General features: G+C 35.1%; 1 protein-coding gene, 1 long non-coding RNA gene, 1 other non-coding gene and 1 pseudogene across 4 annotated transcripts; 3 read left to right on the forward strand and 1 right to left on the reverse strand.

Annotated features, from left to right (window-relative positions):
* Positions 1-1,940: 1,940 nt before the first annotated feature.
* Positions 1,941-2,047, forward strand: LOC128284980 (small nucleolar RNA R71). Its single transcript, XR_008275396.1, has one exon. It is a non-coding gene; the product is annotated as a small nucleolar RNA R71 (small nucleolar RNA).
* Positions 2,048-28,607: 26,560 nt separating this feature from the next.
* On the reverse strand, positions 28,608-33,810 carry LOC108470560 (glutathione synthetase, chloroplastic). The gene is made up of 12 exons (XM_053022203.1): positions 33,412-33,810; positions 32,704-32,873; positions 32,470-32,545; positions 31,868-31,998; positions 31,205-31,327; positions 31,024-31,108; positions 30,793-30,869; positions 30,619-30,688; positions 30,251-30,372; positions 29,740-29,879; positions 29,456-29,648; positions 28,608-29,043 (listed from the first exon to the last, which is right to left on the reverse strand). Exons 1-12 carry the CDS (start codon positions 33,748-33,750, stop codon positions 28,920-28,922), a joined length of 1,650 nt encoding a protein of 549 aa, XP_052878163.1. The 5' UTR covers positions 33,751-33,810; the 3' UTR covers positions 28,608-28,919.
* An 11,506-nt stretch (positions 33,811-45,316) lies between these two features.
* LOC108472131 (cysteine-rich receptor-like protein kinase 44) lies at positions 45,317-69,884 on the forward strand (annotated as a pseudogene).
* Positions 69,885-71,529: 1,645 nt separating this feature from the next.
* LOC128284158 (uncharacterized) lies at positions 71,530-112,264 on the forward strand. Of its 2 annotated transcripts, none has more exons than XR_008274496.1 (4): positions 71,530-72,656; positions 73,391-73,462; positions 73,779-74,169; positions 111,983-112,264. It is a non-coding gene; the product is annotated as an uncharacterized LOC128284158 (long non-coding RNA). The 2 variants fall into 2 exon arrangements; XR_008274495.1 differs by having other exon boundaries at positions 71,534-72,029.
* Positions 112,265-144,179: the final 31,915 nt, after the last annotated feature.

A 144,179-nucleotide genomic window follows, 5' to 3' on the forward strand; every position in this document is an offset into this window, starting at 1 on the left:
TCAAATGGGAAAGAAATACCTTTAGTTCAAGTGTAGCTGGTTATTGGATTGACAATTTAGTTGTACAAATTCTCTAAGTTCTAACTCCAACGGTTCAAACCATGTGGATTGAATAAAATTTCTCGGATTGGCTTCCACCAGAACAATGTTTTCTTCACTTTCTTCATCCTCTAAAGGGTCAAACCCTAAGGCTTTCTCCAATGGATCTTCTTCAAAATTGCTTTCCATAGAAATCAAGGTTTCCAGCTATTCCATAACTAAACACTCTTCTGTCGGATCGGGAAATTTCATTGCTTTAAGAATGTTAAAAGTTACCTGATCATCTTGAACTCGCATGGTGAGTTTTCCTTTCTACACATCAATTAATGTTCTTCTCGTGGTTAGGAAAGGTCTCCCACGGATGATCAGCACTTCCTTGTCTCCTTCAAAATCTAGAATAATGAAATCAACAGTAAAAATAAATTTATCGAATCTTCCCAAAACATCCTTGATCTTTCCTTCGGGGTATGCTAAATATCGATCCGCTAGCTGAAGCGTCACAATTGTAGGTCTTACTTCTCCTATCCCTAGTACCTTGAAAATAAACTTAGGCATCAAGTTGATCCTTGCTCCTAAGTCACACAAAGCTTTACCACAGTAAGATTCACCAATGTTACAGGGTATTGTAAAGCTTCATGGATCCTTCAATTTCGGTGGCAGCTTGTTCTGCAGGAACTCACTGCACTCCTTTGTCAATGTGACAGTCTTATACTCACTCAGTCGTTTCTTCTTGGATAGTACATCCTTCATAAACTTCATATAATTCAGCATTTGTTTAAAAGCCTCCACCAATGGAATATTGATGTGTAATTGCTTCAAAAAATCCAAAAACTTCTTGAATTGCACCTTCTAATTATGCTTGTGTTGCTACAATCTTTGTGGAATGGAGGTGATGGAACTTTCGGTTGAACTGGACAACTCTTCTGAGTAGGTAAATTTGCATCCAAAGAAGATGTTAAAGTATCTGAATTCACTAAGTTAGGATTTACCTTGTTAGTCTTTGCAATTTCTGATTATTTTGGTGTAGGAATTTCAACAGCTGGTTGACTATCCTCCTTTTCAACAAGCTCATCTTCGACCTCAATCAATCGGGGTTCTTTAATTTTACCACTTCGCAATGCCACTGCCTTGATATGTTCTTTACCCAAGTTTCTTAGATTCTCAGTATCACTCGGTAAGGTTCCTTGCGGTCTATTACAAAGCTTCGTAGCTAACTGACCCATTTGGTTTTCCAAATTTTTCAGTGTTGCTACTTGGCTCTGGATCAAAGCGTCATTCTTTGCCATGTACACTTTCAACAAGTTCTCCAAACTGTTTGATGCCTCAACTTAAGGTGGTTTTGGAGCTTGCTAATTAAACCCTTGAGATTGGTTGGGTCTATGCTGCATAAAGTTGTAGTTTGGTCCATTTTCTTAGTTTCTCCAAGAAAAGTTAGAATGATTAAGCCATGAAGGATTATAGTAGTTGGACTGGGGTTCTTGTCCACTCCTATTTTGATGTTGGTTCCCCATATAGTACACTGCTTGGGATTCAGTGGGTAATTCTCGAAAGAATGACCTTCCCCACAGTACACATAGGAAACTACTTCAAACGGACTTGGTGGCTGAGCTGTAAAATTAGTAGCACTATTAGTGGTAAATTGCTTTAACATAGAGGAAATAGGTGATACTTGAGCTGACAATGAAGTGAGAGCATCAACTTCATGAACTCCAGCTACACATCTTCTTGAAGCTGTTCGATTTGTTAGCCATTGATAGTTATTGCTTGCTATTCTCTCGATGATCTCATAAGCCTCATTATAAGACTTAGACAAAATTGCACCATTCACAGAAGCATATACCATCAATCTTGTTTGTGCATTGAGACCATTATAGAATGTCTCCAACTGGATACAATGAGGAATCCCATGATGAGGACACTTACAAAGTAACTCCTTGAATCCCTCCCAAGCCTCATACAAAGACTCGTCGTCCAATTGTTGGAAAGTCTTGATCTCGTTCCTCAACTTAGCTTTCTTACTAGGTGGGAAATACTTAACCAAAAATCTCTATAATAATTCTTGCCATGTAGATATGAAACTTGGTGGCAATCAATTGAGCGATGCTTGTGCTAGATCTCACAACGAGTACGGAAACAACTTCAACCTTAGTGCGTCTTCAGTCACACGGGCTATCTTCAATGAATCATTCACCTCCATAAACAATCGAAGATGGAGATATGGATCTTCCATGGACATAACACTAAATTGGCCCACCGTTTGTAGTATTTGAAACATCACTGGTTTCAATTCGAATTGGGTTGCCTCAATATCTGCCCTTCTAATTCCTGGATTTAACTCATTGAAAAGCAACACAGCATATTGTCTAATGCATCGATCCCTATCATCGGCAATAAGTATGGGATTTCGTACATGATCGGCTTCATTACCTTGGTCTTGATTCTGATTTCCAAAGCCCATCTCGACTTATCTTTGAGTTGTTCGTCCACATCTTCTTTGTCTAAAAGTTCGCTTAATTTCAGGGTCTACTCGGAGTAAATCAATAATCCAATCTATGCTCATAAACCCCTAAAAAAATCACAAAATTAAAAAGAACAAGTTAGTAATGTTAGAAGTAACCAAATTGAAAATAAATAATTTCACAAAAAATGACTATGGCAACAGTTGACAATCGCTGACAACGGCGCCAAAAACTTGTAACACTCGGGTTTGTGCAAGTGTACACAATCGTTATCAAGTAATAAGTAAGTATCAAGTTATCATCTCCACAGAGATTGTATTTGTGCTAATCCAATTAATTTGTAAAATTATATTAACAATTTGATAAATAAAAAGAATATAATTGAGACTTGATGAAAAATTAAGTATATGAAACTAAATGCAATGATCCCTAATGAAATTTATCCTAAGTAGGCAAACTATATGAATGAACAAGATTTTAGAAGAATTAACATAATAAGCAACAATTATAACATAAATAAGCTAGGACAATTACTTTAATTAAACTTAAATTATTATCAACATGCTTTTTAATATTCGGAAAAACATTTCATTGCAACTCGATCTTTCATGAGTTTGGAAACCACATTAGGTCCTTTCGGAATCCTTTACTTAGTAAATACGCATTTTATTGATCCTTATTTACTAAGGGTTTCTTAGTATTCGTGTGAGGTAATAGGGACGTGTTAGGTTTGAAACAGTTTAATCACACAAATCTAAAAACTATGCAGATAACATAGCCTGGTTAGGGTTGTTATGCAACTTGCAATTTAATCGGGTTAGCATCTAAATTGAGCATGCACATTTCAATTATGTGTCCATTAGCTGTCATCTGGTTAGGATCACTCAGCTAATTTAGGTGCATTTCAATCACGTACGAACGAAATACAGACTTGATTTTAATTGAAAACATGATCGACTAAGGCACAAATATTATAAGCATGAATCAAATAAATATTATTCAATCAAAATAATCATCCTAGACCTGCAATTTAATCGGGTTAAGATCTAAATTGAGCATGCACATTTCAATTATGTGTTCATTAGCCGTCGTTTGGTTAGGATCGCTCAGCTAATTCAGGTGCAATTCAATCACGTACGAACGAAATACAGACTTGATTTTAATTGAAAACATGATCGACTAAGGCACAAATATTATAAGCATGAATCGAATAAATATTATTCAATCAAAATAATCATCCTAGTTTAAATAAAACTAAGCTATCATTGTTGTAAACAAGAACAGTAAATACATAGCAAACATTCTTGAATTAAGTTAAAGAAAAGAAAGATTAAACCCAAATCAAAGTGGTTGTCACCCAAAACTCTGACTGACGAAGGCTTTGTGTAACGCCCCCACACCCGAGACCGTCGCCGGAGTCAAGTATGAGGTGTTACTAAGCTTAGTTTAACATTTTTAGAACTTTGGATTATTTGTTTCTACATTCACAGCTTTTAAGCTACTTGCGTCACAGTCACAAGAAAAATCATATCTCGAGTTACGAAACTAAAAATTAAGATCCGTAAATTTTCCCTGAATCTAGACTCATATACCTATCTACTAATTTTTTTCTAGAATTTTTGGTTGGGCCAATTAGTACAGTTTATTAGTTAAAGTTACCCCTGTTTCAGGACTCGACTGGTCTGACCTCTGTTTACTACGAACCACATTTCTCTCTGTAAAAAATTAATATGACTATAAGGTTTGTTTCTACTAAAACTAGACTAAATAAGGATTCTGAGGATATAAAATACACCACCTAATTATATCTTTACAATTTATGGTTAATTTCTAAAGTAGGAACAGGGGATTCAGAAACTGCTATGACTCTATTTCACTAAAATTCAAATATCTTCTAACATATACTTCCTTTACTTGTTTCATTTGTTTCATGTGAAACTAGACATAATAAGATTCAATTTGATATGTAGTTCACCACCAAATTCAATTTCTATGATTTTTAGTAAATTTTCAAACTCGCGTTAGTGTTGCTGCGGTATTCTGTTTATGGTAAATTTCATCCTTTTTATGAGTTTTTATGCACTAAGTATCTTAATAGTTTTCCTTAACATCAAACATAATCTAAACTAACCATTTTCATAATTTATCATTATCAAGCATTTCCTCAACCATTTCACAACCATACCATAAGATCATTTACACAAAATGGGTATATTGCTATACATGCCATACTTAAATTTACAAGCCATTTACCAAAAGTCTTACGGATAGTGTGGTGAGCCTTCGACCTATCCCGACTCTGAGCTGGCTTGTCCAAAACTACAATGAGTAAGAAGGAGGAGTAAGCATAAATGCTTAGTAAGTTCATATGCAAATAATAAGTAACATAACAAGCAGTCATACCAATCAACATTAGCATGTATCACTAAAACACATATCACATTTTAATCATTTTCATCATCTTATTACCTTATCGTGGTTGTATCAATACTAAACCCGAGGGTTAAATACATACCTGTCCAAAATATCCATTTCACATCACTTACCAATACATCTCTTTACATCTCGAATATTCCTCCATTTGAGTAGAACTTTACCCGTTGAACACATCGGAATATAATTCGGATACATGGATAACTTGCACATAAGTGCCATATATGCAATCAAGCAATCATGTAACCCGCCCATAAGCGAACTCGGACTCAACTCAACAAGCTCGGGCGTTCGCATCCATAAGTGAACTCGGACTCAACTCAACGAGTTCGGATGCCTAGTTGCATCTCACAATTCGGACTCAACTCAACGAGTTGGACATTCGCATCCATAAGTGAACTCGAGACTCAACTCAACGAGTTCGGATGCTCAACCATCCTAGTGACATGTCACTTGTATCCTAATCTATTCCTAAGGTTCAAGCGGGATTTTTCTCGAACACTTATCCTTGCCGTCTTAGTAGAATGCCAAATCAATACTCAGTAACAATTATATTTAACAAGTAGTTCACATAATTTACATATTATTTGAAATTAACCACAAAGCATACATTTCATAATGAAATTCAGCATAACACATAATTAATATCAATAACTTAAAAATAAAAATTATGCTACATTATTTACACATGAACTTACCTTGGTACCAAAATACAAAGATTTTGCAATTTAGTCCACAATCTTTTCTTTTCCTCGATTAAGGTCGATTCCACGTCTTTCTTGATCTAAAATAACACATTTAGCTTATTTAATACTCACATTATCAAATTAATCCTTAACTCAAATTTTGGCAAAATTACAATTTTACCCTAAACTTTTGCATATTTACATTTTTGCCCCTAGGCTCTGGATTAAACTTTATTCCTTATTCTTATGTTTTACAACATGCTGATCACTTTTCTCTTCTATGGCAACATCAAATTCTCACTCTAACATGTACTTGTGACTATTAGGTATTTTACCGATTAAGCCCTTTACTCGTTTTTGCTTAAAATCGAGTAGTACAAGTTGTCTAACATAATTTAAAACCTCATATTCTATCATAAAACATCAAAATACACAAATTTCACCTATGGGTATTTTTCCAAATATAAACCCTAGGTTAAATTATTGCTAACATAAGCTTTATCGAGTTCAGGGATCTCAAAACGTAAAGAACATTAAAAACGGGACTTGGAATCACTTACTATGGAGCTTGGAAGCTTGAAACAAACCCTAGCTATGGAGAACCCTTGAAATTTCGGCCTAATGAAGAAGATGGACAAAAATTGGCTTTTAATTTTGTTTTTAATTCATTTTAATAACTAAATGACCAAAATACCCTTACTACTAAACTTTCCAAAAATTCCTTCCATGTCCTAATTTTGTCCATGAACTTAAAATTGGTCAAATTGCTATTTAAGACCTCCTCATTAATATTCCAAAACAATTTCATACTAAAAACTTCTAGAATGCAAGTTTTACAACTTATTCGATTTAGTCCCTACTTTCAATTTAAGCACTTTAGGCATAGAATTTCATCATGAAATTTTCACACAATCATGAAATCATATCATAAACATCAAAATCATTGTAAAATAATTATTTCTATCTCAGATTTGTGGTCACGAAACCACTATTCCGATTAAGCCTTAATTCAGGATATTACACTTTGCTTCGCTCCTTTGCTGATGGCTCTCCAAGGTGGCCGACCAAGGGCTCTTTAAGAGGCTAACTTGCTAAAAATATTTATGCAAGGATGATGATAGGTGTGAGGGATAAGAGAGTTAAGCGATGAGAGAACGATGAATGAGTGAGGGATGATTAGAAAAATGAGAAATGGGGTCTTATTTATAGGTGAGGCAAGGGAGCTAGTTTGCTAAAAATAGAAGTGTCCATCTTTTGAGAATTCCTCCAAGGGTGGTCGGCCATGATTTGTGGAAATGTGGCTGATTTTTGCTTGATTTAAGTGCCACACATCATCAGGATCAGGACTCGGTCAATTGCAAATCTCCGGGTAAATCTCCAATTTTTTCAACTCTTCAAGGGCCTTGTGCAATTAACCAAAATTTGATTTATGAACATCCACATGCAGCCGAATTTTGGGTTGACTTGGTCCTCCATTTGGATGGTTTTGTAATCAAAATAAAGCTCTCAGACCTATCCAAAAATAATAGATAATTTAGAAGACTAAAGAAAATAATTTAACCACTTTAATTTAATTAATTAATTAAAACCCAATTTATTAATAAAATATATTAAAATAAATTATTAAATATAACTTTATATTTTATTATTTAATTTAATCATGCATAGCCCACTTTATAGCTTGAAAATCTAATATACTCAAATTAATGTAAAAGAAGCCATTTTCGCATGAAAACTATATAATAAAGCATAAAATCACATTTTAATAATTTCTTTGTCCTAATGTCCTAATTTCATATTTTCATATATTTCATTAATTTATTAAGAAATTACTTGGTTTTAACAACAAATTTAAGTAAAAGGTGATGAATTATATAGGAAAAATCCTATATATTTTTCTGTTTACAATTGGTTGATGACTTTTGGCTGCATATTTGTGTCTTAATATGGTACCAATTGATCTTGTATAGGTATGTGCAAAATGGGTGGAAAAATGGCTTGGTAAATGGCCTATTTTTGTCCACATGGGTAGAGACAAGGGCGTGTGTCTCAGCCGTGTGTGACACACAGTCATGTTGCACGGCCGTGTGTCCCCTGGTGTTGAAATTGAATTGAAATCAGTATGCTCCACACAGTCTCACACACGGGCGTGTGACTAGCCATGTGGTACAAGTCAGTATACCCCCCTTAATTGGCACACGTTCTAGCACACGAGCGTGTGACTTGGCTGTGTTTCATAAGTCTATATACCCTCCAGTTTTCTCACAGCCTAGCACACGGGCGTGTCCTCGGCTGTGTGATACAAGTCAGTATGTATGCCCTATTTCTATACGGACTGAGACACGGGCGTGTCTGGAGCCGTGTGAGACACATGACCTGTTCACAATGGCGTGTGACCCCTATATGACTGAAATTTTTCTAAGTTTCTAAAAATTTCGTATGTTACGGTTTAGTCCTGAACCACTTCTAAAGCATGTTTAAGGCCTTGTAGGCCCTTATAAGGGACAATGTGATTGTGTTGAATGATTTATAAGAATGAATGTTTTATGTTTGATGAATATATGCTATATGTTGTGAATTGATCGGTAATACCTCGTAACCCTTCTCCGGTGACGGATACAGGTTTGTGGTGTTACATTTCCATTGATTTCATGTGCAAACATTTAAGCAGAAATAAACATGAGATTCTTTGTTTTATATATACCCAACAATATCCAATCCTTACCTTATGTTGTGCCTTGTTCACATTGATCTCTTATGATCTCGTACATTATTACTAGGCTTGTAACACCCCCTTACCTGAGACCGTTGCCGGAGTCGAGCACGAGGCGTTAACAGACTTAAATTATCATTTAAATAATTTCAAACAATTTATTTCACCTTTCGTAATAAACTGCCCATCTACATCACAGTCGCTAAAAAAAATCATAACTCGAGTTACGAAACATAAAATTAAAATCCATAGATTTTCCATGAAACTAGACTCATATATATATTTACTAATTTTTTTCCAGATTTTTTTGTGACATCCCTAAATCGACCCTAGTCGGAAAGTGGTTTCGGGACCACCAAACCGAGTCATAATAATAATTAACCATCATAATTGATGCTCATTATATGTATATATGCATGTGTGAAAATTTCGTGTTTGGATTTTGTTAATAGTAAGTGAATTTTTATCAAATAGGACTTATGTGAGAAAATTTAGAAATGTGCTAGGCAATTGTAAGGTGGCCTATTAATACATGTGGGAAAATAGTTGTCCTTGCATGTCAAATAACCCACTTCCTAAGGTGAGTGGCCAGCCATGACAAGAATATGGGCAAGGGAACATGTTTCCAACATGTTTAGTTAGTGGATTATGTAGAAAAATAAAGAAATGAAAAAAAATGAGCATGGATGCCCCCCTTTGTTGCCGTGAGTAGAGGAAAAAGAAAGGAAAAAAATTGTTCATCCATTCTCAAAATCTTGGCTGAAAATACTAAGGGAAAAAGGAAGGATTTTTGCTTCATGCTTGGTTTAGAAGAGAACTAGAAGGAGATTTGGTCATACTTGTGTCAAGATTAAGGTATGTTTGAGGTTGTGTCATGAGATTCATGCATGTTTTAGTTGCTAACTTGATGTTCATGTTAGCCCATGGTTCAAATCCTTGTTATGCCATGGAAATGGTATTTGGCCAAGGTTGATATTGTGTTAAAGCCATTGCATGCTAAATGTGAAGCTTGTTGATGATACATGTAATGATGGATTGACTACTCTTGAAATTTCTTTTAGCATTCTTGAGTAAGACATGGAGTTTTCTTTGTTTAACCATGACCAAAAATTGAAAGGGGGATGGTGTGGGATGTATTCGGCCATGGCATGCTCATAAGTGCGATTTATGCTTGTTGCATGATAGGTAAAAATTTGTGTTTTGATATATGTGTATATGTGTTTGTACATGATGTTACAAATGGATGTGAAAATATGCTAGATTGGGAAAATTTGATTAAATGTTCATGAGATGAAATTAGGTGATTAAAAGATGTTAGTTGACATTGTACATATATATATATATTCGGCCATTAAAGTGAGTATGTAGGTAATGTTGAATCAAGTTTTGGTGCATATTCGGTTAGGTGTATAATCGACCAAATGGACGATTAGTAAGAATGGTTGCCGAATATACAAGCATACATATGCATGTGTAGTTGAATTATGAATGTTTAGCAAGATGGTTAAACTAGTGATTTATTGATTAAGCTCAAGGAGTTAAAGAAGGAGAATCAAGCAAGGGAAAGACGAAGGTCATCGAGTAGCCGACTTGGAACTATTTTACCCAACACGAGGTAAGTCATTAACACGTATTTGATATTGCTTAAATGATTGTAAAATTTATGCAATTGTGTTTAATGGGATGATATATATATATAAATGAAAATGTATGTGTATGGAGTGATGACAATTGTTGAATGTAAAAGAAATAGTGAAATGTGTAGAAAGTTTGCTTTCGGCACTAAGTGTCTTGGGCAATACGTGTGTATGGTGTGCGAGATTGGCACTAAGTGTGCGTGCTGGAAATATATGGCACTAAGTGTGCATGCTGGAAATATATGGCACTAAGTGTGCGAGCTCGAAGGGCATGGCACTTGTGTGTGCGGGCCTAAATCGCATGGCACTAAGTGTGCGAAATCGAGTATTAAGCACTTTGTGTGCGTACTCTATATATATAAATATCTCCAATCGAACAATTATATGGAGGTGTGTCTCCATCGAGTGAGTATGGACAGCGGATCGGGTAAGTACCTTGAGCTCATGACGAATAGGTAATACGTTCATGCTTGGGGTTGAATTTGGTAAGCCTTAAATCTATGTGATGATTGAAATTGTATGGTTGTGCTGGAAAATGAGTTAATGTGTAAAAATGCTTGATTATCTTGTTGTGTAGAATATGAAATGTGGATGTATGAATTAGTGCGAGATTGGACCAAAAGGTCCGAGGTATTATGGTATAGATTCGATATGGACGAGTACCTAGCCTCATTTGTTGTACATGTAGTAGTAACTTTATCGGTGGATTGACGAATGCTTATGACTTCTGAGTTGTAAACTCACTCGGTGTTTTCTTGTCACCCATTTTAGGTCTCTTGGACTCATATTGTTGCGTGCTCGGAACCGTCGTTGAAGTCATCACACCGGCTGAAATCTTGTGGTATTGTTTTTTGTTGTTGAAGAACATTTGGCATGTATAGGCTATTATATTTTGTCGAATTGTGGGTTGTAAACTTTAAGCCATGTGAAAATGGCCTATGTGGTCGTCGAGTGGGATGCTAGAACCTATAGCCACGAGTCTTAGAAACTCAAATTTTGTTAAGGTGGCCATAATTTGTGTCATGTATGATGGATGATTAAGGCCAAGGAAAAATTCATGAAATTGGCATAGTCTACTGCAGTAACTGTTGCGGACAGCAGCAGTGAGATGAGATTGAAAATCACTAAAAATAGTATAAGTAGAATTAAATAGTGAGTAAATTATGGAACTGATCCTTGATGAATCTATTTTTATATGGACGAAACGAAACGACCATATGAGCAGTATACTGGGAGATATTAAAGTTCTCGTGAGACAGGGCCAGAATGATTTCTGGGTCCCCTGTCGTGACTTTGAAAATTTACCATAAATTATCCAGAAAGAATTAGGAGTCATGCCTTATATGTACAGATTCCATTTCGAGTCTAGTTTCATTAGAAACAAACGGCACCAGTATTAAAGCCCTGTACAGAAAGATATTCAAGTTGTAACACGCGGAGGTCAGAGCAGTCGATCCCTGTAACATGGGTGACTTTAACTAATAAACTGTACCAATTGGCCCAACCAAAATTCTAAAATAAATCCATGGATGGATATATGAGTCTAAATTCAGGAAAATTTACGAAACCAGTTTCCGAGTTTTGGAACTCGAGATATGATTTTTAAGGCGACGGTGATGCAGTTTTCCAGCCTGTCCAGAAATGCCAAATTGGTCGGTACTTTAAGAGGATTTGTCTCGTTAACCCCTCGTGTCGAAACACGGCGTCGGTCACGAGTTAGGGTGTTACAATTTCATTGGTATCAGAGCTATGGTTTAGTCGGTTCTAGGACTACCATAGCGGCGTGTGAATCTAGCTATACATGCCAAATTGATAGTGCTTAATAATGTGATGACTTGACGGTTGAAATTTTTGTTTTGATTAGCGATGGAACCCGGGGTAGAGACCCTTGGCGGATGAGCGTTGAAAGTGTAGCGGCTGCTCTGCGCAAGGGACACCGCTGTTGAGCCTCGGTCATCGCGAATAATCAAAATGAAGGCGAAACATGCCTTCTTCACTATGATGAATGAGTGGGTCGCATAATATGCCCGAACCAACCCGGCTGTCCAACCATTCCGAATTTAAATACTCCACCCCAAGACTCGCAATGCCTCCGATTCTTGATCCTGTGAGGTTGAGTAAACCACTGTGGACTTGATTAGGAAGCGTGGGGCCGAGGAGTTCAAGGCCATAATTCTTGATGATGCGAAAAGGCCGAGTTACGCTCGATAACACCATTAGAGTGTTAGATGATCATCATGCACACCGACGAATGTCTTAAGTGTGCTATATCCTTGTTCGAGACTCGACTTACTATTGGTGGAGGACTTTAATTTCCATAGTCCCAAATGAGCGAGTTACTTGGGATTTCTTCCAATCCAATTTGAAAGAAATACATTAGTCAACGGTTCATCGATCGAAGCGTAAGGAATTCTTGGAACTCAAGCAAGGCGGATGGCCAGTATCGAATCTGAACATGAGTTCGTAAGACTTAGTCGGTATGCTCGGAGTGTGTGGCTGATGAGGTTGCGATGTGCAAAAGATTTGAAGAAGGATTGAATGAAGAGTTAAAGTTACTAGTGGGAATTTTGGAGATAAAGGAGTTCGTGACACTAGTCGAACGAGCACGCAAGGCGGAAGAACTTGGGAGGAGAAGAAGAAGGCTGAATTTGAAGCAAGAGATTACCGTAAAAGATCGACGAGTAAAGCTCGTTCTCGGCTGTAAAGAGGTTCGGGGAGGACACCATGAAGTCGAGGACGATGCGGGAATTTCCATTAGAGCAGACCATTGACGGACTCGAGCTACTTGAGTAGCTAGTGTGGGCAATAATCGTCAAGAGAGACTGAATGCCCCCAATGTGGAAGACGACACCTAGGTGAATGTTGGGGTAAGTCATTAATAGGGCTGTTATGGATGCGGTTCGAAGGACCACTTCATTAGAGATTGCACGAGCTAGATGAGAGGAATAAGGCGCAAGGTGCAAGACCTAGTGGAGCGAGCGGTGGAGGTAGGCCCCGAGAATCTCTGGAGGTAGGGGTGGTAATCGAGAGGAGCCTCTAATCTACCGTCCGATCCGAGACCCGTGCTCTGCTAGAGCATATGCCATCCCGCGCACGAGAGGAGGCATCCTCCCCGACGTTATCACTTGGTACTTTTACTCTCTTTGATACTATTGTGATTGCATTGATTGACCCGGCTCTACTCACTCATATGTATGTGAAACCTTAGCATCGATAAGACTCTACTGTTGAGTCTCTGAGTTCGTAATTCGAGTGTCAAACCCTTTGGGTCAATACGTGCTTGTTGATAAAGTGTGCAAGAGATGCCCCTAATAATTCGAGAATCTGTTTCCTACCGATCGATGCTTCTACCATTTCATGAATTGATGTTATTCTTGGTATGGATTGGTGACCGTACATGATGCGATGGTGGACTGCAAAAGGAAAACCATTAATTTGAGGAGTGCAAATAATGAGGTAGTCCGAGTCGAGTCTCTTGATTTAAAGGAGTGCGACAATAATATCTTCTATGACCGCTCGAAGATATGTGAAAAGGGTGTGAAACATACCTTGCGTATGTGTTTGGGAGTAAAGAGACGGAAAGGAAACTCGAATCGGTACATGGTTTGTGAGTATTGGATGTTTTTCCCGAGGAGTTACCGGATTGCCACGGTTCGAGAAGTGGAATTGACATCGAAGTTGTACGGGTACTACGCCGATTTCAATAGCCCGTATCGTATGGCATTAACGGAATTAAAGGAATTGAAGGTTCAATTGCAAGAATTGACGGATAGAGGTTTCGCTCGACCGAGTTTTTCTCCATGGGCGCTTTGTATTGTTTGTGAAGAAGAAGGACGGAACCATGAGGTTGTGCATCGACTATCGTCAACTCAATAAAGTGACGATAAAGAATAAATATCCATTGCCACGAATTGACGATTTGTTTGATCAATTAAAGGAGCCTCGGTGTTTTCAAAGATAGATTTGAGGTCGGGTACTATCGGTTGAGGGTCGAGAATCGGACATACCCAAAACCGCTTTTAGAGCGAGGTACGGTCACTACGAATTCTTGGTGATGCCGTTTGGGCTCACTAATGCCCTGCGGTGTTTATGGATTTAATGAATAGAATTTTCAGGCCATACTTGGATCGGTTCGTAGTTGTATTTATCGATGACATTTTGGTCTATTCGAGAGATGGCCGAACATCTTTGAACACACGAGGCTAGTGTTGCAAATCTTACGAGATAAGCGATTATCATAAAGTTGATAAATGTGAATTTTGGTTGAAAGAGGTTAGCTTTTTGGGGTGCGTGATGTCGCATCGGTGTCGAGGTGGACCGAACAAAATTTCGACCATAGTCGATTGGAAACCACCAAGGAATGTTACCGAAGTTAGGAGCTTTTTGGGGCTTGCGGTTATTACCGACGATTTGTAAAGGTTTCTCGACGATAGCCACGCCAATGACGGCTTACTCCAAAAGGATGTTAAGTTGAATGGACGGAGAAATGTCGAAAAGTTTCGATCAACTGAAAGCTTATTTGGTGAAGCCCCAATTCTAGTGCAACCGAATCGGGCAAAGAGTTTGTCATTTATAGTGGCGCATCCCTACTTGGGTTGGGTTGCGTATTGATGCAAGAAGGCGAGTTGTGGCCTGTCGTCGAGACAATTAAAGCCACATGAGAAAAATTATCCGACCCATGATCTCGAATTGGTCGCCATCGTATTCGCCTTAAAGATATGGCGACATTACTTATTTGGTGAGAAGTGCCATGTGTATTCGGATCACAAAAGTCTCAAATATTTGATGACTCAAAGAGACTTAAATCTGCGACAAAGACGATGGCTCGAGTTGTTAAAAGATTATGAACTCGTTATTGATTATCACGGGAAAGGCCAATGTGGTTGCGGATGCCTTAAGTCGAAATCCTTTGTTTGCTTCTGACGATGAATGTACACTTGTCTATTCTACCCGACAATGTGTTAGTAGCGAATTGAAGGCCAAACCATTGTTGGCTCATCAAATTCGGGAAGCTCGAAAGTTGATGAGGAGTTGCTTGCAAAACGAGTGAGTGTGTTACGAGCAAGGAATCGAGTTTCAAATTGATGATGACGATTGTTTAAGGTTTAGAAGTCGTGTGTGTTCCAAAGAATTGAACTTATTTCGATAATTCTAAATGAAGCCCATTGTAGTCGAATGTCAATCCACGGGTAGTACTAAAATGTACAATGACCAAACGCCAATTTTGGTGGCCGGTATGAAACGAGACATTTCGAATTTGTTTCAAGGTGTCGATATGTCAACAAGTGAAAGCGGAACATCAAGTGCCATCGGGATTACTTGACCGATCATGATACCCGAATGGAAATGGGATCGAGTCACAATGGACTTTGTATCCGGACCGCCATTGTCGATGAGTAAGAAGGATGCGATTTGGGTCGTTGTCGATAGACTAACTAAGTCGGCTCACTTTATCCCGTCGCACGGATTTTTCAATGGACAAATTAAGCGGAATTGTCGTTTCTCAGTTGTGAGATTACACGGGTGCCTATTTCTATCGTGTCGGATAGAGACCCAAGATTTACGTCGCGATTTTGGAAGAAATTGCAAGATGCTTTGGGTACCAAGCTGCATTTTAGCACCGCTTTTCATCCCCAAACCGATGGTCAATCCGAACGGATAATTCAAATACTCGAGGATATGTTGAGATGTTGCATCCTTGAGTTTAGTGGTTCATGGGAGCGGTATTTACCTTTGATTGAATTCGCCTACAACAATAGCTTTCAATCAAGTATTAAGATGGCGCCTTACGAGGCTTTATACGGTCGTAAATGCCGTACCCATTATTCGGGTGAACTTAGTGAAGGTAAATTCTTGAGGTTGATTTGGTTAAGGATGCCGAGCAAAAGTTCGAGTAATTCGTGAAAGTTTGAAAGTCGCCGGATCGCCAAAAGTCGTATGCGGATTTGAAAAGAAAAGATATTGAATATCGGGTTGGAGACAAGGTCTTTCTCAAAGTTTCACCTTGGAAGAAGGTGCTTAGATTTGGTCGTAAGGGCAAATTGAGTCCGAGGTTTATCGGGCCATATGAAGTATCCGAACGAGTTGGGCGATCGCATATCGATTAATTTTGCCCTTGAGCTCGAAAGGATTCTAGCGTTTTCATGTCTCGATGCTTGACGATATAGGTCGATCCATCGCACGTAATTGCTCCATCGAGATTGAGATTCACCTAATTTGAGCTATGAAGAGGAACAGGTTCGCATTATGAGGCGTGAAGTAAAAGAGTTGCGCAATAGGAAAATCCGTTAGTGAAGGTGTTGTGGCATAAACACGGAATGGAAGAAGCCACTTGGGAACTTGAGGACTCTATGAAAGAGCGATACAGAGCCTATTTACAGTAAGATTTTCTGGGACGAAAATTTCTAAGTGGGGAGAGTTGTGACATCCCTAAATCGACCCTAGTCGGAAAGTGGTTTCGGACCACCAAACCGAGTCATAATAATAATTAACCATCATAATTGATGCTCATTATATGTATATATGCATGTGTGAAAATTTCGTGTTTGGATTTTGTTAATAGTAAGTGAATTTTTATCAAATAGGACTTATGTGAGAAAATTTAGAAATGTGCTAGGCAATTGTAAGGTGGCCTATTAATACATGTGGGAAAATAGTTGTCCTTGCATGTCAAATAACCCACTTCCTAAGGTGAGTGGCCAGCCATGACAAGAATGTGGGCAAGGGAACATGTTTCCAACATGTTTAGTTAGTGGATTATGTAGAAAAATAAAGAAATGAAAAAAAATGAGCATGGATGCCCCCCTTTGTTGCCGTGAGTAGAGGAAAAGAAAGGAAAAAAATTGTTCATCCATTCTCAAAATCTTGGCTGAAAATACTAAGGGAAAAGGAAGGATTTTGCTTCATGCTTGGTTTAGAAGAGAACTAGAAGGAGATTTGGTCATACTTGTGTCAAGATTAAGGTATGTTTGAGGTTGTGTCATGAGATTCATGCATGTTTTAGTTGCTAACTTGATGTTCATGTTAGCCCATGGTTCAAATCCTTGTTATGCCATGGAAATGGTATTTGGCCAAGGTTGATATTGTGTTAAAGCCATTGCATGCTAAATGTGAAGCTTGTTGATGATACATGTAATGATGGATTGACTACTCTTGAAATTTCTTTTAGCATTCTTGAGTAAGACATGGAGTTTTCTTTGTTTAACCATGACCAAAAATTGAAAGGGGATGGTGTGGGATGTATTCGCCATGGCATGCTCATAAGTGCGATTTATGCTTGTTGCATGATAGGTAAAAATTTGTGTTTTGATATATGTGTATATGTGTTTGTACATGATGTTACAAATGGATGTGAAAATATGCTAGATTGGGAAAATTTGATTAAATGTTCATGAGATGAAATTAGGTGATTAAAAGATGTTAGTTGACATTGTACATATATATATATATTCGGCCATTAAAGTGAGTATGTAGGTAATGTTGAATCAAGTTTTTGGTGCATATTCGGTTAGGTGTATAATCGACCAAATGGACGATTAGTAAGAATGGTTGCGAATATACAAGCATACATATGCATGTGTAGTTGAATTATGAATGTTTAGCAAGATGGTTAAACTAGTGATTTATTGATTAAGCTCAAGGAGTTAAAGAAGGAGAATCAAGCAAGGGAAAGGCGAAGGTCATCGAGTAGCCGACTTGGAACTATTTTACCCAACACGAGGTAAGTCATTAAGCACGTATTTGATATTGCTTAAATGATTGTAAAATTTATGCAATTGTGTTTAATGGGATGATATATATATATAAATGAAAATGTATGTGTATGGAGTGATGACAATTGTTGAATGTAAAAGAAATAGTGAAATGTGTAGAAAGTTTGCTTTCGGCACTAAGTGTCTTGGGCAATACGTGTGTACGGTGGCGAGATTGGCACTAAGTGTGCGTGCTGGAAATATATGGCACTAAGTGTGCATGCTGGAAATATATGGCACTAAGTGTGCGAGCTCGAAGGGCATGGCACTTGTGTGTGCGGGCCTAAATCGCATGGCACTAAGTGTGCGAAATCGAGTATTAAGCACTTGTGTGTGCGTACTCTATATATATATAAATATCTCCAATCGAACAATTATATGGAGGGTGTGTCTCCATCGAGTGAGTATGGACAGCGGATCGGGTAAGTACCTTGAGCTCATGACGAATAGGTAATACGTTCATGCTTGGGGTTGAATTTGGTAAGCCTTAAATCTATGTGATGATTGAAATTGTATGGTTGTGCTGGAAAATGAGTTAATGTGTAAAAATGCTTGATTATCTTGTTGTGTAGAATATGAAATGTGGATGTATGAATTAGTGCGAGATTGGACCAAAAGGTCCGAGGTATTATGGTATAGATTCGATATGGACGAGTACCTAGCCTCATTTGTTGTACATGTAGTAGTAACTTTATCAGTGGATTGACGAATGCTTATGACTTACTGAGTTGTAAACTCACTCGGTGTTTTCTTGTCACCCATTTTAGGTCTCTTGGACTCATATTGTTGCGTGCTCGGAACCGTCGTTGAAGTCATCACACCGGCTGAAATCTTGTGGTATTGTTTTTTGTTGTTGAAGAACATTTGGCATGTATAGGCTATTATATTTTGTCGAATTGTGGGTTGTAAACTTTAAGCCATGTGAAAATGGCCTATGTGGTCGTCGAGTGGGATGCTAGAACCTATAGCCACGAGTCTTAGAAACTCAAATTTTGTTAAGGTGGCCATAATTTGTGTCATGTATGATGGATGATTAAGGCCAAGGAAAAATTCATGAAATTGGCATAGTCTACTGCAGTAACTGTTGCGGACAGCAGCAGTGAGATGAGATTGAAAAATCACTAAAAATAGTATAAGTAGAATTAAATAGTGAGTAAATTATGGAACTGATCCTTGATGAATCTATTTTATATGGACGAAACGAAACGACCATATGAGCAGTATACTGGGAGATATTAAAGTTCTCGTGAGACAGGGCCAGAATGATTTCTGGGTCCCCTGTCGTGACTTTGAAAATTTACCATAAATTATCCAGAAAGAATTAGGAGTCATGCCTTATATGTACAGATTCCATTTCGAGTCTAGTTTCATTAGAAACAAACGGCACCAGTATTAAAGCCCTGTACAGAAAGATATTCAAGTTGTAACACGCGGAGGTCAGAGCAGTCGATCCCTGTAACATGGGTGACTTTAACTAATAAACTGTACCAATTGGCCCAACCAAAAATTCTAAAAATAAATCCATGGATGGATATATGAGTCTAAATTCAGGGAAAATTTACGAAACCAGTTTCCGAGTTTTGGAACTCGAGATATGATTTTTAAGGCGACGGTGATGCAGTTTTCCAGCCTGTCCAGAAATGCCAAATTGGTCGGTACTTTAAGAGGATTTGTCTCGTTAACCCCTCGTGTCCGACACCGGCGTCGGTCACGAGTTAGGGGTGTTACATTTTTGGTCGGGCCAATTAGTACAGTTTATTAGTTAAAGTTTCCCATGTTTCAGTGTTTGACAGCTCTGACCTCTGTTCACTAAAAATAATTTTTATCTCTATAAAGAATTCATATGACTATTATGTTTATTTATCTTAAAAATAGACTCATTAAGGAATCTATACATATAAAGTATGACTCCTAATTATTTTTTTACAATTTTTAGTGAATTTCTAAAGTCAGAACAGGGGATTTAGAAATCGCTCTGACCCTATTCCACCAAAACTCACATTTCTCATAAAATAAAACTCATTTAACTATTTTGTTTCTTCCATATGAAAATAGACTCAATAAGATTAAATTTCATATTTTATTCATCATCTAATTCTGTCTCTACTATTTTTAGTGATTTTTCAAACTCATGTCATTGTTGTTGTATGATACTGTTTTATAGCAAATTTCACCTTTTAATGAATTTCCATGGATTAGATAGCACATTAAGTATACATAACACCAAATATGATCTTGATTAGCCATTCCAATGGCTAATCATTACCAAACATTTCCTTACCACCCAATAGTCATATCATAAGATCATATACACAAAATGATTATAATCCTTACTCAAAATATACAAGCCACTATACCAAAATGGTCCACGGATAGTGTAAGCGAGCCTCCGACTATTCCCGATTTCCGAGCTGGCTTGTCAAAACTACAAAGAATGGAAAGGAGGGAGTAAGCATAAATGCTTAGCAAGTTCACATGTAAATAGCAAGTAACATAATCATGCAATCCAACATAAAACATCATTTGTATAAATATCACCAAGACATTCATGTTACATTTGCATTTACTATCTTACCATGATTTCATCATACCAAGTTCTCAACCCGAGGGTTTAAGCGCATATCTATCCAATTTTCTCATTCACCACACTTACCAATGTGTCGCCTTCATCTTAAGCATTCTCCTTATTCACTTAAGATTCACCCGTTGAACATATCGGAATATAATTTGGATACACGGATTGCATGCACATAAGTGCCATACCCGCAGCTAGACAAACTCAATAGCCTGCGAAAATTATGTAGCCAAGCTACCATGTAACCCACCCATAAGCGAACTCGGACTCAACTGAACGAGCTCAGGCGTTCGCATCCATAAGTGAACTCGGACTCAACTCAACGAGTTCAGATGCCTAGTTACATCTCACGAACTCAGACTCAACTCAACGAGCTCGGAACTCAAATATCCTAGTGACATGTCACTTGTATCCTAATCTATTCCCAAGGTTCAAATGTGATTTTCCTCAATCACACATCTTTGTTGTCTTCCACGGAATGTCGGAACCGATACTTGGTAGCATTTCATATTTATCAAGTAGCTCACATAATTTGCATATTACTAAATAATAATCTACAAAGCATAATATTTCATGATAATAATCATCATATCATATAAATAACATTAAATTACTTAAAATGACAATTATGTTACTACATTTACACCTAAACTTACCTCGGTACAAAATGTTAGAAATCGAGCTTGTTCCTCGTAAACTTTATTTTTCCTTCGATCACGACTCGAATCTTGTTTCTCTTGATCTAAAATAAAACATTTAGCTTATTTAATACTCACATTTATTAAAACAGTCCTTGACTCAAACTTTGGTAAAATTACATTTTTGCCCCTAAACTTTTACATATTTATACTTTTTCCCAAAGGCTCGGAAATTAAACTTCATCCTGTTTTCTTATGTTTTATGACATGCTGATCATTTTTCCCTTCTATGACAACATCAAATTCTCACTCTAACATGTACTTATGAACATTAGGTATTTTTAACGATTATGTCGTTTTACTCATTTTCACGTAAAATCACTTAGTAAAAGTTGTTTAACACAATTTCAAGCTTCATATTCCACCATAAAACATCAAAATAAACACATTTCACCTATGGGTATTTTTCAAAATATAAACCCTAGGCTAAATTATTGCTACTCCAAAAACGTAAAGAACATTAAAAACGGGGCTAAAATGGACTTACAATCGAGCTTGAAAGCTTGAAAAACCCTGGCTATGTCTTCCTCATGTGAAATTCAGCCAAGGGGTTGAAGATGGACAAAAATTAGCTTTTAATTTTGTTTTTAATTCATTTTAATAACTAAATAACCAAAATGCCCTTAATTAAAAACTATGGTGTTTTATCTTCCTTTAGGTATTTTTGTCCAAACTAGTATAATGGTCTAATTACTATCCAAGGACCTCCAATTTAAAAACCTATTACTCACAAGTACTTAGTACCTTTGTGAACTAGAACACACATTTTACAACTTTTACAATTTAGTCCTAAATATCAAATTGGACCCTCTATCGATAAAATTTCTAAACGAAATTTTCACACAATTATGAAATCATGCCATAGACCTTAAAATGATAATAAAATAATTATTTATATCTCATATTTGTGGCCCCGAAACCACTATTTTGATTAGGCCATAATTTGGGATATTACAAGACTTCATCGGAATTTTTATACCATTTTGATGCAAATCCATGGCCAAGTCAACAAAAGCACTTAAGATGAATTTGTAACACTTCTTGTCATTCAAATTCAAGTAACAAAACACAAGCTCTCCCATGAAACACCAATCGATATTTGAATTATGTTTCAGCATCATTTCTACCATATTTTGCATTGAATGTCGAAAATTATTATGCAGGTCTGGAGGATACGTTAACACCGTGATGCACTCATTCACAATATTGCTTAGTGACTTGAAAGTGGCCCCATCACCCTCGACGATGCCATTGCCATCCCAATCAATATTTGAATTATGTTTCAGCATCATTTCTACCATATTTTGCATTGAACGTCAAAAATTATTATGCAGGTCTGGAGGATACGGTAACACCACGATGCACTCATTCACAATATTGCTCAGTGACTTGACAGTGGCCCCATGACCCTCGACGATGCTATTGCTGTTGGCAATGATAGTTTTATTGATCGGAGTTGACTGCTTTGAGGTTAAATCATGTCCTTCGACATCAACATGGTGGTGGTGGTGGTAGTCTGAATGTTGGACAAAACACGTTAACGAAAAAAATATAAATATAAATAAACAAATAAAATATAAATTGAATAATACTAGATATTGATGCCTATTTTAGACAGTTTCCTTAAGACAGATTCAGCCACTCCTACGGTACTTGCACACAAGGTGGAGTTTCAAGCTTGTCATCCAATCACCTTTCAAGTGGGTTCTCATATATATACTCATCTCACACTTGGTATTTAACCAATGTGGGATCTAAGCTTTTCTTTTCCTCAACAAATATGATATACCATTGTAAATGTCTCATGGACTGTAATATAAAACCATAATTTTATGATTCAAATCTCCACCTTTACCAATCGAGAATATGCCTCAAAGTTTCCAAAAATTACAATTTTTCCAACACCGAACACTACTGTATGCCTCCTCAACAAGTGAACTCGGCAACCTTGTCGTCACAAAGAATTTGTTAAAGCCACAAAGATCAAAGGAAAGATTAATAAACCTTGGGGAATCAAGTAAGATGCTACTGGTGCCTTTTACTTCATAATCTTTTGATCTAACATCACTTCTCTCTTCGTTAATCTCGCCATTTTCTTACATATACAGTGAGTGAAATTCTTAAAGAGGAAACGATCAACATTAGCAAGTATCCCATATCATTTATGTTTCCTTGATGACCATGATTTTTGACAAAGTTTACTGCAAAAGATAGGGTTTTCAATTTTTGTTTTAATTCTATCTCCGTTTTGCTTTCGATTCTAAGTTTGAAAATCCTTACTGCTTTTTCTTTCCTTTCTCGTGTGTCGACTGAGTGCCATGTGAGATCTTGGGGGCTAGTATCGGAGAAGAAAATGATGATGGTGGCGATAGTGGTGGTTGAAGAGATGATAAAGGATAGTGATGATGAACAAATGATAATGAAACAAAGAAAACAAAATTATTAGAATAATTATAATAATTCGTTTTTAGTAATATCGAAAATTGTGGTTTGGAAATTTTGATTTTTGATAATCGATTTATTAAAATTTATTAATTAATATTTATGAGTCTATTTTAGTATTATATTAAATTTTGGTCCGACAAATTTATTAATTAAATAGTAGTTAATGTACAAGTGTTTTAACGTTAAAATTAGTGTTCGAAAAATGAGGTGTCGAGACTTCATTTCGTAAACCGAATTTATAAAATTTTTATTAAATATTTATGAAATTATTATATAGATTAATTAAATTTTGGATAGCTAATTTTATCAAATTAGTGATTAATTGAAGTATAAGAATTAAATCGTAAAAGTGATAAAAGTTTGATTGCTATGAATTTTAAATTGTTCAAGGATCAATTGAGTAATTGTATGAGTAGTTGACAATGATGTAGGATTCCACCTATAATTGCTTAATGAAGATTAAGTTAAACTAATTGGATTTAATTAAGTTAAATTATGATTAATTAATAGTTAATTAAAATATATAAGGAAAATTTAAAAGAAATGAAAGTGGTATTATAAAGGTGAGCAAAATTGAATCAATTAGAAAAATAAAAAAATTGAATTTCGAGATAATCAAATAGATTTATTCGAATTATTCAATTCAACTCGAATAAATAATTCGAGTTTCAAGTTTGAATCGAATTGAATTTTACAATTGAACAACTTGAATAATTGAATAACAAATTGGTATAAATACCATTTTGGCCCCTATTAAGCTTGAAAATAAATAATTTGGTCTCTCTCAACAAAATTAAAAAAAATCAAAATAATTTTCAAAAATTCAAAATATTTATAAAAATTCAAAATTTATATTTTAAAAATTAAAATTTTAAAATAATATAAAGAAAGTTAAAATTTTCTAGAATAATAATTTTGGAGAATTAAATAAGTTAATTAATGATTCAAGTTTATCATACTAAATATATATATGGTTTCAAATTTATGTGCTTTAAAATAGAATTAGTTATACTATAACATGATTTTAATTTGACATGTTTAATTTTTAATTTAACTCGAACAAATTCACTCGATTCGACTCAACTCGAATTTCATTTCACTTGAATCAATTCGAAAAAATTTCAAATTGAATTAGGATGATAAAATAGGACTTATTAACTCAATTAACTTGTAATTTTTCATTCGATTTGATCAAAGACTCACCTATGAATAAGGGAAAATAGGGTTTCAAAGTTTTAAGCTTTCATCCCTCGTTTTGGTAAGCTATTCAATTAATTTTCTTATAATTTTTATGATTTTGACATCTTAGAAACTTAATTTAGTTAGCCCAGAGACTATTTTGGAAAACTGTTAAAGTTTATAAAAGTTCCATTATTGAATCTTGAAGCTTTTGGTACTAAATTGATAGATTTTAAGTCTAGATATAAAAATGATTAATTTGTAAAGTGAAATTTGATAGTTTTGACTGTAGGGATTGAAGTGTAAATATTTTGAAATTTAGATTAAATTTTATATTTTTAAATATTAGAGGGATGTATAAGGATGAAATTGAGATCAGTTTCAAAATCAAAACTCAAATTTAAAAGTTATGGAAAATTCAATTTTAAAGACTAAATTGAATAAAATACAAAATTTTAGTGAATATCCGGTAAATAGAATTGAACTAATATATATTTATAGTATGCTATTAATTATTGTTTGGAATTGATAATTAAATTAAATTGTCATTTAAATTGAGATTTAAACTAATAGGAAGATACTTGCAGAAATGGAAAATTAGATTAGTCACTGACTGACATGTTGTTGATTAAAAGTTTGTACGGATTTTATTATATTAATTTTCAGTTATTAAAGTGTTTTAATATCTTGTTTATTACCGAATTGTTAAGCATAGTATCAATATTCTTCTTCCTCTCGATTTCGTCTCTTTTTTCTTCTTTCTATTCTGTCATTCCTCTCTCAAATCTTTTCTAGTTGCATGAGTAACTTCCACTGAAAACTGTTGGTGGTAGTGTGGAAGAAGACCAAGAAAAAGAGAGTGAAACAAAAAAGAAGAAAATTTAGAATCCATCTTTCTCATTTCACCACTTTTTTTTTAACAAGATTCTTGTACTTTATAACAGCTGAGTTGAATGGCAATTAAGCCCTTACTTTTTTTTTATTTCATGCCATAACCCTTTAGGTACTATTAGTTTGTAGCTAACGACGATGGGGATACAATCTTCGGAAAGCAGAAGGATGAGGAGGCTGTTTTTCTTGTGGTTTTCTTTATAGAGATGGTATCCACTAGTACTAGTACCCAAATCAGCAAGTTCAAACCCAGTTGAAGCTCTTGAACAAGCCTGCTGTTAAATCCGTCAAATTCAGTTTCTTGTATTAGTATTTCATTTTCTCTCTCTCCCTTGCAAAACGCAAGCAGAGTATAAGTTTAAGGCAGACTTTAGCAATGTGGTTTTCTATGCACGATTTTTTATGTTTTCATGGTTTAGCTTGTTGAAGCATTTTGAGACTTTGTTGTGAACTTATTGGTTGGAACTCTCAATAAAGATCGGCGAAAAAATCACAGTAAAAAACCAATAGTGGACGTGTTGAGGGCCGGACCCCTCAACAGTAGTGTTATTAATTGGACAAATGCGTAGGGATTTAATTTCAAAAGTTTTAAGAATATAAGGATTGGGAGTAGAATTAGACCTTACAGTTACAGATATGATATAAAATGAAAAGCAGGGGAGTATTATATGTAGAGGAAAGGGAAAAGAAAAAGGAAGAGTGTTATGGACAATGATGGTTTACTCAGGGGAAATGGAGGCTTCACTTCGTTTCGAAGGCAAAGCAGCGGTTTGTGAGTGCACCAGTATTGACCACAACACTTGAGAACTTCCTCGCATGGGCATGACTTCACATCCTTGTACAGGATGTATATACCTCTTCCTGCACCTCAAACGAGTTTCGATTGAAGGCGATTCCAGAGCCTCTTGAATGGGGAGAAGAGGGAACGAAACACTCCATTTGGAGAAGTGAGTCTGGCACTCTTTAACTCATTGGTAGGTGAGGAGTTGGAAGGAAATTAAATACAAAAGAGGGGATTTAAAAAAAGACAATGTAGGTTTGCTGAGAGAGGTTAGTTGTGCGCTTCAAATTCTCCATGTTTCCTAATTTCCACAGCAATTATGCAATTAAATTTCAACATGTTATAATATCTGGGTGGTGTGTCTTTGTCACGCAAGTTCTATTATTTGATTTAACCCCAAATTGTAGTAACCTCCTTGTAGGGTCATAGTTTCACACTTGGATATATATATATATATACATATATATTTATGAACAAAATATGAATGAGTAATAAAATAAATGTGAGAAAGTTGAAACCTAAACAATTTGAATAAGCCAATGCCTCCTCTACCGTGAAATGGGTATGGGCTAAAAAGCTAAATAACTACAACATTATATATATTGAAGGTAAAATGAAAATAGAAGATATGTCTGCCTAATTTGTCAAATAGCATTTGGTTAATTACCTCAAGAAAGGATTTCAATTGAAAAGTGAAGTTGAAGGTTTTGAGCAACCTTATATAATTTTTTCATCTTAATTATTTAGCACTGATGTTTATTTAATAGATTTGGGACAAAATGTCATTTATAGTTAACATCAACTAAATTGGAACCCAAACATACATACATACATATATATATATATATATATATATGACTGCTGTTCAGCCATCATTGAGTGCCCGAATCCAGCCTTTCTTGTCCATCTTCCATGTAATAACAATCTTTGGTCCTCCCACACCCATCTTTATTTCGCATATTTTTTTAGCTAAGAATGAGGTAAATTATGAACATGAAGACAACTCTATTGCAAATTATGAACCCATGCGAAAATAAATGGTTTAAATCTTCATATTTTCTTTTAAAATTTTATTTAAATTTCTTCATTGTTGATTTAGCATTTCTTTTAAATGCAAAATAACTTTTTAATTAATTTTATCAATTTAGTTCTACATGAAAATTTTAAATTTTAGTTTTCCAACTAAAATCCTATTTCAAAAATTATGAAAATATAAAATTTCTATAAAATTTTAATTTTTATTGAAAATATGAAAATATTTTACTTTTTAATTTTAAAGAATTCCTATTTTTTTAAAAGGTTAACCATGACAGTGGCAAAATTGCGAGATAAAAATATTTAAATAATAAATTTAACACTTAAAGTTTATATATTTTTATTAATATGGCCCTATTCTTTTCGTTAAATTTGATAATTAACTTATTAAAAAATGTTAAATCATTTTTCTTTAACAAAAATACTAACTAGAACATTATTTTTCTAATGAAGTTGATATAAGTAAATTTAACACCCCTGACTCAACCTGGTTGCCAAATCTAAATGCATGACTCCGTTACATTGCCGAAGCAACTCAAACTATCTCAATTCATTTCATCAAATAATATGACATTCCATTGAGAGCACTAAATATGACACCCACACTCAATCCGATCATTAAATCTAAATGTGTGATGTCACATTATGTTGTCGAAGCGACCATCTTAATTTATTTCAACAATTTTGGCATTCCATCATAATAATTTCCATACATTCACAACTATAAACATAGACATGAGTAATCAATATTAAGTGATCTATTTAAAGTATTTCAAAGTTAAATGAAATCAATTACGAAGTTAAGATTTGGATCCGAACTCAATGTGTCAAATTCAACAATGTATATTAAGACATTGAAGTTCATGTCTCAAGACTTGATCCCGAGACATAGCTCTCCTATATCATACCCCTAGCTTTGATGTTTAAGTCTTAAGGCAAGAAACAAGTCACCTAACAATTCACGTATACTTTATGCTAACATTACATTATTTGTCTTATGTGGACACTTATAAATATCTAAAAAATATAAAAATTAATCAAAATTAAAAAAAAATTTAAAAGGTTCATAAATATTCAAAAATATTAGCATAAAAATACACATAAATTGCGATGCAAACTATTATGTAAAAAAAACATTTTAGCCCGTATCTCCGTTAAACAAAATTAATTTTACTCTTTTTAAAAAAAGTTAAGGGTCAAAATCAGCTTTTCTTTAAAAATTGAATGCCGAATTTAGCTCAAAAGAAACAATAAAGTTCAAATTGACAAAAATAAATAAATAAAATTAAATAAAAGATATATCCTTTAAAGCGAAATTTGTACAAGATCTAAATTTTAATTTAAAAAAAGTATAAAAACCTTTTACACATTAAACCAAAACCAAAATAACAATGACATTAAACCAAACCAAACCAAAATAACAATGATACAATTTTGATACTAATTCAATTTTTTTCCAATATTAGTACGCAACAGTTAATATCAAGACAGTACCTGAAGAGCTCTTCTCGATGTTTCAAGATAACGAGGACCATTATTTGCCAGACTGAGTGTCCTGTAAATAACTCCATGAGTGGTAACCACAAAACTTGGTTCATCAAGTCAAATATATACTATCTAAGACTGCAAATCCAGCTGCAACCCCTCCTTCGTTCGATGATGATACCTTGGTCCTCATCAAGTAGCCACATTGGTCATTCATGATGACACTCTCCTTGTTCCTGCAAGTGCAAACTGGTGACTCTCCGGTGCATCCAAAATGAGAAATGTTGAGAGTAAAAGGGTAAAGCTTTAAAGATGTGAAATCCATTTCAAATGACGTTACCAGACTCTTCATTTTCCTGAAGTATCATTTTAGATATTTGTGTTCGACACATAACACATGGATATATAAATATGACCTTCCAAAGATCCTATAAATATAAGGAAAAACTTTGGGCATATTAAACCTACCCATGTTGGTTATATACTCACATCCAACACTTGCACCTGAATCCGAGTAACATAATTTTGAATATTTTCTTTTCCTTTTATTCCCATTCGGGATTGATAAGTAAAGGGAGAATTTAACACAATTTGTATGTAAACGACACAAACTGCAGTGAAGGGGTGAAACTTACTACTAAGATATACCTTAAGTAAGCACTGTATACCCCAAGCTCTGATATGGCATGATCTTTACGACAAATGCCATCACGAATCAAAAATGTGGGAGAAACAGCTGGGAAAATCCTCTGCATAAGTATATAAGCAGCATCTTCTTCAGACCCTTCCTTTTGCAATCGTAGAAGGGTTTCTTTCACATCATCACCATAGATATTGTTCCCTGAAGTGGAGCCGAAGACTCAATTCTCAACTAAAAGAATAACAACAATGAAGAACAATATTTATATTCTAAAGTTTTTAAGATATAGAACCTCCTCCTTCTCTTTGGGGCTTCATGACAAATAACTCAGGTTTTTCTATTGCTTTCTTGGTGATGTCTGAGTCAACCAAACTCCACAGTCCAGCAAAGCACTTCCGCAGTTTGGCGGTATCCTCTTTGCTCTCAAGGAACCTACATGCATGGAGAAGAGAAAAATAAAAGACATACAACTCGAGGTAATTGCTCACTAAAAATTTAGACTAATATTATTGCACTATCAAGAAAAAAGCACGCTATAATCTTCCAATAGCCTAGCTCCAAAAATTTTGGAGTTGCCACTTTTTCCCTTGAATAAACAGTAAATGCAATGAAGTTTTGAGATTTCGTGTGAAAGGGAAAAAAGTTTACTACATAATTATAAAGCTAAGCAACCTCTAGTCACTGGCAATAAATCTTTCAAGAGGATGTTTCTAAGTCTAACTCAGTTAAGTGATAAATCCATTGATAACTTGGGTAGAATATTGCTAAAACATTATTTGTAGAGAAACTATAGAATTATTTACCTCTCAAGCACATTAGGTTTTGCAAGTTCTTGTTGAATCTTCTTAGTTCCTGCTAAATGATATGATATTGATGGGCACTTGATAGCTGAAGATTGCTCCATTAGCAGTCGAGCTCTCCACTCCTAAAAATTGTAAATGTAACAAACACATCAGAGGCACAAACAGGAAAAAAATAAGTCTAATGATGCTGTAATTGGCAAAGGTGAACACTTCACAGTGTATAAAGTCTGAAAATGACAAAAAAAAAAAAAAAACGAATCCATCAAAGTCATACTAGTGATAGTGGCTATTTTAGAATAACATGAAAAGCAAACCATCAAAATCGTGTGTGTGACAAGGAGCAAAAAGAAAAAGGTTGAATTGCTTACTGATTCTGAAGGATAGTCAATAGGTGCATACCCTGCTCTAAAATAGACAACTGCAACTGCTTGGCCACCTCTACAGGTGCAAGAATTTCAGACATTAACACAGGAGGCTGGGCATGCTAATTCTAGAATCTAATAAGAAAAATCAACTCCATGCAGTAGTATGAAGATACATACACAAGAAATGTGCCATCAGGCAGAAGTTGGCCTTCGCTATCAATTTCAGCCAGTGTTTTCCTGATAGTTCTCACATTATATGTGATACCAAGCTAAGGAATGCAATGCCAAGTGAGCTTGGGATCAAAGCTTTCTAACTTATAATAATAATAATAATAACGATCTAAACATGTTTACTACAAAAAGGTTTTACCATATTTGTTCAACCAATAGACATAAAGGTTAAAGAGGATATCTTTCCTTCAACACTGTACAAAGCCAATGCTGGTCATACATATTGCGTTCTTCAGTCTGAACAACAATCATAGCTACAGCCCTGTACACCTCAAAAAAAAGATATTATAAGCAGCAACATGACTTCAATGGTTGCAGGAAGACAAGAACCATCAGGGTATATTCTTTGAAAGTTAACCTGGGGTTATTATATTCAGTCCAAGCTTTAGCCAATGCCTCAGCAAACTGCCCAGTTGCAGTGTTTCCTGGGATCCTTTTAGAATCTAAACCAAGGTCTTCTCCATAGTCATTAAGTAGGGTCCTGCAAAATGACTAGCAATGGTTGAGAAAAAACTTGTTGATAATTTAGTTTGCTGAACAATGCATAAGCAATTCAGAATATCTTTCAAGCTTTTGCATCAGTACACCAACAAATATTTCTATTACTCCTTTATGCTGCTATAATTCAAATATTAGGGGCATAATGAAAGTGCAACATTGATATTAAGTTTCACACCTACAATGATTATGTTTTTTTCAATTAGGGTTAGCAGTAAACATAGGCTAATGAAACTTTCTCTAGTAATTGATCACTACCAGAGTAAAAACCCTAACAAAGAACCTTGACTATAATTATAAGACATCTATGCCTCAGATTTTTCTTTGCATGGTAAAAGAACACAGTACCTAATTCCCCAAAATTAAACTCATTTGAAGTGACAAGAACAAACACGCACCATTTGAATGCCTTTCTCAATAAGGTTCCTTCAATATGGAAATTACAGCACATAATATTCAAACTTAGGCAAACAAAAATGAAGTTATGATGGAGATACTTAGGTAAAATGTTTATTGGCTCAACCTGTGAAGGTCAGTCACAAGACAACCAAGACCAGCAAACGAAGATGAAATTGTGTTAAACTCTATTTGGAGGAGTAATTTAGTTTTCTCATCAAGCATGTAATCTGATCGATGCAAACCCAAGCGAATTTCCTGTTTCAAAAACTGAATATGATTAGAATCTTACGTGTAATAAAAACAAGGCATTGATTTCCACATTTAGAGCAAATCATTTGGAAAATATACGAAAACAATTTAATATGTACCGATGATTGACCCTATAGTACTTGTTTCATCTTACAAAAAACATAATATCACTAAATCTTTCAAAAAGAATTCCATTCTTATAAACAAGTTTTACCAATCTTTAACACACCAGGGAAAGATAAGAGCTTATTAAGTAGCTTCTTGTTCTTAATAGGACCTAGTTTACAGCTTATTGCAGAAAGGAAAATTGAAACACTAGTTGAAAAAGTGACAAAAGGTGAGATGAACGAAAGGGAGGTGCACAGAGATACTAGGAGTACATCTCAGTCTGGACATTAAAACACTCCACTGCCTAAATCAAAATGAATCCTTCCCACATTATTAAAAACCAAATATCCATAAATGTTACCCACTTACCTCTTTCTTGTTCATTTCTAGTATCTTGGAATGAATGTCTAAAAGTCTAGAGGTAAAAGCATCCACTTTTTTTGTCCTGCAATGTTAAGCATTGACAATATCAACTTCAAGCAAACAGTATTCCCACAGGACAAGTTGAATTATGATTCAGAAACTTGCACATCACTTAGTTGCAGTTATAAGAACAAAGCCTGTGCATAACAACAAAACCATTGAGGGAGAGTGAGAGCATACCTAGCTAGGGAGTCTTGCAGAAACTTTCCATCTAAACTTACACGATCGATTAGTTCATTGAAAATTGGAGCTAGTTCACATGCTTGTTTCCAGTAAGATTCTGGAAATGACGTGGGCAACAAAGCAATTGGAGCGTGCACCATGCCAACACCAGGTAGTTTCCCAGACCTCTGCAATTAGACCCAGCCCATCGAATTCAAGCACACAAAAACAAATATAACTCACACCTTTAACTTAGAGCATCTTTCCCTAACTCCCTAAATTCAAATTATGATGTCAACCAGATGTAAAAAAAATAGTAATAATAACATCAAAAGATGGTGACAGAATTGCAAACGAAATTCATTTCAATGAGAAGAATCCTAGCAAAGTAGTGGGGATGAAAATGAACCAACAATTACAAAATAATAGGGCACAATGATGATTTTAGGACGATCATATTTACTACAGTTAACAGTTGATGGACTAAAAAGTTCCATAAAATCAAAACGCAAACAAATTGTGCAATTTAAGTTCAAATTTTGGCTTCTCGTTCACCGAAAAACGAACATCAAGAATGAAATTGCTTCAACCATATTCTTCCTGTAGTTTTTTTTTCTCAGTTTAACATACAATTATCAACATGAACGCTGAATATGAGGGTAAATACAGAAATTAAAAGAAAAAAAGAAGAAGAAGTAAGTAATAAAAAACTAATGTATGGTAAACCTGATCATTTCTGTCACCAACAAGAAGGCCATGAAGAGAACTCCAAACAAGAGCATCATATACAATCTTTTGAATCAAGCCGTCATCAATACCATGACGATCAACAATGGGTTTTCCTGCTGCAGCAATACCCTTTTCGATTTCCATCTCCCCAGCCACTCTTGCGCAGTTTAAAGTCCCAATTTTTAGAACAGCAAAAGGCGATTGTTTTTTTGTGGGAAAGAGAGGCTTTTGCCGGTTGGAATTGGAAAAAGAGGTTGTTTTTGGTTGTGCTATAAAAGCAGTAATACAAAGTGAGTCAACCGAACAAGAAGAAAGGGAGGAATGGCCAACACCCATTTGGACGCTTTTCCTGGTGTCATTCGGAAATACTAATAAGGAACCGTATCTGAAAAAGTACGCTAGTTATGGGAATAATGGTAAATGTGTAAATACTTTGATTATAGGTATATTAAATAATTAAACGTTATCTTTAAAATTAATAATTAACAACATAAACCTACAAGTTAAATTAAAATTCATTTTAAAAATAAAATATTTTTCTCACCAAATTTTATATATATATATATATATATATATACACTATTAGAAATCATACCACATGTGTATATATATAAAACCATAAATTTAGAATACAAGTGCTTGTTTTAAAATAACATACAATAAAAGATTTTAATGTTTGTATTGAGAAAATATTTTTTCTTTTGTTTGTCGCTTGACACGGGTTTTCGTCTGTCGCTTCACACGAGTCTATTAAAGTTCTAGGATTTTATTTTCTTGTGAGTTTTTGTGAGGGTTTTTTGTATTCATGTGCTATGGAGAAGGAACTGGCTAATCTGAATTTGCTTGATGAGGAGGAAGATGTGTTTAGGGAGGAGGCCCCAGTGGTGGATAATGAGTACCAGTTCTGTCTGGTGAGGCAATGTTTAACAGATAGTGCGGTACATTTGTAACACCCCTACCCGTATTTATTGCCGGAATAGGTACGAGGCATTACCAGAGTTTACTGAACATTTTTAGATAATTCTGAGTCATTTATTATTCATATTTTGAAAATAATCATAACGTCTCTTTATTGGGCCCTTGAAGCCCCAAACATACATTAAAAACCAACCGGAATTAAATCGGGATCATAAAAAAATTCGCAAAATCTTAAATTTTATTTTCATCTAAGTACTTACTATTTCAATGCTTCTTATAATTAAACATGTTACCATTCAATCAATAGCTTGACACTTGTCTAAGCGTCAAGCCACATCATTGTTAGTATACTTGCACATATTTCATATAAATTCAACATTGATATACTTATTTTCTCGACAAGTCACACTTGAGTTTAATAATTGTCTTTACTTGCATAATTTCCTTGTATCAACATATCAAAGATAATCATATATGTACATGTCATGAAACATATCATTCTCTTACCGTTTCTTCATAAGTATATATCAATCATTTCATTATATCAATATTTCATGCTCCATCATTTCCATATATTTTATGTATATTTATTCCGTAAAGTTTATATCAAACTAAACATAAATTATATTCCATGTACTTATTCTTATTTCGTTTATCTATCTTCATAATTATTTCATATAACTATTTTGTACATATATTTCCATATGACCAATTCTTGTAAACATTTCACACAACCATTTTATATAACCATTCTCCATCTGATGCATATTACCTGAATATCAATTGTTCAATAGATGTCATCGCGTCTCTCATCCACGGTCTTATTTATCTTTGACATGATGCCATAGTGTCTTTCAACTATGGTCTTACTCATTTTTCGTCATGTTGCCATGGTATCTTTCAACCATGGTCTTATTCATTTCATATCACGTTGTCGTGGTATCTTTCAACCATGGTCTTATTCATTTCCGTCATGTTGCCATGGTATCTTTCAACCATGGTCTTATTCATTTCATATCGATTGCCATGGTATCTTTCAACCATGGTCTTACACATTTCATATCGAGAGCACACTCCATGAACCTCATCCTTGCAGCGGGATTACCGGTCGAGCTAAATCCCGCAACGACAATTACTCTAATGAGCTTGGATCCGAATTACGGTCAAAGCTAAATTGACCTAATTGATTACCGTCTGGCTAAATCCATTTTCCACATATTCTTCGGAGGGCTATATCGGTAGGATCACCCTTCCGGCTAGATCCTTTTTACCGTCAATTCCTTCTCAGAGATCCATTGAAATTTCCTTTCATTCAACCGGGATTTCTTCCCCTTTTTATCAAATATATCAATGTTTCATATATTTTCATACAATGAACTTTCAAATCATATTCACATCAATAACATACATTTCAAGCATTTAAGAATATAATTCAAGTTATACGAACTTACCTAGCGAAATTGCAAAAAAATCAAGATTCAGGGACATTTTGGTAATTTACCATTTTCCCAATTTTCACTCGATCTTAAATTGACAATTTCATTCAATTTATTAATTTGGATAATAAAACAATTCATTCCCTTCAATTTGGTTATTTTGACATTTTTATAAAATTGCCCCCTGAAGTTTTACTTTTATTCAATTTAATCCTTAAGCCTAAAACATGCAAATTAGCCATGCTAGCTGAATATTCATATATATTTTCCTCCTCCTCCTCCTCCTCTCCATTCCACATCCTTAATGTATATAACACAATTGGAAGTAACATCATCTATAATTTTTATTATTTACTTTTATGAATATTCAAACTGTCCATCTATGTCATAGTCACTAAATTATTTATATCTAGAGCTATAGAGCTCCAAATTAAGATCCGCTAATTTTCCCTGAAACTAGACTCATATATATTTCTTCCATAAAAGTTTCAGAATTTTTGGTTTAGCCAATAAGTACAGTTTATTCTTTAAATTTACCCCTATTCTGTTGTTTGACAGTTCTGACCCTTCTTCACTAAAAATTAATTATCTCCTCTTACAGAATTAAAATGATATTCCTGTTTATTTATATTGAAAATAGACTCATTAAAGATTCTAAAAATATAAATTTAAGCCCCTAATTATTTCTATCCAATTTTTTATGATTTTCAAAAGTCAGAACAAGGGAACCCGAATTCATTCTGACCTTGTCTCAAAAAATTCATTATATCTCATGATTTACAAATCCATTACTTACATCGTTTCTTCTATAAGAAACTAGACTCAATAAGATTTAATCTCATATTTTATTCATCCTATAATTCTATTTCTAAAATTTTTGGTGATTTTTCAAAGTTAGACTACTGCTGCTGTCTAGAACTGTTTTAGTGCAAGATACTAATTACCATGTTATAACACCCTTATTTTCTTTTTCTACACCATTTCTCATCACTTTCTCTTATTTTCTCTTCACTAACATATCAAGAACATAGGACCTTATGTAAGAAAACTCTACTATAACATTATTTCCATGATTTGTTAATAATAACAAACTTAAAAACATATTGAAATCTTGATGTACTTTCCTTTTCTTATTGACTTCAATCTTTAACTTGATTTTTCTCTCTCCTCCAGCTTCTATTTCTTGAATCCAACTTGATATTCTTGCTCCCCATCATCTCCTTGCTATCTTTATCTCTTGATGGCTATGGAATATTTTTCAATTTTTAGGTGAAAATAATAAATTTTTGGAGGAATGACTAAATTGTAAGAAAAGGAAAACTTTCTTTCTTTCTTCTTCTTCTCACGTTAGTTGCATGAGAAAGGTGATCATATCATCCTCCCCTTTCTTTCCTTTCATATATATATATATTAAATAAAATAATAATAAAATAATAAAATATCATTTAAAAATTAATTTTTATTTAATTTATCTAAAATATCTCCAACATCATCATTGTCTCTAGATTTCTCTCTCTTCCAATTGACCATTTTGCCCTTTGTAATCTTTTAAAATTTCATTCTTGAGTCATCACTTAATTTGGTAAAATTGCAATTTAGTCCCTCATAATTCTTCACCTATTCAATTTGGTCCTAATTCATCAATTTTCCTTGGTTTCTAGATCATTCCACCCTTAAAATATTTGCACTATTAGTCCTTCAACTTTTCATATTTACACTTTAATCCTTCAAATTTTGAGTATTTACTCTTGGGCCACAAAACTTTTCTCACTTTTACAATTTAATCCTTTCTTGAATCAATATGTCATAATATACTTCCCAATATTGACATAACTCAAAATTTCCCTTTTTGTCACTTTATTTCCTTATTTTACTATATCACGGATAATATTTTACTATAAAAATTTTCGAGGTATTACAACATTTCCTTTCCCTGCATAATATTATGGCTAATTTGTGGTATCCCATTTGGGGGATTTGTATTTCTAATCTAGGTGAAAGAAGGTATCTTTTTCAATTCTTTCATGCTGTAGATATGAATAGAATGCTTTCTGGAACCCCATGGTTTTTCAACAATCATTTTTTTATTTTGCACAAGATTTAGTTGGGGGAAAACCCACTGTTAGTTCTGTTATCTTCAATTGAGTTTTGGGTTAAGATACATGATTTGCCTCTAGCTTTAATGTTCGAATCAATGGCTAAACAGTTTAGGAATTTCTTAAGGTTGTTTCTTGAATATGATACATCAATACAAGTGTTGGGCATTCAAAAATTTATGCATATCAGAATTAAGTTGGATTTGAACTTGTCGTTGAAGAGAAAAAAAAAAGGTTCTGGTTGGTAAGGACTGTGTCTTTTATGCCCGTTTTTAGTATGAGAAATTGAGTTTATTTTGTTTCAGTTGTGGCAAACTCGGTCATGGGGAAATTTTTTTCCCAATCAGAATCAGAGTTGAACCTTTTAAGATAGTTTTTGGGTGGGGTATTTCTCTCTGTACGGCGACAAGAAGAAGAACCTCAACCGTGAGTCAATGGTTGTGAGAGGTGGATGGGTTGTTTTGCAAAATAATGGATAAGGAAAGTGGTATTGTTGGCCAAAATTTAATGGAGGATAAGGATTCTCAGCGTACTTGGAGGGGTGAGTTGGAGCAATGTTTTCCAAATCCTAATTTTATTCCTTTAGGGTTTGGAAAGGAAGCATCAATTATGGGAATTGATCATCGATAAAGTATGGATAGTAGTGATATTAGTTGGGCTGAGAATGAGAATGGGCCTATGGATTTGGTTTTGGATGGTGAGAATGATCTACTTTATACTTTGGAATGTAAGAAATGCCAACGTTTGTAGGAGATGTAGTAGTTTTATCAGAAAATGATATCGAGAGAGGTATCAATGAGAAATTGGCTAGCTTTGTAGGGCAGAGCAACTAAAAGCAATGAAACTTCTAAGTTGGAATGTTTGTAGTCTAGGGAAACTACAAAATGTTAATCGACTTAGGAACAAATTGAGAGCCATTAATCCTCAAATTTTGTTTCTTATGGAAACAAAGCCCAATTCAAAAAAGATAGGAGTGATCAGAAGGAAATGTGGATTTGGGAATGGCATTGATATAAGGGCTATAGGTTTAAGGATTGTATTTGGAATGGAGAGGTAACTCTTTAGTCACTATGAGGAGCTTTTCCCAATACCATATTGATGTTGATATCCAAGACAATGAAAATGAAAAAACTTAGAGATTAACGGGGTTTTATGGAAATCCCGATGAATGTAATAAATGGTTGTCGTAGGAGTTCTTAAACAATTAAGTCTCGAATAGTCTACCCCTCAGGTCAGAATGACAGATGTTTGAGTTTCGAACGACTTTGGAAGATTGTTGGTTGAGTGATTTAGGATTCAATGGTAGGTGGTACACATGGGAGAGAGGAAGGTTTTCTTCAACCAATATATGGGATAGGCTTGATTGAGAAGTTACGAATTTGGAATAGTAGAGTCTATTTCTAGGCTATTTGGTAGAGCATTTGAGCCACTAATTTCAAACCACTACTCGATTCTAGTGGACACAAGGGGAAGAATCCAGGACGTTCTTGATTGTGACTTTATTAAACTATCGATAATCAATACACAAATGCATCAATCCATCTTTTTTCTTAACAAATAACATAGGTGCGCCTAGAGAGAAACAGTAGGTCGAACGAAACCTCTATCTATCAATTTTTACAACTGTGCTTTTAATTCTTTTAACTCAGCCAGTGCCGTTCTGTATGGAGAAATCGATATTGGAGAAATTCCCGAAACTAATTCAATAGTAAATTATACTTCTCTAACTGGCGGTAACCCTAGCAACTCCTCTAGAATTACATCCACTAAATTACAAATAGTCAAAACTAATTCCAACTTTGATTTTTAAGATTTGGTATATAATATATATGTTAAATACGTATCATACCCTTTTTGAACAAATTTCTGAGCTGCCAAAGTAGAGATAATATTGGTGAATCTGTCTAATCTATCTAATTTAACTCTGACTATTTCACCATTTTGACATTTCAAAATAATTTACTTTCATCTACAATTCACAATTGCATCATGCATAGTCAACCAATCCATGCCGAAAATCACATCAAACTTATCGAACAACAATAACATCAAATCAGCCAGAAAGTTGCAATCCCGAATTTTCAGTGGGTAATTTTTACAAACTTTATCAACTAACATAAATTGACCTATCGGATTAGATACTTTAACTACAAATTCAGTTGACTCTACTGGTATTTTTTTATATGTTACTAATGTAGTGCATATATACAAGTGTGTTGATCTTGGGACAATCAAAGCATAAATAGTAACATTGAAAAGAGAAAATTGTACCAATAATCATATCAGGTGTTGTGGCATCTTCTCGAGCTTGAATCGTATAAGCCCTAGCTGGTGCTCGTGCCTCCAATCGATTCCTTCGCACTGCTTCACTAACTCCTCATTTCCATTATTCTTCGATGGCCTACCTTTAAAAGGTGTACTCCCTGATCGAACCTTTTTGGGCAACCTTGGAGAAAATGGTTGAACGAACCATATTTAAAACATGACCCTTTCTTTACCAAGCACTCTCCAAAATGTTTCTTACCACAATGTTGACAATCTGGCTTGTTTATGTTACTGACATTGCCAACACTAGCTGTTGGGGTAGCCTAAGGTCTCGAGCTAGCTTGGTTCCTTCAATCTCTCCCAAAAAATCCAGATAAAGCTGACATACGACTACGAAATTCTTTTATCTTTTTTAAAAAAGAGGAGAACAATTTTCCAAGTTGTCTTTTACTCGATTCTCGAATTTTTTAATCTATCTTTTTCTTTGATTTGTTAAGATCATTCCCTTTTTGCACCCTATCTACTAACACAACAAACTCTTTCAACTCTAGTATCTCAACCAACAATTGAAGGTCTTCATTCAAGCCATCTTCGAATCGGGTACACATAACAACTTTTGATAGGATACATTCCCAAGCATACTTATTGAGCCTAACAAACTCTTTCTCGTATTCAGTTACAGTTCTATAACCTTGTTTCAATTCAAGGAACTCTTTCTACTTTTTATCGAGATATGTTGACTAACATATTTCTTCCTGAACTTAGTTTGGGAAAAGTGACAACTTACACAAACTTTCAGTACCATCACTATCAAAGTATTCCACTATTGATATGCTTCATCTTTTAACAAAGAAATTGCACACTTCAGAAAATTGTTGGGAAAACACGACAGCTCATCAAAAACTCTGGTAGTATTTTCTAACCATAAGTCAACTTTTTCTGGATCGTCCTTAACCTTACTGCGAAATTTTTCAACCTAGTATTTGCGAATTTTATCAACAGAAAGCTTGTTGACACGTATCTGTTTCAAACCCTAAGAAATAGGGGCAGTTGGTTTGGTTATGGAGTATTACAGAACAATTTGAAACATTTAACAACAAAATGAACAATTAATCAATTTAAAATATTGACATTCAATTCCAGTATTCATTCATATCATAAATGCCTTTATGACCTTAAATTGAATTTACGGGGCCTTAAAAATAGTTTGAGAATAATTAGAGACTAGTTTGAAATAAAACACAAATTTTAAGAAAAATTTGAAAATTATGGAAACAGGGGTCACACGACCATGTGATTAACCGTGTACAATTCAAAGTATGGGTCAAAGTCGTGTCCAGCCTGTGTGCCCGCTCGTGTGAGTATTCGAAATAGGATCACACGATTGTGTCACAGGTCGTGTGCTAGACCGTGTGTGTATTCGAAGTAAGGTCACACGGTCGTGTCACTAGACCGTGTAACTCTCTGAGACTATGTGGACCAACTTACACTTAAAATTTAAAATGACATACGGTCATATGGTGTGGCAATGTATGGTGCACAGTCGTGTGACAACCCGTGTCCTAGGTCATATGCTAAATAACCCCTAATGCAAGCCAATTCAACAACCCTTTTTTACCTACCAAGACAAACCATCTCCAAACATATTCACACATTAAAACGCAATCAAACACATCTGAAACATGCCAAAATCAATCAATCTAGGTGCCTAACCAATGTGCCCTTATTGACACCACAATTCATTTGCCAAATTAAGCCAAATCAAACACCTATCACACACCAAGCTAACTTGCATTTAAATTTACATTCAACAAAGATAATCACATACCTAACTTATTATTCATTCATACCATTCATATCTCCTTCTAACAATCACACAATTTCATCTCAAATCATCACCTTAAATATATACTTAACACTACTGAAATATTCTATTTCATCCTATCTATTAAACAACATTTATATCTATCATTATAAAACATCAACTGAAAGACCAAAAGAATTTACAACCATACCATAAAACCAAAGTAACCAAACATATATACATGACCGCAAATTATTACCAAATCAAGTACTAAACATAAACAACATGAACAAGCTAACCAAAAGATCCTAATAGATGTCATTCATAACCAACATCATATGACCCAAAATATCTACCAAGATAAGAGATGGTAGTGTGTATGCTTTGACTTAACCTCTCAATCAACTAAGCTTTTTTTGATTTACAAATAAATGTACAAATAATAAACACATAAAGCTTAGTAAGTTCGAATAACTGAAAACATAACTTACCGAGTAAAATTACTTTACATAAAACATACATTATCTCAAATATCACTTACAGTCATTGATTTCGATTCACATGGAAAACTTTAGATCATTAATAAAATAACCATTCAATTTGTGGTCTTTTCCGGTTACTTTATTGCTCAGAAGATGCCATGGTATCTTTCAACCAGGGTCTTACACAATCCCAAAGTGGTGCCATAGTATCTTTCAACTATGGTCTTGATTCATTCACCTTTAATGCCATAGTATCTTTCAACTATGGTCTTATTCATCTTCAGGTATAGTGCCGTAGTATCTTTCAACTAGGGTCTTACCCGTTCTGGTTTAATGCCATAGTATCTTTCAACTTTATTGTCTTTCTCATTTTGGGTATAATGCCATAATATCTTTCAATCATGGTCTTTCTCGTTTCTCAAATCAATGAATCCAATCACCAATTTATGAATATATATATCAACTTACATCTCATGACCAAATGAATTACTTTAGTTAAATTATGAATTTAGCTCAACAAAAACAATTGTGATGACAAATATGAAGACTAGTCCGAGATTTTAGATTTTCCACGATTTAAGTCTGATTGGCCTATTTCATGAACTACATAACAATTTTTAGTCAATCAAATAATTAAAATATCTTACATAATTAATTCAAGCCATATAACCCTTATCAATGTATATTTATCCTTACATTTTTAACCTTTATGCAAATTAGTCCTTAAACTCGAAACTTACAAATTAATCACTTTTAAAGGAAAACCATGCTAGCCGATTTTTACCTAGCTTCAATTCAGCCCACTTTTATCACAATTTCACTAAATTTCCATGAAGTTTTTCTACTTTAACAATTTAATCTTTAAACATTAAAAACTACTTTACAAAATAGTTCTATGTAACAACCAAGCTTAATAATCTACCCTTAAACCTAAAAAAAAACTTCAAACTCATCAATGACATAATTCAAAATATTTAATAGTTTTACAAATTAGTCCCCGAGTTAGCTAGATTATGCTAAAACGGACTCAAAAACAAAAAATAAAAAATAAAAACGGGATTAAAATACATACCATGCAATAGTTTGAAGCTTGGTTGAATATCCCCTAACTAAAATGGTGGTTTCAGTTTAAAATAAAACAAAATAAGGAAGATGACGGCTTTCCATCATTTGTTTTGATTAATTTAATTATTTAATTATCAATTTACTATTTTACCCTTATGATTTTAACTTAGTAATTTATAAAACATGTCCACAATTGTCCACAATCTATCTATATGGTTTATTTACCATCTAAGTCCATTAATTTACATTTTCATAGCCATTTAACCTATTTAACTAATAGAAACTAATTTTTGCAACTTTTACTATTTATTCCTTTTTACTTAATTAACTAGCTAAACATTAAAATTTATTAACCAAATTAATACGACCCTGATATAACTTTATAAACATTAAATAAATAAGAAAATATTGACTTGCTTGTTAGAATTGTTGTCCCGAAACCACCGTTTTTAACACCACTGAAATTGGATTGTTACAACGATTGAACATTTACAATTTAGTCTTTGGGCCTTAATTAATCACATTTTCGGCTAAATTAACCAAATTTCAATATATTTTTATAACACCTCCATAAATATTCCTACTTAATATTTACGGACTCGATTTATAGAAATGGGGTTCCGAAATCACATTTTCCAACACCATTGGAAATTGGGTCAGTACATAAAGCTTATGACGAATACATACAGAATTTTTCACGGAGGTCAACTGATTAAATGAGGGCTTGTTTAACCCACTTGAGCTGACCCGATTTGTGGAACATATGAAGAAGCCCATCTACTTAAAACGTTGGTGGCCTAGTGAAACAGTTTGGTAAAACTAGATTAACCATATATTATAAATCTTAAGGGATAAGATTGTATAAAGTTTAAATCATTTAGGACTCTCTTTTTGCAGATATACACTAATCTCAGTTGTTGATGTAATTTGATCTATACTGTTGGATTTGGGAGAGCTTAACAAGAAATATAGCCCTCGCCTTCATTTGTAGTCACTTGATTGTTGAGTTAAAGAATATTTTTAGAACATTTACTCAAACACTTGGTGTGCTATTATCTTATTGGGGCTTTTACATTCAATTCAAGTTCCTTTGTCTTTTTGAGTTACTTCCTTTTTTATTTCGATGCTTTAAAAAATTTTCGGAAGAATTCTAATATTTCAAGAATACAGTACTTTGATAGAAGAATCAGTAAGGTCACACAATTTATAGACCAAGTACTAACGCATAACAGTTGCAAATAATTTATAAGGCTTAATAGCGTATAAGGATACTTCTTCAAATCTCACAAATGTTTGATGAGTTATTGCTTTCATTCAATGATAAATTTAGGTATTCATTGAGTTGAAATTTAAATAACTCCTATCCTGCATTTATTCTTCTCCACAAGAATCTCTTAGTTTTAGTTGACCAATATTTATGTCATCTTATGCAAATGATTAGAAGTGAGGTTAGGAATCTAGATCCTTCATTTTTTTTTAAAACTTGATTGAAATTTAAAAATACAAATTGCTTGTTTTGAAAAGTGAAATAGGAATTTCAATTTTTATTTTTTTTAGCATTATCAGACTACATGAAAATTTAGTATTATTTTTGGTATTTGCATAATGTTGATTGAAATTAAATTCTAAATTTATGGTTAACTTATTATACTAATCCTTATTCGAATTCTATATAGATGTAAAATTCCTGCTTTGATTTTTGGGCCTTGTACAAATAGTTAGACCTTAAATAAAATTGAATTTGGGTTTGATGTTCCGACTCTTACTGCTTGTGGCTTTCAACCCAAAATGACAACCCATCTACAGACTTTTTTTTAAATTCTAAAGATAATTCTAATATATATTTAAAAAAACTACCGGCCTTGTGTTGGGTTTGATCACACATCATTTTCTCTTACTTTCATACTTTTCTAACTTGTTTGACCCGTTTTTCAGATCCCATCTATATATTTGTTCAAAATAAATCCTTAAAATTCTATGAAGTAAAATGCAACCAAAACCAGCCAGCATAACTTTTTTGGTGACCATTATACTATGGTGGGGGTTACTGGAAGTGGAAGCAGATGCACAACTCAATCTGCTCAATTCGGGGTGCAGCCAATACAACGTTACCAACTTCCAAGACTTCACCACCAATCTCAACTCCACTTTCATCCAACTCAGGGACCAGCTCAAGAACGACCAATATTTTGTGACGGCTCAACAAGCAAGGGGTTCCGACCCTGCCTATGCCATGGTGCAGTGCAGGCTCTACCTTTCCCCTGCCGATTGCTTGGCTTGCTTTGACGCTGCTCTCGCCCGAATCCGTAACTGCTCTGCCACTGCTGCCAATGGTGCTCGCGTCATCTACGATGGCTGCTTCCTTAGGTAGGTCTCTCGACTTCTCTTTGCGTATGCAACACTGGTCTTAGAGTTTCAAACATGTAAAGAAGTAATTTGGGGACCATTCTGCTTAGAGATTGCCCGGCCTTCACTTTGTGCCTGGCTTTCCTTAATTTAGACGTACTATCAAGAAAGGCTTGTAGATCTCTGAAAAGCCTTATAAAAATTAATTAAACTTATTTGTTAATAATTTTCGTTTTGATGACCATTGACATCAATTGACTTGACAAAATGGAGTTATTAGATGATAACAAGTGCTGGCCACATGTTTAATCTTTTATTTTGTAATAATTTTTCAATTTTTTTTTAATTTTTAATAGAAAATATTAGATTAAACATGTGATTGCCGCACGTCATCAATTCATCTTGTCTTGTCAATTAATTTTAATAGATAATGTGATCAAATACGAAAATTAATGAATAGATTTAATTTTGAGGTTAATAATAATCAGAAATAAATTAAGTCGAAGGGTTTAAATTGTTTTTTTCTTAAGAGTTTTTCAGATCTATAAAATATTCTAGAAAACTTATTTCTATAATATTTAAGATATGAACATATTGCAAATTCATACTTCTACTCTTTAATCTTTATTTTTTATTTTAAAAAATACAATTATAATAATAATAATGTTATTTTGAACCTCTAAAATAAATAATTTGTGTATTGTAATATTTTTACTTTGATAAAGCAATTTTCAAGATGTTATTAATAAATAATTAAAAAATTAGTTTTTAATTCAAACATTTTATTAATAAGATTTTACCATTTTCATAAAAATAATGTTTTTTCATATATATATTGATAAAAAATTAAAAAGTATAATACTACAAAACACGATAAGATTATATGTGTTACAATTCTAATATCCATAATAATAATAAAATAAAGATATTGGTAATGGTTAATAAAAATATATTTGCTTTTGTAGAATTATATTTAAAATAATTTTACTATGTTGCTTTAATTAATATTATTAATAAAATAATTATATTTATTATTTTTAATATTAATCTCATTATAGGTTCTTTTTTATACGATACCTAGAATTATCTATAATCTCTTACTAACCTTTAAATAGGAGGATAATATGTTTCAGCCCACTTGAACCCACGTTCTCCTGCACTAACAATAATATCGAAACCAATCGAGTAAAGACTCAATTAACAATTATATTTATTGTTTAATTTAAATATTATGTTGACGATATTTTATCATATTTACTAAAATTGTGAAACCAAGTAATAATAAAAATACTAACAATCATTAGTGTGTAAATCTATTAGTTATCTATTTAAGATGAATTTTTATTTAATGTTACATAATTATATCTATTATTATAATTTAAAAATATTTTTATATTTAAATTTTAGAAACTTTTAAGAATCTTTTAAACATTTTTGGGTTTTTTTTCCTCTTTTACATATTTTTTTACTAGTTCCATGTCGCTGCAGGAGACTTTACGTTTTTATTTTTAAAGTTTATTAAATAATATATTTTATAATTTTAAAAATATATTTTTAATAAAATTTATTAATTTTAAAAAATTGAGAGAATAAATTCACATAGTAATAAAATAAAGAGTGAGAAGCAATCAATGATAAAACGATAAATAATACGAATATGAGTCAAAATTTCACCTACAAATAATTATTTCATTAATATTTTATTACCTTTGACATAGTGTTTCATAATACAATAGTAAACAACATTCACACAATACAATTGCATAAATATTATTAAAATCAAATACCTGTAAAACTATTAAATATCAAACAATGATTAAATATCTTAATAATAAAAACTTTTTTTTGTGATGAAAACAAAATCTATTAAATAATGCTAAAATGTGACTTTTCAGTAATTCTTTAAATGTTATTTTTGAATAAAAATATCCTGCTAATACATATATTTATGGTGCTAAATATTAATTGTTATTGGTATATAAATGTAGCATTAATTAATTGATAATTAATCTAAAATAATAAGTGCAATTTAATATGAATCCAAAATCTAATTAAGTAATAATAATGATTATGTTGCTAATGAAAATATATTAATAATTTGTTGTGAACGTAATTTTATAATAGAAGCATTACAAATAAATTAAAATAATTATATTATATTATATTATATTATATTATTGATTTTATAAATTTAAAAAAATGAGGAACATAGTTAATACACTTAATTAATCAATTTTCTTTACCTTAACTTCTCAAATAGATATGTTTTATAAAATTTGTTGAGTCAAGATTTGTGTTGGATCCAAGCGATTTAATAATATCTGATTAATATTTATAAAAATTATTTAATACTTAATTTAATTATAAAATATAGAATTTATTATAAAATATATTTATTTCTTTTGAGTTTTGAGATATAAATTATGAATAAATTAATAAATTTATACATTTTAGATTAGATTATCAATATATTAATAGTATCTTTTTATATTTAATGTTAATCTTACACATTTAATTTTTATTAATTATAAAAATTAATTTTAACATTATTAATTATTTTTATATTTAAAATAAAATTTTATGTATAAATCATATTTATTTAATTTAAAACTTGAATTTTTATTATTTTTAATATTTCCACTATTTAATGATTTTATAGATTTAGAGTGTTATTAGGTAATAATATATCATGTTATTTTTAAGTAGAACTTTTACAAAGCATAATCTAATTAATTAATTTCAAATATTAATTAATATTATTTTATTATTATCACATAATAATATTTATAAATCATCATTTTAATATAATTTTATAATATAAATAACAATAAAAGATATTCTTACGGTTCAAAAGTTTATACATATTGGTTGTAGATTATAAATAAAGATAATTGTGACTTGGGAATTGATGGTGTGATTTTTTTTTGATGAAAAAAAAGGAAATTACAACTCAAATATCAACCATTGAGAAAACTCAATACATAATCCTTATTAATAAATCGCAACCCAAGTTCCCTATCTTTCCGAAGCTTGACTATCTTGTCTGCAATTTCATTCTCTTCTCTTGGAATATGTTGAAGATTCCAATGACTTAGTTTCTCCAATAACGAAAGGATTCTCGTAACTAAAGTAGAATTAGAACCATCAGGAACTCCTGTATGGATGAGATTAACTGCTTCAAGGTTATCAGACCAAATGATAACTTTTCGAAATCCGCGATCAAAGGCAATTTGAAACCTGTCAAGAATGCCCCATAATTCTGAATCAATAACTTCACAGTTCCTAGATACTTTGTGAATCCAACAATCCAAGATCCTTTTTGGTCTCATAGAAGCCCTCTAGCTGCAACAAACATATCTTTATAATTGACCGAGCCATCTGTGTTCAAGTAGACCCAACCATTAGGATAATCAGGAACGAAAACCGTGTTTGAGAGTTTAGAACCATTTGTTTTGAAAATCAAAACATATTGCTTCACCCAGCATAATGAGGCTTTGAAAACCTCATCCGTACTCCAATAAAGACCTTGAAATATGCAAAGATTCTGATTTTTCCACACGCTCCAAATGATAATCCTGAATAGACAAGGCCAATTAACTCCATCTAAAAGCTTTATGTTTTGCTGATTTCGTAAATTAAGCTCTATCCATTCATGTAGGGACATTGCAAAAAAAAAAGATTATTTACTTACAGGGATTAGCTGTATCCATATCTCCCTTGCCATTTTGCAATCCCAAAGCACATGAAGAATATTTTCATAACTATGGCCACAAGTACCACACGCTGTATCCGAACCCAAACCTCTTCAAATTCTTTCAACATTAGTCAGTAGACGGTGTTTCAAAATAAGCCAAATGAGTACTCTAACCCTTTGTGGCCCATGATTCCTCCAAGGTGATTTCTAGACATCCTCTTCTACATTCCAAGAATCTTCCCGGATTTTCTTATACGCACTTTTAACCAAAAAGGCACCAGACGTGGTCCTTCCCAAATAATTCTATCCACACCAGAATTAGGATGAGGTGGCGGAATACCAACTATCCGCTGAATGATATCTTTTGGTAACCAAAGGCAGAAAAGGTCCAAATTCCCCGTGGCCATATCACTAAGGGCAAGATCCATGTCTAAACTAGAATTATAGGCTACTTTTTGGATAACGACCCTACATTAGAAATCCAAGGATCTTTTCAGCAATTGATATTATGCCCATCTCCAATAGACCAGAGTAAATTCTCTCATAAGAGTGGCCAAATCTTCGATAGCGATCTCCACAAGAAAGAGCACCATCCCCTAGATAAAGACTCTGGTATTCCACCTTGAATCCCATATTTGGACCGAAGCACTTTGACCCATAAGGAAGAATGGTCAGTCACTAATTTGAATCCCAACTTTATAAAGAAGGAAGTATTATGATCTCGAAGAGCCCTTAGACTAAGACCACCATAAGATTTAGGTTGACACATCGAATCCTAACTTACCAAAGCAATTTTTTTGTTACCACTAGTGGATCCCTAAATGAATTGTCTAACCATACTTTCAATCTCATCACATAAACCTTTGCGGATTAGCATCAATTGCATAAAGTAACTCGGGATTGATAATAACACTTCTTGTGCTAGAATAATTCTACCAGCAAGAGAAAGTCGTCGAGCATCCCAATTGCAAAATTTACTCCGCACCTTATCCACAACGAAACACAGAGTATTATTAGTAACCTTCTCATGAAAAAGTGAAACCCCTAAATACGAGCCAAGATTCTGCACCACTTGGAATCCAAAGAAACCACTAATACGCCTCTGAATATCCTCATCCACTCCTTTAGAGAAAATCATGTTGGACTTCTGTAGATTAACATTATGCCTCGAGACCCCACAAAAAGTGTCTAAAACTTTCTTAATAACATGTGCCTGCTCCACCTCATCCTGACCAAAAAGAATCAAATCATCAGCAAAAAAGAGGTGAGAAAGAGATGGACCTGATCTAGATAGTCGAATAGGCGACCATCTTCCATCTGCCATGGCTGCGTGAATACCATGCCCAAGCCACTCCATACATAGGATAAAAAGGTATGGTGAAAGAGGGCACCCTTGACGAACTCCTCTTGCCGGTTTGAACTTCTAGGAAGGTGCTCCATTCTAAAGAACCTACATCGTTGAACCAGAAATGAGTGACATAATAACATTACAAAGAAAGTTAGGAATACCTGCAGCCTGTAGAGAAGCGTCTATGAAGTCCCATCAAACACGATCATAGGCCTTTTTAAGGTCAATTTTAATGGCCATCCATCTTTTTTTTTTCTTGCTCTTCATAGAATGAATAACTTCCTGCGCAATGATGATATTGTCATTTATGTTCCTACCCGCAACAAATCCGGCTTGTTCAGGTCCTACAATCTTTGGAAAGATCAATTTAAATCTATTTGCAATGACCTTCATTGATGGTGTGATTTTGATATACCGTTTTTGTATGCACGCCATTATTTTATTGGCTTTTTTATTTTCATTTAGTATAGTAATGGAAAAAACCAAATTGGTAACAAGAGGGATAAAATAAAAGTTGAGGGGTAAATGAAATCTTCAAGTACTAAATAAATAATTTTTTATTGTACAAGAACCAATTACATCATTAGTAAAATAATAAATCAGTAATAAAAGTTAATTATGAAGATAAAAGTATTCATGTGTTGAGTTAAGTATGATTGAGGTCGGATTTAAAAAAAAAATAGTCTTGGGATTGAGTTTAGGCCATTTATTGTTTAAAAATAATAAATTAATAAAATATATAATTCATATCATAATTAAAATATTTTAAAATTATTTAATTAAATTCATATTCTTATCTTAGAACATATAAATCTTTATCTAAATTCATTTTAGACAAAACTTTTTAACCAAATGGCATCTAGAGAGTGTCGAAACTCAACTGCTTTTTTATTAAAATGACCCTAAAATTTTGAATAATTGTGAAAATGACCCACTTTGTACATAAATAACCTGAAATGAATAGTAAAAGTTGGTGGAGCCAAAGAGATTGGCGCCACAAACATGCCACATCAACAATTAGGATTAAAAAATTAATTTTTTTGTGGAACCGTAGGGAATGAAGCCACCTGTATAAATACCAGAGAAATATTGGTATTTCTCAATAATTAGGGGGCCAAAAAATAAATAATAGTGGTGCAGCCATAAAGAATAGCGCCACCATTTTATTGTGTTAGGGTTAATTTTTTTTACCTTTTATTTAAATTTAAAATATATTATTTTATTTGGTGGAGTCATATAAAATGGTGCCACTAGTGTTATTTGCCACCATTTTATTTTAAATTTTTTTAACTAAAATGATATTTTATTTGGTGGAATCATATATAATGACGCCACCAATGTTAGAATTTTTTAAAATTTTAAAAATATTATTTTATTTAATGGAGTCATATAAAATGGTGATACTAGTGTCAAGATTTTAACTATGATATTTGAAATATCAATAAAGAACTTAACCATTGCTTTCTTATATTATAGACAACAAAATTTTAGTTTTTTTAACAAAAGGAGAATACTGAAAAAAAATTGTTAACAATGGGATATCATAATTTAATTTTGCAATAAATTTTAATTTTTAGCAAAACTTGCACAAATTGAATAAATTAATTTTAGAATTTTTATTTCGCATAAATAAATATCATATATAAGATGTCAAATAAAGAGTTTGTGATTTAACAATTTTACTATTTCGTTGATCCTCGATGAAGTATGATCCATGTTTACTCGAGAAGACATTTTGATATCTGCATAAAGTATACAAAATAAATTTAATTAATTATTACACTACAATAATTCCTTTTAATATGATACATGCACATCAAAATATATTTACATACATTAATCGTATTTATTAGCTTCGAAACAAAAACAGCTTTTTTTTTTTTGTTTTTTCTCTACTCTTCTTTTCTTCTATTTCAAAAGTTTAAGGGGACCAAAAATAACCTCCCCTCCCTTTTAAAAGAAAATCAATTAATCTCTTCCTTCTAAGTTTTTTTTTCTTTTTTTTTAAACATTAAACGGTAACTTAAAGAGTAACCTTTGACAAGTTATGCCGTTGACGTGATTAATGCAATGTGATCGATCAATATATTTATTTTTGAGCCTTTTGATTTTTTATTTTCTTTAAAATGCCTTAGTTTATTTTTTTTAACAAATCAATCATTTCTCATTCTTTTTTTCAGTCAATTCCCTCTCCCACATTCATTTTTTTTTTCTTTCTTATTTTTTCCAAAACTTTATTTACTTTTTGGTCCTCTATTTCTTAATTTCTATTGAAAATGCCCATTATCAAACAATTAATTCACATTACATAAATAATTTACATGGAAATTATTTTACATTGCTAACATTTCAAATAACAATCAATTTACATAATTCAAAAAATTATTCTATAAAATATAATTTTACATTTGCAACATTCCAAAATAATTTCACTTAACTTACAATATATAATTTTACAACAGAGCAACTTTCTCAATACTAAAAAAAATTAAACGATTTTGTTCAATATCAACAATATTGTATCTTACAAATAAAACATAATTAAATAATTTTGTTCAAAACTAACAACATTATGTCTTACAAATTGAAAAATACAATGTTTAACCGCAGCACAAGCAAGTTTCTCAGTGCCTATTATCTTGCACCAAGGATGTTGTTGATATTGATGATCTCACCCGTGCAGTTCGATTTAGGATTCCTTAAAATCTTCAAACATCCCTTTGACCCAAAGAATCCCAAATAATCTACTCATTGGCTGTATAACTAATTTGAACCCGTTGTCGTCCTACCACAACTAACGGAAAGACTTACAGAATCAATTTGAACCTGTTGCTAAATAAATAACTGGCAACCAAAAGTAACCATTAAATATAAAAACATAAAAAAAAAAAAACACTCATCATCTATCTCCCATTCATCATTTAACATGATATAATTAAAAAAAAAATTCAACTTAGACTAATTTGTCATTGAGATTATATATAGCTATTTGATCATATTAAAGAGAATGACTTCACCAAATAAAATATTATTTTAATAAATTAAAAAATAAATTTTAGAAAAAACTAACAGATTACATTGGTAGCGCCATTTTCTATGACACCACCCAATAAAATAACATTTTAAATTTTTTTTAACCTCAAACAAATTTATCCTTAACACAATAAAGTGGTTGCATCATTCTCTAGGACTCTATCACCCTTATTTATTTTTAGGCCTCCTAATTATTGAGAAATATCGATATTTTTTTGGTATTTATTGAAGTGACATCATTCACTATAACTCTACCAAAAATTAATTTTTTAATCCTATGTCTGAAGTGATATGTTAGTAGCATCAATTTCTTTAGCTCTACTAATTTTTACTATTTATTTTAGATCATTTACGTACATAATCAAGAAAGAAGGTGATTTTCATAATTATTCAAAATTTTAGAGTGATTTTAATAAAAAAAGCAAAATTCAACACTTGCATTTTGGTTTTGACAAGACTGTTGTTATACCGAGATTCATCACTTAATTAATGAAAGCTCCAGTTTTCAAATTCCAAAGAATTCATATCTTACACCAGTAAATAAGGGCCCACCAAGATCCATCTCAATAATTTATAGCACCACTACTGCAGGATCCTTCTTTCTAATACTAAATTCACGACATAAATTCCAAAAAAGCAGATATATAACCCTAGGCAATGCTGTTATTAATCTTAATATTCTATATTTACAAATTCAACTAAATGAATTAATCCTTCAAAAATTTGAAAAATATTAAAATATTTAAAAATACATAAAATTTCCAGACATGTTACAATCTTCACTTTTTTTAATATTACATTCTTTTATGTATTTTTGAATATTTTATATTTTATATTTTTTATTATTAAAACTAAATTAATAAAAGGTGTAAATGTTAAAAGGAATTTTGGTTGACCAAATGTAACATTACAAATTATAATTAAATTACAATTTTATATTGTCCCTTAATCTCACACTAAAAATAGTGTCAAGATATTGAATCTCCTTTCTTAGGTTATCTAAAATTATGGATGAAATCTAAATTTTAAGAAAAAATACTCCTTTATTTTATTATATTAATCAATATAATTTTGGTAGTTAAAATAAGATTAGCTTATGTATTTTGTGTTTTTGCTTGTTTCTAACATTACATTTTCCCACCCAACATTTTCAAAGAGTAAAAGTAAAAGAAAATTAAAAAAAAAAAATACCATCCAAATGTTCAAATTTAGAAGTAAAAAGTTAATGAATAAGTTGGCATTTGGATTTCGGAATTAATTTAGAAAACGTTTACTTTATTTTTTAAAACGTACGTGTCAAATATTTCTTCTATTAACAGGGATAGGACAATTTGCAGCAATTTTGTTTATTCTACCAAATGTTAGAATTTTATCCAAATTTTGATGTTGAAAAATTAATAGTTGAATTGAATTCATGTGATAAATTCGATGGGTAATAAAATGATTTTTTAATTATTATAATTTTACCGAGACTAAAAAATGTTAAATTAAGTGAATTTAAAAGAAAAAAATTCTATAATAAGGATAATATAATATAATTTGCTTGGAGGTAATCTTACATCCCGTCAACTAAATACTTGAATCTTACATTCTAGTTAAATGAATCAAGTAAGGTAATCTCACATTCCATCCATAATCTACAATTTAGCGAACCAAAACTACCTTGTGGGTTAAATTTTTAGAATCTAGATTAAATTGATAAAATATGTAAATTTTGATGACTAAATTTAATATTATATCAATTAAAAATTCATTATCAATAACATTGGTGACAAATTTGAAAACTTTTGGAGTTGGGTGACCAAATTAAAAATACACAAATACTTGAATGACTAATGGTGTAGTTTACCTAAAATATAAGGTTAAAATGTGTTGTTAATCCTTGTATAGAATTTGATATTTGGTCCTTACACTTTAAAAGTTAAAAATTCAGTCCTACCTTTTCGATTTAAAAATCCTAGTACAATCATTATTGTTGCTGTTAGTTTTTGTCAAAATTGATCAATTTAACAAATTTATTTCCTATCGATTAGCCTAATCAAAATTCTAAGTTAACAAATTTTGATAGGAAATATTACGATTTTAATGACAATATTTTTAAATAAAAAATACTTAATTTTAAATATTTTAAATCTCAAATTTTATCAAATTTAATAATTAGTGACAAATATAATGATTATTATGATATCAACAACAAATTTGAAGTGATGGTGATTGATTAATATTGTTTGTACAGCTTTGAATGGTTGTAGATTAAGGATATAAAGAGCCCTTTCCTTTTTCAACTCTTTATTGCGAAGACTGCATTTCGGACTTATGCCATACTAGCTACCATGCATTGCAGTTAAACAAAAAGAAACCAAAATCTAACCTCGATCTAATATCACTTGTACAGGATGTGCTAAATCCTCTCCACCTTTAAGAGAATGCAATAAAACCTGTGCCATCTGAGATAGTAACATAGTTGCCTACTCATTTTTTTACTTAAAAAAAATACTAATTTTTTAATACATTATCCAATTTTTCTTAAATTTACTACTGTCGTGCGAAATCCTAATAATAAAGAAAATAGGATACAATGTTTGGGATGCCTACATGTGCTGCTGACTAAATGTATTTCATTTTGTTTGGATTGATGTAATGACTATAATGTGGAGTTAAGGTATGAGAGCAACAACTTCTACGACCAAAGCACTCAAGAAGGACACTCCATGATATGTGGGAATGAGTCAGCATCGGAGCCTAATTCTTTTGAAGCGACGGTGCAGGATGTACTAGCAAATCTTCAAGTTGCCACACCAAAGATTAATGGTTACTTCGCTGCAATAAACAAGAAAGTGGGCGACAGTGGTGGAAATGCAACCGTGTATGGCGTGGCACAATGTATCGAAGCCATTGCTGAAATTGGCTGCCACGATTGCATGCAAGTGGTGTCTACTGACATCCAACGATGCCCTCCTAATACCAATGGTCGAGCTGTGGATGTTGGGTGTTTTTTGAGGTACTCTAACTCTCCTTTCTTTGCTGATAACCAAACCACCGACATTACGCCCTTCCTGTCAACTCCTAGTAAGCCTCACTTCATCTTTATATCTTTATCTATTTTCTTCTTTATATATAAGCTGCTATTACATCTTTCAAACTTTACAAACAAATTCATAAGTTATATTTTAAATTTTACAAACAAATTCACAAGTAATTGTTAGGGAAATTTATACGGAGGTAGGTGTTGTTTGATTTGCTAAAAAAGTTAGTATTAAAAATTTAAGTATTGAATTTAAGTCATTAAATCTGTTTGACGTATTACTTAAAGTTAAGTACAAATCGTAATTAGATTGTTTGATCAACATAAAATTTTAATTATGAAATATTTACTCTACATTTGATCTCTATTTTTAAATATTCCTTTTTATTTTAAACAAAATAAAATTTTAAACGTAAAATCTGCAACACCCCTCACCTAAATTGATGATTAACACCGACAAATAATATCACATCAATACAATGTTTGCACTTACAAAAACTTTTATGGTAAACATTCTTCATAAAACAAATTTAAAAGATTTCATACATCTATGATTACATATTTCTATAAACTTGTCATACATTTCAAAATTTAATCAAATTGATTTCCAAGTATTAGAAAAAGGTAAAAACATGAAACTAGTTTTCGGTTGCTCAATTAACTTAAAATACATACTTCCAAAAATGGAACAATAATGAATTCTTTTGAAAATCAAGTCATTTTGGTCCATTAAAGTATCACTCTCAAGGTCTGAAAACACATTTCCAATTATTTATAAGTTTTCTTTACAAAAATATAACATTGGACCTTGTTTGGGGTTGATTTGAGCTTGAAATAGGTGCAAGGGTAGAGGTTTTAGTACCTCTACCTTGTACTGTAGCATTTTAGTTGCTAACTTGGTTATACCGATACAACCAAGCCATGTCCCGATACTTGGATCATTGGAGCATTAAAATTGGTTCAAAAACACTTTAAACATCCCCAAACATCATCAAATCATACCAATAAGTTTCAATTCATTTCAAGAGCTTATAAACACTCATTTGAACACACATTCGTCCTTAAAACATAATCAAATCAAAACAACTCCAAAAAGACTTAACTTGAAAGTGTTAAAACATTATACATTTCATAAAAAAATCCGAACTATTACAAGCTTAATAAGGAATACACTTAGTCTATGTACATGCCATTCAAAATATACCAAAATAATCCTTTAGATAGTGGGTTTCTTTGAGCTTGATCCACTCTTTCAACTGCAAAACGAAATCTACAAAACAAAAACAAACAGAGGTAAGCTTGCTTGAAGCTTAGTAAGTTCGTAAAATAACGATAGAGCTTACAGCAATTTAACTTAACAACACAATTGGATAACAAATAAGCTAATTCCTTGTCGTTCACAATCCACCATAGGAAAGAGCTACATGTTTCATTAAATCAATTTTCTCAGATATCATTAGCTCGTCATTTCAGAAATGTAGAGTATCGCTCGTTTGAGCTAGTTCTAGAACATTGATTGTTTCACAATGCTCTTCACACAAACTGACAAGGATTTGCAACGTATGTAGGACCTCATCCATCGTTACGGTTCATTCATCAGAATAGAGCATTCAGTTGTTTCACTAGTTCTCAATGTTGTTCACACAAGCTATTGAAAATCCGTAACTTATACAGGATTTTCAGCCATCGGAATAGTCCATATCATCAAAACAAAATATTTAATCATTTAATCACTTCATGTCACAACCCAAGGTTGAATCACCTTAATCGTTTGTACCACCAACTCTCAATTGATCAAGCATGCTTAGAAATTCCACATCTTAAATATAGAAAATGTATGGAAAGAAAAGAAACTCTAATTATAAAAATTAGAAATACGAACTTACCGGGCTGATTTGTAGAAATAGTCAAAGTACAAGGACTAGTCTGCTACCTTATCTTTTCCTTAGTTATCAACATGTTCGTGATCTAAAACAATAGATTCATTCAATTAACTAAATAGCAACCAAATTTAATCATTCTATACAATTTAGTCCTTCTTGACATTTACAAAATTACCCTCAACTTTTCACCTTTATTCAATTTAGTCCCTAAGCCCTAAACATACAAATAACCCATTTTCTCATAAACCCATTTTAGCCAAAACCTTCTATGGTTATCCAACAACCCCTATTTGCAAATATTTCATAACAAGTACAATCAATTTCATCATTTTAGCAATTTAGTCCTTAATCATTAAAATCATCAAAACTACTTTACAAAACAGTCCAATCTAACATCTAAGCTTAAAAATCTTTCAAAAGCTTCAAGAAAACAATTCAACTCATCAATGGCACAATCCAAAATGTTTCACAATTGATTCGAACTCATTCTCGTGATTTGATTCGAGTCATTTTTTTTCCCGATCGTAAAATTAAGAAGTATGAATTGACGTTCTCAAAGTAAGTTGTAAAAGAGCAAGTTGGCTAGAAAACAAGAAAACTATTTTAAGTGTTTAAAGATATAAGAAAGGTTTCAATTTCAAGGCTAAAGATAGAACCAATATTATAGACAATATTGACCTAGATCTTATAGTAGCTCGAAATGGAATTGATAGCTAATCGTGACCCACTATCTATGGAAGATAGGAACCAACGATATAAGGTTGAACACCGCATTTTGGAAAAGTGATAAGTTTAGAAAATGATAGGACGCCACAAGAAAATCTTGATAAGTCAATAGAGTCAAGAGAGAACAAAGGAAGTTGAACACTCACCAATATGATAAAGCTCATAAAATGATCAGAAGTCCTTACAAAATGGAATAAGCTAAGTATTTATAGGATATAAAAGCTCCAGTCGAATGGAAAGAATGTGATCAGCTTAATTAAGTTTTAAATGAGCTGAAATGGCTATTGAAATGATCAACATGTCTTTTGGAAATTCCTAGACCTAGGTGATGCCAATGGACAAGTTGTTAACATTCCCATTCAGTTAACCATGTAGACTTAATTAGCTGAGCTGAATCTTGCAAGTAGTTGTTTAACCAAGGAGATGTAAACACCATTTAATCCTTCCTTGGAAAGCCGAATATGCAGTAGCCCTCTTAATGCAATTGTGGTGCACGAACAGCCTCCATGGTGTGAACATGCTAATTTGATTAGCCTCCATGGTGTGAACTTAGTTGCAAGCTAAATGGTCTAATGTGAAAATGCTTAAAGCCTTTGCCCTTCACGAAAAGGCACTTAGAGGAGAGTAATCAGCAACCTTTGTCTTGAATGCAAGTCCACATGCATGCTTCTCTATTAATTACCGTCCATTGAACTTGTTTGTTGATCAGCTAGTGTGAAAAACTTACAAACACATTAAAATTCGGCTTAAATTCAATAATAAGACACAATTTAGACATCATTATTGTGTCTAATAGACACAATAATGAAGGCTGAACAAAGACACATTAAAATGCTGCACTAAATAAGACATATTTAATAAACTTAAGACATATTTAAAATGTCTAGATTAATGCATATTAAAACTCAAATTAATTAGGTCTAACTTATGACACATTTAATGACTCAAGCTATAAAAACTAACATAACTAAATCAACTAAATAATTTATTCCAGCAACTAAAAAATAGCTAAATAGCAAACTGAAAATTAAAGTTTAGTTTTGAACAAGCTGCAAGGAACACATGAAGAGCTGGTCCATGAATGATCAATAACCCTTGCAATTGCTTTTCCCCATATTCAGTCAATGTAGCATGAAATAGCTTCTTTGAACATCTTGGCTCGTGCACGAGTGATTGGCCCTAAGGGAAGCTCAATGGGTTCGGCAGCAACAGGCTTAGGCATGATCGCATCAACAGTTTTACAAATTAATCCTCAGGTTAGCTAGATTAAGTTAATATGAGCTCAAAAATATAAAAAATACTAAAAACGAGCTAAGATTTACTTACAAATCAAAGCTTTAAGTTGGAAGCTAATAAACTTTAATATTTTCCCTTTGAGTCGTGGAGGAGATGGAGGTTTTAAGCCAAAGGATTATCCTTTTTTTTATTTTTATTTATTTATATACCTAGGTTTTATTGTAAATAAATAAACTTTCTTAATTAATTCTAAATTAATCACCATTAAGCTTAAATAACTTATCCACATGTGCATAACCTCATGTGAACCCACTACCTTAATACCTTTAGGTTAAATTACCCATTTAGTCCTCCTTCATAACAAGCTTAACTTTTATAGTCTTTACAATTCAGTCATTTTTACTTAATTAACTTCCTAAATAATATAATCTCATAACCAAAATTTAATACTACACTAATGACCTCGTAAATATTAAAATAATAAAAATTTACGAACCGGCACATCAGATTTGTGGTCCGAAAACCACTATTTCTAACACTACTAAAAAAATTGGTTGTTATACTTATGCTGCTCCTTGGCCTTCTAGCTATAGTAACTAGGGTTCATCATGTCAATCAACTAAATCTTTACCGGTGGGTAAACTTGTTTATCATGACATTTCTTGTAATAATGGGTACAAGAAAGAGAGGCATCATATATGAAGTTTGTTTTTTCAAAGAAGTTTTTAAATTTGCCTTCTTTTTTAGTAAATTGACAAAAACCAAACCACTTTTTTTCAAAGAAAGCACTTAGAGATTCAATCATGTCATTACATTTTTGTTGCCTTATGTAAGACACCAAAAAATAATCATGCAAGTTCTTTTTTTTTCTAGTTTAAATAATCTATTTGAACTTGCATACCATTCAACTTATTTTTTGTTTCATCCTTAGCTATGGTTAATGATTCATTCTTTTGTACTTGGAGTCGTGACCTCAAACTTCGTAGCCAATTCATCAAAGGCATCTTGTAACTCTTCAAATGAATATTCATTTATTAGTTAGAAAGTACCTTGGGCTTATCAAAAGCTATGAGGCAAAGGTTGGAAATGTCATTGTTTTCCTAATTATTGGATGAATCACTACCGCTCTATGTTTCCATCATTTCCTTCTTCTTTTTCTCGAATGCCCCTCTTTTTTCTTCCATTAAGGACATTCAAACTTGATGTAACTCGGTTTCTTGCACTCATAGCAAATGATTAGTTTGTTCTCTTTCTTGCTTGACTCCCCCTTAGTGAATTCCTTTCTTGGAGGTCTTTTGGCCTTATTAAACTTCATAAACTACTTAAAATTCTTACAAGCATGGTCATTTTTTCATCATCATCCTCTTCATTACTTGAGTCACATTACTTCTCATGTGTGGTAGATTAAAAAGCTACACCAAATCTATTTAGACTCTTTTTGACCTCTTAATTATTTCTACAATTGATCTTCATCTCTTAAGTGAGTAGAGATATAAGAAGCTTATTGAGTGATAGCTTATCAAAGTCTTTAGCTTTTTAAATGATTGTTACCTTAGCTTCCTAAAACTTTGGAAGACTACTAAACTTCTTTTTCACCATCTCCTTGTTTGGATAGCTCTTCCCAAGTGCTTTTAGCCCATTGAGAGATTAGTGAATTGATTGGACATCTCCTTTATGCCTTCATCTATCTTGACTTTGAATAACTCATAATCTAAAATAAGAAGACTATAATATTTGATCTTTGATTCTATTTGTTCTTTCATGTGTGACCTCAAGCTTGTCCCACATTTCTTTTATATTTTCACTCATGTATACTCTATTGTACTCTTTTGGACCAAGAACACAATATAGAGTATGCATGGTATTGTAATTCAATTGAATTTTTTTATGTCTTCTTCATCCCACTCATCTTCTTCTTTATCAACAATTTCTCCATCTATTCTCTTCTTAGGGATGAATAAACCATTGGTGATAACTCTCCAAACTTCATTGGCTTGGATAAACAACTTCATTCTTGTTCTTGAATGTAAGTAGGTTGCTCTTTTGAATAGTGGAGATCTCATGGTAGATTGTCTTTCTCCCAACATTATGGAGTTTTGCTCAAATGCCATCAAACACACGTCCTCCAAGGTAAGTACTTCTTGGTAATGATTTTCCATGGTTGTTATAGTTGAGCTCTTCAAGGATCTTGTCTTTTGATGGTTTGATAATATTTAGAGCTCTAGCTTTAGTACTAACTGTAAAGCTTAATTTGTACCAAGAGATGGGGTTAATTGGTGATTGAAAATTTTGGAAGAAAGATGACAAATAAAAATGACATAATGATTTATAGTGTTTTAGCACCAATTGCCAACATCCACTACCTTAACTCTTCACAACTAAGGATTTCCCAATTCTAACAATATGATATCTTTTAAGGACAAGGTTTAACCTTTACAACAATATCTTTTAAATAGGGAAGATAAAACCACTTCTCCTTAAGGTTTTTCTACCCAAAACCTTATGTAACCTCTCACAAATTTGATATATAGATGAGAAAAAAGAGATACCACTCTAAGACTGATTCACAATAATCAAGCTCACTCAAATGAATTACAACACTTAAAATATTGAAAGAAAATAAACCCCTAATTGTGTACAATAGAAATATGATAATTACAAGTGAAAGATTAATTTTTTGCACAATAAACATTGTACACTTGTTTTATTTTTCTTGATGTTCTTGTTTCTTATTTATACCCTTTCATTGATTTCTAACTATTTGGAGTAGTTAGAGGGAAAATTGAATCGTTTGCGACATTAACTCTACCATTAAATGCAATTGTAGATGCATATGTTCTAATACCCTATTTGAATAAATTCATTGTTAGGCCCATAAGTACCAAACCCAAAAGATGTGTTTCAATACCTCTTTCTTTGCAATCTGATACCCCTAAAGGTTAAAAAATTGATTTTAGCTCCCAAGTTTCGGACCACATGGAGCTTGGGTCTAGTACACAGGCATGTGTATTAATAGTTAAGCTTAAGGAGTCCAATACCCCTAAAGTTAGTAGTTTATTGACTTATTGTCGTCCAATACTGTAGAAGGGTATTGGACCACAAGTAGAGGTGAGCGTTCGATTGAATCGAGTTAAATCAAATGAAAAAATTTCAAGTTAATTGAGTTCACGAGTCCTATTTTATCATCCTAACTCAGTTTGAAATTTTTTCAAATCGAGTCTAGTGAAATGAAATTCAAGTTGAATCGAGTGAAATTGTTCAAGTTAAATTAAAAAATTAAACATGTCAAATAAAAATATTGTTATAATATAACTAATTCCATGTTAGAGCACATAAATTAGAACTTTTTTTTCAAAGCAAAATAAATAAATAAAAGATACCGAGCATGATAAATTTGAATCATTAATTAGGTCCCAAAATTATTATTTTAAAAATTTAACTTTTTTATATATTTTAGAATTTTTATATATTTTTAAATTTAAAATTATTTTAAAATTTGAAAAAATTAAATTTTTTTTGTAATTTTTGTTAAGAGAGACCAATTTGCTTGTTTTCAAACTTGATAGGGACCAAAAGATTACTTACAACAATCTGTTATTCGAATTATTTGAGTTATTCAAATTGTGAAATTCATCTTGACTTGAAACTCGAATTTTTTTTTGATTTTTTCGAATCGAACTGAATTTTGCTCAACTCTAACCACAACCCTTGTTATGTAAAAAAAACACGATTAAAAAAGGATTTTTAAGAGCTTTTAAAACTTGTTAAGATTTTGTTTAAAATAACTTTTAAATTTACTTGAAAATAATTTCTTAAAAATCCTATTAATCTAAGATTTGAAAATTAAAACTAGGAGAATAAATAAAAATTTATAAGATAAATCCCAGATACTCTACCTTTTCATATTTTCAATCCGTAACTTTGCTTCTAAATTTTGTTTAATCCACTTTGAAAATTCATATTTTTGAAATGATTACAAACTTGCCGGACTCTTTCAGTTCTTTTTTTGTTATCATCATTCATGAGAAATTAAAGGATTTAAAAAACAAAGCACTAATTTTGACCATTTTCCTATCACTTTCCCTTTATTCAACAAACTTCTAAATTAATGCTTTCTGGAATTTGTTCTTAAAACTTGAATTAAAAAGATGCATGATAAAATATTTTTATATTTTAATTTTTTATGTGCCATACTAATTATAATTCAATAATCAGACGAGCATTTGACTTTCTAATTTATTTAAAATATAACCAAAAAAATCTTATTTGTATGTAAAATTAAAAGAATATTCAAAATTTTGTGTTGTTTTTGGAAAATTTGGCAATAATAGGTAGTTATTTTTACTAAATATGTGAAGGACACATATTTTGTATATAATAAATAAACTGTAAGATTAAATATGGAACAAATTGCAGGTAGTTCAAGCAAAAGGAATGGCATTATAGGAGGAGTGGTGGGAGGTGCTGCATTTCTTTTGCTTATTATAGCAATGCTGGTTTGGTTTAAGCAAACATCAAGGCCAAAAGGGTCACCAATTAGAGGTATGTGATAATAGTGCACAAGTAACTTGAGTTTGCATAAATTTTGTACGACTGTTAGATCTATTTTAAAGAAAATTTTATTGTTGAAATATGAAAGGATATAAGTGCACTCATTTGTAACAGGTGACATATTAGGTGCAACGGAGTTGCAAGGCCCCATCAAATACAAATACAAAGATTTGAGTACTGCTACAAAAAATTTTAGCAATCAAAATAAATTAGGAGAAGGTGGTTTCGGTGATGTATACAAGGTAAACAAGTTAAATTATATTAGGATGATTAAAAAAAAAGTCAATTTTTAAGTATTTGATGCCATATACTTAAAAAAAAAAATTCTTAAATACTATCATACACTCTTTGTTGCTAGGTTATATTTTAACCCTAATTATATTAAGATTTTGTATTAATTGATTAAATTAAAAACTATCTTAAATTCCTATATTAAATAAAAATTAACTAAACAAAGATTTAAGATTTTGAGTTGGGGTGAATACCATAAGTTTAATTATGGGCAGGGTGTTTTAAAGAACGGGAAAATAGTTGCAATTAAGAAGCTGGCGATAATGCAATCACGAAGAGCAAAATTAGACTTCGAAAGTGAGGTGAAGTTAATAAGTAACGTTCATCACAGAAATCTCATCCGTCTTCTTGGATGTTGTAGCAAAGGCCCTGAACTTCTCCTTGTCTACGAATACATGGCTAATAGTAGCCTTGACAAGTTTTTATTTGGTAAATTTTCTTCTTCCCTTTCATCTACTCTTCTACACCATATCATTGCTTTTGATGGTTATGCCATGGATGGTAATTTTACAGGTGATAGACGAGGCTCTCTAATTTGGAAACAGAGATGTGATATAATAGTAGGCATTGCGAGAGGCCTTACGTATCTGCATGAGGAATTTCATGTATGCATCATTCATCGTGATATAAAGTCAAGCAATATCCTTTTGGATAATGATTTCCATCCTAAGATAGCTGATTTTGGGTTAGCAAGACTTTTGCCTCAAGATAAGAGTCATTTGAGCACCAAATTTGCAGGAACGTTGTAAGTGCTTTCGTGATTTTTTCCTTATATTAATTAAAAAATATTGTTTGCATCAATTAATGAATGGATGATTTATTTGTAATGTAAAAGGGGATACACATCACCAGAATATGCAATCTATGGACAACTATCAGAAAAGACTGATGTGTATAGCTATGGGATTGTTGTCCTAGAAATTGTAAGTGGTCAAAAAAGTCATGACACCACCGCCGATCCCGATACCGAGTTTCTCCTGAAAAAGGTAAATCAAGTAACTTACACTTCCATCATTTATTTTTCCATGTATATATTTTCTTATTTTCTCCTTGAAATCTTTGACTTTTTCGACATATATCAAATGGAATATCTTCCATTTCGGTAAATCAAGTATCTTTCATTCACCAAATATTTAGACAAGTGTTTGAGCAACATTGCTTGAAATAGAAGAATAAAACCTTAACTAAGCAAAGATGAAAAACTAAATCAAAGTCAAAAGACAATTAATCAAAGATATTATTAGTGAAAATGAGAGAAGATCATGAATAGGAAATGAAGGATTGTTTTTCTTTAATCACCCTTCTAGTTCTAAGATAGGTGTAGACTCCACAACACCTATCTTGTTACGATTATATTTATAGGTAGCAGTAGATACTATGTAACAATAATGAGTGAGTTTGCAATTTGATCAACAACATTGATGTGGTGACAGTTTTTATCACCAACTTAATTTGCTAAAATACAAAGTGCTAGTTAACAAATTTAATATCGGAAAAATAGGTTAATAGAGATGTAAGAGGAATAATTTGCTATTAATACATCCAGATAAATGACTCAGATCAACTTCTTTGAGATCAAGATAGAACCTTAAAGGAAGACATATTAAGCAGCTTTACAACTAGACTAAAGGTTTCTTTTAAAGTCATTACTTGACCATTGGTGAAATCTCTTAGCTACTAAGCGATCTTTATATATCACAAGTGTGACATATATAGTTTTCTACTTAATTTTGAATACCTATTTACAACCAATAATGTTGTGAGAAGAAGGTAGCACTAAGGACCATGTATTATTCTTCACCATTGCATGGATCTCTTCAATCAAGGAATTTCTCTTGCTTGTTTTTGGTCTGGCTAACAATCTGGTTCACTCTATATACAACTAGATCAAAATAGTCAGTTCGCATCTTATGCATAAAAATCTTAGTTTGGGACCTTATAGTGATACGAGTAAATGGAGGTGGTTGAAAGGCGTGGTGAAAGAGAAGATGAGAGAGAAGGTACATTTACCTATTGTGATGGAGCGAAGGGAGCTTCATTACTTACGGTGGCATATAAAAGGAATTCTAAATGGAGTGATATCAATTAGAATAATCAAATATTCTAGGATGGAGATTTTGATAGGATGGTGACATCCAATGGCTATAGTCAGTAGGAGACAACAAGCTATTTCTAGGCATAGGCTAGAAGTTTGCATTGTCATCATTAGTGATTGGAGAAATGAAGGTGGTTGCTAGCTTGAGCTTGAGTAGTGGCAATCTAATGGAATAGGATTTATATAAGAGAATACATCAACATCTAATGAAGTTGTATTGTATGAAGGATGCTTAAATAATAAGTTTGGTATGGAAAACATTATCGGTTCATCAAAATTATGGTGATAGTAAACAAGAAATATTCTCATATCCAACATATGCAATAATAATTTAGTTAATCAGATCACAAATTTCAATATTATTCATATTAAGAGGAACTTAATTGAATGGAACAAAGCACTAAAACAGTTCGGGAACTATTTAGGGACTAAATTGATCAATTTAAAAAATTCTGGGCAAAATTATAAAACAGGGGACATAGGACCGTGTGGGAAGCTATAGGCCATGTGGAGGGGTTACACAATCGTGTAACAGGCTGTGGCCGTGTGTCAAATGCAAAATTAGGCTACAAGGGAGGCACGACCGTGTGACAGACCATGTGGAGGGTTCTAGGCCGTGTGAGAATCGAAATATCCTAAGGTTTTAGGGGACATGGTCGTGTGGTCCACATGCCTGTGTAGCCCTAATCCTAGGCACGGTTTGCTCAAATTCAGTTGTAAAAGAATGCATTTCACCAAAAGCTTGAACGTTGTACCTTGCGTTCAAATCTGATTCGACATACCTAAAATAGGTCCTTCAAACGACATATTTGCACAAATTAACAATTGTTTTCATGATTTAATGAGATTAATGGAAAGAGTCGATAAGAATCACAGAAGATCGTAAAAAATTATTAGCTTGAATGAAGAATTAGCCTTGGATAGAAGTACTATGAAATTTCGGGATTTAATCATAGAGGTCGAGATGAACTTATCGATTTTTGGAAAAATTTAAGGATGCTACTTGACAATAATTCTAACACCGTTAAAAATTCAAGAAACGAGGTTGATCCGATACGAGAAAGAAAATAATCAATAGTTCAAGGATGGAAATATGTTGCAATTACAAGAGAAAAGAGGAGAAAAAGAAAAGAGGAAGAAAATAAAAAGAGAATGAAGAGGAATTTTACTAGAATTGTGAAAAGGACTGTTATTCTAAACCAAATAGGAATAGGAAGGACTAAATAGCTAGGGTTTGTAAACCTTTGGGGCGACAAGGGTAATTTCTCCAAATTTTAGGCAGAATTAAAAGGAAAAATGAAAAGGAAAGGATGTGGTTTGAACTTAGGTGTACAAGGAGGGAGAAACCTGTTAAACATTGGGCTGCTACTCATTTCCTATTTAATTTTTACTTCAAATAATATTTGTTTTAGTGTACTTTTATCCTAGGTTGTTGAAAATTAAAAGAAAAAAATAGGAGAATAGTATTTAACCATAAAGCCTAAGGTTCATTTCTTATCTATTCATTATGATTAACCCCTATTTTTTGGGGTGTGACAAAATTATTATAGTGTAATATACAATATGAAATGGATTGAAGTTGAATAGTTGAAAATTCAATCAATATTAGTGTAACAAATTAAGAAACAATAATATAGTTAAAATGAATGATACAGGCATGGAGGTTGTATGAGGATAACATGCACCAACAATTAGTGGACGAAAGCTTGGATCCAAATGAATATGAAGCAGAAGAAGTGAGAAGAATGGTAGAAATAGGATTAATTGTGCACTCAGTCAACAACGGCGTTGAGGCCAAGCATGTCACAAGTTGTTGTATTGCTGAGAAGCCAAAGGTCGATTGAAAGCAAACCAATTACAAGGCCCACCTTCATTGAATCAAATCATCCAAGAATTGGAGAAGCATCCACCTCAACTGCCTCCTCCTCAGCATCCATTGCCACGCTCTCCATCACTCAACTCTCATCTCGTTAACTTTGTACACATTGGAAATTCTGATAAATTTGATCGATTAAACCTTATGTCTACTTAATCAGTATGTGTATATGCACATCTGATCTTATTACTTTAAATATACATAGAGTTGGAAAAAAATACATATGTATCTTGCAAAAATAAACAAGGGAATTTACATTGTAAAAACAAGTAAATTCATTACTTTCGCTTTAGAGACAAACTTGTAAGCTTCTTGACTACTTAGAATTGCAATTAATTTCCTCAGCACACACACACGAGGGGGCAAAGCCAATAATTTTATATTAAGGGTTGGGATTAAAATATCAAATTATAATTTAGTAAGTTTTGTTTTATGCAATTTTCTTGTACGTAATTCAAATGGGGAATTTATGGGTTTTGGATTCTATATTTCGTTAACAGATTTTAATTGCTAATTATCAAAGCAATTATAATCTAAGCTTTAGTTTTTAAGGCATTGGCTCACTACTAGAGTAGAGGAGAGATGTTGGATATATGTCAATAGGGATGAATTGGTGTTTTAGAATTTTAAGAGAAATGACTCAAACAAATTTTGATATAATGATTTATAGTTGTTCGACCTTAAATATCTATATCTACTACTTTAATTTACCATAATTAGGGTTTTTAATTCACTAAATGGTATATTTTAGAAAATATAACCTTTACACAATCTCTATATATTTTTAAATTTGATTGATAACATCACTCCCTAAAAATGAGAAGGAATAAGAACATCTCAAAGGTTGATATATAATGATTTTTTCTCACTAAAACAAACACTTGAAAGAATGGATTTTTGCTCAATTGATTTTGTAACTTTTTTTTTTCATTTAAGTGTCCTTAAATCATTTTTATACCGTCTCATTGATTTGGAGGTGTTGGAGGGATTTTCCAGTTATTGGAGGTATTAGTTCCGTGCATTTAATGTAGGTTATAAGGTCATATCTTGAGATATAGAAGGCTTGTCTTGATACATTGCTTCAAAATAGCCATTAATAACACAATGCCTCAAGACATAGAAGGGATGTCTCGAAACATTAAGAACATGTCTCAAGCCCTCACTTCCTTGGAGCAGAACTTTGGTTATTAACTTATTTGTCTCGAGAATTAAAGTCTTATGTCTCAAAACTTATAACCATGTATTGAGAATTTCATAGAAAGTCTCGAGACATTTCTCCATTAAAGCAAAGTTTTGCTTACTGACTTGCGTGTCTGAAGACATATAGTCTTGTGTCTTGAGACATAGCTAGGAAATTGCATTATTTTAGCTTAGAAACAGTTTTAAATGATTTAGGAGTACTTAAAAACTTTTGTAAATTATCTAAGGCATTTAGAAACTTATTTTTGAGTTTATACATCTTGAAAATAATTTAAGAGTAGATAAATTAATTTCTGCAAATTTGATCGAAAGAATTAAGAGTTATTTTATTATATCAAAATATTTACAAATAAAAGCTAAAAATTATTGGTTTTTGATATAACAAAACTTTAGAAAAATATATTCCTAAATAAAAATTATTTTCAAAAATCAAGAGTTTGTTCTGAAAATCAATTGAAAATGATTTTTTTATTTATTTCAATCAAAGATGGAAAATAAGTTTTGATTGAAATACTATCTTCATAAACTCATAAACAATGCTTTAAAACGAAATAATTTATGTTGCCACTGTCATGGTTTAATGCTTTTAGAAATTTTTTTAATATACTTTCCCCTTTTTGGTATATAAAAAATAATTGAGTTTTTAATGCCCAAAGGATCAATTTTAAAAATTAAAGTATTGGGACATAGTAAGGAAATTGATCAATAAAAATGCAAAGATAGGATGAAGCCTTCACCAAATAAAATGCATAAAAAAAGTAAGATATAAGTATTAAAAAAATATTGCTCATAACATCCGTAACTTGCAAACAACATATTAAAATATGAACATTCAAATGTTGTCTCGTGATGTAATCACAACCCATAAATCTATGGGGATCCGACTATTTTTTTTGGACGAAAAATTCCATGCTCCTCCTTCTTGACTCCAAATCTTAACCCTCCCTTGATACTGTGTATCAACAATGGTGCGCTGAGCTTGTAACAAAGGTTGTTTTACCAGGATCATCGACTGTGTCTGATGGGTAATCTAATTTCAAGAAGACTGGTGATATTTGTGAAGGCGTTTGTGGAAAGAGTCGATCAAAAGCTTGCATGTATGCCGATTGGAGAATGGAGGAGAAAATGAGGTTGAGAGGGAGTTTGTGTTGGGCAAAGATGGCCCCTACGTGGAAGTGGCAACAGGCCCTCTTATTCTATTGCAGGGGGTACCAACCCGTGAGCTTTCCGAAGGCAGAGTCATAGGTACACCGCTTCCACATTTTCTCTTTTCAGCTACTCATTTTCTAGATTGATTGGTTCTATGAATTGGGACCCATTTTATTTCTATACCTGGATGATTGATTCGTCTATTACACGTGCACGCAAAGTCCGACTTTTTATTAGAGCATTTCAGTACAAGCCAAAGTTGTTTAATTATTTCGAATTTTAGAAGGGAAATGTTGATTGAACATTAGAATAAAAAATCAAAAGAACCAGCTTTCGTGCTCAGATGCACATTTTATGCATCCTCACTACATTTATTGTCACATCACTGTTGAGCCATCTCATCAACTATCATGTTTCACTTTAATTGAGAAAATGTCTCTTGAAACCATTGTTCCGCAATTGGTGAGGCATCTTAGCAAAGGATTTGCCAATTAGAAGGGTCGTTAATGGATTGCAATGTTGTACTTGGTTATTTTCATTTTCCTTGCTCTACTAAGGGCATTATTTTCCTCCTCTTTCTGTAAGCATACTGCTCTTGTCCTTTTTTATGATCTGAACTGTGTGTTGTATAAGATGAGAGTTAGTTCTATTTTGACTCGTGCAAGTGAGTACCCAAATTAGTAAAGCAAAAGGAGTCATTGCATAACACTTCTTTCCTCCAAGGTATCTGCCACACTTTAATTATTTGTTATATATTTGGTATAAAGTAATTAGAAAGGTTTCAAATGTTGGTTTAGCTAATGTTTATCATATTGGTTCCTGAGAACTCTTATCTCTTATTTATACATCGTGTTCGTTTAGTGATATAATCATTTGGTTTCATGTTTAAGCTTTCATAGTGACAGTTTTGCAAAGATTTTTCAACATTGAATTCACCAGTTGCTACCTAATTTTTCTTCTATGATGGAAATTTCATTTATCCAACAACAAGTAGGATAACCTGCTTCTGCAAAACTGGTGCAGAATAAGGCAACATATTGCCATCGGTTGTAAAACATCGTATAGGATGAACAATAATGTAAATAAGAACAGATGGTTAAATAGTAAGAGAAAGTATTAATGGAGCATGAATTCTCTGTTGTTGTTTTATACTTTTGCATCTAGTTTTTCTCTTGATTAGTATGAACTCTTGAGTTAGCCTTCAAGCGCACATAACTAAATTGGGATTGCTGCTTTGTTGTAATGACATGTCATTTGTGATTTTGAGATAGTGGCTAACTAAACACAGATTAACCTTAACATGACCAACTGAATTAACAATGTCATCTCTCTGGCACCATTTATTATGGATAAAAAATGGATGAGAAGGTTGTTGCTTGAACTTGACCACAAATTTTGTTAAAGAGTTACTCGTTTCAGATTTGTAATATTGTTCACTTCTTCACTTCATTTCCCAGTTTGAGTTCGAAGGTATAGTTTTGGCAGAGTACTTCAACATGATATTTTGGCAACAGGTATCTGATTCAATGGTATGTTATCTTCGATTTTCCTTACCCAATTACTTTTGACAGTTTGTATCATTGGTGGATCCATCAATTAGTGTTGATTTTTCGATACGACGAGATTGCTAAGTTTTTATTTTACACTTGATAAAACTTTTAGTTTTATAAGTTCTTAGTATAGTACTAACATATATGTTTTTATATTGATAAAACACAATAAACCATTTTAATTAAAATATATAGATTTACGGCTTATAATTGGCCCTTTAAAATTTTACACCAAGATCCATGAATAATTTAACTTTATTGATTTAAACTAGTATTATTCCTTCTTTTGTTTCAGAATTTTGATGCACGTAGGGCTTGATGGTGTTGAGATGGGTCTCATTGTACACCATAAACCTCTTGGGAACAATCAAAGTTAGTTCAAGCTAATTTTTCAGGAAGTACAGCAGAGGCAAGTCAGTTCATAGCTTCCTTGCTGAAAATTTAATTTAAATGGGGTTAACTTACTCATTTTCCTGAAAAATACTGTCTTGAAATTGTTTTCATTGTTTTTAGTTCTTTCTTATCACATTGTACTGACTCATATTCACCTCTGGCATTATGTTAATAGTTGTTCTATTGGAAATGTAATAATTTCTATTGAAGATTTTGGTTGAGTGCTGCAGGGTTTTTGAAGTTGTTTCCCTCTTATTGAAAGGAAAAGAAAGGTTAGAAATATGCTTTGAAAGGTATGCAATTTGTTATCCTTGCATTTGAGATTTTAAACTTTTCTGTGATTTTTTGTTTTCTTTTGTTAATGGTCCTACTGATGATATTTTGTTCTTTTAGTTGGGGATATATTGGATCTGATTAGCATGCATATTGCATTAAACTGCTTGAAAATTAAATCTGTAATTATCTCTATGTTTTGCCAATGACTTGAGCTAGTATTAGCTCATATGCATCTATGATATTGTTGACTTACCAAACAAGGGAGTTCAAAAGAAGCACCCTAAGTTACTAACTTTATGTTTCATAAGGTGGTCTATCGTAGATACTAACTTTACGTTTCATAACATGGCCATCTTTTGTTTCATGGAATTTATTCCTTTTCTCTAAAAAAAGCTTCCCATGCTTTTCTTTTGTTCTATGCCTTGATTGATATATGAAGAATTCATACTCGTGTCCTATTTGTCTAAGAATTATTTATTTATTTGTAATCTTGCTGTCTTGTTATGTTTGGTAAGGAAGATCTGCGAGTTGTTAACCGTGTAATGTAGTTTGTTTGTTTTTCTTTATAGTTTATTATTATGCCTTACATACTGCTATATCCAACAAAAGAAAAAAGATTGTGCTTTTGATTTTGAAAGAGGGTTAGGCATGTAGAAAGGTAACATGTGTTTCTTTCAAAATAACTAGGTTTGACTACTAAGCTACTAAGTAAATAGCTCATGACCATTTCTATGTTTTAATACAGTTCTTTGCTGCTAATATAACTTCCCTATTTCTTGATGTGTAGAAATTGGTGCCTGTCACCTAGCACTTTAGTCATAGGTGGACTCTTCCACCACCTGCTTAGGCTGATATTATTAAGGCTAACTGATTTAAGATTGCAGCCTCCAATTATTTGAGTTAGTTGATTTAAGACAACTCTTACATAGCTTGATGATCTACGTTCACAGTTGATATTATTAAGGTTAGTTGATTTAAGATCGCAACTCTTAAACAGCTCGATGACCTATGTTAACAACTGGTATTATTAAGGCTAGTTGATTTAAGATCGCTACCTCTGATTATTTGATGCTTATTTAAGATCGTAACTCCTAACAGCTCATTGGCCTACGTTCATAATTGATATTATTAAGGCTAGCTGATTTAAGATCATAGCCTTCAATTATTCGAGTTCGTTGATTTAAGATCGCAACTCCTAAATAGCTCAATAACCTATGTTCACAACTGATATTATTAAGGCTAGTTGATTTAAGATCGCAGCCTCCGATTATTTGAGTTAGCTGATTTAAGATAACAACTCCTAAACAGCTCGATGACCTATGTTCACAGTTGATATTATTAAGGCTAGGTGATTTAAGATCGCAACTTTCGATTATTTGAGTTAGCTGATTTAAAATCACAACTCCTGAGCAGCTTGATGACCTATGTTCACAGCTGATATTATTAAGGGTAGTTGATTTAAAATCACGACATCCTATTATTTGAGTTTGTTGATTTAAGATCGCAACTCCTAACAGCTCACTGTTCTATGTTCACAGCTGATATTATTAAGGCTAGTTAATTTAATATCACAGCCTCCAATTATTTGAGTTTGCTAATTTAATATCACAACTCCTAACAACTCACTGACCTACATTCATAGTTGGTATTATTAAGGCTAGTTGATTTAAGATCGCAACTTCCAATTATTTGAGTTCGTTGATATTAGATCTCAACTCTTAACAGCTCACTGACCTATGTTCACAGCTGATATTATTAAGGCTAGTTGATTTAATATCGTAGCCTCCAATTATTTGAGTTTGCTAATTTAATATCACAACTCCTAACAACTTGCTGACCTACGTTCATAGTTGGTATTATTAAGGCTAGTTGATTTAAGATCGCAACTTCCAATTATTTGAGTTCTTTGATTTAAGATCGTAACTTCTAACAGCTCGCTGAATTACGTTAACAATTGATATTATTAAGGTTTGCGATTTTCGGTATTCTAATAATTCATTTGATTTAATCTCGCAACTATCATTTTTAAAGCTTGCTAATTTCTTTGATAAGGTGAAAGACAAATTTTTACTTATAAGAAATACAGTTCTTAGTGTTCTACAACACAATTTGTTTCCTTAAAACCATTTCTCAAATAATCATTTAACTTCAGTACTACACAATTAGACAATGGAACCTACTCATTAAAGTTGTTTAAAATTTATGTAATATGCCCCTAATTATATGTTCCACACATCTAAGTTGTCTTAGAAGAGTCATTTTGTAACTTTTCTTCAACAAGGTGTGGGACAAATTGTTATACAATTATAATAAAATATATAATAACCAATCCGAGATCCAACCCAATGATCTGACTCGAAATACCCATGATTCAAATAACCTTATACACTCTATTTAGGGGGGATTCGCCTTTTTTTTTTTGGACGAAGACACCATGCTCCTCCATCTTAACTCTCAATCTTGATCTTCGTTGATATTGTGTGGATTAACAATTAGTATGTTCTCTCACAACCTTTTGTAAAGTATTTCAAAATTCTATACGATGTTAGTCTTAGAATTTTGAGCAAGCACTAAAAGAAGGGATGATATTCTATTTTCTTTTTCTTTTTTCAAAACTTCTTTTGAATAGTATAAAATATATGGAAGGAAATTTAGGATTTTATGTACTGTTTTCCAGATATATCAATTTATTTTAAAACCTAAATAATCCACATTAGCAAAATAAATTCAGTAAGATTTTATTATATTAAAATATGTAAAACACATTTCACACTATTTTAATTACACCCTTTATATATGTGCATCATGTACATGTATTGTATTTAATTTTAACATTGTCAAACAAAATTAATTATAAGAATGTTTCTATATCAATTTAACTCTTGTGACATGTAACTATAATCTCAACTTTCGTTGAATTCCAATCGTTCTAATCAAAGAGTGTGACATTGTAGGATCCTTTAACATCGATGTAATATTAAAACAATTCTAATATTATGAACAGTGAGTGGCATATAGCAACCCATCTTACTAATTAGTTATGAGAAGTCGTGGTTCGACATAACCTTTCTATGATAATATCATTATGTGGTATATCCCTTTAATTGTGATATCTAGATTAAACACAAGTTATGAAATAGTTACGCTTGTATAACCTAATATTTTATTTCTTGAATCCGAAGTAGATTAAGATAAACAAATGAGTTTGATATCTCATATCACATCATTTGAGTATGACCATGTATTTCTAATCTCGCTTGATCAAGGTACCCCAGATATCACTCTTATTTTATAGAAGGGACAAGTCTTATCTTGATCATTTATACTCCACTACATAGATTGTGATATACCCAACAAAAGTCGTTACAATACAACCATTTACAAAAAATTTTGACTGTGTTAAAGTATACAACTTTGGGTGTTGGAACTATAATGACCTCAAGTCAAATGATCATATATATTATAATCACTATTTTGGCGTGACTATTATTTAATAATCTAAGAAACTTTCTAATGGTGGGTCAATCCAGTACATTGTTCTCTATCATGTACTCATGTATTGACTTGATATCCCACAACTATAACATCTTGTCATTAATCAATCGCATATTAATATACATTTTTATTGTTTAAGCCTACAATAAAATTTGACCAAGGAAATTTATGAATAATTATATTATTCTTAGGACTTTATTATTAAACATTTTTTTAAAGCACGAGATTGATAATTTTCTTTTATTTTCTTGAAAATTCGAGTTAATTTGATTTCAATTATATTGAACTTCATTATAACCTTTTCTAGTTTAATTTTTTTTTTGGCATGAATGAAGTGGACATTTGGATATCTTGTGGTTGTTTTTAAAAAATAAATCAATTTTTTTTTGTTTTGTATTTTGAGAAAATTGAAATAAAATTTTTTTCATTCTTAAAATCTTAGTGGGCTTGATTTGGAAAAATGTTAAAAGCCCAACTTGTTTTCTTTAAATTATGGTTTTTAAAAGCCCAAATTTTGAGCCCATTTTTAACCCAGTTTGTAAATATTTTTTGCCGTAAAAAATTGAATCAAATTTTAAGTATGTATTTGCTTTCTTTTTAACGATCCGATTTAAGAACCAAGTAAGCTTGTAACCCAACTTCTCCCCCTTTTTTTTTTTAAATTTTATTTTTGGTCTGTTCAAATTGCAACCCATTTTTACTTTTCAAGACCATTTTCTTTTTAACCCAAATGCAAGCCCAAGTTAAAGGCTTGGTTCTTTTAATTGGAGATTTGAGCCTAGCCCAACTCAATTAATTTTAACTTGATCTAGGCTTGCTAACCAAGTTCAAACCCATACCATTTCCACGTAACAATTAGGGTTGGAAACCCTAGCCAACCTGGTGTGAACACAAGGGAAAGGGGAAGCACAAATTAATTGAACGACAAAAATAATATTTTGAAGAGCATTACAACCCAAAATGGAACAAATAAGAAAAAAAAAAGATTAATCCTAATACTAGATTAAATAACACCATAAAAATAACTTGTAAGAACATGTTATGGAAGGGATCCAATTCTCTTAAGGTCATTAATTATACATTGTGCTTGACAAATAATAAAACGGTGCATTTTAGGTTAATCTTTTTTGTTTAAGTTCAACAATGTGTTTTTGGTAGGCGGTTACAATTGTCAAATAATAACTTCCATAACCAACTAGTAATTGTTGTTTTGTTTATATTTTAAGTAAAGAAGAAAGAATGGGAACGATTATGCATTCGGTGAATGAAATCTTCTTCTCTTTCATTTTCTCTCTACTTCCTTTTTGTTCTTGTTCTTCTTCTCCTTTTCTAAATCTATCGTAATAACAGTATCAGAGCCTATCAATCCTCCATAGCCAGTGATAGAGTTACAACGTGTCTTTAAAAAGAGGTTGGTCATCTTTTGTAACATCTCAAAATAGTGTCTAAGAGTTTTAAGGGTATTTTAAGAATTTTAGCCTTAGAGTTTTCAGAAACTCGTGGCATGATATATCGATAATTTTCTTGATTATAGTTTTTAGAAAATCAAATCAATTTCTGAATATGTGCTTTAAAAACCTTTAATTTTAAAAAATGACTAATTTACAATAGAGTCAAAACTGTGAGTATTTATATTGTAGTTTCGCCAATTTTTAAAATTTCAGTCTATTTCTTCCTCTAATGGCATATTTATGTTAATTTCTTCCTCTCTCCTCCCTTATTGTCGTCCCTTGTTCTCCCGAAATTAAGCCACCCAATTTTGATTTCCAAACTATAAGCTTTAGATTCTTTCAACGCCCAAGCCTTAAACATCCATAGAATCTCTTTAAAACACCCAAAAACTCCATTGATTTCACCATTGTCAAGCTTTGGAATTTTCTGGGTTTGTATCAAAAGTTCGATTTTCTTCAATTAAAGGTAATGTTTTGATTCCTTATGAGTTTTTCATGATATCTAGTCCCTAAAACTAAATTATTAGCCATTGAATCGCACGTTTTAAATAAAAGTAAAAAATTGAGACATTAATTGGGAATTTTGGGATTTTGAGAAATAACATGGTTTCTAGGTATTTTTCAACTCGTTTTATCATGATTAGAAGGTTTCTAAACTTGAAGTTTCATTAATGATTTCTTATGTTTTAATGAATTTTGTGAAAATTTTCAAAAAGATGTTGAAAAATTTTGAGTACCATGAATTATGTAGTTTTTAGTGGTTTAAGGGTTGAAGATCAGGCGTAGATGACTAATTAGATGAACGGAATTCGTTTTAGGTGAAAATGTTAAGCGTAGACTGAGTTATAAGCATTCTAAGTTTGTTTTGTTAAATGTTTTGGTTACATGAGAACTTAGAATAGGATGATGCTTTAGTTGGTTTAAGTGAGTCCTTGACTACTACCTAAATGTGAATATTGTATGGTTATTATGTGTAAAGCCTCAGATTCATTGGAGCCTTCTACAAGTTAAATGAAGAGCTGGTTTGAGCTTTTGACTTCTTAGCGAAAGAATAGTGGTGAGTGTTTGGGATCACTAATCGTAGACACGAGTCATGTGATATTTGGGAATTTAGTAGTAGCCTAAACCTTTATTCTAAATTTCAAGTGTAAGTTTTCTTGTATCTATGTTCGTTTTATAGTTTTGTGCTTATATGATTATGAAATTAGGCATGGTGATGAGAAGCTCAAATATGTGATATGTGGATATGGTAACTATTGTGAAAAGTGCAAATGTATACATGATATATATATGTTATATGATAGCGATAGGGTTTTATAGAAGATGCTAACATGCAATGATAGTGCACGGATAATCGGTAAGTGATATGTGATTGTTTTTCTGGATATTTTGGCCTTGTGATCTTGATACCATTGGATATAATTGACATGCCATAAGATTGCGAGTACTCATCTATATGTACAGTGATTTTGGGAATTGAAACCTTAGGACATATTAGAAGGGGAAGGGAATGTGAGTTAAGCTCCATTCAATAAGACATGTGAGGAGAAATAAGGAGTGTTGGCTATATGCTACATTTCTGGGACATGTTTGACTTTATGAGTCTGTGGTGTGTTGGAGATTCGTGTACTCGATGAATGATGATAGAGCTCACTTCATATTTGATACCTCAAGTGTCAATTTATCGTTATATATGACTTGTGTGAAATGTGATATATGCTTGATTAAATGTGTGTTCCATGATTTATGTTTGAATGAGTATGTAACTGATGTATAGATGAACCAATAGATAATGCATGGATAAACACTCTATGACATTAGACATAAGACTATTGTAATTGTACTTGTAACATCCCTTACCTGTACCCGAGACCGGGATAAGGTAGGAGACATTACCGTACATAAACAGTGCATTTTCGCAAAATACGAATCATAAAATTTCATTCTAAATTGAAATCGATCAAACAAGATCATATTATCCTTATTATGGACCTGTGAGGTCCAAAACATACATTAAAAAAAATCTGAAACTAAACTGAGAACTAAAAAAAACCTAAGAAAAATTTTTAGGTTTAAGCTTCACACGCCCGTGTGGAGGTAATACAGACGCCCGTGTGCTTTGGGACACGCCCGTGTCCCATACCCGTGTGGAATTTTTAGAATTTATTTTTTATTTTAAACTTACAAGGGTTTTCGCATGGCTAAGTACACGCTCGTGTCTCTGGCCCGTGTCCCTCACACGGCCTAGGCACGCCTGTGTCATCGCTTGTGTCTAAAAACTTGGATATTCTGTTTATGATGTCATTGCTCATTTAGAGGCACACGGCCAAGGCATAGGCCAAGGCACACGCCTATGTGCTAGGCCGTGTCCTCCACACGGTTGAGACACACGGTTGTCTCTCTACTCGTGTGTTTACTATCATGCATATTGACAAAAAAATTTTAGGTGCAGGGGACACACGGTGTAACACCCCGAACCCGAGACTATCGCCAGTGTCGGACGCGAGGGGTTAACGAGCTAAATCCTCTTAAAGTACCGACCAATTCGGCATTTCCAGACAGGTTGGAAAACTGCGTCACCATTGCCTTAAAAATCATATCTTGAGTTTCAAAACTCGGAAACTGATTCCGTAAATTTTCCTTGAATTTAGACTCATATATCCATCCATGAATTTATTTCTAGAATTTTTGGTCGGGCCAATTGGTACAGTTTATTAGTTAAAGTCACCCATGTTACAGGGATCGACTACCCTGACCTTTGTGCGTTACAACTTGAATATCTCTCCGTACAGGGCTTTAATACTGGTGCCGTTTGTTTCTAATGAAACTAGACTCAAAATAGAATCTGCACATATAAGACATGACTTATAATTCTTTCTGGATAATTTATAGCAAATTTTTAAAGTCGTGACAGGGGACCCAGAAACCGTTCTGGCCCTGTCTCACAATAACTTTAATATCTCTTAACAAGTAACTCCTATGACAGTTTCGTTTCTTCCATATGAAAGTAGACTCATCAAGGTTCATTTACATAACTTATTCACTATTTAATACCATTCCTACAAATTTTGGTGATTTTTCAAAACCACACCACTGCTGCTGCCAGCATCTGTTTTCAAGGTAACCTTTACCTATTTCATGATTTCCACGATTCAATTGGCCCTTTTTGCATACATAGCACAAGTGTGATCATGATTAACCATTCCAATGGCTAATCTTTTCAAAACCATTCTATACCCCATAATGATCATCATACAAACGATTATAGAATCATACTAACAACGTATATAAGCCATTTTCGCATGGCTATCCAAGCTTACATAAAACCGAAAGGTACATGACCTTCTACAATAGGGTAGTCCTATACATGCTATTTCAAAGTTCAACCAAAATTATACCCAAAATGGAGGCTTTGATAGTGTAGATGACTTCGACTTTAATGATCCCGAATCCGATCGCTAACGAGCAAAATCTATAAAACAGAGAGCCAAAGCAATGGGGTAAGCATTTTTATGCCTAGTAAGTCTCAAGCAATAAATTCAGCTTTAACTAAAGCATTACATTCACATAGCCAAATGAATCATTTCATTAATACACATTCACATAATCATACTTACTTCACACTTCATCATTGTATACTTTCACAAGATATCAACCAATTCAATAGCTGGAAATTCGTTAGTCGATTGAACGAATGTTACTCAAACATATCGACTTTTTCCAATGCACATATAAACATACCTTATCCTTTGGGCTTTTCGAGCGTACTAATTAAATTTATTACAGCAACCAACGCTCACCTTCGGCCCAAGCTTTTCCGGAATACAACTGGATATAACCACATGCACGAATGCCTTCGGGTCTTAGCCCGGATAGAACGACTTGCACAAATGCCTTGGGTATTAGCCCGGATTTAACAACTTGCACGAATGCCTTTGGTATTAGCCCGGATGTGGTCACTAGCACAATGGCCTTGGTCTTAACCGGATATAATTACTAGCATAAATGTCTTGGGACTTAGCCGGATATCATTCAATTGCTCATGCACACACATACATCAATAATCATTACACATCCATGTTTCATTTTCGTTACTAAGGCTCAAACACAAACATATCACTTGCATAATCGCCTTGGGACTTAGCCGGGTATCATTCAAATACTCATACACACATAAATCAATAATCATTACATATCCATATTTCATTTCACATAATTCGAGTAGGGTCATTTCTTGAGGACTTACCTCGGATGTTGTCGAACAACTTCGACGGCTAATCGATAACTTTTCCTTCCCTTATCCAATTGTGGCCCTCTCAGCTCTTGAGCTAATTCAAACAAATTCAATTCATTAAAGTCTCGCTTGCTAGCCTTGGCGAATACACATATCATTGACTCAACATCACATAACTAAGCACTTTAGTCAATTTTCTTTAATTACGCACATTCGGCCTTAGCTCACAACAAGGTAGCCGATTACCTAAGTCAAGAATAGGCATCATTAAGCTTGCCTCTAACGAATGCATGCACAATAATTCCCCTCATGTGGCCGATTATACTTAGTCATACTTGCACAAAATCAACAATAAATTGCAAGATTTTCACATCATATGTGTACTAGGCGAATGTACATGCAAATTTCACAACATTCTTCTTTAAACAACATATTTATCACTTTCTTCATAATCAAAATATCATGTGCAATCATATATACACATATAGGTGCAAGGCCGAATTTCAAGGTGTTCATAGCTATCCAAAACACAAATTTTAACTAACATGCAAGAAGCATGAACCATGCTCATGAATGCATCATGGCGAATACATCACAATCATGCCCTTTCAACTTCAATCATGGTTAAACAAAAGAAAACTCAATGTCTTACTCAAGATGGCTACAAAGAAATTTCAAGAGTAGACAATCCATCATTGCATGCATCATTAGCAAGTTTCACATTTAGCATGCAATGGCTTTAACACAATAACAACTTTGGCCAAATACCATTCCCATGGCATAACAAGGATTTGAACCATGGCTAACATGAACATCAAGTTAGCAACTAAAACATGCATGAAACTCATAACACAACCTCATACATACCTTACTCTTGATGCAAGTTTAGCCAAATCTCCTTCTAGATCTCTTCTAAACAAAGAAAATGAAGCAAAAATCTCTTCTTCCTCTTAGAATTTTCGGCCAAAAGGAGAGAACAAGGATGAACAAAATTTTTTGTTTTGTTTCTTAGTTGCACTGCAATGGGGGAATGCTACACTCTCACACACATTTTTTTTTGTTTCTCTTCCCACATCTAATTATTAATCATTTCTTTCATGCTCCATTAACAAAACATGTTTCAACATGTTTTCTTTGCCCATAAACCATGTCATGGCGGCCACCACCTATAAAGGGGGAATTTGACATGCAAGTCCATTGTTTTGCATGCATGCTTTAATTAGTCATTACACATTTTCCTATCGTACTTTCAAAGTTCACTACTAAGTCCTTTCTAGTGGAATTCACCTTTATAACACTAAATTAATCATCAAAATGTCACACATGAGCACACACATATTATAGGCATCAAAATAAATTTTAAATTATTTTTATGCCTCGGTTTTGTGGTCCCGAAACCACATTCCGACTAGGGTCAATTTTGGTGTCACAACTCTTCCCACTTAAGAAATTTTCGTCCCGAAAATCTTACCGTAAATAGGGTTGGGTATCGCTCTTTCATAGAGTTCTCGGTTTCCCAAGTAGCTTCTTCTATCCCGTGTTTGAGCCATAACACTTTCACTAGCGGAACCCGCTTGTTTCGCAACTCTTTCACTTCACGTGATAGGATACGAATCGGTTCTTCCTCATAACTCATATTGGCTTGAATTTCAACTTCGATGGACTAATCACGTGCGATGGATCGGATCTATAGCGTCAAGCATCGAAACATGAAAGACATCGTGAATCTTTTCGAGTTCGGGGCAAAATCAAACGATATGCCCTTTGGACCGACTCGCTCGGATATCTCATATGGCCCAATGAACCTCGGGCTCAACTTGCCCTTACGGCGAATCGAGTATCTTTTTCCAAGGCGAAACCTTGAGAAACACTTTATCTCCCACGATGCTCGATGTCCTTACGCTTCAGATCCGTCACGACTTCCGACGATCGGAGGCTATCTTCGACTTTCACGGATTACTTTCACTTTCATTCAAAGCATCTCTAATCAAATCCACCACGAAAACTTTGCTTTCACCGAGCTCGGTCAAAACAATGGTGTACGGCATTTACGACCGTACAAAGCCTCGTAAGGTGCCATCCTAATACTTGATTGAAAACTATTGTTATAAGCGAATTCAATCAAAGGCAAATACCGTTCCCATGAACCATCGAACTCGAGGATGCAACATCTCAACATATCCTCAAGTATCTGAATTATCCGCTCGGATTGACCATCGGTTTGGGGTGAAAAGCGGTCTTTGAAATGCAACTTGGTACCCAAAGCTTCTTACAACTTTTTCCAAAATCGCGAGGTAAATCTCGGATCTCTATCCCACACGATAGAAATAGGCACCCATGTAATCTCACAATCTGAGAAGCGTACAATTCGGCTAATTTTTCCATTGAAAAATCCGTGCGTCTGAGGACAAAGTGAGCCGACTTAGTCAGTCTATCTACCACGACCCAAATCGCATCCTTCTTACTTGCTGACATTGGCAGTCCGGATACAAAGTCCATTGTGACTCGATCTCACTTCCACTCGGGTATCGTGATCGGCTGAAGTAATCCTGAAGGCACTTGATGTTCTGCTTTCACTTGTTGACATATTAAACATCTCGAAACAAAGTCGGAGATGTCTCGTTTCATACCATGCCACCAAAACCGACGTTTCAAATCGTTGTACATCTTCGTACTCCCCGGGTGGATTGCCATTCGGCTACAATGGGCTTCGTTTAGAATTATCAAAATAAGTTCCGAATTCTTTGGAACACACAGACGACTTCTGAACCTCAAACAATCGTCATCATCGATCTGAAACTCCGATTCCTTGTTCGGAACACACTCGGCCCGTTTTGCAACCAACTCATCGTCGACCTTTTGAGCTTCACAAATTTGATGTATCAATAATGGTTTGGCTTTCAATTCAGCTACTAACACATTGTCGGATCGAACGGACAAGGGCACATTCATCGCTCGTAAAGCGAATAATGATTTACGACTCAAGGCATCCGCAACCACATTCGCCCTTCCCGGGTGATAGTCAATGACCAGCTCATAATCCTTTAACAGCTCGAGCCAACGTCTTTGTCGTAGATTTAAGTCTCTTTGGGTCATGAAATATTTGAGACTTTTGTGATCCGAGTACACATGGCACCTCTCACCAAATAAGTAATGTCGCCAAATCTTTAAGGCGAATAATATGGCAGCCAATTCGAGATCATGGGTCGGATAATTTTACTCATGTGGCTTTAATTACCTCGACGCATAGGCCACAACTCGACCTTCTTGCATCAATACACCACCTAACCCAAGTAGGGAGGCGTCACTATAGATGACAAACTCTTTGCCAGATTCGGGTTGCACTAGAATTGGGGCTTCAATCAAATAAGTTTTCAGTTGATCGAAACTCTTCTGACATTTCTCCGTCCATTCGAACTTAACATCCTTTTGGAGTAACCGTCATTGGCGTGGCTATCGTTGAGAAACCTTTTACAAATCGTCGGTAATAACAAGCAAGCCCTAAAAAGCTCGAACCTCGGTAATATTTCTGAGGCTTCAGATTAAGTATGGCTGAAATTTTGTTTGGTCGACTCGAATGCCCGATCAGATATCACATGCCCCAAGAAGCTAACCTCTCTTAACCGAACTCACACTTGTGAACTTAGCATATAATTGCTTATCCGTAGAATTTGCGGCACTAACCTCGGTGTTCAAGATGTTCGGTCTCATTTCTTGAATAGACCAAGACGTGATCAATGAACACGACTACGAACCGATCCAAATATGGTCTGAAGGTCCGATTCATTAAATCCATAAATACTGCAGGGGCATTAGTAAGACCAAACGGCATCACTAGGAACTCGTAGTGACCATATCTCGTTTGGAAGGCAGTCTTGGGTACGTCCGAATCTCGAATTCGCAACTGATAATAGCCCGATCTCAAATCTATTTTCGAGAACACTGAGGCTCCCTTCAGTTGATCGAACAAGTCATCAATACGCGGTAACGAATATTTGTTCTTTATCGTCGCTTTATTGTCGACGATAGTCGATGCACAACCTCATGGTCCCATCCTTCTTTTCACAAACAACACCGCCGCACCCCAAGGCGAAAAAACTCAAGCGAGCAAAATCTCTATCCACCAATTCTTGCAATCGAGCTTTCAACTCCTTTAATTAAAATCGATTGCCATACGATACGGAGCTATCGAAATTGAGTGGTACCGGTACCAATTCGATGCCAAACTCTATTTCCGAGCAGTGGTAAACCCGCAATTCTTCGGAAAAACATCCGGGTATTCACAAACCACCGCACAGATTCGGGTTTCTTTTCGACTCCTTGTCATCGAGCACATACACAAGGTACGCTTCGCATCCTTTTCTTACATATTTCCGGGCCAACATTGCTGATATTACAGCTGGCAACCCCTTTAAGTCCGTAGACTTAACCCGAATTATCTCGTTATTCGCGCACCTCAGATCGATAGTCTTGCTTTTGCAATTTACAACCGCATCGTGCATGGTCAACCAATCCAAACCAAGAATAACGTCGAATTCATCGAACGGCAAAAGCATCAAGTCCGCGGGAAAACAAGAACCTCGAAATACTAGGGGACTTTTCTTGCACACTTTGTTGACAAGCACGTAATGACCCAAGGGTTTGACACCGAATTACAAACTCGAGAGACTCAATAGGCAAAGTCTTCTTGGATGCTAAGGTTTCATATATATAAGAATGAGTAGAACCAGGTCAATCAAAGCAATCACATTAGTATCGAAAAGAGTGAAAGTACCGGTAATAACATCCGGTGAGGCGACATCCTCGCGTCTTGCAGATGGCATAAGTCCTAGCAGAGTCTGAGCCTCGTGTCTTGTTGTAGCATCTCTCGACCCTCTCGACCGCCACTAGCATTGCTCGCATTTGAATGGCCTACCTCGGCGGTGGTAGCACCCGGTTTCCACTTTGACTTACATTTTGTTCAAGTAACCTCGGGCATCCTTGATAAAGTGGTCACCGATCCACACTTATAGCAGAGCGATCACGGAACCTCTGACTCCCGAATGTCATTTGCCACAATGAGACACTCGCTCTCTCTCGTGATCATTTCCACCATGGCGATCAAGTGACTCGTGTGGTCACGGGGTCGACCGCGATCTCGTCTAGAAAAGCCCGGCGCCTCTAGACCGGCTCCCATCATCTCAAATCTCTTCGATGCTGTTGAAGAGACTTTCCGAGGACCTTTTTGAATTCTCCGGTTCCCACATCAACTTTTTATTTCTCCTTTCTAAGCTCTTGACTTTACAAGCTCGCTCAACAAGTACTACGAACTCTCGTATTTCGAGAATGCCAACAAACATCCTTATATCATCATTCAGCCCGTCCTCGGCGTTTACACATAATAGCCGGACGAAATGCATTCTCGCGTCTGGCTAAGCCTCACAGATTTTCGTTCGTAGTCGATGGCGACATAGAGCCTTGCTTAAGATCAAGAAATTCCTTTCGCTTTTGGTCAATGAATCTCGATGATATACTTTTTTTGAACTCGGTTTGAAAGAACTCCCAAGTCACTTGCTCTCTAGGCACCACAGTCGAGTACTCCACCAATAGTAGGCGGAATTGCGTAACAAGGAGATGGTACACTTTAAGCACTCATCGGTGTACAAGATAGCTCATCGAGCACCGGATAGTGTTGCCCAACCAAAATTCAGCTTGCTCGGCATCGTCATCATCCGTAGCTTTAAATTCAGTGGCCCCATGTTTTGAATCCTATCGATGGGGCTTACTTGACCTTATTTGGTCAGTTACGGAGGTATTGTAGGTGCGGGGTTGCATTTGTCGGGAATGGAGGTTGTGGAATAGCAGTGTTAGTTCGAATGTATTGGTTAAACCAATCATTCATCACACTATAAAAGGCTTGCCTAGCCTCATCATTCGGATTGCTGGCCATAGGTTGAGAGTCCGCGGCGCTGTCCCTTCTTGCGAGAGCAAAGCGTCACACTCTCCACATCATCAGCTATTGCTCGGTTGGGATCGGGATCCATTGCTATAAACAAACACAAAGTCAAATTGTCAGAAATCTCCACACTATCAATTCATCATTTAATGGCATGTATAGCTAGACCCCAAACATATCACGGTAGTCCTAGAATCGACTAAACCGTAGCTCTGATACCAATAAAATTGTAACACCCCGAACCCGAGACCATCGCCGGTGTCGGATGCGAGGGGTTAACGAGCTAAATCCTCTTAAAGTACCGACCAATTCGACATTTCTAGACAGGCTGGAAAACTGCGTCACCGTTGCCTTAAAAATCATATCTTGAGTTTCAAAACTCGAAAACTGATTCCGTAAATTTTCCCTGAATTTAGACTCATATATCCATCCATGGATTTATTTCTAGAATTTTTGGTCGGGCCAATTGGTACAGTTTATTAGTTAAAGTCACCCATGTTACAGGGGTCGACTACGCTGACCTTTGCTCGTTACAACTTGAATATCTCTCTGTACAGGGATTTAATACTGGTGCCGTTTGTTTCTAATGAAACTAGACTCAAAATAGAATCTGCACATATAAGACATGACTTCTAATTCTTTCTGGATAATTTATAGAAAATTTTTAAAGTCGCGACAGGGGACCCAGAAACCGTTCTGGCCCTGTCTCACAATAACTTTAATATCTCTTAACAAGTAACTCATATGACCGTTTCGTTTCTTCCATATGAAAGTAGACTCATCAAGGTTCATTTACATAACTTATTCACTATTTAATACCATTCCTACAAATTTTGGTGATTTTTCAAAACCACACCACTGCTGCTGCCAGCATCTGTTTTCAAGGTAACCTTTACCTATTTCATGATTTCCACGATTCAATTGGCCCTTTTTGCATACATAGCACAAGTGTGATCATGATTAACCATTCCAATGGCTAATCTTTTCAAAACCATTCCATACCCCATAATGATCATCATACAAACGATTATAGAATCATACTAACAACGTATATCGACCATTTTCGCATGGCTATCCAAGCTTACATAAACCGAAAGGTACATGACCTTCTACAATAGGGTAGTCCTATACATGCCATTTCAAAGTTCAACCAAAATTATACCCAAAATGGAGGCTTTGATAGTGTAGATGACTTCGACTTTAATGATCCCGAATCCGATCGCTAACGAGCAAAATCTATAAAACAGAGAGCCAAAGCAATGGGGTAAGCATTTTATGCCTAGTAAGTCTCAAGCAATAAATTCAGCTTTAACTAAAGCATTACATTCACATAGCCAAATGAATCATTTCATTAATACACATTCACATAATCATACTTACTTCACACTTCATCATTGTATACTTTCACAAGATATCAACCAATTCAATAGCTGGAAATTCGTTAGTCGATTGAACGAATGTTACTCAAACATATTGACTTTTTCCAATGCACATATAAACATACCTTATCCTTTGGGCTTTTCGAGCGTACTAATTAAATTTATTACAGCAACCAACGCTCACCTTCGGCCCAAGCTTCTTCGGAATACAACCGGATATAACCACATGCACGAATGCCTTCGGGTCTTAGCCCGGATAGAACGACTTGCACAAATGCCTTCGGGTATTAGCCCGAATTTAACAACTTGCACGAATGCCTTCGGGTATTAGCCCGGATGTGGTCACTAGCACAATGGCCTTCGGGTCTTAACCCGGATATAATTACTAGCATAAATGTCTTGGGACTTAGCCGAATATCATTCAATTGCTCATGCACACACATACATCAATAATCATTACACATCCATGTTTCATTTTCGTTACTAAGGCTCAAACACAAACATATCACTTGCATAATCGCCGGGACTTAGCCGGGTATCATTCAAATACTCATACACACATAAATCAATAATCATTACATATCCATATTTCATTTCACAAAATTCGAGTAGGGTCATTTCTTGAGGACTTACCTCGGATGTTGTCGAACAACTTCGACGGCTAATCGATCACTTTTCCTTCCCTTATCTAATTGTGGCCCTCTAAGCTCTTGAGCTAATTCAAACAAATTCAATTCATTAAAGTCTCGCCATAGCCTTGGCGAATACACATATCATTGACTCAACATCACATAACTAAGCACTTTAGTCAATTTTCTTTAATTACGCACACATTCGGCCTTAGCTCACAACAAGGTAGCCGATTACCTAAGTCAAGAATAGGCATCATTAAGCTTGCCTCTAACCGAATGCATGCACGATAATTCCCCTCATGTGGCCGATTATACTTAGTCATACTTGCACAAAATCAACAATAAATTGCAAGATTTTCACATCATATGTGTACTAGGCCGAATGTACATGCAAATTTCACAACATTCTTCTTTAAACAACATATTTATCACTTTCTTCATAATTAAAATATCATGTGCAATCATATATACACATATAGGTGCAAGGCCGAATTTCAAGGTGTCCATAGCCATCCAAAACACAAATTTTAACTAACATGCAAGAAGCATGAACCATGCTCATGAATGCATCATGGCGAATACATCACAATCATGCCCTTTCAACTTCAATCATGGTTAAACAAAAGAAAACTCAATGTCTTACTCAAGATGGCTACAAAGAAATTTCAAGAGTAGACAATCCATCATTGCATGCATCATTAGCAAGTTTCACATTTAGCATGCAATGGCTTTAACACAATAACAACTTTGGCCAAATACCATTCCCATGGCATGACAAGGATTTGAACCATGGCTAACATGAACATCAAGTTAGCAACTAAAACATGCATGAAACTCATAACACAACCTCATACATACCTTACTCTTGATGCAAGTTTAGCCAAATCTCCTTCTAGATCTCTTCTAAACAAAGAAAATGAAGCAAAATCTCTTCTTCCTCTTAGAATTTTCGCCAAAAAGGAGAGAACAAGGATGAACAAAATTTTTTGTTTTCTTTCTTAGTTGCACGGCAATGGGGGGAATGCTACACTCTCACACACATTTTTTTTTGTTTCTCTTCCCACATCTAATTATTAATCATTTCTTTCATGCTCTATTAACAAAACATGTTTCAACATGTTTTCTTTGCCCATAAACCATGTCATGGCGGCCACCACCTATAAAGGGAATTTGACATGCAAGTCCATTGTTTTGCATGCATGCTTTAATTAGTCATCACACATTTTCCTATCGTACTTTCAAAGTTCACTACTAAGTCCTTTCTAGTGGAATTCACCTTTATAACACTAAATCAATCATCAAAAATGTCACACATGAGCACACACATATTATAGGCATCAAAATAAATTTTAAATTATTTTTATGCCTCGGTTTTGTGGTCCCGAAACCACATTCCGACTAGGGTCAATTTTGGGCTGTCACACACGGCCATTCAGCGTGCCCATGAGGTAGGTCGTGTGTCACACACAGTCTAGACACATGCCCGTGTGTCTACCTATGTGGATCATTTAAAGGTTATTTTTCAAGCCAATAGTCACCCACAATCACCCATACATTTAAACATACTTTATAACATGCAACATGACATAGCATTCTCACATCTTCATAATGTCATTCTATTTCACATTCATTTGTTGCACCATTTAAAAGCATTCCACACCAATTTCATGCATTATTAAACTTGTTACCGTAACTTCAAATTTAGCATTCAAGCATATAGTCATTTTAAGTTATTAAGTCACCCCTTATCTTTTAGTATCAGACTCGTACTTTACCATACATTTATCGATCAAGAACATATCACGTCATTATCATGCACTCACTAAGCAATAACATATCCTACCATCAAAACACTAGCGCATGCATGCATGGGTAATTAGATTACAACCCAAATGATCAAATATAAGCCATATCACATGGCCAATACATAATGAATCATCATTATTATAGGCCTTCACAATTTGGCCAAATAGCATGGCACATATCACAAAATGACCAAGTTTCCTATACATGCCATACTTAAAATAATAATTTTACTATACCCAATAGTCTTTTGATAGTGTGATCGAATACTCCGACAACTCCCGATTCTTGAGCTAGCTTGGCGGAACTACAAATGGTGGAAAGAGAGGGGAGTAAGCATTAAAACTTAGTAAGTCCACATACAAATAATATGAAATGGTAGCAAGGAATCAACATGCAGAAACATAGCAACATATACATAAAGGCTTCATCATTCAAACCTTTTTGCTTACTCATCATACGTACATATATACTTACTCATCATAAATCGATCTTTATTAAGGCATTACTCATAGGTTTAGTATACATACCTGAACTCATCGTAAAGTATCCATAACCATACCTCTTGCATATGTCCTCCTCGGGACTCTCATTACATTCATTACATTACCCGTTGGACACTCGGAATACTATTGGATACGCGGAAACCTTGCATATAAGTGACACATTTACAAATGTAGCCGAGGCTACCACATAACATGTAATACATCCATAATGAACTCGGATCTCTCAATGAGCTCGGATGTTACATGAATCGCATCCATTATGATGAATCGCATCCATTATGAACTCAGACCTCTTAACGAGCTTGGATGCTTACATCTATAATGAATTCGAACCTCTTAACGAGCTCAGATGTCATATATCGCACGAACCCGGACCACTCAACGAGTTCGAACTTCTTAGTTCCTAGTGACATGTCACTTGTATCCTAAACTATTCTTAAGGTTCAAACGGGATTTTTCCTCACTTGCATATAGTATCTCCATCGTACTTGCTCGTAACGTCGTGGATAACGACCATAATAACATTCATGCTTTCATAACAATTGACAACCATATAACTCATAATTACAATAAAACATTTGTTAAAATATATTAAAGCATTAAAACATATTACAACACCACATTATTTACATATGTACTTACCTCGGTACAAAATGATGATAATTGAGCCTAACCGTCGTATACTTTATTCTTTCCTCGATCAAGTCTCGATTCACGTTTTTCTTAATCTATAATGTCAAATTTAACTTATTTATTATTCACATTGTTCGAATGGGTCCATAAATCATACTTTTAAAATTTTATATTTTGACCCCAAAACTTTCACATATTTGTACTTTGGTTTATAGACTCGTAAAATGAAATGCATGCATTTTCTTGGTTACCCAAGCCTAGCCGAGCCTTCACTAAGCTTATATCAGTCCATATTTTCACTTATTTCCCGTTATTACTATTTTCTTTTACACTTTTATAAACAAATCCTTTGTTTAGGTGTTTTCACTAAAAATCTAGTAAAATATGTTTATCATGCATCAAACATTCATATTCCTTCATTAATCATCAAAATACATGCATGTTACACATGGGTCAAATTTTATACATAAACCCTAGTTCAAAATATAGCTAGAAATGGGTAGATCATGTTTCAAAGACTTCAAAAATACAAAGAACATTAAAAACGAGGCTAGGATGCACTTACAATCAAGCTTGAAAATGTTGAAAAAACCCTAGCTATGGTATTTTGCAAATGTCGTCAATGAAGGAAGAAGATGGACACCAATTTTGACCTATTTTTCCCTTTTTATTCTTTTAATTACCAAATGACCAAAATGCCTTTAAAGTTTTTCTTTCACATTTTTTTCCTATGCATGTCCACTTTTGTCCAAAACTATAAAAATTGGTCAAATTGCTAATTAGGACCCTCTAATTCAATATCTAATGCAATTCACGCTTAAAGCTTCTAGAATGCAAGTTTTACACTTTATTCAATTTGGTCCCTAAAATGCAATTAGACATTTTATGCATAGAATTTCTTCATGAAACTTTTACACAAGCATACATTCATAACATAAACCTCGTAAGAATCATAAAATAATTATTTCTATCTCGAATTTATGGTCTCGAAACTATTGTTCTGACTTGTCCTTAATTCAGGATGTTACAGTGCTTATAAATGGTTGTTTTGAAGATGCATGATGATATGTTTGTGATGTGGTTATTCTACTAATTCATCGAGCTTGTTAAGCTCACTTGCTCCCTTCTTAACCCATTGCAAATTAGTTGCGTACTGGTGTGAGCAGTGTGATTTTTCTTGAGTTGATCTAAGTTTATCTTGTATTATTTTGTAGGTGTTCTATATTTATTTATGTTTTGGAGAAAAGACAACGTGATCGACTTGTTTAATATCGTGATGTGTTTGGACTATTTGCCGATTTTAATTTTGTTTTTTAGAGGTTTATGAGTTTATATATTTGCTTAAGTTTATGAATATTGACGATGGCATGATGATACTTGCTTGGACACATTTTTGGTATTTTGAACTATTGATTATGCCGTTTGGATGGTTATTTGTCTTAGTAGTTGATGCATGATTATTAGAAACATATTTGGAATGAATTAACTGCATATGTATGATGCATTTTTTAGGTTTGGAGTAGAGGTATCAATAATTAGGTTTTAAAAATTGGTAACTTTGAACTTGTAACTTGTAAGAAGTCAGAATAGAGTTTTGGTATCAATACCTTTGCTCGAGTATCGATACTTGGAGTTAAAGCATTGGTATTCATAATAGGTATCGATAATTTTTGATACTTCGGGTTTTTAATCGAGAAATATAATTCAATTTGGTATCATTTTTCCTGGTCGTATCGATACCACTTAAAGAAAATATCGATACCCTAGTTTCAGTATCGATACTTATGGACATGTTTTGAAAATTTTACTAAATGAACCTTAGCGACTAGACCAGGTATAGGGTGTTACATCTTCAGCAGGAAGTTACCCAACTTGAAATCGAATTATCTCAGTGGGACACTAAGCTTGACAATCATTTGAAGGAACTTCGAGATGGCTTTCGTGGTGAGATTAAATCTGAGTTATAAAATTTGTTTGAGTAATATTTGGGTAATCCACCTTCTATTCCTACAATTGAGGCTCTGTAGGATAAAAGGAAGGGCATTTTAGGTGGCCCTTCACCTAATTTCCCTCCATAAAACATTGATTGTTTCCCTTTGATAGATCTAAGATATATGGGGACACCTTCATGTTCCAGCAGCATGAAACGACCTTTATCTTCTTATAAGCGTGAGTATCTTAAATTTGATGATATTGATTTCCGCAGATAGTGGTCCATGCTAGAGTACTACTTTGAAGCTGAGGGTATTATTGATAGTGCCAAGGTAAGGACCATGATGCTTTATTTGGAAGGGAAGGCACTCAATTAACATTATTTTTATATTAAAAACAAAGAGGGTTTCATTTTTTGACATGAGATTTTTATGATTGTAGTTTGAAAATGAGAGTTGGTTCTGTAACACCCCGAACCCGAGACCATTGCCGGTGTCGGACACCAGGGGTTAACAAGCCAAGTCCACATATTTTGCCCACCAATTTGACATTTCCAGTCAGGCTGGAAAACTGCGTCACCGTCGCCTTAAAAATCATATCTCGAGTTTCAAAACTTGGAAACTGGTTTCGTAAATTTTCCCTGAATTTAGACTCATATATCCATCCATGGACTTATTTCTAGAATTTTTGGTCGGGCCAATTGGTACAGTTTATTAGTTAAAGTCACCCATGTTACAGGGATCGACTGCTCTGACCTTCGCGCGTTACAACTTGAATATCTCTCTGCACAGGGATTTAATACTGGTGCCGTTTGTTTCTAATGAAACTAGACTCAAAATGGAATCTGTACATATAAGGAACGACTCCTAATTCTTTCAGGATAATTTATAGTATATTTTTAAAGTTGCGACAGGGGACCCAGAAACCGTTCTGGCCCTGTCTCACAATAGCTTTAATATCTTTTAACATGTAACTCCTATGACCGTTTCGTTTCTTCCATATGAAAATAGGCTCATCAAGGTTCGTTTACATATCTTATTCACTATTTAATACCATTCCTACAAATTTTGGTGATTTTTCACATTCACGTCACTGCAGCTGGCAGCATCTGTTTTTAAGGTAGGTCTTACCTAGTTTGTAGTCTCCATGAACCAACTAGTCTTGCCATACATAGGTTCACATATGATCATTTTAACCATACCAATGGCTGATCATGTGACCAACATTCCCATTTCAATCCATAATCACATCATGACACCATATATATATATATACAAACCGCAAATAGTCTAAGTTCAGTACTTCACTTTTACGAGCCATTTTCGCATGGCCGTATACATATACATCACAACATATTTAAACCAGCAAGGGGTAGTCCTATACATGCCATTTCAAAGTTCAACCAAAATTTATACCAAAATGGAGGCTTTGATAGTGTGGATGACTTCGACTTTAATGATCCCGAATCCGATTGCTATCGAGCACAATCTATAAAAGAGAGCCAAAGCAGCGGGTAAGCATTTTTATGCTTAGTAAGTCTCAAGGAATAAAATCAGCTTTAATTAAAGCAATACATTCACATGGCCAAATGCATCATTTCATTAATACACATTCACATAATCATTCTTACTTCACACTTCATCATTATATACTTTCACAAGGTATCAACCAATTCAATAGCTGAAATTGTTAGTCGATCGGCGAATGTTGCTCAAACATGTCGACTTTCCAATGCACATATAAACATACCTTATTCTTTGGGCTTTTCGAGCGTACCAATTGAATTCATTACAGCAACCAACACTCACCTCCAGCCCAAGCTTCTTGAATACAACCGGATATAACCCGTGCACGAATGCCTTGGTCTTAGCCGGATAGAACGACTCGCACGAATGCCTTGGTCTTAGCCGGATGTAGCCACTAGCACAATTGCCTTGGTCTTAACCAGATATAATTTCCAGCATAAATGTCGTCGGGACTTAGCCGGATATCATTCAATTGCTCATGCACACATACATCAATAATCATTAGACATTCATGTTTCATTTTCGTTACTAAGGCTCAAACACAAATGTAATCACTAGCATAATCGCCTTGGGACTTAGCCAGTATCATTCAAATACTCATACACACATAAATCAATAATCATTACACATCCATATTTCATTTCACATAATTCAAGTAGGGTCACTTCTTGAGGACTTACCTCGGATGTTGTCGAACGGCTTTTACGGCTATTCGATCACTTTTCCTTCCCTTGTCCAATTGTGGCCCTCTAAGCTCTTGAGCTAATTCAAACAAATTCAATTTATTAAAACCTCATTATGCTAGCTTATGGCGAATATGACAAGGGGTTTAAATGGTCATATGGCCACCCTTTAGCTTGAATACACAATGGTCATGCACATTTTATACTACATCAAGCAATTCAATACAATTCATTCAAGCATCAAGGAAAAGCTAAGGCCATCAATAGGCTACCTAAGGCCGAATATACTTAGTCATACTTGCACCAATTCAACAATAAATTCCAAGATTTCCACATCATATGTGTACTAGGCCGAATGTACTTGCAATTTCACAAGCATTCTTTAACATTTTCTTCTTTAAACAAACATATTCATCACTTACTTTATAACCAAAACATCATGTGCAAACATATATATACATATATGTGCATGGCAATTTCAAGGTGTCCCTAGCCATCCAAAACACAAATTTTAACTAACATGCAAGAAGCATGAACCATGCTCATGAATGCATCATGGCGAATACATCACAATCATGCCCTTTCAACTTCAATCATGGTTAAACAAAAGAAAACTCAATGTCTTACTCAAGATGGCTACAAAGAAATTTCAAGAGTAGACAATCCATCATTGCATGCATCATCATCAAGCTTCACACTTAGCATGCAATGGCTTTATCACAATATCAACTTTGACCAAATACCACTTCCATGGCATAACAAGGATTTGAACCATGGCTAACATGAACATCAAGTTGGCAACTAAAACATGCATGAATCTCATGACACAACCTCATACATACCTTAATCTTGGTGCAAGTTTAGCCAAATCTCCTTCTAGATCTCTTCTAAACAAATAAAATGAAGCAAAAATCTCTTCTTCCCCTTAGTTTTGGCTCAAAGAAAGGATGAACAAATTTTTTCTTTCCTCCTTTACAACTCACGGCAATGGGGAGATACCACACTCACACACATTTTTTTTTCATTCTTTTCTTACCCATGCTTATTTGTTTATTATTTCTCCCTAATGCCCAACAAAACATGTTTTATGACATGTTTAGCCCATATTCTTGGTCATGGCCGCCACCACCTATAAAAAGGGGAATTTGACATGCAAGTCCATTGTTTTGCATGCATGTTTTAATTAGTCATCACACATTTCCCTATCGTACTTTCAAAGTTCACTACTAAGTCCTTTCTAGTGAAATTCACCTTTATAACACTAAATCAATCATAAAAAAATGTCATACATGAGCATACACATATTATAGGCATCAAAATAAATTTCAAATTATTTTTATGCCTCGGTTTTGTGGTCCCGAAACCACATTCCGACTAGGGTCAATTTTAGGCTGTCACAACTCTCCCCCACTTAAGAAATTTTCGTCCCCGAAAATCTTACCGGTAAATAGGGTTGGGTATCGCTCTTTCATAGAGTTCTCGGTTTCCTAAGTAGCTTCTTCTATCCGTGTTCGAGCCATAACACCTTCACTAGCGGAACCCGCTTGTTTCGCAACTCTTTCACTTCCGTGATAGGATACGGATCGGTTCTTCCTCATAACTCATATTGGCTTGAATTTCAACTTCGATGGACTAATCACGTGCGATGGATCGGATCTATAGCGTCGAAGCATCGAAACATGAAAGACATCGTGAACCTTTTCGAGTTCGGGGCAAAATCAAGCGATATGCCTTTGGACCGACTCGCTCGGATATCTCATATGGCCCAATGAACCTCGGGCTCAACTTGCCCTTACGGCCAAATCGAGTATCTTTTCCAAGGCGAAACCTTGAGAAACACTTTATCACCCACGATACTCGATATCCTTACGCTTCAGATCCGCGTCGACTTCGACGATCGGAGGCTATCTTGAGACTTTCACGGATTACTTTCACTTTCATTCAGCATCCCTAATCAAATCCACCCGAAAATCTTGCTTTCACCGAGCTCGGTCCAAAACAATGGTGTACGGCATTTACGACCGTACAAAGCCTCGTAGGGTGCCATCTTAATACTTGATTGAAAGTTGTTGTTGTAGCGAATTCAATCAACGGCAAATACCGTTCCCATGAACCACTAAACTCGAGGACGCAACATCTCAACATATCCTCAAGTATCTGAATTATTCGCTCGGATTGACCATCGGTTTGGGGGTGAAAGGCGGTGCTGAAATGCAACTTGGTACCCAAAGCTTCTTGCAACTTTTTCCAGAATCGCGAGGTAAATCTCGGATCTCTATCCGACACGATGGAAATAGACACCCCATGTAATCTCACAATCTGAGAAACGTACAATTCGGCTAATTTGTCCATTGAAAAATCCGTACGTACGGGGACAAAGTGAGCCGACTTAGTCAATCTATCTACCACGACCCAAACCGCATCCTTCTTACTCACGACAATGGCGGTCCGGATACAAAGTCCATTGTGACTCGATCCCATTTCCACTCGGGTATCGTGATTGGTGAAGTAATCCTCAAGGCACTTGATGTTCGCTTTCACTTGTTGACATATTAAACATCTCAAACAAAGTCGGAGATGTCTCGTTTCATACCATGCCACCAAAACCGACGTTTCAAATCGTTGTACATCTTCGTACTCCCCGGGTGGATTGCCATTCGGCTACAATGGGCTTCATTCAGAATTATCGAAATGAGTTCCGAATTCTTTGGAACACACAGACGACTTTTGAACCTCAAACAATCGTCATCATCGATTTGAAACTCGAGTCCTTGTTTGGAACACACTCGGCCGTTTTGCGCCAACTCCTCGTCGACTTTCTGAGCTTCTCGAATTTGATGTGTCAATAATGGTTTGGCTTTCAATTCAGCCACTAACACACTGTCGGATCGAACAGACAAGTGCACATTCATCGCTTGTAGAGTGAATAACGATTTACGACTCAAGGCATCCGCAACCACATTCGCCTTTCCGGGGTGATAGTCAATGACCAGCTCATAATCCTTTAACAGTTCGAGCCAACGTCTTTGTCGCAGATTTAAGTCTCTTTAGGTCATCAAATATTTGAGACTTTTGTGATCCGAGTACACATGGCACTTCTCACCAAATAAGTAATGTCGCTAAATCTTAAAGGCGAATACGATGGCAGCTAATTCGAGATCATGGGTCAGATAACTTTTCTCGTGTGGCTTTAATTGCCTCGACGCATAGGCCACCACTCGACCTTCTTGCATCAATACACAACCTAACCCAAGTAGGAAGGCGTCACTATAGATGACAAACTCTTTGCTTGGATTCGGGTTGCACTAGAATTGGGGCTTCATCAAATAAGTTTTAGTTGATCGAAACTTTTCGACATTTCTCCGTCCATTCGAACTTAACATCCTTTTGGAGTAGCCTCGTCATCGGCGTGGCTATCGTTGAAAACCTTTACAAATCGTCGGTAATAACGGCAAGCCCCAAAAAGCAACGAACCTCGATAATATTTCTCGGAGGCTTCCAATTAAGTATGGCTGAAATTTTATTGAATTAGACTCGAATACCGATCTGAGATACCACATGACCCAAGAAGCTAACCTCTCTTAACCGAACTCACACTTGCTGAACTTAGCATATAATTGCTTATCCCGTAAAATTTGCAGCACTAACCTCGGTGTTCAAACATGTTCGGTCTCATTTCTTGAATAGACCAAGATGTCATCAATGAACATGACTACGAATTGATCCAAATATGGTGCGAAGATCCGATTCATTAAATCCATAAATACCGCGAGGGCATTAGTAAGCCCAAACGGCATCACTAGGAACTCATAGTGACCATATCTCGCTCAAGGCGGTCTTGGGCACGTCCGAATCTCGGATTCGCAATTGACAATAGCCCGATCTCAAATCTATTTTCGAGAACACCGAGGCTCCCTTGATTGATCGAACAAGTCATCGATACGTGGTAACAGATATTTGTTCTTTATCATCGCTTTATTAAGTCGACGATAGTCGATGCACAACCGCATGGTTCCATCATTCTTTTCACAAACAACACCGGCGCACCCCAAAGGCGAAAAACTCAAGGCGAGCAAAACCTCTATCCACCAATTCTTGCAACCGAGCTTTCAACTCCTTTAATTCCGTTGGCGCCATACGACACGGAGCTATCAAAATTGAGTGGTACCGGTACCAATTCGATGCCAAATTCTATTTCGAGCGGTGGTAAACCGGCAATTCTTCAGGAAAACATCCGGGTATTCACAAACCACGCACGATTCGGGTTTCTTTTCGATTCCTTGTCATCGAGCACATACGCAAGGTACGCTTCGCACCCTTTTCTTACATATTTCCGGGCCAACATTGCTGATATTACAGCTGGCAACCCCTTTAAGTCCGTAGACTCAACCCGAATTATCTCGTTATTCGCGCACCTCAAATCGATAGTCTTGCTTTTGCAATTTACAACCGCATCGTGCATGGTCAACCAATCCAAACCAAGAATAACGTCGAATTCATCGAACGGCAAAAGCATCAAGTCCGCCGGAAAACAAGAACCTCGGAACACTAGGGGACTTTTCTTGCACACTTTGTTGACAAGCACGTAATGACCCAAGGGGTTTGACACCCGAATTACAAACTCAGTAGACTCAATAGGCAAAGTCTTCTTTGGATGCTAAGGTTTCACATATATAAGAATGAGTAGAACCGGGGTCAATCAAAGCAATCACATTAGTATTGAAAAGAGTGAAAGTACCGTAATGACATCCGGAGAGGCAGCATCCTCGCGCGTGGCGTATGGCATAAGTCCTAGCAGAGCCCGAGCCTCGGATATGATGGTAGCATCTCTAGATCCTCTCGACCGCCACTAACATTGCCCACATTTCTAGGTGGCCTACCTCGGCGATGGTAGCACCGGGTTTCCACTTTGACTTACATTTTGTTCAAGCATCCTCGGGCAATCCTTCAAAAGTGGTCGGCCGATCCGCACTTATAGCGAGGAGCAATCACGGAACCAACTGCTCCCCGAATGCCATTTGCCACAATGCAGACACTCCGCCCTCTCTCGGCGATCATTTCCACCACTGGCGATCGAAGTAACTCGTGTGGTCACAGGGGGTCGATCGCGTCCTCGTCTAGAAAAGCCCGTAGCGCCTCTAGACCGGCTCGCATCATCTCGAAATCTCTTCGATGCTTGTTGAAGAGACTTTCTCGAGGACCTCTTTCGGAATTCTCTAGTTCCCACATCAGCTTTTTGTTTCTCCTTCTAAGCTCTTCGGCTTCACAAGCTCGCTCAACAAGTACTACGAACTCTCGTATCTCGAGAATGCCAACGAACATCCTTATATCATCATTCAGCCCATCCTCGAGCGTTTACACATAATAGCCCGGACGAAATGCATTCTCGCGCATCGGCTAAGCCTCAAAAATTTTCGTTCAGTAGTCGATGGCGACATAGAACCTTGCTTAAGATCAAGAAATTCCCTTCGCTTTTGGTCGATGAATCTCGATGATATACTTTTTGAACTCGGTTTGAAAGAATTCCCAAGTCACTTGCTCTCTAGGCACCACGAAGTCGAGTACTCCACCAATAGTAGGCGGACTCACGTAGCAAGGAGATGGTACACTTTAAGCACTCATCGGTGTACAAGATAGCTCATCGAGCACCGGATAGTGTTGTCCAACCAAAATTCAGCTCGCTCGGCATCATCATCATCCGTAGCTTTAAATTCAGTGGCCCCATGTTTTGAATCCTATCGATCGGGGCTTACTTGACCTTATTTGGTCGATTCACGGAGGTATTGTAGGTCTTGGGGTTGCATTTGTCGGGAATGGAGGTTGTGGAACAGTAGTGTTAGTTGAATGTATTGGTTAAACCATTCATTCATCACACTATAAAAGGCTTGCTTAGCCTCATCATTCGGATTGCTGGCCATAGGTTGAGAGTCCGCCGGCGCTGTCCCTTGTGCGGGAGCAGGCACCACACTCTCAACATCATCAGCTATTGCTCGGTTGGGATCGGGATCCATTACTATAAACAAACACAAAGTCAAATTGTCAGAAATCACCACACTATCGATTCATCATTTAATGGCATGTATAGCTAGACCCCAAACACATCACGGTAGTCCTAGAATCGACTAAACCGTGGCTCTGATACCAATAAAATTGTAACACCCCGAACTCGAGACCAGTACCGGTGTCGGACACGAGGGGTTAACAAGCCAAGTCCACATATTTTGCCCACCAATTTGACATTTCCAGTCAGGCTGGAAAACTGCGTCACCGTCGCCTTAAAAATCATATCTCGAGTTTCAAAACTCGGAAACTGGTTTCGTAAATTTTCCCTGAATTTAGACTCATATATCCATCCATGGACTTATTTCTAGAATTTTTGGTCGGGCCAATTGGTACAGTTTATTAGTTAAAGTCACCCATGTTACAGGGATCGACTGCTCTGACCTTCGCGCGTTACAACTTGAATATCTCTCTGCACAGGGCTTTAATACTGGTGCCGTTTGTTTCTAATGAAACTAGACTCAAAATGGAATCTGTACATATAAGGCACGACTCCTAATTCTTTCAGGATAATTTATAGTATATTTTTAAAGTTGCGACAGGGGACCCAGAAACCGTTCTGGCCCTGTCTCACAATAGCTTTAATATCTTTTAACATGTAACTCCTATGACCGTTTCGTTTCTTCCATATGAAAATAGACTCATCAAGGTTCATTTACATATCTTATTCACTATTTAATACCATTCCTACAAATTTTGGTGATTTTTCACATTCACGTCACTGCAGCTGGCAGCATCTGTTTTTAAGGTAGGTCTTACCTAGTTTGTAGTCTCCATGAACCAACTAGTCTTGCCATACATAGGTTCACATATGATCATTTTAACCATACCAATGGCTGATCATGTGACCAACATTCCAATTTCCAATCCATAATCACATCATGACACCATATATATATATATACAAACCGCAAATAGTCTAAGTTCAGTACTTCACTTTTACGAGCCATTTTAGCATGGCCGTACACATATACATCACAACATATTTAAACCAGCAAGGGGTAGTCCTATACATGCCATTTCAAAGTTCAACCAAAATTTATACCAAAATGGAGGCTTTGATAGTGTGGATGACTTCGACTTTAATGATCCCGAATCCGATTGCTATCGAGCACAATCTATAAAATAGAGAGCCAAAGCAACGGGTAAGCATTTTTATGCTTAGTAAGTCTCAAGGAATAAAATCAGCTTTAATTAAAGCAATACATTCACATGGCCAAATGCATCATTTCATTAATACACATTCACATAATCATTCTTACTTCACACTTCATCATTATATACTTTCACAAGGTATCAACCAATTCAATAGCTGAAATTAGTTAGTCGATCGGCGAATGTTGCTCAAACATGTCGACTTTCCAATGCACATATAAACATACCTTATTCTTTGGGCTTTTCGAGCGTACCAATTGAATTCATTACAGCAACCAACACTCACCTCCAGCCCAAGCTTCTTGAATACAACCGGATATAACCACACGCACGAATGCCTTGGTCTTAGCCCGGATAGAACGACTCGCACGAATGCCTTGGTCTTAGCCGGATGTAGCCACTAGCACAATTGCCTTGGTCTTAACCGGATATAATTTCAGCATAAATGTCGTCGGGACTTAGCCGGATATCATTCAATTGCTCATGCACACATACATCAATAATCATTAGACATTCATGTTTCATTTTCGTTACTAAGGCTCAAACACAAATGTAATCACTAGCATAATCGCCGGGACTTAGCCGGGTATCATTCAAATACTCATACACACATAAATCAATAATCATTACACATCCATATTTCATTTCACATAATTCAAGTAGGGTCACTTCTTGAGGACTTACCTCGGATGTTGTCGAAGCGGCTTTTACGGCTATTCGATCACTTTTCCTTCCCTTGTCCAATTGTGGCCCTCTAAGCTCTTGAGCTAATTCAAACAAATTCAATTTATTAAAACCTCATTATGCTAGCTTATGGCGAATATGACAAGGGGTTTAAATGGTCATATGGCCACCCTTTAGCTTGAATACACAATGGTCATGCACATTTTATACTACATCAAGCAATTCAATACAATTCATTCAAGCATCAAGGAAAAGCTAAGGCCATCAATAGGCTACCTAAGGCCGAATATACTTAGTCATACTTGCACCAATTCAACAATAAATTCCAAGATTTCCACATCATATGTGTACTAGGCGAATGTACTTGCAATTTCACAAGCATTCTTCAACATTTTCTTCTTTAAACAAACATATTCATCACTTACTTCATAACCAAAACATCATGTGCAAACATATATATACATATATGTGCATGGCAATTTCAAGGTGTCCCTAGCCATCCAAAACACAAATTTTAACTAACATGCAAGAAGCATGAACCATGCTCATGAATGCATCATGGCGAATACATCACAATCATGCCCCTTTCAACTTCAATCATGGTTAAACAAAAGAAAACTCAATGTCTTACTCAAGATGGCTACAAAGAAATTTCAAGAGTAGACAATCCATCATTGCATGCATCATCATCAAGCTTCACACTTAGCATGTAATGGCTTTATCACAATATCAACTTTGACCAAATACCACTTCCATGGCATAACAAGGATTTGAACCATGGCTAACATGAACATCAAGTTGGCAACTAAAACATGCATGAATCTCATGACACAACCTCATACATACCTTAATCTTGGTGCAAGTTTAGCCAAATCTCCTTCTAGATCTCTTCTAAACAAATAAAATGAAGCAAAATCTCTTCTTCCCCTTAGTTTTGGCTCAAAGAAAGGATGAACAAATTTTTTCTTTCCTCCTTTACAACTCACGGCAATGGGGAGATACCACACTCACACACACATTTTTTTTCATTCTTTTCTTACCCATGCTTATTTGTTTATTATTTCTCCCTAATGCCCAACAAAACATGTTTCATGACATGTTTAGCCCATATTCTTGGTCATGGCCGCCACCACCTATAAAAGGGGAATTTGACATGCAAGTCCATTGTTTTGCATGCATGCTTTAATTAGTCATCACACATTTCCCTATCGTACTTTCAAAGTTCACTACTAAGTCCTTTCTAGTGAAATTCACCTTTATAACACTAAATCAATCATCAAAAAATGTCATACATGAGCATACACATATTATAGGCATCAAAATAAATTTCAAATTATTTTTATGCCTCGGTTTTGTGGTCCCGAAACCACATTCCGACTAGGGTCAATTTTGGGCTGTCACAGGTTCTAGCTCCTTTCAAGACCTTATGGCTGAATTGGTTTACCTGAAGCAGCATGGCTTAGTTGATTAATTCCACGATGACTTTGTAAGTCTCCTTAACCAACTTCAGTTATTTGAAAATTATACCTTATGCATTTTTACGAGTAACATAAAATTGGAAATTGGGCAATACTTACAATTGTTCAAACCTAATACATTTGTAGAAAGATTCTTAGTTTCTAGGCAAGTTGAGAACATCTCGCTTAACTCTCAAAAGAAATATCCTTCAACAAGAGTTGGTGGGCACACTCATTCCTTGAACTTGTTCCACACCATAAAAGTTAATCTTACTTCAACTACCACTTTTGCTTCTAGTGGATCTCATCCTGGCGCAAGTAGTTATAAGACTACTAATAAGTGTTGCAAAAAATTCGATTTGAAAACGATTTTCTTGCATAGCGAAAAATTAAAATTTTAAAAATCGACTCGGTTGTGATATTTATAGCGATAAACCTTTACAAAAGTTATACCTATGTTTCTGGCTTAACGGACGTTCATTGTTCTCAACTTTCAACCAAACGATCTTTTTCACTATTCTCGTACCACGAACTGCTTCGAGTGTGGGTTTGAACCAATTGAATCGAAACATAGAACTAGAAAAACTTTTTTTGGTGAAAATGGAAATTTTCTCTTCTTAATAGAAACCAATATAATTGTTCTTCTGGAAAAATATATTTAATAGTTGAGAATAAATTCTCTCTATTTTTTGGTGGAGTAACAATCTCTAAAGGTTGTGTAAATAGCTCAATTGGTGCCATCTATTTATAGGGAGAGAATGTAAAATCCTTAATGAATTCTAGAGGTTTATTTCAAATAGAAAAATAACTTCCTAGTCCAACTAGGAGAGAGAGAGGGGCTAATAGGGTGTGTTTCCCTTCATATGTATTACGACAAGGATTCAGGCTTCTCTTGCATCAGGTCTAATTACAAGAACTTATTGAGCCATTTGACCCAATAATCTGTAATGTGATCCAACCCAATTCAACTTTTCTATTTCCCAAAATAAAATTTAATATTCTATAGTAAATAATTTTCTTATCCCTATTTTACCTAGTTAAAATTTTGAGAAAATATATTCAATATTTCATAACTCAACATGTTCATTATGACTGAATGATTTATTTTCATTTTTGGGCTTCAAAACAGCTCAAAAACATAGACTCATCCTTTCATTCATTTTTAAGTAATCCATATAGAATTGGAAATGAATCATTTCCATTTTTGGAAATCTACATTCATGTTTAAATTATTCCATTTTTCCATTTCAGAAAAAAAGTCATAATCACTCCTGAAGTTTTTTATTTCTCTTTTCATATTCATTCTATTCATTTCTATTCAAACTCACAATTCATTTCTAGTTTTAACGAGTTAGCGGGGAAACCAATTGGACATATGTAATTAGGGGTTAAATGATCTATAATTAACTTTCAGCTTTTCTCCTAGTAATTATAAAGTCATTTACTCACGAAGTCATTCCATTATAGGATCGTGACTAAACTCTTTCTAATGACATACCATTACAAAAACAACTACTTAGTGTTTGTCCAATGACATTGTCATAAGTGTGTTACCCTATGGTCCTATTTTATTTCATAATAACCATTTCATATTCCATCATAAAAAGCCAATTACTATTAAAGAGTAATAAAATCATTCATCACAAAAATGAAAAACCATTGGCCACATTTACTTTTCATCAACTATAAAATGCCAATGAGAGGATATCATTTACCCATGTCTCGAGCTATGAATTCGAATGTTGTGAATGACACTACGTACTATAGAAGTCTTACACTCAATGCACCAATTTTTGGTTTCTTATTTATTTTAACTCAGACTTTTATTTACATCAAAGTGTATGAGTAATGTATTCATAGTCCACCATCCACTCAAGATTTAGGCATATCACACTATGAGCGTCGCAAGTGAGTAAAACCATAAACGGATTCAAGATCTATTCTTCTTAGGTCTAGTTTGATGTACTGTCAGTCCAGTCAGTCACATCTACGTCTCTATTTTTTAGGAGTCATTTGCTCGGATATTAAGACAAAATATCTCCTTAGTTGGACTTGATAGACGACATATTAGTCTTTCAATCAGTTTTCTTGTAACATCTCGCCTAGAAAAGTTTCACTGACAGAACGATGTTCATAAAAGCAAGGCACAAGGAGAAAGTTTTGAGTACATGTATAAGGTTTAAGGAATTAGTTTTGGTGCCTAACGTGAAATTTGATTAAGTATAAGTTATTTTCTATGAGCGTCATTCTGGTGGACTCTGAACTAAAGGAAATGAACACTGGTACAAATAGTGTATAAAACATTCTAAATGAGGAAAAACCAACTTTTAGGAAATGTAAGTGTCATGGATTAAGAAAGAGCAACATGTAAGTAAATATATGTGATAAGGCACATGACTATAAGTAAGTATGATTAGCCCAAGAGTTCGTCTTGGAATTTAAAATAGACAAACGAAGAGTGTTTTGTTTGTAAGGCCCTCTATAATAGGCAAATCTAAGAAATCAGAATAAGGATGAGGTGAAATATGACTAGTAAGATGGTAGTCGCCCAGGTGTACTCTTTTGGACATATAAGATGTAACAGCCTGACTTTGGGCTTAATTGAAACAGTGCTTTTGGGACCACGAATCCGACGTAGTGGAATTTTTTTTATTATATTTTTGTGGTCTGCAATTTTATAGAATGATTTCGTGAAAATTTCTTTCAAAAATTGTGACATTTAAGCACTCAATTTTGCAAAAAGCACTAAAATGTAAAAAGTGTAAAAGTTGAGTTCTACATGCTAGAGGTGTCTAATTGTTATGAAATTTTAAATTGAAGGTCCTTAGATGGTAATTAGACCATTTTACTTTAAGTTTGACAAAAATAGATATGAGGTAAGAGAATTTTAGTGTTTTGAGAAAATGATATTTTGGTCATTTAGTAATTAAATGAATTAAAAAGCAAAAATCAAGCTAAAATCCTTGTCCATCTTCTCCCCCTTGTGCCGAAATTTATAAGGGAAGCCATAAATAGTGTTTGGCCACTTTCAAGCTCGTTCGTAAGTCTGTTCTTGCCTCGTTTTTAATGCTCTTTACATTTTTAAAGTCATTATTACTCGATCTATCTATTCTGCCATTAATTTGAGAAATGATTAAGGTCTAAGGTTTGACCCATGTTAGGTATGTGTGTATCTTGATGTCTAATGGTAGAAAATGTGTGTTTGGTGTATGATAAACAACTTTTGCTATGTGATTTTTGATGAAAATGTAAAAAGGACCAATTTGTAAAAATGTTATAAAATGTGCGTAAAAGTGTGATTAAATGAAAATGTGGGCTGTTATAAGCATGAAAGAGATTTGGCTATGCTTGGATCTTGAATAAATTGAATAGATTTCGACTTACGAGCCTAAGAACCAAAATGTAAAAATGTTAAAGTTTAGGGGCAAAAATATAATTTTTTCCATAATATAATTTTTTGACTGAATTGAATAATGTGAATAATAAATGAGTTAAATTTTCTATTTTAGATTAAAAAAAAGAGGTTCAGACCTAGATTGAGGGAAAAGAAAAGTGTTTGACGATTAGGTCTCATTGCTACTATTTTGTACCAAGGTAAGTTCGTATGTAAGTAATGCATCGTTTTAAATATGTTTTTAAATGCTTTATTATTGTATGAATTGTGATTGACCCTTGGACGTATGCGGTAAAGTTACGAAAAGCATGAAATTTTAGTTGAACCATAGGAATAGATAGGATAGAAATGTCATGACATTAGGGTTACTAAGATTACATGTAAGATCATATCTAAGATATGACATCAATATGAGACTTCATGTAAGACCATATCTGGGATATGGCATCGATATGAGGCTCGAATAAGGCCATAGCTGGGCTATTGGCATCGTTACTAGATCTCGTGTAAGACCATATCTGGGATATGACATTGTTATGATACTATGTGTACAAGATTCTCGAGTATCCTTTAGTATTCCAAGTGACTCAATGGGTAATTTAATGATGTATGTCAAATGTGAGTTGCATACAAATCCAATTCGAGATTATTTAGGTATGTACGTAAAACTCATACGTAATAAGCTCGTTATATGATGAACCCTCGGTATGGTTATGATTGAGTAAGTTATTATTATAAGATCTTAAGAATATTTATGCCAATTATCATCATGTTAATTGTATGTTAAATGTTGGGTTATGATGTCTATTATTTGCATGGGAACTTACTAGGCTATATAGCTTACTCCCCTTTTCTTTCCCTTGTCTTTTAGTGTCACCAAGCTAGCTCGGGGATCGGAGACTGTCAGAGATCCACTCACACTATCTACTGATTATTTTGGGTACCAATGAATTTGACATTTTGAGTTATGGCATGTATAGGGATTTGGTCATTTTGTTATGTGTCATAATTAATTTTGCCAAATGTATTGGCTTTTGTTGGTTTATAATTCATTTTGTAAATGGCCATTGAAATTGGCTAATATTGGTTTAAGTATATATGCATATGATGATGTTTTCATGGATGTGGAAATTTGCATGATTTAAGTTGATAAGTATGTGATATTTGTATGTGGTAAATGGTAGCTTGTGAATGAGGTGTAGATGTCTTAATTGTGGCTGAATTGGTTGAATGTTATTGCTTGAAATGGTGTTATGTTTTGTTGTGTAGGTGTTTGCATAAAAAGGTGACAAAAGGGCTTGGTAAATAGCCTTATTTTTGTCCACACGAGCATGTGTCTAGGCCGTGTATGACACACGGCTTGCCTGATGGGCGTGTGTTCCAGCCGTGTGTCCCTGCACCTTAATTGTTGCAAAAAAAAAAGCTTAAAAATGAGCATACGGGCAGAGACACGGGCATGTGTCTTAATCGTGTGGATGACACGGCCTCAGGTATGGGTATGTGCCCTGGACGTGTGAAGTCTGCACCTATTTTATGAAAAATAATAAAAATTAAATCGACCACACAGCTTAGCACACGGGCGTGTGACTTGGCCGTGTGTCTTCAATTTGTTCTTGCGTGATAAATAGAGAGTTACATGGGGTAGGGACGCGGAAGTGTGTGACCACACGGCCTGCTCGCATGGACGTGTCCCAAGCCACACGGGTGTGTGGCCCTTAAAACATGAAAAATTTTCTAAGTGTTGTGAAATTTTCTAAAATTCACGGTTTAGTCTCGAAGCGCTTCCAATGCATGTTTTGGTCCTCTAGGCTTGTTTGAGGGACGATTATGAATGTATATGAAAAGTTTTAAATTTAGATAGAAATTTACGTCTCGGTTTTGTATGATTGCTTGTGTATAAGTCCGGTAATACCTCGTATCCTATTCTGGTGTTAGATACGGGTAATGGGTGTTACATTTAGTGGTATCAGAGCTACGAATTAGTCAATTTTTTGATTAACGTAGCATGTGTAAGAGTCTAGCTATATATGCCATAAATGAACATGATAGTGTGATGACTTTTGACAATTTTAAATTGTGTTTTCGTATAGTAAATGGATTCGATTCGAGCTGAGGCTGATGACGTTGAAAGTAATGCGTTGGCACCCGCTCAAGGGGTAGCGCCATTTGATAATAAATCCCCAATGGTGGTTAGGGAGAAGGAGGTAGGGAAACCTTCTTTACATGATGAACGAGTGGTATACAGAGTTTGTTCGAACAAACCCTAGTGCCTAGCCTCCTCCACCCCCACCTATTCCTCGACCGGTTCTCATAGCTCCACAAGGTATGGAATTTGTAAGAATGAACAAGCTCCCAGTTGATAAGATCGGAAAGCAAGGGGCTGAAGATTTCAGAGCTAATGTGGATGATGATCCCAAGAGAGCCGAGTTTCGGCTTGAAAACTCCATTAGGGTATTTGATGAGCTGTCATGCACACCGGATGAGTGTTTAAAGTGTGCCATCTCACTTTTAAGAGATTCTGCATATCACTGGTGGAATACACTAGTATCGGTGGTACCAAGAGAGTGTATTACCTGGGAATTCTTTCAAGAGGAGTTCCAGAAGAAATATATTTGTCAACGGTTCATTGATCAGAAACGTAAGGAATTCCTTGAGCTAAAATAGGGCCGAATGTCAGTGATAGAATATGAGCAAGAAGTTGTCAGATTTAGTAAATATGCTCGAAAGTGTGTTTCCACCGAGGCCATCATGTGCAAGAGATTAGGGGATGGATTGAATGATGATATTCGTGTGTTAGTTGGGATCCTGGAGCTAAAAGAATTTGTGGTGCTAGTCGAGCGGGCTTGTAGGGCCAAAGAGTTGAACAAAGAGAAGAGGAAAGCTGATTGTGATGCTAGAGATTCGAAGAAAAGACCGATGAGTAAGTCATTTTCATATCAGTTAAAGAAATCTAAATAAATGTATTCCCATTCGAATGTTCGAATGTATCAGCGAGGTATTCTCACAGAGACCGCGGGAAGTAATACTCGAGTTTTAATTCTCAAGCCACTTCAATGGAAAGTGTGGGTAATGTGAGGTCTAGCAGACTGGAATGTCAGCATTGCTAAAGAAGGCATCCCAGCAAGTGTAGGATGAATAACTAGGCTTGTTTCAAGTGTGGTTTTCAAGAGTATTTTATTCGAGATTGCCCTGAAAAGGCTGAGAAAGAAAAATTTTACAGTGCAAGGTTAAGTAATACTACTATTAGGGGTAGGCCACCGAGGAATACCAGAAATGGAACTAATAGTAAAGGTGTGATGAAGGATTCAGCTATGGGATCCGAAGCTCGAGCACCTGCTAGAGCCTATGGCATCCGTGCTCGCGAAGAAGCGACATCTGCCAATGTAATTATTGGTACTTTTTCTCTCTATAATACTAATGTAGTTGCATTGATTGATCCTTGATTGACCCATTCTTATGTTTGTGTGAAATTGGTAACTAGTAAGAGCTTACTTGTTGAGTTTACTGAGTTTGTGATTAGAGTGTCAACCCCTTAGGCAAACATGTATTAGTTGATAGAGTTTGCAAGAATTGTCCCTTGATGATTTGAGGTTATTATTTTCCAGCTGATTTAATTTTGTTGCCATTTGATGAATTCGATGTTATTTTGGGTATAGATTGGTTGACACTGCATGATGCTGTAGTGAACTGTAAAAGAAAGATTAGTGAACTAAAATGTGAAAATGGTGAAACTCTTCAGATTAATTCAGATGAGTCGGGTGAGTTACCTGTTGTGATTTCTTCGATGTCTGCCTAAAAATATGTAAGAAAACTTCGTGAAGCTTCCCTTGCCTATATGTTGAATACAAATGTGTCTGAATTGAAAATTAAATCAGTGCCGATATCTTGTGAATATCCGGATGTGTTCTCGGAAGAGTTGCTCGGGTTACCACCAGTTAGATAAGTCGAATACAGTATTGATTTAGTACCAGGGACTTCACCGATATGTTTACTCTGTATAGGATGGCCCCGAATGAATTGAAAGAATTGAAAGCTCAGCTACAAGAGTTGACAGATAAGGGTTTTGCGAGATCGAGTTTTTCTCCCTAGGGTTCTCCCGTATTATTTGTAAAGAAGAAAGATGAATCTACGAGGCTTTGTATTGACTACCGTCAACCCAACAAAGTGACTATAAAGAACAAGTATCCTTTACCGAGGATTGATGACTTGTTTGATCAGTTGAGATGAGTAACGGTATTCTCGAAGATTGATTTAAGATCTGGCTACTATCATTTGAGAGTCAAAGAGTCGGATGTGCCAAAGATCGCTTTCAGAACAAGGCATGGGCACTATGAATTTCTTGTTATGCCTTTTGGACTAACGAATGCACCTGCTGTTTTTATGGACTTGATGAATAGAATCTTCTGACCATATTTAGGCAAGTTTGTGGTTGTGTTCATTGATGATATCTTGATTTATTCTCGAGACGAGTTCGAGCATGCCGAACACTTGAGAACTGTATTGCAGGCTTTGAGAGATAAGCAGTTGTTTTCTAAATTCAATAAAGTGAGTTTTGGCTCTAAGAAGTCAGGTTTTTAAGACATATTGTTTTAGCTGATGGTATTCGGGTTGATCCTAATGTAAGCACGCCCGGGGCATCGTCGAATGCAAATCAAGAATTAATCGAGCTTCCAAAAGGCCTCATGACTCGAGCTCGAACCAAGCAATTTCAAGACGCTTTATCAGCCTTGGTGATGTGCATTTTGGAAGAGAATAAGGCCCTAGACGTTGGAGAAGCTACGGACACTCTTTTGAAGACGCAATGCACTCTTTTGCAAGCCGACTTTAGCTCCTCTCCAGCTCCTCCTGCTCAATTCAACTCCAAGCAACTCACTTGAGCTCGTTTTAGCTCGTTTGAGCTTGATTTTAGCTCGTTTCAACTCATTTCTTTTTCATTTCAGTAAACCAAGTTTCAACTTTGATTTTTATTTAAATTGCTACAGTTCATGCTGAATTCCCTAGCTCAATTAGCTCACTAAGTGTTTTTGACTATTTGAGCTAGCTGAATTTACTATGCAAGTTGACTTTTAATTAATATGTCTAAATTTAATTAGTTTCGTTTAAGTTGTCTAGTTGCTGTTTAAATTATGATTATATGAATAGTTATATTGTGATAGCCTTAAAACGACCCTAGTCGGAATGTGGTTTCGGGACCACAAACACCGAGGCATAAAAATAATTTGATATTTATTTTGATGCCTATAATATGTGTTAACTCATGTGTGACATTTTTGATGCTTTAATTTAGAGTTATAAATGTGAATTTCACTAGAAAGGACCTAGTAGAAAACTTTGAAAGTATGATGGGGGAATGTGTGATGACTAATTAAAGCATGCATGCAAAACAATGGCCTTGCATGTCAAATACCCTCTTTTACAAGTGATGGCCGGCCATGACAAAGAAATATGGGCAAAACATGTCATAGACATGTTTTGTTGGTGAATCATGGTGAAAAAATAAATTAATGAGCATGGGTAATAAAGAAATGGAAAAAAAGAAAAAATGGTCTCATGCAAGCCCCATTCTGCAGTGTATTGAGGAAGAGAAAAGAAAAAATTGTTCATCCATTTTTCATTCTCTCTTGACCGAAAATACTAGAGGGGAAGGAAGGAATTTTGCTTCATGCTTGGTTTGGAAGAGGATTAGGAAGAGGTTTGGCTATACTTGCATCAAGATTAAGGTATGTTTGAGGTTGTGCCATGAGATTCATGCATGTTTTTAGTTGATAGCTTGATGCTCTTGTTAGCCCATGGTTCAAACCTTTGTTATATCATGGGGATGGTATTTGGCCAAGGTGGATTTTGTGTTAATGCCATTGCATGTTAAATATGAAGCTTGCTAATGATATATGTGATGGTGGATTGATGGCTCTTGGACTTTCTTTTTAGTATTTTTGAGTAAGACATTAAGTTCTTTGTTTAATCATGACCAAAATTATGGTGTTGTGATGTATTCGGCCATGGTACATCCAAAAGTGTGATTTATGCTCATTGCATGGAAAGTAAGATTTGTGTTTTGAAATTATGTTCATGTTTAGTTACAATCAACTTGAGATTGGCTCTAATATATATATATGTATGTATGTTTGTACATGATGTATTGGTATGACATATATACTATTTCAAGGTGTATATTTGCTTGTGATGATGTTTGGTTATGAAGTAAATGAGAGATGTGTATTGAGCTACGATATGTAATGCGTTAGTTAGTAAAATGTATGCTGTTTTTGTGTGGTATTAAGTGTATAATTGGCCTCAACATGGACATGCATATTCGCCACATGAGGGAAATTGGTGTGCATGCATTCGGTTAGAGGCAAGCATATTGATGCCTATTCTTGGCTTAGAAAATTCGCTAAGAGGAATATTAACTAATGTGTTGAGTTCGATTCATGATTTCGTACACATGCGACTTTGATGCCTAATGAGTATATATATTGGCTAAGTACCTTGTATTCCTCTTCGATGCTCAAATGATTAAATCGATTTATTTGTTAAATTAAGCTCAAGAGCAAAGGGAACTAGATCCGACAAAGGGAAGGAAAAAGTGGTCGAATAGCCATTGAAATCGTTCGACGACATCCTAGGTAAGTTCTTGAGTAATAGAGCTTAAATTTGAATTGATTAGATCATGTTTAAAGCAAATTAAAATCATGCTCTTTGTGTGTGGCTATTGAGCCGAAATTGCAAGTGTGAAAAGTGCCTTGTGTTTGAGTTTTGCTAGTGAAAATGAAATACGAATGTGTCATAATTTATTGATAATTGTGCTCGGTTATTCGAATGATGTCCGGGCTAAGTCCCAAGGCTTTGTGCTAAGTGACTATATCCGGACTAGGATCCGAAGGCATTCGATGCGAGTTAATAAATCGGGCTAAGCAAGAAGGCATTTGTGCAAGTTACTAAACCCGGGTTAAGTCCCGAAGGCATTCGTGCGAGTCACTATAACGGGCTTCGTCCGAAGGCATTTGAGCGAGTCGTTATATCCGGTTAAATTCAAGGTACGTGATTCGAGAATGAGCGATCTTGCTATAAAATTTTCAGTTAATACGCTTGAAAAATTCCAGCAATGAGGTATGTTCGTATGTGCTTGAATTAGTTGATTCCTTGAATAATATTCGCTCGGTTGAGTAATGAGTTTAGGTATTTGGCTAAGATGATCCCTTATGTATGAACATAGGGGTTGGAATGTGAAATGAGTAGGATATTGAGAATTTGTGCATATGAAATTATCCGTTAGCTTTATGAATGCTATGCTTTTGTTGTGCTGGAATTTCTTGCTCAAACTTACTAAGCATAAATTGCTTATTCCGTTTTCTCTGTTTCTTTGTTTATAGATTTTGGCTCGTCAGCTATCGGACTCGGGATTTTTGGAAGTCGAAGTCTCCCACACTATCAAAGCCCCCATTTTGGTACAATTTTGGTTGAACTTTGAAATGGCATGTATAGGACTACCCTTTTGTTGAAGGTCATGTACCTTTCGGTTTTGTGTAAACTTGGATAGCCATGCGAAAATGGCTTATATACGTTTTTAGCATAGTACCATAATCGTTTGTATGTTGATCATTATGAGGTATGGAATTGTTTTGAAACGATTAGCCATTGGAATGGTTAATCATGATCACACTTTGTGCTATGTATGCAAAAAGGGCCAATTGAATCATGGAAATCACGAAATAGGTAAAGCCTACCTTAAAGGCAGATGCTGACAGCAGCAGTGATGTGGATGTGAAAAATCACTAAAAATAGTAGGAATGGTATTAAATAGTGAATAAATTATGTAAATGAACCTTGATGAATCTACTTTCATATGGAAGAAACGAAACGGTCATATGAGTTATATGTTAAGAGATATTAAAGTTCTCGTGAAACAGGGCCAGAACGGTTTCTGGATCCCCTGCTCCAACTTTGGAAATTCATTGTAAATTAACCAGAGATAATTAGGAGTCATACCATATATGTATAGATTCCTCTCTGAGTCTAGTTTCTATATAAGCAAACGGCATCAGTATTAAAGCCCTGTACAAGGAGATATTCAATTCATAACGCACGAAAGTCAGTGTAGTCGAACCCTGGAATAGGGGAGACTTTAACTAATAAACTGTACTAATTGGCTCGACCAAAAATTCTAGAAAACAATCTGTAGATGGAAATATGAGTCTAGTTTCAGGGAAAAATTACGAAACAAATTTTCGAGCTTTAAACTCAAGATATGATTTTTAAGGCGACAGTGACGCAGTGACCAGCTAGTCTGGAAATTTCTAAATGGACTGTGAAAATAGTTAAGTCTGTGTGCACCTTGTGTCCGATTCGAGTAACGGACTCAGATGCACGGGTGTTATAATTTTATTGGTATCGAGCTATGGTTTAGTCGATTCTAGGACTACCGTAATACGTTTGGGTCTAGCTATACATGCCATTATGTGATTAATTGATAGTGTGGTGATTTCTGACGTTTGAATTTGTGTTTAATTAATGTAATGGATCCCGATCCCAACCGAGCGATAGCGATGATGTGGAGAGTGTGGCGCTGCTCCGACAAGGGACAAATACGGCGGACTCTCAACTGTTGCTAGCAATCCGAATGATGAGGCTAGGCAAGCTTTTATAGCGTGATGAATGATTGGTTCAACCAATACATTCGAACTAACACACTGTTCCACAACCTCCATTCCCGACTCATACGACCCCGCACCTACAATGCCTCCGAATCGACCAAATAAGGTGGAATAAACCCCAGTTGATGAATCCGAAAACATGGGGCTCTGAATTTAAAGCTACGAATAGCGACGATGCCGAGCAAGCTGAATTTTGGTTGGACAACACTATCCGGTACTCGATGAGCTATCTTGTACACCGATGAATGCCTAAAGTGTACTATCTCCTTGCTACGTGATTACGCCTACTATTGGTGGTGTACTCGACTTCATTGCCCCGAGAGCAAGTAACTTGGGAGTTTTTCCAAACCTGATTTTGGAAAAAGTATATCATCGAGATTTATGGATCAAAAACGGAAGGAATTTCTCGAACTTAAGCAAGGTTCTATGTCGGTTACCGACTATGAACGAAAATTTGTGAGGCTCACCCAGCATGCTGCGGAATGCATTTTTCGAAGCTGTGATGTGTAAACGCTCAAGATGGATGAATGATGATATAAAGTCTGTATGTTGGCATTTTGGAAATCCGAGTTTGTGGCTCTTGTCGAGCGCGTGCAAAGCCGAGGAGCTCGAGATGGAGAAAAGAAAAGTGAAGTGGGAGCAAGGGAGTTTCGTAAGAGTTCTTGGGAAGCCCTTCCCACGACCATCAAAGAAATTTAGAGATGGCTTAGGCGGTCTAGAGTCACCGGGCTTTTCTAGGCGAGATCGCGATCGACCCCTGTGACCACACGAGTCACTTCGATCGCCGATGGTGGAAATGATCGTCGAGAGAACGGAGTGCCGTGATTGTGGCAAATGGCATTCGAAGTTGTAGATTCCGTGACCGCTCTGTTACAAGTGCGGATCGGTTGACCACTTCATTAAAGATTGCCCGAGGTTGTCTGAACAGAATGTAGATCAGAGTGGGAAACCGGGTGCTACCACTGCTCGAGGTAGACCGTCTAGAAATACGGGCAATGCTAGTGGTGGTCAGAGAGGATCTAGAGATGTTACGACTAGATCCTAGGCTCGCGCTCCTGCTAGGGCTTATGCTATACGCGCACGCGAGGATGCTCCCTCTCCAGATGTTATTACCGGTACTTTCACTCTCTTTGATACTAATGTGATTGCTTTGATTGACCCCGGTTCTACTCATTCTTATATATGCTGAAACCTTAGCATCCAAAGAAGACTTTACCTATTGAGTCTCTTGAGTTCGTAATTCGGTGTCAAATCCTTTGGTCGTTACGTCTTTGGTCGACAAAGTGTGTAAGAAATGTCCCCTAGTATTTCGAGGTTCCTATTTTCCGGCGGACTTGATGCTTTTGCCGTTCGATGAATTTGATGTTATTCTTGGGTTGGATTGGTTGACCGTGCATGAAGCGGTTGTGAATTGCAAAAGCAAGACTATTGATTTGAGGTGCACAAATAACGAGATGATCCGAGTTGAGTCTACGGACTTAAAGGGGTTGCCAGCTGTAATATCATCAATGTTGGCCCAAAAATATGTAAGAAAGGGGTGCGAAGCATACCTTGCGTATGTACTTGATGATAAGGAGTTAGAAATAAAACCCGAATCTGTGCCGGTGGTTTGTGATTACCCGGATGTTTTTCCCGAAGAATTACCGGGTTTGCCACTGTTCGGAGATAGAGTTTGGTATTGAGCTTGTACCAGGACCACACCGATTTCGATAGCTCCGTATCGTATGGCACCAAATGAATTAAAGGAGTTGAAAGCTCAATTGCAAGAGTTGGTGGATAGAGGTTTTGCTCGCCCGAGTTTTTCACCTTGGGGTGCACCAGTGTTGTTTGTGAAAAAGAAAGACGGAACCATGAGGTTGTGCATCGACTATTGTCAGCTTAATAAGGTGACAATAAAGAACAAATATCCGTTACAGCAGATCGATGATTTGTTCGATCAACTGAAGGAGCCTCGGTGTTCTCAAAAATAGATTTGAGATCGGGCTATTATCGCCATGAATCCGAGATTCGGATATACCCAAAGCGCCTTGAACAAGATATGGTCACACGAGTTCTTAGTGATGCCGTTTGGGCTCACTAATGCCCTCGCGGTATTTATGGATTTGATGAATCGGATCTTGAGACCGTATTTGGATCAGTTCAGTAGTTGTGTTCATTGACGACATCTTAGTCTATTCAAGAGATGAGACCGAACATGCGGAGCACCGAGATTAGTGTTGCAAATTTTACGGGATAAGCGACTATATGCTAAGTTCAAGAAGTGTGAGTTACGTTAGCGAGGTTAGCTTCTTGGGCCATGTGGTATCTGCGATCGGTATTCGAGTTGACCGAGTAAAATTTCAGCCATACTTAACCTGGAAGCCTCCAGAAATATTACGAGGTTCGGAGCTTTTTGGGACTTTGGTTACTACCGACGGTTTGTAAAAGGATTCTCGATGATAGCCACACCCATGACGTAAACTTGCTTGTAAAGATGTCAAGTTTGAATGGACGGAAAAGTGTCGAAAAGTTTCGACCAATTGAAAACTCATTTGTGGAAGCTCCAGTACTAGTACAAACCGAATCGGCAAAGAGTTTGTCATCTATAGTGACGCCTCCCTACTTGGGTTAGGTTGCGATCGATGCAAGAAGGTCGAGTTGTGGCCTATCGTCGAGACAATTAAAGCCACATGAGAAAAATTATCCGACCCATGATCTCGAATTGGTCGCCATCGTATTCGCTTTAAAGATATGGCGACATTACTTATTTGGTGAGGAGTGCCATGTGTATTCGGATCACAAAAGTCTCAAATATTTGATGGTGAAAGAGACTTAAATCTGCGACAAAGACGTTGGCTCGAGTTGTTAAAAGATTATGAGCTTGTCATTGATTATCACCCGGAAAGGCTAATGTGGTTGCGGACGCCTTGAGCCGGAAATCACTGTTGCTTTATGAGCAATGAATGTACACTTGTCTATTCTACGACAATGTGTTAGTAGCCAATTAAAGGCCAAACCATTATTGACTCATCAAATTCGTGAAGCTCGTAAAGTCGACGATAAGTTGGTTGCAAAAGCGGTGAGTGTGTTCGAACAAGGAATCGAGTTTCAAATTGATGATGACGATTGTTTGAGGTTCGAAGCCGTCGTGTGTTCCAAAGAATTGAACTTATTTCGATAATTGAACGAAGCCCATTGTAGCCGAATGGCAATCCACCCGGAGTACGAAGATGTACAACGATTTGAAACGTCGGTTTTGGTGGCATGGTATGAAACGAGACATCTCCGACTTTGTTTGAGATGTTTAATATGTCAACAAGTGAAAGCGGAACATCAAGTGCCTTGAGATTACTTCACCGATTACGATACCCGAGTGGAAATGGGATTGAGTCACAATGGACTTTGTGTCCGGACCGCCATTGTCGACGCAAGTAAGAAGGATGCGATTTGGGTTGTTGTTGATAGACCGACTAAGTCGGCTCACTTTATCCTGTCGGCGTCGGATTTTTCATTGGATAAACTAGCTGAATTGTACGTTTCTCAGATTGTGAGATTACACGGGGTACCGATTTCTGTTGTGTCGGATAGTGATCCGAGGTTCACCTCGCGATTTTGGAAGAAATTGTAAGAAGCTTTGGGTACCAAGTTGCATTTCAGCACCGCCTTTCACCCTCAAACCGATGGTCAATCCGAGCGGATAATTCAGATACTTGAGGATATGTTGAGATGTTGCATCCTCGAATTCAGTGGTTCATGGGAACGGTATCTACCTTTGATTGAATTCGCTTACAACAATAGTTTTCAATCAAGTATTAAGATGGCGCCTTACGAGGCTTTGTACGGGCGTAAATGCCGTACACCATTGTTTTGGACCGAGCTCGGTGAAAACAAAATTTTCGGAGTGGATTTGATTAAAGATGCTGAACAGAAGGTAAAGGTAATCCGTGAAAGTCTGAAGGCGGCCACAGATCGTCAGAAATCGTACGCGGATTTGAAACGAAAGGACATTGAGTATCAGGTGGGAGATAAAGTGTTTCTTAAAGTTTCTTTGGGAAAAGATACTCAGATTCGGCCGTAAGGGCAAGTTGAGCCCGAGATGCATTGGGCCGTACGAAATCTCCGAACGAGTTTGCCCAGTTGCGTATCGTTTGATTTTGCCCCCTGAACTCGAAAAGATTCACGTCTTCCATGTTTCAATGCTTCGACGCTATAGATCTGATCCATCGCACGTAATTAGTCCATCAGAGGTTGAAATTCAAGCCGATATGAGTTATGAAGAAGAACCGATTCGTATCCTAGCTCGTGAAGTAAAAGAGTTACGAAACAAAAGGGTTCCGCTAGTGAAAGTATTATGGCTCAAACACGGAATAGAAGAAGCTACTTGGGAACCCGAGAACTCTATGAAAGAGCGATACCCAAATCTATTTACCAGTAAGATTTTCGGGGACGAAAATTTCTTAAGTGGGGAAGAGTTGTGACAGCCTTAAAATGACCCTAGTCGGAATGTGGTTTCGGAACCACAAAAATCGAGGCATAAAAATAATTTGATATTTATTTTGATGCCTATAATATGTGTTAACTCATGTGTGACATTTTGATGCTTTAATTTAGAGTTATAAATGTGAATTTCACTAGAAAGGACCTAGTAGAAAACTTTGAAAGTATGATGGGGAATGTGTGATGACTAATTAAAGCATGCATGCAAAACAATGGCCTTGCATGTCAAATACCCTCTTTTACAAGTGATGGCCGGCCATGACAAAGAATATGGGCAAAACATGTCATAGACATGTTTTGTTGGTGAATCATGGGTGAAAAAATAAATTAATGAGCATGGGTAATAAAGAAATGGAAAAAGAAAAAATGGTCTCATGCATGCCCCATTGCCATGTATTGAGGAAGAGAAAAGAAAAAATTTGTTCATCCATTTTCATTCTCTCTTGACCGAAAATACTAGAGGGGAAGGAAGGAATTTTGCTTCATGCTTGGTTTGGAAGAGGATTAGGAAGAGGTTTGGCTATACTTGCATCAAGATTAAGGTATGTTTGAGGTTGTGCCATGAGATTCATGCATGTTTTTAGTTGATAGCTTGATGCTCTTGTTAGCCCATGGTTCAAACCTTTGTTATATCATGGGGATGGTATTTGGCCAAGGTGGATTTTGTGTTAATGCCATTGCATGTTAAATATGAAGCTTGCTAATGATATATGTGATGGTGGATTGATGGCTCTTGGACTTTCTTTTTAGTATTTTGAGTAAGACATTAAGTTCTTTGTTTAATCATGACCAAAATTATGGTGTTGTGATGTATTCGCCATGGTACATCCAAAAGTGTGATTTATGCTCATTGCATGGAAAGTAAGATTTGTGTTTTGAAATTATGTTCATGTTTAGTTACAATCAACTTGAGATTCGGCTCTAGCATATATATATGTATGTATGTTTGTACATGATGTATTGGTATGACATATATACTATTTCAAGGTGTATATTTGCTTGTGATGATGTTTCGGTTATGAAGTAAATGAGAGATGTGTATTGAGCTACGATATGTAATGCGTTAGTTAGTAAAATGTATGCTGTTTTTGTGTGGTATTAAGTGTATAATTGGCCTCAACATGGACATGCATATTCGCCACATGAGGGAAATTGGTGTGCATGCATTCGGTTAGAGGCAAGCATATTGATGCCTATTCTTGGCTTAGAAAATTCGGCTAAGAGGAATATTAACTAATGTGTTGAGTTCGATTCATGATTTCGTACACATGCGACTTTGATGCCTAATGAGTATATATATTGGCTAAGTACCTTGTATTCCTCTTTCGATGCTCAAATGATTAAATCGATTTATTTGTTAAATTAAGCTCAAGAGCAAAGGGGAACTAGATCCGACAAAGGGAAGGAAAAAGTGGTCGAATAGCCATTGAAATCGTTCGACGACATCCTAGGTAAGTTCTTGAGTAATAGAGCTTAAATTCTGAATTGATTAGATCATGTTTAAAGCAAATTAAAATCATGCTCTTTGTGTGTGGCTATTGAGCCGAAATTGCAAGTGTGAAAAGTGCCTTGTGTCAAATGATGTTCGGGCTAAGTACCGAAGGCTTTGTGCTAAGTGACTATATCCGGACTAGGATCCGAAGGCATTCGTATGAAGTTAATAAATCCGGCTAAGCCCGAAGGCATTTGTGCAAGTTACTAAACCCGGTTAAGTCCGAAGGCATTCGTGCGAGTCACTATAACCGGGCTTCGTCCGAAGGCATTTGAGCGAGTCGTTATATCCGGTTAAATTCAAGGTACGTGATTCGAGAATGAGCGATCTTGCTATAAAATTTTCAGTTAATACGCTTGAAAATTCCAGCAATGAGGTATGTTCGTATGTGCTTGAATTAGTTGATTCCTTGAATAATATTCGCCGCTTGAGTAATGAGTTTCCGTATTTGGCTAAGATGATCCCTTATGTATGAACATAGGGGTTGGAATGTGAAATGAGTAGGATATTGAGAATTTGTGCATATGAAATTATCCGTTAGCTTTATGAATGCTATGCTTTTGTTGTGTTGGAATTTCTTGCTCAAACTTACTAAGCATAAATTGCTTATTCCGTTTTCTGTTTCTTTGTTTATAGATTTTGGCTCGTCACCATCGGACTCGGGATTTTGGAAGTCGAAGTCTCCCACACTATCAAAGCCCCCATTTTGGTACAATTTTGGTTGAACTTTGAAATGGCATGTATAGGACTACCCTTTTGTTGAAGGTCATGTACCTTTCGGTTTTGTGTAAACTTGGATAGCCATGCGAAAATGGCTTATATACGTTTTTAGCATAGTACCATAATCGTTTGTATGTTGATCATTATGAGGTATGGAATTGTTTTGAAACGATTAGCCATTGGAATGGTTAATCATGATCACACTTTGTGCTATGTATGCAAAAAGGGCCAATTGAATCATGGAAATCACGAAATAGGTAAAGCCTACCTTAAAGGCAAATGCTGACAGCAGCAGTGATGTGGATGTGAAAAATCACTAAAAATAGTAGGAATGGTATTAAATAGTGAATAAATTATGTAAATGAACCTTGATGAATCTACTTTCATATGGAAGAAACGAAACGGTCATATGAGTTATATGTTAAGAGATATTAAAGTTCTCGTGAAACAGGGCCAGAACGGTTTCTGGATCCCCTGTTCCAACTTTGGAAATTCATTGTAAATTAACCAGAGATAATTAGGAGTCATACCATATATGTATAGATTCCTCTCTGAGTCTAGTTTCTATAGAAACAAATGGCATCAGTATTAAAGCCCTGTACAAGGAGATATTCAATTCGTAACGCACGAAAGTCAGTGTAGTCGAACCCTGGAATAGGGGAGACTTTAACTAATAAACTGTACTAATTGGCTCGACCAAAAATTCTAGAAAACAATCTGTAGATGGACATATGAGTCTAGTTTCAGGGAAAAATTACGAAACAAATTTTCGAGCTTTAAACTCAAGATATGATTTTTAAGGCGAAGTGGCTTGATGACCACTAGTCTGGAAATTTCTAAATGGACTGTGAAAATAGTTAAGTCTGTGTGCACCTTGTGTCCGATTCCGGTAACGGACTCGGGTACGGGGTGTTACATATATTCTATTTAATTATGTTTTTTATTTGTTTATAGGTTCAGCCGAATGTGGAGGTTCATTAATGATTAGGTGCATGAACGGGTTTGTTCATTGAATGAGAAGGTTCATGCATGGTTCGGTTCAATGCTTGGAGGACTTATATTCATGTACATGGAGGATTACATGCATGCAATGGATATTGAAGAGTACATCTCCTTTGAACGGCACAAATGCATGAATGAAGGACAATTAATACAAGTTCATGTATGGCCAGATTCAAGCTCCCTTCCAAGTTCCATGAACAGCCGAATGTATGTGGTAGGACTTTTAGAGTTTCTAAGCATCTATTCGGCCAAGAGACACCTCTTGGAAGCTACATGCATTCCATGGCCGAACCTAGACAGCCCAATGAGCTTCCAAAGGCTCACATTCATTTAAGGTGTTTAAGCTCATACATGAAGCTATCCAATACACTCCCATCAGCCGAATCAAGACTAACTAATTAATGATTTCATTCTAGAACATTCTAGTTAGTTCATGGCCGAATTTGCTTAGTCTTTAAGCTAACTAATTTTCAAAACTGAACCATCCCTTCAACATCCTTTCTTGTTTCCTTAGCCGAACCTATCACTACCCTTTTGCATATCTTTTGAAAACCTTCCGCTAATGCAAACCTATTTTTTCAATTCTATTTCTGAGACCGAGGCTCGAACGACCCTTGTCGTCTACGATTGGGCAACTACGTGAATTCGACTTAACTACCCGAGCGAATCACATTAGATCCAAGTAAGTTTTCGAAAATTATTGTTTGGAAACCGCCGAGAAATGTATCGAAGTTAGAAGCTTTTTGGGTTTAGCTGGATATTACTGACGTTTTGTCAAATTATTTTCGATGATTGCTACTCCTATGACTGAGCTGTTGCAAGAAGATGTTAAATTTGAATGGTCCGAAAAATGTAAGCAAAGTTTTGAGAAGTTGAAAGCATTATTGAATGAGGCACTAATTTTAGTGCAAGCTAAACTGGGAAAGAAGTTTGTGATTTATAGTGATGTGTCACTAAATGTACTAGGATGTGTGTTGATGCAAGAGGGCAATGTGATAGCTTATGCCTTGAGACAGTTGAAATGACACGCGAAGAATTATCCTACGTATGATTTGGAATTAGCCACCATTGTGTTCGCTTTAAAAATTTAGAGACATCATTTGTACGGTGAGAGATGCCACATCTTTATTGGTTATAAGAGTTAAAAATATTTGATGACTCAGAAAGATTTAAACTTGCGGCAACGAAGATGGCTCGAGTTACTAAAGTATTATGAGCTAGTAATTGATTACCACTCGGGTACAAATGTAATCGCTGATGCGTTGAGTAGAAAAACCTTGTTTACTTAGAGAGCGATGAATACAAGGTTGAATTTGTCTGTTAATGGTTTGATTCTAGCCGAGTTGAGAGCTAGACAGTTATTTCTTCAACAAATTTTTGGAACCCAGAAATATGACAGTGATTTGCAAACCAAAAGAGTTCTTTGTGAATTGGGTAGTGATTTAGATTTTTATATTGGATTCGATGATTGTTTGATGGTTCGAGGCAGAGCTTGTGTGCTGAAAAATGATGAACTTATTCAGTAAATTCTTCATGAAGTGCATAATGGTTGTTTATCTATGCATCCGGGTAGTACGAAAATGTATAATGATTTGAAGAAATGGTATTGGTGATTATGTATGAAACGAGATATTTCAGTGTTTGTTTCAAAGTGCTTGATTTTTCAACAAGTGAAAGCTGAACACCAAGTGCCTTCGGGTTTACTTCATCTAATACGTGAGTGGAAGTGGGATAGGATTACTATGGACTTTGTAAATGGGTTGCCTTTAATTCGATCGCCTTGGTTATTGTTGATAGATTAACGAAATTGGCTCACTTTATTCCGGTACGTACTGACTACTCACTTGATAAGTTAGCCGAATTGTACATTTCTGAGATTGTGAGATTTCACGGAGTGCCTATGTCTATTATTTCAGATAGAGATTCGAGGTTCACTTCTAGATTTTGGAAGAAGTTACAAGAAGCTTTGGGTACAAAGCTGAACTTTAGTACCGCTTTTCATCCTCAAACCGATGGTCCATTTGAAAGAACAATTCAGGTACTCGAAGATATGCTCCGATGTTGTGTTCTAGAATTTAAAGGTAGTTGGGAGAAACATCTACCATTGGTCAAATTTGCTTATAACAACAGTTTTCAGTCTAGTATAAAGATGGCATCTTATAAGACATTGTATGGCTGCAAGTGTCGGATGCCTTTATATTGGACAGAACTTAGTGAGAAACAGATTCACGTGGTTGACTTGGTTTGGGAAACCGAAAAAAAGTGAAAGTAATTCGTGACTGTCTGAAAGCAACTGTAGATCGACAGAAGTAGTACGCAGATTTGAAAAGAAAAGAGATTGAGTTTCAGGTTGGTGATTAAGTATTTTTGAAAGTTTCTTCGTGGAAGAAGATTCTGAGATTTGACCATAAAGGCAAGTTCAGTCCACGTTTCTTTGGGCCGTAGGAGGTTATCGAAAGAATAGGGCCAGTGGCATATCAGGTAGCTTTACTGACAGAGTTGGAAAGGATCATAATGTGTTTCATGTGTCAATGTTGCGACGATATCGTTCTGGTCCTTCAAATGTGATTTCTCAATTAGATATTGAGATTCGACCGAATATGATGTATGATAAAGAACCGAACAAGTTCTTAGCTTGTAAAGTTAAACAGTTGAGAAATAAAAGTATAACCTTACTGAAAGATTTATGGCAACGACATGGGGTCGAAGAGGCTACATGGGAACCCGAGGAAGCTATGAGAAAACATTACCCAAACCTATTTTCTGGTAATATTTTCGAGGATGAAAATGCCTAAAAAGGGGGAGAGTTGTAACAGCTCAATTTTGGGCCTAGTCGGAACAATAGTCTACTGTTTTTATATTGTGGGCCCAAAAGGGAGGAGAGTTGTAATAGCTTGACGTAGTGAAATTTATTTTTATTATATTTTTATGGTCTGCAATTTTATGGAATGATTTCGTGAAAATTTCTTTCGAAAATTTTGACATTTGAGCATTCAATTTAGTAAAAAGGACGAAAATGTAAAAAGTGCAAAAGTTGAGTTCTACATGTTAGAGGTGTCTAATTGCTATGAAATTTTAAATTGAAGGTCCTTAGATGGTAATTAGACCATTTTACTTTAAGTTGGACAAAAATAGACATGAGGTAAGAGAATTTTAGTGTTTTAAGAAAATGGCATTTTGGTCATTTAGTAATTAAATGATTTAAAAAGCAAAAATCAAGCCAAAATCCTTGTCCATCTTCTCCCCTTGTGCCAAAATTTAGACGGGAAGCCATAGCTAGGGTTTGGCCACTTTCGAGCTTGATTGTAAGTTCGTTCTTGCCTCGTTTTTAATGGTCTTTATATTTTTGAAGTTGTTATTACTCGATCTATCTATTTCTGCCATTAATTTGAGAAACGATTAAGGTCTAAGGTTTGAACCATGTTAGATATGTGTGTATCTTGATGTCTAATGGTAGAAAATGTGTGTTTGGTGTATGATAAACAACTTTTGCTAGGTGATTTTTGATGAAAATGTAAAAAGGACCAATTTGTAAAAAGGTTATAAAATGTGCGTAAAAGTGTGATTAAAGAAAAATGTGGGCTGTTATAAGCATGAAAGAGATTCGGCTAGGCTTGGGTCTTGAATAAATCGAATAGATTTCGATTTACGAGCCTAAGGACCAAAATATAAAAATGTCAAAGTTTAGGGGCAAAAATGTAATTTTTGCCATAATATAATTTTTGTTCTGAATTGAATAATATGAATAATAAATGAGTTAAATTTGCTATTTTAGATCAGGAGAAACGAGGTTCGGACCTAGATCGGGGGAAAAACAAAGTGTTTGACGATTAAGTCTCATTTCTACTATTTTGTACCAAGGTAAGTTCGTATGCAAATAATATATTGTTTTAAATATGTTTTAAATGCTTTATTATTGTATGAATTGTGATTGACCCTTGGACGTATGCGACAAATTTACGAAAAGCATGAAATTTCGGTCGAACCATAGGAATAGATATAAAAGAAATGTCATGACATTAGGGTTACTAAGATTATGTGTAAGACCATATTTGGGATATGGCATCAATATAAAATTTTGTGTAAGACCATATTTGGGATATGGCACCGATATGAGGCTTCATGTACGACCATGGCTGGGCTATTGGCATCGATATGAGATCCCATGTAAGACCATATCTGGGATATGGCATTGGTATGGTACTGTGTGTACAAGATTCTAGAGTATCCTTTAGTATTCCAAGTGGTTCAATGGGTAATTTAATGGTGTATGTCAAAGGTGAGTTGCATACAAATCCAAATCGAGATGATTCAAGTATGTACGTAAAACTCATACGTAATGAGCTTGTTATGTGATGAACCCTCGATAAGGTTATGATTGAGTAAGTTATGATTATAAGATCTTAATAATATTTATGCCAATTATCATCATGTTAATTGTATGTTAAATGTTGGATTATGATGTTTATTTTTTGCATGGGAACTTACTCAGCTATATAACTTACTCCCATTTTCTTTCTTTTTTCTTATAGTGTCACCAAGCTAGCTTGAGGATCGGAGATTGTCGGAGATCCACTTACACTATCAACTGATTATTTTGGGTACCAATGAATTTGACATTTTGAGTTATGGCATGTATAACGACTTGTTCATTTTGTTATTTGTCATAATTGATTTGGCCAAATGTATTGGCTTTTGTTCGTTGATAATTCATTTTGTAGAGGACCATTGAAATTGGCTAATATTGGTTTAAGTATATATGCATATGATGATGTTTCTATGGATGTGGAAATTTGCATGATTTAAGTTGATAAGTATGTGATATTTGTATGTGATAAATGGTAGCTTGTGAATGAGGTGTGGATGTCTTGGTTGTGGCTGAATTGGTTGAATGTTATTGCTTGGAATGGTATTATGTTTTGTTATGGAGGTGTGTGCATAAAAGGGTGACAAAATGACATGGTAAATATCCTTGTTTTGGTCCACACGAGTGTGTGTCTAGGCCGTGTGTGAGACACGGCTTGTCCCATGGGCGTGTGTTCCGGTTGTGTGTCCGCTGCACCCTAATTGTTGGAAAATAGAATGCTCAAAAATGAGCACACGGGCAGTGAAACGGGTGTACGTCTCAAACGTATGGATGACACTACCTCAGGCACGGGCGTGTGCCTTGGGCGTGTGAAGTCTACACCTGTTTTATGAAAAGTAATGAAAATTAAATCGACCACACGGCCTAGCACACAGGCGTGTTACTTGGTTGTGTCTTCAATTTGTTCTTGGGTGATAAACAGAGAGTTACACTGGGTAGGGACACGGGCATGTGTGACCACACGGCCTGCCCCCATTGGTGTGTCCCAAGCCACACGGGCGTGTGACCCTTAAAATATGAAAAATTTTATAAGTGTTGTGAAATTTTCTAAATTTCTCGGTTTAATCCTGAACCGCTTCCAATGCATGTTTTGGGCTCGTAGGCTCATTTTAGGGACGATTATGAATTTATATGAAAAGTTTAAAATTTGGATGAAAATTTACGTCTCAATTTTGCATGATTGCTTGTGTATAAGTTCGGGAATGCCTCGTACCCTATTCCTGCAATACCCTAACCCGTATCCGTCGTCGGACTAGGGTTAAAGGCGTTATCGAAAAAATCAGAACATTTTACAAATAATTCATAAACATCATCCACAATCATAATCAAACATTGTCATAGAGCCCCTAATATAGGTCATCGAGACCTTAAACATGCTTTAGAAAGGGGTCGGGACTGAACCAAACACATACAAAATTTTTCAAAACTTAAACAATTTTTCAAGGTTATACAGGTCACACGCCCATGTGAACAGGCCGTGTACTTCACACGGCATTACGCACGTCCATATGTCTAGGCCGTGTCCAAATAAGGCATACATACTGACTTGTCCACACGGCCACCAGACACGCCCGTGTGCCTAGTCGTGTGAAAATTTGGGAGGCTATTGACTTAGCGACACGGCTAACCACACACCCGTGTGTCAAGCCCGTGGTTGAAACTGACTTGGCCAGATGGCCTGGCACACGCTCGTGTGTGTGCGATCTTGTGGTCTGCCCAGGATCATTTCGAAATGGCCCTCGAGCAACATGACTGAGGCACACGCTCGTGTCTCTACCAGTGTGGGAAAAAATAGGCCATTTGCAAGGCCAATTTGCCACTCATTTTAGGTCCTCCCTATAACCATCAAATCCACATCATTTTATACCAAAGTTTCAACCAAGACAATCAACATTCATGCCATTTCATTAACAAAAATTTCATGCTTGTAACACATACAAAATCATGTCATTCCTTAAGCCAAAAGCATACCAAAACATATGGTTTATAACCTTAATATACTCATTTAATCTCATACCACATTCTTACCAATTCCACAATTATCACATACCAAAAACTTACCAAACTTACCAAACTCTTGGCCATTCTTAAACATATCATATTGATCATATTGCGTTACATTTCATATATCAAAATCAAATCATAATCAACACCAAAACCAAGCCATATCTCATGGCTAAATATATACATCAGAAAACATAATCAAAGTACTTTTAGCCTGTACATGCCATACTTTAATATTCACATTTTCAAAAGGTACCAAAAAGAAGTTCAATAGTGTAGTGATGATCCTCAACGATCCTTGAGTTCTCAGTAGCTTCGATATCTATAAAATAGTTGAAAGACACACAAAGTAAGCTTTTAAAAGCTTCGTAAGACATATACAAATAAACTTATCATATAACGCAATTATAAACCAAATCATTCATGTAATTCATGACCAATTACTATAACTTATTACATAGATCATATACAATTCACATAATCCCAATTCATTTGCTCATATAGCATATTTTCTCATACTTATATCATATATCATCACTAGCACATGTACTTACCTTTTATTCTCAAACATAGTATACATTTCAAATGTACCTGATTCGGTTACACATTTCATATATTCATTCTTTTCTCGAAATACCTGTTGAACCGTTCTGAATCATAAGGATACGAGGATAACTCGAAAAGCTTGTACAATGCCAACGTCCTAGACGTGGTCTTACATGTAATTAAATATTGATGCCACTGTCCCAGACAGAGTCTTACATGAAATCAAATATGATGCTGATGTCCCAAACATAGTCTTACACGTAAATCATAAGTTGATGCCAACGTCCCAGACGAGGTCTTACACGAAAACACATATCGGATCCTATGTCATGAGATATGTATCCTAACTATTCTTATGGTTCGTACGGGGCTTTTCGGATGTCGAAACTTTGTCGATATTTTCTCGAATATCTCATAGTCAATTCAATAAGCCATTCATCATTTTTCAATAGCATATAAACAAAAATAAACTATTACAAACAGATTTATTTGTAGATAGACTTACCTCGTACGAATTTGAACAAACAGAGTCGACTATTCAACAACTTTTGACTTTCCCCAATCTAATTCCGTTTTCTTTGATTTTTGATCTAAACACATTCAAATTTAACTTATTCAATCTCACATTCATTCAAATCAATCCAAAAATACATATTTAGAGTATTTTACAAATTAGCCCTCACATTTTACATTTTGACACTTTAGTCCTTAATTTACAAAATCACAAAATACACAAAATTTCCATACACACTTTCTTAACCGAATATATATGGTGTTTATATAAGCCCATATATTTCATTTATTTCATATTTTAGTCCCTCAATTTACAAATTTCACAATTTAGCCCATTTTACTCAAATTCATCAAAAATTCAAAGACAATTCATGGAAACCCAACATCAAGCTTCCATATACTATCTTCAAACTTCATAATACTCATAATTTCATTAATGACATAACTCAAAATCATCAAAAAAATTAGAAATTGAGACATGGGCTTGATAGAACTTTAAGTAACAATCACAAAAACGTAGAAATTATAAAAAACGGATCAAAACACATACCTCAGTCAAACAAAACCATAGCCGAAACCCTAAGCTTGAATTTCTTTCTTTTTCTTTGATGAATTCGACAATATAAGGTGTTAATGGCCTTAATTTATGCTTTGTTTTATTAATATTAACTTAAATTACTAAATACCAATTTTTCCCTTGATTAATAACATTATAAAATCACATATATTAAGGCCTTTAATGTCAATTTACACAACCAATGGTTTAATAACAACATAAGGACCTATCATTTACAAAGACATAACAAATAAGCCCACTTAACATATAGCAAGCAACTTTTACATTTTATGCGATTAGGTCTTTTTTTCAAAGTTAAGCACACAAACAGTAAAATTTTCATACGAAAATTTCACGCATACTAATTCACATATAATAAGAACGGGAATTAATATTAAAATATTTTTTTGACTCGAATTTGTGGTCCCAAAACCACTATTACAACTAGGGTCTAAACTGGGCTGTTACAACTTTCCCCCTTTAGGGATTTTCGTCCCCGAAAATCTTACCGTTTAACAGATTCAGATATTGCTGTTTCATAGCATCTTTAGGCTCCCACGTAGCCTCTTCAACATCATGTCGATGCCACAATACTTTAACTAACAGAATTTTATTATTTCGTAATTCTTTAACCTCGCGTGCCAAAATACGAATTGGTTCTTTTTCTTAAGTCATATCAGACTGAATCTCGATTTTGGATGGAGAAATTGCATGCAAGGGATTGGATCTGTATCATTGAAGCATCGATATGTGAAACACATTATGAATCTTTTCTAGCTCTGGTGGCAACAACAATCTATAAGCAACCAGCCCGATACGCTCGGTAATCTCATATGGCTCGATGAACTTTGGACTCAGCTTGCTTTTTCTGCCAAATCAGAGTACTTTCTTCCACGGTGAGACTTTCAAAAATACGTTTTTGTCGATTTCAAATTCAATATCTTTTTGTTTCAAATCTGTATAAGATTTCTGATGATCGGAAGCTATTTTCAAACTATCTCGAATCACTTTTACTTTCCATTCAGTTTCTTTTATCAAGTCAACCTCATGTATCTTATTCTCGCTGAGCTTTGACCAATACAATGGTGTTCGACATTTTCTTCCATATGAGGCTTCGTACGGTGTCATTGTAATGCTCGATTGAAAACTATTATTACAAGTAAATTCAATCAATGACAGATATTGTTCCCACGAACCTTCAAACTCAAGAATGCAACATCTCAACATATCCTCAAGAATCTGAATAATCCGCTTGTATTGACCATCCGTTTGTGGGTGGAAAGCAGTACTGAAATGCAATTCAGTTCCTAAAGCTTCTTGCAGTTTCTTCTAACATCGTGAAGTGAATCTCGAATCTCTAACTGACACAATAGACAAAGTACCCCGTGCAATCTTACAATATAAAAAATGTATAACACAACTAATTTATCAAGCGAGTAATTAGATCTTACCAAAATAAAATGAGTTGATTTCGTCAATCGGTCAACTACAACCTAGATAGCATCTTTCTTTCACGGAAATAGGGGCAAACCCGAAAAAAAATCCATCGTCACTCTATCCCAGTTCCATTCTGGAATCATAATCGACTATAAAAAACTGGATGACACTTGATGTTCAGCTTTAACTTGCTGACAGATAAAACATTTTGAAACAAAATCGGAGATATCTCTTTTCATTCCTGACCACTAGTAAAGCTGTTTCAAATCATTATACATTTTCGTACTACCCGGATGTACAGATAATCGACTGTTGTGAGCTTCATTCAAAATCATCTGAATCAATTCTGAATTTCTTAGAACACAAATCCAATCTCGAAATCTCAAACAATCATTATCATCAACACTAAATTCTGAATCAGAATTCAAATCACACTGAGCTCGTTTTGCTATTATCTCATTATCAGCCTTTTAAGCATCAATAATCTATTGAAAAAATAGCGGTCTCTCTTTCAATTCAGCTAAAATCGAACCATCATCAGGCATACACAACTGAACATTCATAGCTTGTAATGCAATCAATGATTTCTGACTCAAAGCATCAGCAACAACATTTACTTTTCTCGGATGATAAACAATAACAAGCTCATAGTCTTTTAGCAGTTCTAACCATCTTTGTTGTTGCAAATTCAAATCTTTCTGAGTCATCAGATATTTTAAACTTCTATGATCAGAATATACGTGACATTTCTCATCAAATAGGTAATGTCGCCAGATTTTCAAAGTCAACACAATAGCTACTAATTCAAGGTCGTGTGTCGGATAGTTCTTTCATGCGGCTTTAACTGTCTTGAGGCATAAGCTGTGAATTTGCCTTCCTACATCAAAACATAGCCCAGACTGTTCAATGAAGCATCACTGTATATCACAAATTCTTTACCCTATTCTAGTTGTACTAATACCGAAGCTTCAGTCAATAGGGCTTTTAACTAATCAAAGCTTTTCTGACACTTTTCGGACCATTCAAATTTCACATCTTTCTGAAGCAACTTCGTCAATGGAGTCTCAATCATTAAAAAGCCTTTTATGAACCGTTGATAATAACCAGCTAGTCCCAGAAAACCGCGGACTTTAAAAACATTTCTCGGAGGCTTCCAATCCAAAATAACTAAAATTTTGCTTGGATCAACTCGGATATCTGATGCTAACACAATATGGCCCAAAAAACCGACTTCTTGTAACTAGAATTCACATTTGCTAGACTTCGCATATAGTTGCTTATCTCGCAAAGTCTGTAGCACTATTCTCAATTGCTCGACATGTTCAGTTTCATCATGTGAATATATCAATATGTCATCAATGAATACGACAACAAATTGATCTAAATACGTTCTAAAAATTATGTTCATCAAATCCATAAAGATAGCAGGTGCATTCGTTAATCCGAAAGGCATAACTAAGAACTCATAGTGTCCGTACCTTGTTCGAAAAGTAGTTTTCGGAATGTCTGAATCTTTTACTCTCAACTGATAATAGCCCGATCTTAAATCTATTTTTGAAAACACGGTAGCTCCTTTCAACTGATCAAACAAATCGTTAATTCGGGGCAGAGGGTATTTGTTCTTGATAGTTACTTTGTTCAACTGATGATAATCAATACATATTCTCATCGTACCGTCTTTCTTTTTCACAAACAGAACAGGAGCACCCCAAGGTGAAAAACTCGCTCTTACGAATCCTCTATCGGTCAACTCTTGCAACCGAGACTTTAACGCTTTTAACTTAGTCAGAGCCATTCTATACGGAGCTATCAAAATCGGAGTAGTTCTCCGTACTAACTTAATGTAAAATTCAACCTCTCAAATCGGAGGTAATCCTAGAAGTTCTTCAGGAAACACATCAGGGAATTCACAAACAATAGGCACTGATTGAACTTTCTTTTCTGTTACTTTCGAATTGATCACATAGGCAAAGTAAGCTTCACAACCTTTTCTCACAATACTCAGAGCTTTCATTGACGAAATCATGGCTAATAACCCATTCAAATCACTAGATTCAATTCAGACTATTTCATCATTCTTGCATATCAAATCAATAGTTTTCCATTTGCAATTCACAATAGCATCGTGCAAAGTTAACCAATCCATACCCAAAATTATATCAAATTCGTCAAATGGTAATAACATAAGATCAACCGAAAAAGAAATGTCTCGAAACATTAATGGACAATTCTTGCAGACTTTATCAACCAAAACACTTCTGCCTAGGGGGTTCGATACTTTAATTACAAATTCAGTAGACTCTACAGTCAAAGTCTTACTGGATACTAAATTCATGCATATATACGAATGTGTCGATCCTGGATCTATCAATGCAATCACAGAAGTATCGTAAAGAGTAAAAGTACTAGTTATAACATCTGGATACGAAGCTTCCTTACGAGCTCAAATGGAGTAGGCTCTGGCAAGTGCACGAGCCTCAGATTGAACAGTGGTATCTTTAGTCCCTCTTTGACTACCAATCACATTTCCTATATTTCTGGGAGGTCTACCTCGAGTTGAAGTGTTACTCGATCTCAGATTTTGCACAATCTCTTATTCAATAGACTCGGGACAATCACGGATAAAATGATCTAAAGATCCACATTTGAAACAAGTCCAATCATACAATCTACAATTACCGGGATGTTTTTTACCATAGTGTTTACACTCGGGTCGATCGGATCTAACATTTTTGACACTAGTAATAGAAGTAGTTGGAGTTCTGAAGCTTGAATGCGATCTTGCACAATCTTTACTTGAATGTCCCACATTAGTCTTTGAACGATTATAATCGTCTTGGAATTTCGTTGACACAGACTGAAATGGTTTACTTGCAGATCTCTTTCTCACATCTCTAGCTTCTGAATCAGCTTTTCTTTTCCCTTTCCCGAGCTCTTCAGCTTTACACACTCGTTCAACAAGCACTACAAATTCTTTTATTTCTAAAATCCCGACTAACAAATGGATATCTTCGTTCAAACCATCTTCAAATCTCTTGCACTTGATTTCTTCGGTCGAAATGCATTCTCATGAATACTGACTTAGTCTCACAAATTCTTGATCGTATTCTGTAACAGACATACGACCTTATTTTACCTCAAGAAACTCTTTGCATTTCTGATCAATGAATCTCTGACTGATATATTTCTTTCAAAATTCATCTTGGAAGAAATCCTAGGTGACTCGTTCCCTCAGAACCACATATATCAATGTCTTCCACCAATGATACGTCATATCTCTCAAAAGTGAAACGACACATTTTAGGCATTCGTCCGGAGTAAATGACAATTCATCGAGCACTCATATTATATTCTCTAACCAGAACTCGGCTTTCTCAGCATCAACATTGGTAGTACCACAGAATTCTTCGGCCCCATATTTTTTAATTTTGTCAACCAGAGGCTTATTCAACTGAATCGGATTTACAACTTGTGGCATGACAGGGACTTGTGAAGGATTAGACGGGGGTGAAGGTTGTGGCACAGCCGGATTAGTTCGGATATATTGGGTGAACCAATCATTCATCACTTGGTAAAAGGCTTACTTAGCCTTTCCCTCATGGCTACTTGGATGGCACTGTCCCTTGCGCGGGAGCAGGCACATTGCTTTCAACATCATCAGCTACAGCTCGTTCGGGATCCATTTGCTATATAAAAGCACATTTTCATTATCTGGATTTATCATACTATTGCAGTTCATAAATATGACATGTATAGCTAGAGTCACATACGCTATGTTAGTCCTAGAATCAACAAACTTAACTCTGATACCAACCAAATGTAACTCCCCTAACTCGTGTCCATCGCCAAACTAGGGTTAAAGGCGTTATTGGACAAATCGGAACATTTTACAAATAATTCATAAACATCATCCAAAATTATAATGAAACATTATCATAGAGTCCCTTATAAGGTAATTAAGACCTTAAACATGCTTTAGAAAAGGGGTTGGGACTAAATCAAACACATATAAAATTTTTTTAAACTTAAACAATTTTTCAAAGTTATACAGGTCACACACCGGTGTGAACAGGACGTATGCCTCACACGACATTAGACACGACCATGTGTCTAGGCCGTGTCAAAATAGGGCATACATACTGACTTGTCCACACGGCTACCAGACATGCCCGTGTGCCTGGCCATGTGAAAATTAGGAAGGCTACAGACTTAGCCATACGGCTGACCACACGCTCGTGTGTCAAGACCGTGGTCGAAATTGACTTGGCCACATGGCCTGGCACACGGCCGTGTGTGTGCGACCGTGTGGTCTGCCCAGGCTCATTTCGAAATGAACCTCGAGCAACATGGATGAGACATGTAACACACTAAACCCGGCCTAGACGTTATGGTCGAATCTGACGATGCCACATTAAAGTGTTTTTCATAAAGTGCAAAATTGTTAAAAACCCATTCTCTGTTAAACCTTTTTGAATGACTTTGAAGATGATTTCAAGATTTGTCGTTTATTTTCAAAATGTAAGTCATTTGTTTAAAACGTTGTTTCTTGCGGAAGCTCTTAAACCAGTTATGTATCCGTGGTATTTTTGAAAAACATTTATCCTTTTGAAAACTCATGTATTTTCCCTACTGTTAGCAGTATTAAAGCAAAAGAAATATAAATCCCCAAATTAAAAATAAAATCTAGAGAGGTCTTATTACATAAAAATACCCAATTTAAACTACTTATAAATAAAAGGCAAATATGGAAGCATGTGCGGTTGTGTGGCCATCTTTGAGTCCCTCGCAGCACAGATTCGCCTAAAGATTACCTGTGCAGATAAGTAGAAGGGCGAGTTTACGAAAACTCAGTGTGTAATCCCTTAATAAACAAACAGTCAAACATAAAGTGAGCAAATACAATCTGGGCCTAAGCCCATATCAGTAATAGTGACAATATTAGTTTGGGCTTTAGCCTATCTTAATACAAAAACAATCATGTGTTTCGGCCATGGCCCATTGCAGTAACAGTAAACAGAGTAGTAACAATTTAAATAGTATGCAAGTCTTACCCAACCAGCCTTTAAGCTCCACTTTGTCTAGCCCTACACTCCATGTGGGGATAAAATCAACCCATCCATCCCTACACTCCAAAATAGCACCGGTTGCAGCACTAAACAATATTTGCAGCAGAGCTGCTAGTATAACAGGCTTAAAGCCATCAGTGATTTGCAACAGAGCTGCCGGTACAATACATTTCCTCCAATCATAATAAGCCCATCCCCATGCAATGCATCATACAGTCATGTCATGTCATATCAAAGAATCATACATGTATCCATTACAGTTTAAATAGCAAGCTAAAATACAGTCATACTTGTACATATATATAAATACCTCACATAGGGGCCAAATAGTCAATTTACCATGTAAGGACATTTCAGTCATTTTACCATATAAGGGCAAAACAATCATTTTACCTCAGAAGGGCAAAACAATCATTTTACCACATAGGGGCAGAACAGTCATTTTACCACATAAGGGCAAAACAATCATTTCACCTCATAAGGGCAAAACAGTTATTTCATCAAATTAGGGTCTAGATATACTTACTGACCCAACAGTAGGTCCACAGTCGTCTCGGGCAACTCGTGTAACCTTAATAGTCCAATAGTGAAAATGGACCCAAAGCCCACGGGCCTTTGTGGGCCCACACGTTCGTGTGGCCCACAAAGCCCAAAAATGGCCTTGGCCGTATGAACTACATAGCCTAGCCCAATAATCTCCACATGTCTTTATGGTTTACCCATGTGGGGCCCAAAAGCCCGTAGGGCCTACACGGTCTATTCTGGCCCAACGTGGCCTAGAATGGCCTAGGCCCATGAAATCGCTCATGGTGGCTTCTATGATCAAACACCCACGTTTTATGTGTTTGGATTACCACACGACCGAGCGTACGCCTATGTGGCATCAAAGATTACAATTTTCGGCTTTTTGCCGATCTATAGTTTGGGCAGTGCTTTACACACCTGTTTGCTAAAGTGTGCACACCACTTTAGAGCACTTCAAACTAAAGTCAAACATAACGCACCGTTAGTCCCTTCATGATAGGGTTGCAAGACCCCTCTCAATTTACTTATCCCAAAAGAATAGATTATCACCTGCCTCAATCAACCAATTTAGGCTTACACCCTTTCACCGTTGCAGGAACTGATTACAGGACCTTTGAGAACTCTTGCATACCAACCAAAACCTATTAACTGAAAACATTATTGCTCGCATAAACCACTTGAACCAACATATGCCACTTACCCAAAATGCAAAGCCGGATATAAGGAAAGGAAATAATAGGCCTACTACCCCCAAAAGATCACCCACTACAACAGAGGCAATAGCTTATTGTGACACACCCCTAGCCATTAATGCAAGCAAAAGAAAATATTGTTATAAGAAAACTATTAGAATGATAGAAAGACAAAAAAGATAGAAAGTAACTGAATAGTTGTAGTTACCAAAAAAGTTAGCGGAGAGCAATGACGAATCGACACAATGAGGGTGAAAGAACCAACAGTATTCGGTCAAGTAAAAATCGATTTGGGGTGAGGGTGAGAAGGAGGATTCGGTCAAGAAAGGACCAATTGAGAGAGAGGAAGAAAATATTTGGCAAAAGTGTGAAGAGGTAAATGAGAGAAAAAGAATCGGTTTCACAGGAGGTTTGCAGGGGAACACAAAATCGAGAACAAATGGACTTGAAAGGTATTCGATATGACCAAAAACGAAAAGATACTGCCCACATTCTTAGCCCAAATCGGCCTCCAAGAAAGAAAATAGCCAAAGTGTTGGAAGCAACCGAATTAGAGAGTAATAGACTACTCAAAGCTGAATTCTGATAAGCCAGAATTCTAATTTGGTACACACTCCTCATTCCTTTCAAAAACCTAAATTTTCCTCCCCAAATCACTTAAATCGTCCATCAACCCTTAATCCACTCCTTAAATCTCTCCTCCAATCTCTCAACCATCCAATTCAAATTCCATAACAACTCTACAGTATTTCAGTCAAACTCTACTACCCACACGACATAGGCAGCAAAATAAAACCCCCATTGAGCAAACCAAGACTCAAACTTAAGACTTCAAGTAACCATAGCACGCCACTTATCCTCTAGACTAGTAGGCCCTTTCTCTCATGTTATACCCACATTTACTTATAAGCCTACTGATTATAGATAGGGGTTATTCCATAATAAAAACAAAAATTTGTCCAGGCCAAGGCTTGAACCCAAGACTTCTCAGACTCTTCCCAGGACACTTAACCACTGAA

This window comes from Gossypium arboreum, chromosome 11 (genome assembly GCF_025698485.1).
Source record: "Gossypium arboreum isolate Shixiya-1 chromosome 11, ASM2569848v2, whole genome shotgun sequence".
Classification (NCBI taxonomy): domain Eukaryota; kingdom Viridiplantae; phylum Streptophyta; class Magnoliopsida; order Malvales; family Malvaceae; genus Gossypium; species Gossypium arboreum.

Coding starts and splice junctions, on each gene's coding strand:
- LOC108470560 (XM_053022203.1), bottom strand. CDS start 33,750: ATGGGTGTTGGCCATTCCTCCCTTTCTTCTTGTTCGGTTGACTCACTT. Junction 30,689..30,792: donor CCTGATGGCACATTTCTTGT/GTATGTATCTTC, acceptor TTGCACCTGTAG/AGGTGGCCAAGCAGTTGCAG. Junction 30,373..30,618: donor TTGACTATCCTTCAGAATCA/GTAAGCAATTCA, acceptor TACAATTTTTAG/GAGTGGAGAGCTCGACTGCT.